The sequence below is a fragment of the Mesocricetus auratus genome, unplaced genomic scaffold, assembly GCF_017639785.1.
Source record: "Mesocricetus auratus isolate SY011 unplaced genomic scaffold, BCM_Maur_2.0 Super-Scaffold_100023, whole genome shotgun sequence".
In the NCBI taxonomy this organism is placed as follows: Eukaryota; Metazoa; Chordata; class Mammalia; order Rodentia; family Cricetidae; genus Mesocricetus; species Mesocricetus auratus.
In genome coordinates, this window is record NW_024429204.1 from 4,527,886 (window position 1) to 4,670,879 (window position 142,994).

The following is a 142,994-nucleotide window of genomic DNA, read 5'->3' on the forward strand; positions in this document are numbered from 1 at the left end:
CCTGTCTCTGTCTCCCAAATGCTGGGATTAAAGAGGTGCGTCACTGCCGCCCGGAAAGACCTACTAGTTTTAACCACAGCTATGACAATAAATCCAGAGACCTGCAAACATATTGCTTAACACTGTCAGTCACTACCCAGTCTGTCTGCAGACCTTTTCATGGAACTCGAATCTGTTTAGGCCAGCTTCCCAGACCAGGGTTCCTGTCCAGACAGCATTCACCAGGAAGCAGCGGGCATGAGAACGCGGTGCACTGCCCACTAGGGTAAAAGCCACTGGGCCAGATGTCTCACCAGGCGGACTATGGGGTAGAGCAAAGCGAGGGCGGGGCTCTGTCCACCCCACCTTGTCCCTGGCACACGGGGAACCATGCTCTGCAAGGCTGTTTGCCCTGAGAAACCGGGATCAGGCCAAAGAATACTCAGGCCAGGGCAAACAGGTATCAGAATCCTTCCTGCTCAGCCCTGCTTTCTGTCCGGCTGGTTCCAGTAGCTCCTAAGCTCTGGTGGGCATCAGCCCGCCTGATAAGAAGGAGTGTAGGGAGGGAGAAAGGCAGATCCCCAGACCCATACTCGAAATTCTGAGACCCTGGAAAGAGATCTCGTCAGAGGGGGCTGGAGAGAGAAGGCTCAGAGGTTAAGAGCACTGGCTGCTCTTCCAGAGGTCCTGAGTTCAATTCCCAGCAACCACATGGTGGCTCACAACCACCTATAATGAAATCTGGTGTCCTCTTCTGGCCTGCAGACAGATGTGGAGGTAGGATGTTGTATTCATAATAAGTAAATAAATAAATCTTTAAAAAAGAGAGAAAGAGAGATCTCCTTAGAGAAGTGAACGTTGACTCAGATCACAAGCCAGTATCAGCCAGATCCCTCAAACTGATGTCATTAAAATACACCTGTTAGAGGTCAGGCCATGCAACAGTGGTGAGTCTTCTCTCTCTAAGAGGTGCCCAACCACTTTTTTATTGGATCGATGCTCACTCCACAGGACGGAATTCACATCTGGTGGTACTGTAAGCCTCGTCGAAAGTCCGTGGCTGGAGAGATCACAGGCTCTAGTGGGAAAGGTACTGTTATTTTGCTAGAGGGACATGTGCCTGTCAAACTGCCTTCTAAATAACCACATTTGTGCCCACAGAATATTGCTGCTTTGGGCAGAGAGAGAGTTCTCTTCTCAGTGGTCAGCTGTGACAGTGAAGGCTCATAACTGCACAAAATACTGAGGGTAACTGACTTGGCAGCTGGGTGTCCAGTCATAAACGGGGCGTCTGCATCACCCCCTCAGGAGAAATAATGTAAGAAGCAGAGGAGGTGAGTGTCAGTACTCAGGCGTCTGTCCTGGCCTGCCCTGGGGGTTCTGACAGGACACGCCCTCAGCTGCAAACACTAAGAGCACCACCTGTGCACAGTCACTGCGTTCCCTTTTAAAGGGGCCCCGCCCACCTCCCATCCCCCCCCCCCCCCTCTCTCTCTCTCTCTGCTTCTCTGCTTCTCTGCTTCTCTGCCTGCCTCTTTCTCTCTCCTTCCTCCTTCCTCCCTCTCTCTCTCCGTCTCTCTCTCTCTTCTCTACTACTGCTCCGGTCCCCAGAGGCCTGTCTTCCCTCTTCCCTCCCAGCATTTCCCATTTACCTCCCCCCCCCCAAAAAAAAACCACCCTCCACCCAAGCTCTGTCTCACGGCGTCTTTCTCTGTCTCGTCTGCTTTTTAAAATTACAACAGAGGTGATGCGGCTTACTGGTTGATATGACAACCTGCGCGAGATCTCCACGAGACCGGGTCCACCAACACCCTGCAAAGAACGGGAGGAGGGGTTCATGGGACCCACCAGCCCAGAAGGATTTAGGTATGGTTAAAGGTTGGCGGGAGAGGGAGAAATGTCCTCCTCAGCAGTGTTAAAAGCGTCCACTGTCGTTTCTGTAAACAGCCCTAATGAAACTCACTGGAACACGCACGCACACATGCACACACGCACGCACATGCACACTGGGTTCCAACACTCTACCTGCCGATTTCCCTCTGCACACATGCTCACTACCTACACTTGTTCAAGCATAGCTGTGGGATCCTCTGTGGCTGAGTAGGGGACAGGGTCTCCTCCCCTTTGTGACCACCAATGCCTAGAGAAGCTGCCTGTGGGTCCCTGCAGAGGAAAATCCTGGGAGGAAACTTTAAACTATCCATTCCTCCGGGCTCAGGGGTGGGGTGGGGACAGGTGGAGGGTGGCTTGATTCTGCTATGCAACCTCTATTTTTATTTCCTTTTTGTTTGTTTTGGGTTTTTTCCAAGACAGGGTTTCTCTGTGTAGCCTTGGCTGTCCCGGAACTCCCTCTGTAGACCAGAGCTGGCCTCGAACTCACAGAGATCCGACTGCCTCTGCCTCCTGAGGGCTGGGATTAAAGGCGTGTGCCTGGCTGATTTTTATGTCCTAAAGAGGTTGAGTCTAGAGTGTGGAGGAGCGAGGTGGCTCAGGGAAGAGCTGCAGGCCTGATGCTGGGCTGCCCTAGAGACTGTTGTCAGGGGAAGGGCAAACAGCCAAGGCTGCACTTGGGACTGGCTGACCCAGGGAGGTACGCTACCCTGCAGCCAGGGAGCTTGATGCCAGTGGGACTACTCCAAGTGGCTGAGTATCGGATGTTGTATAAAGGACACAAGTGAGTCCCATGAGTGGACCAGGCTGAAATGAAAGCCTTAGCCTCCTGCTAGGGAGCCCCGCCACCAGGTGCCCAGGTGGCCTCCACCTAGAGTGACGAGCCTGCTGTACTTCTTGCTACCTGGGTCCTGGGGTAACGTCTTGGGCTGCACCAGTTTCCACACAAGCCAAACACACACACACACACACACACACACACACACACACACACACACACACACACACTGCATACCCGGCCTCCTCCCCGGGAAGGGGCAGAGTAGAGCTACAGGGTACTGAACCAGGCAGCGTCTATCCCGAGGAACCCAGTGTGCCCCCCAGTCCGCCCTGCCTCGCAAGCTGCATGGAGAAAGGGGAAAGCGGACCAGGAAGTAGCCTGCTTCTCCCAGCTGACCTGCTGGACATAAATGATTGCACAGAAAACCGCCATCAATGAAGGCTATGGCCGTGGTGCCTGTGAGGATTAAGGCAAACACAGGGCCTCTTCGTGGTTACGTCCAACATCCACCAAAACTAAGAGCGCGAACTGAGCCGGGCGGTGGTGGCACACGCCTTTAATCCCAGTACTCGGGAGGCAGAGACAGGCGAATCTCTGTGAGTTCGAGGCCAGCCTGGTCTACAAGAGCTAGTTCCAGGACAGCCTCCAAAGCCACAGAGAAACCCTGTCTCGAAAAACCAAAAAAAAAAAAAGAAAAGAAAAGAAAAGAAAAACCAAAAAATATATGTATGTATATTTTATGTATTATTAGTGTGGGGGAGGGGCACACATGTGCCATTGTGTGCTTGTGGAGGTCAGGGGACAATTTTATAGTCTGCTCTCTCCATCCTTACGCCGGTTCTGTGTGGTGGAATATTTAACTATGTAAAGATGTGTAGGAGGAAGTCTATGTCGCCATTAAACATGTGACTTACTAGAGGCGCATACAGATGAGGTAATAAAAGGGCGGTTTACCACACCGCTAACCACACCCACTTTAGGCAGGACTAAAGACGTATACGGCTGGACGTAAAGACGTATACGTACGTAGGCGGAACTACGTCACTAGCCAAGCCCACTTTTGGGCATGGCTAGGGGCGTTACGGGGGAAGGCATAAAAGACAGCGCACAGGAAGTCTCGCTCTCTTTTCCTGGAGTTCGGCTTCCGGTCCAGTCGCTAGCTGAGATCTGCTGGGCTTCTCGGGGTTTGGTATCGTGTGAGTAATTTTCTAAATTAAATACTTAGCTTCCCTTTCAGTAACTGTGTGTCGCGTATCGTTACAGCGTCCGTAAAACCAACAATTTGGTGTCGGGAGCGGGATTGAAATCCGGATCCAGGCGCCCCGGAAAAGCGGCTTCTCTTGGCCGGACCAGGCACACGTGGACTCTCCTTTCGCTAAGTTCCTCACCACTTCGCTCAGCAAGGCACGATTCCTGCCGCCAGGAACCAGTACCTTCTACCTGCCGGTAAGGTTAGGCGGAATTCCAAGGTTTCTCTCGCGGCCACGTGCTGTTTTACTGGCGGCCAGCTGACTCCGGCCACGTGCTCTTTCGCTGGCAGCCTGTTGATTTTGGCCTGAATTACTCCATTGGTAACAAACGTAACTGCTTTATACAATGTCAACAGCTAACACTATGATGCAGGATGTTAAGAATTTTCTTGGTTTTTGTATGGATGGGATTTTAGAAAGGGTTGAGGACCTACCTGAAAGGTGCTTCCTACCCATGATGGTGATTATTAGCTTCATAATCAATATAATTTTGTTAATGAAATGGTTCAAAAATAGGAATAAACTTATACAGGTCATGCAGTCATCACAGGATAGTTTTGAAATCTTAATACAAAGGATTCAGGAAATGCAAAATTCATTGCAGGAGAGTAAGAAAGGGTTGGTAGAAAATATTCAGGATATTAAAAATGATAATGTAGGTCTGACGAACAGGTTTAAAGAGACGGAACACAAAATTGAATTATTTTCAGGAAAAATGTGTTCCATAGATAGAATTGAAAAATTGGAACATAATGTGGAAACATTTAACGACAAACACGGTTCCATGTTTGATGATTTCACTAGCAAATTACAAAGACTGGAACATAAAATTGAAATGCTAGCAGAAAAGAATTGTTCCATGTCTAAGAGCAATGATAAACTAACTGATAGAATATCATTTGTAGAAGGCAGTTTACATGCTATTGAGGTACTTGCTAAGGATGAGAATATTAGAAATTTGGAATCACATGTAAATGACGAATGTAAGAAAATGAAAGATTCCATGACATCCTTAGAAAATCATTTGTCCCAAGAACTTCAAGAGCTCAGAGAAACAATGATGAATAGACTGCAGGATTTAGAAGACGCTCAATCTGATACTTCAGAATCAGAAATACAGGCAACAGGTCAGGACAGGAGTTTCCCAAAGCTTCTCAAATGCCGGAATGATTTCCCTAAGGTTGCTATGCGTTCCCCTATGGTTTTTCCAGTATCTGTATCAGAAAAACCAGCAACGAAAAAACAATCAAATGGTCCCATTGCTTATCACTGGGAGCCTATACAGATGAAGGATCTAAAAAATATTAAGGAGGCCATTGTCATGTATGGTCTTCATTCTCCCTTTGTCAGAGAGCTCCTAACCTCATGGGCTACTGTAAATAAAGTAACCCCAAAAGACTGGGCCCAATTAGCCTCTGCAGTGCTCGAAAATTCTTGCCAAATTCAATGGAGAGCTTTGTGGAGGCAAGAAGCAAAAGCAATTGAGATTCAGGAATTGCAGAACGGTCATGAAGTACCCCAAGACAAGATTCTTGGGGAGGGTCCTTACGCTGACACGCAGGTTCAATCTGCATATGATGAGCACATGTTGTCTTTGTGCCGTACAGCTGCTTTAAATGCCTTGGATAAGGTTTGTGAAACAGGAGAGATAATGCAACCCTACACCAAGGTATTACAGGGCCCAAGGGAAAGGTTCACTGAATTTTTAGAGAGATTATCCAGAGCAGTAGAGGTACAGGTAGCGAACCCAGAATCCAGGCGTCTTCTTATAGAATCTTTGGCGTATGAGAACGCGAATCCTCAATGCAGGCAGGTAATTTGGCCATTAAAAATAAGATCAGCGCCATTGGAGGAATGGGTTCTGCATACAGCGAACCTGGAATGTAAAAGTCAGGATACAGGAGCTTGGGTAGGTGAAGCTATTTCTACAGGTTTGAGGAGGCACCAGGATGCCAAATACCCTACCTGTGATGATATAGAGGCATGGGTAGGGAAGGCAATCTCAACGAATTTAAATAGGCGTAAAGATGCAAAATGCTTTAACTGTGGTAGAATAGGACATCTTAGTAGGAACTGTAGACAACGCATTCCTAGAAATAATGCTTTTACCAGGAATGTATCAAACAGAAGGCCTAAGCCTCCTGGTCTATGCAGGAGGTGTGGGAAGGGGCGCCATTGGACTGATGAATGCTTTTCCACAATAGACAGACAAGGTAGATCTTTACAGCAGGGAAACGGGCTTCCGGGGCTCCATGGAGCCCCGAAGAAGAAGATTATCCGATCATTCCCAGTGACAGTGGAGGACAGCCTCTCCCAGGACAATTAGAAGATCCACTGCCCATTGTAAATAATACGGCACTGGATAATACATTAGCTCCAGAGGATGAATCAATTACATCAGGAGGAGATACAAAACATATATTTTGGCAAACTTCTATACAATATCATAGACCCAAACTTCCGGTTAAGGTAAATAATAGGGTGATTTACGGATTACTGGACACCGGAAGTGACGTCACTATCCTTAATCAGCAGTCCTGGCCACAAAACTGGGCTTTAAAAGAGGTTAATGTTCAATTCTTAGGGATCGGAACCCTATCTGAAGTTAAACAGAGCGTTAGATGGATTGACTTTATTGGGCCAGAAGGACAGAGAGGAAGGTTAAAGCCATACGTTGCAGATATTGCTATAAACCTCTGGGGTCGTGATCTACTCCAGCAATGGAATACGCAGATTAAAATTCCTCCTGTATCAGCTAGGAATTATAGACAAGCTCTTAGTGGTAGTAAGAATATAGTAAGACAGTACAGAAAACAGATGCCAAATGTACAGGCTGTGCAGAAGCAAGATGCTAGTGCCAAACCTACAGAGCAACCAAAAGCTCTACCATTAAAATGGCTGACAGATGAACCCGTCTGGGTGGGTCAATGGCCTATGACATCTGAGAAGTTAGAGGCTTTGGAGAAGTTAGTTCAGGAACAGCTAGATGCTGGACATATTGAGGAATCAACTAGTGCGTGGAATTCGCCTGTTTTTGTTGTCAAGAAGAAGTCTGGTAAGTGGAGAATGGTTACTGATCTTAGAGCCATCAACAAGGTAATTCAGCCTATGGGGTCTCTACAACCTGGGATGCCGTTACCTTCTCTAATTCCTAAGGATTGGCCAATTATAGTTATAGACTTAAAAGATTGTTTCTTCACCATACCGTTACAAGAAAACGACAGAGAAAAGTTTGCCTTCACAGTACCTACCTATAATAATTCCCGTCCGGTACAGAGATTCCAGTGGAAGGTACTACCTCAAGGTATGTTAAACAGTCCAACTTTGTGTCAATATTTTGTGAATAAACCTCTAGAAATAATTCGTAAAAAATTTCCACATTCGTTAATATATCATTATATGGATGACATATTATTGTCTGATTCAAATAAGGATACTTTGGAAAAGATGTTTGAGGCAGTAAAGGAAATTTTGCCTCGCTGGGGATTACAAATTGCTCCAGAAAAAATACAAAGAGGAGATTCTATTAACTATTTAGGTTATAAAATAGATGCTCAGAAAATTAGACCACAGAAAGTACAGATCAGAAGAGATCGTTACCGGACTCTTAATGATCTTCAAAAACTATTAGGAGAAATCTCTCAATTACAGACGATTATTGGTGTAGAAGGGCATGATTTAAAACACCTGAAAATGGCTTTAAAAGGAGATAAAGACCTAAACAGCCCACGAGTACTATCAGCTGAGGCTGAAAAAGAATTAGAATGGGTAGAAAAGAGAATATTAGAAGCACATGTGGACCGTGTGGATCCAAATCTGGACTGTATTCTGGTTATTTTACCATCTAGAGAATACCCCTCAGGAATATTAATGCAGAGGGACGACATCATTCTAGAATGGGTATTTCTGCCACATAAACAAAATAAAAAATTGAAAACATATATAGAAAAGATATCTGATTTGATATTAAAAGGTAAATTAAGGCTTCGTCAACTGACTGGGAAAGACCCAGCTGAAATTATTGTACCGTTAACGAATGAGGAAATTTCCTCCTTATGGAAGGATAATGAGTATTGGCAAATAGCTTGCAGTGACTTTTTGGGAAGTATTAGTAATAACTATCCCAAAACAGAGAGAATCAAATTCATAAAGAAAACAATTTGGATTCTTCCACGTATCGTGAGGCAAACACCTATTTCTGGAGTTCTTACCTTCTACACGGATGCAAACAAATCAGGTAAGGCAGGGTATAAATCAGGAAATATAAGTAAAGTAGTTCAAAGCCCTTACAACTCCGTACAAAAGGCAGAGTTATATGCCATTCTCATGGTACTTAAAGACTTTACAGAGCCTCTCAATATAGTCACGGATTCTCAGTATGCAGAAAGAGTTGTCCTGCACATTGAGACTGCAGAATTTGTTCCTGATACTACAGAATTAACCTCATTGTTTTTACAATTGCAGGAAATCATCAGAAACAGGACTCATCCTATATATATAACACACATCAGATCCCATACAGGTCTGCCAGGTCCTCTGGCACAAGGCAATGATGAAATTGATCGTTTATTAGTAGGTAATGTGTTGGAAGCTTCAGATTTTCATAAGAAACACCATGTTAACAGCAAAGGTTTAAAGAAGGATTTTTCTATCACCTGGCAACAAGCCAAAGAAATAGTAAGAAATTGTCCCAGTTGCTCATTGTACACTCAAACTCCATTACCAGCAGGTTGTAATCCTAAAGGTGTTCACAGAAATGAACTTTTGCAAATGGATGTATTTCACTTCCCAGAATTTGGCAGTTTGAAATATGTACACCATACTATAGACACGTACTCAGGCTTCCAATGGGCTACTGCCCTCAGCTCTGAAAAAGCTGACTCTGTTATTACACACCTCTTAGAGGTAATGGCTGTTATGGGTATACCTAAAACAATAAAAACTGACAATGGTCCAGCATATGTTTCCAGTAAATTGGAACAATTCTTCAAATATTATAATATAAAACATGTAACTGGTATACCTTACAATCCCACAGGACAAGCAATAATTGAAAGGTCTAACCGAACCTTAAAGGAGATGCTTCATAAACAGCCAGGGAAAACAAAGACACCTAGACACAGGTTACACAATGCTTTACTAACGTTGAATTTTCTTAATGCTGATGAAAAAGGACAAACTGCAGCAGAAAGACACTGGACTACAGAGAAGACTTCTGAACTGAACCAACCGGTGTATTTTAAGGATGTTATGACCTCAGTCTGGAAACCAGGATATGTGTTACGTTGGGGAAGGGGTTATGCTTTTGTTTCCACAGGAGAAGAAAAGGTTTGGGTTCCATCAAAATTAATTAAAATTCGATCAGAACAGAAAACATCTCAGGAGGAGGACGATAACAGCCCATCTACAAATTCATAGTCCACAATGGGTAAAGTGACCTCCTAAAAGGAAAGAGAAGTGCTTTGTTTTTGTCCTCACAGGTAAACTCAGCAAAGAATACTGGACACATGGATTCCTGTAGAAGAATGAATAGCTACCCTGAGGACCATCAAACACACACTGTGTGGTATCAAAGTCTAAATCTCTCTATATTGCTTTTTCATAGTACACCTTTATCTTTATTTCTTCACATACCTCAGTTCCCATTCATTTAACTGAAACTGGCTTTGGAGTTGGATTGGCTCTCCTACTCTAAACCCAAGCATATTATTTAAATACAATTCAGAATTTCTGTATTATATCAAAGAGCCATTGATATAAGACAGAAGAAATAAAATGAGGGACTGTTATCTGTGGATTTCTTTTTCTGAACAGTCTAATTTCCTTCAGGTTTTCCATCTTCCCTATTGTCACCTCTTCTGTATGCATACATATGAAAGTTAAAATATTTCTTTGTTAACAGTAATGTTTGAGTTTTCCAGAGAACAAGGGATTTCCTGACAGCAATCTTCAACTGCTTCCGAAAGAGAATGAGGATCCACTTCCTTGACTTCACCTGATTCGACTGGAGGCATCATTGACTCCACCTGACAAGCACTATCCTGAAACTGGCTTGAAAATACATCACTCTACACATCTCCGGACCAAGAAACTGAAACAGCACATCTTCCACAATCTGACCAGAGCTTCAATCAACACTAGAACCCCAGTCAGGAACTTCAATCAAGCATCTCCTGCCATACTGAGACTGTCTGATCTACTCAGATTTTGTTATACTAACATTTTCTTTTCACAGGTCCCCATGAGATTATCATCGTCCCATCTCAGCAGGAAGTAGTTTTGAGAATTCCACGCCCCTCTCCCTACTATTGATATTATAAGATTACACCTGTTAGTGTTAGTTTTCAATTATTTTAGAGTTGGGATTGGAAGGAGGTGTTCATATTTGGGTGTTTCTTTAAGATAAGTTTAGGTTTAGATAGAATAGATGTTTGATACATTTTGTTCATGGACACAAGTTAGTTGTCCTTTTTTAGACTAAAAGGGGAATTGTAGGAGGAAGTCTATGTCGCCATTAAACATGTGACTTACTAGAGGCGCATACAGATGAGGTAATAAAAGGGCGGTTTACCACACCGCTAACCACACCCACTTTAGGCAGGACTAAAGACGTATACGGCTGGACGTAAAGACGTATACGTACGTAGGCGGAACTACGTCACTAGCCAAGCCCACTTTTGGGCATGGCTAGGGCGTTACGGGGAAGGCATAAAAGACAGCGCACAGGAAGTCTCGCTCTCTTTTCCTGGAGTTCGGCTTCCGGTCCAGTCGCTAGCTGAGATCTGCTGGGCTTCTCGGGGTTTGGTATCGTGTGAGTAATTTTCTAAATTAAATACTTAGCTTCCCTTTCAGTAACTGTGTGTCGCGTATCGTTACAGCGTCCGTAAAACCAACAAAGATGTGCTGCATTTGTTTAACTATGTTAAAGATGTGTTGCACCTGTTTCATCTTGCCTGCCTAAGGCACCTGATGGGTCTAATAAAAGCATGAATGGCCAATAGCGAGGCAGGAGGGGGCTGGGCGGGGCGGGGGGGGTGGAGGGCAGGGAGAGTAAGGAGGAGGAGGAGGAGGAGGGAGAACAGGAGATGAAGGGAGATGCCCAGGAGCCAGCCAGACACGGAGAAAGCAGACGAGTCGGACACACAGGATGAAAGAAAGGTTACACAGCCCCGAGGTGAAACATAGACGAAGAGAGACAGGTTAACTGAAGTTACAAGAGCGAGTGGGACACGCGTGAGATGAGGCCACACATTTATAACTAATAACGTATGCCGCAAGTCCTGAGGGCCCCGCCTCCTCTGCAGAGGTGAGCGCTGGGAAGCCGGGGCCAGAATGAAGGCTCTGACACCACTGTCCACGGGGCAGAGCACGGGGCCTCGCATGCATGGTCGGGATGCAGCAGCAGGTGCTGAGCTAGCCTGAAGGAGAGCTTTGTTTTCCTGTCCAAGGAGAGTGTAAGGACTCAGGCGTTACGCTGGCCTGCCCTGTCACCTGGCAGTGTGCGCTGGCAGTATGCAGGCAGTGCCCTGGTCAGCCCAGGGTTCCATGACTGCATAGTCTGCACGCAGGTGCAAAGGACCCTTTAAAAGACAGACCCCGCCCACTTAGGCTTTTCTTTCCTCTCTCTTCTCTTTCTGCTCTTCTCTCTTCCCTCTCTTCCCCTGGGGCAGACAGGACTTTTCCTGTCTCCCTCTTCCCTTCTGTCCTCTCTCTGTCTCTGTGTCTCTTTATCTCTTTTCTCTTTTCTCTTTCCTTCCCCCTCCCTCCCTTTATAATAAAACTTCCCACTCAAGCTCTGTCTGTCTGTCTGTCTGTCATCCTCGCCTGCCATGGATTCCGCCAAGGTCCCCTGTAGGAAAAGAGAAAGCAAATCTCTGTCTCTGTCTCTCCCTCCCTCCCTCCCTCCCTCCCTCCCTCCCTCCCTCCCTCCCTCCCTCTCTCTCTCTCTCTCTCTCTCTCTCTCTCTCTCTCTCTCTCTCTCTCTCTCTCGGAAGCAGGCTACATTTTTGATCTTCCCAGCCTGCCTGTAAGTTCTTTCTCCGGTAAATAAATATATTAGTTTCCATATTGCATTGACCTCCCTCGTCAGCCCCCACTTTATCGTTAACAGAGTGCCCTGTAGATCAGATCGTGTGTCTCTCAGCAGCTCCTCTGTGTGGGGTGGCAGGGCTGAGGGCCTTCCTCAGAGTGGGCACGCTGGGGCAGGGAAGCCGGCGTCATTCAGAAACAGCAGGGTCACTTTAGCTCTGCTGATTAACTCAATGCACGGCCTTGCTGAACTCAGAGCCGCTTACCCTCCTCAGGTGTGGGCAGGGTCACCTGGAGCAGGTTATAAAGAAGCCATTCTGTATAACTTTCCTCTTGCTCCACAGCTCTGTGTAGCTGGGTGGCTGGCCCCTGATGTCCTCCCCCCTCTCCTTCTCCATCTTCTCTTCCCAGATTTCTCCTCCTATTGTTCTCTCTGCCTGCCAGCCCCGCCTATCCTTTCTTCTGCTCACCTATTGGCCGTCCAGCTCTTTATTAGACCTGTTAGGTCTTTTTTTGTTGTTGTTGTTTTGTTTGTTTTTTTTTGTTTTTCGAGACAAGGTTTCTCTGTGGCTTTGGAGGCTGTCCTGGAACTCGCTTTGTAGACCAGGCTGGCCTCGAACTCACAGAGATCCGCCTGCCTCTGCCTCCCAAGTGCTGGGATTAAAGGCATGCGCCACCAACGCCCGGCCCCTATTAGGTCTTTTAGACAGGCCAAGTAACACATCTTCACAGAGTTCAACAAGTGCAAAAGAATGCAACACGTCTTTGCATCATTAAACAAATGTTCCACAGCATAAAAAAATGTAACCCATCCTCAGCTAATATTCCACAAAACATCACACACACACACACACACACACACACACACATCTCTGATTCGATCCCCACATGGAAGTTTCTTGTCATCTGACCGTGGGAGATAGTTTAGAGGAAGCATGGCCAGCGGAGGTGACGGCGGGTGTCAGACAATATGAGACAATCCCTAGGCGAGAGAGATGGACTGATTGAAGCTTGACCCTTCTGTGAGGCCAGGTCTGAAGAGGGCATAGCGGCTGGGGTGAGGGGGGTATCAACCCCTTACAGGGGCCGGGTCAGCCCTTGGGTTCCTTTTGGGAGAGATACCACGAACATTCATTCCATCGTGTTGTCAAACCCAGCCAACCACGCAGACAAGACCTACGGGGTTGGTCATCAGCCGGCCAGGGTTTCTCAAACGAGACTCCCCAAGGGTGGAGATCGGGGACAGCCACCAACACGCCAAACCCCGGAAGCCCAGCCCACACAGTGCACCAGGCTCAGTAGGGTTGAGAACCGGAGAGACAGAGTTGCTGGCGTGGGCAGCACGGCTGGTTCCTTGCAGTGTCAGTTTCTAGTGGCAATCTCACAGCTCCAGACCAGCCTGCCCTGAGGAAGAAGAGGGGGAGCAGCCTGACTGGCTGGCGGGGGCTGCTTCCTTCTGAGGGGAGGCAGGGTTTTCCTGAGCGGCAAAGAGCAATGGAACAGACCCAGCTTTAGTGTTGGGGTGACCTGCGTGGGGCGTCTCGTCTCTTGTTAAGCACAGAAAACCTCTCAACTTCTGTGAGTCTATTTAAAAAAAAAAAAATAGCCCAAGAGCATGCCCACCAAGCTAAAGCGCTCACAAAAGCCACCCTTCCTTCCTTCTTTCCCTCCCGGGGCCCCAGGGACGCCTCCCAGGAAGGCCTGCCCCTGCTTCTGTCCACCAGAGAGGACCGGGAGCAGTTCCCGCGGCTCAGGGCACAGCGTGGGCAGGAAAGACCAGAGCACCTGCCCGCAGGGAGCTGCAGTAGAAGCTGCAGCCCACGCAAACCCTCCGGAGATAAACAAATGACCAGCCACCCTGCTAATCCCACTGCGCTGGTACTGCAGCCTGGCAGCACCTCACCCCCACCCCCACCCCCACCCCACCCCACCACGCCCCACCCCGGGAGTTTTCCATGACCTCAGCTCCGGAGAATGTGGGGGAATTTGGTAAGGGTTAGGGCTGAACAGCTGGGCCTAAAGGGAAGGTCAGGCCGGGCTTTGGAGTTTACTGGGCCAGCGGAGACATGGATCTGTGTCATCAACCTCCTAGGTGGCAAGGCAGGCCCATCAGGTCCCAGGAAGCCGGGCAGATGTGCGAGTGGGCCCCGGTGCACGGGTTTCCACAGGTCGCCTGCGCTGATTGGCAGCTGCCCCGTTCCTGGGCTCACGTAACCCTCTTGTCTGACTTGTTGGCTTACAGGTTGTTCTCCAGGCTTCCTACTGCAGCTGCGGGGCCTGCCTGCTCCCTCCAGGGGCATGCTGCTTAGAGAGGAAGCATGAGGACCCTCAGAGACGCCAAGGGGCAGCCCTGAAGTCAGTCTTGGGGGGGCGGGGCGCGCTGGGGTCTCCAGCAACTGTTTCAACTCTCCCTCCTTCGCCTACGCCTACGTCATTCCCCCACACCCCACCCCACCCCACATTCAAGAGCAGACCTAAGGCCGCCTGTTGAAACAAAGAGAAACATAGGGTGGTTGCTTGAATTAGATCATCAGATAAATAATTTTTTAGTATCAGCACATCCCATACAATATTTGAGATATGTTTAAAAGGGGTTGGCACTTACCAGAATTCACGCTGAATAGGATGCTTGGAAATCCAGTCCGTCCATCCCCCCCACCCTCCATTTTATTTTTAAATTCTATAACTGTCTCTGCTGATCTGTGGGGAGACATTTAGGAGTAAGAGCCCACATCACACATTAATATTCTCTCATTATTACGAAATGAATCCAGGTTTTTAAAACTCTGGAACAATGTTGATGTTTTGGAAACATTCTGCAACATCTTATTAACTACATATTTCATGGTATATAATGACGACTTCCAGGGGAATAATTCCTTTTTCCTTCTCTTTCTCACTTCTGTGTGTTAGGGTGCGTGCCGCTGCCAAATAGAGAGCCATCCTGTCCTTTCCCGGTTGTCAGCGCTGCTGAAGGGAGATGTCCTTTTGTCTCTCTGGTTTTAGGTTTTTGTTATCTTTTGTAAGCATGTCTGTCTGTGTCGCCCAGGTTAGGCCCACACTTCTGGGCTCATGTAATCCTCCTGCCTCTCACCCAAACAGATAGGATTGGAGGAACTTGCCTGATCTTTTTATTGTTGACTCCTGCCACCCCCCCCCGCAAAGTCTGGAGTTAAGAGCAGAATAGCCCAGTGGATGTGGAACACGTGTGGACTTGAGGACCCGTGCTACTACAAAAACCCAACAAACAACAATAACCTACACATCGCCAGCACCAAGACGCCAACAGGGACCCTGCTTCCTCTGGCGAGGCAGGTGCCAGACAGAGGAGCCCTGCAATGACAGATGTCCCTGGAGCAAGCGTAGCCATGAACGAGGCCTCTGTGCTTTATATGGGGAGACTCCAAACCCAGCTCTGCCAGCCAGAGGCAGCGGCAGGGGCTCTCCTCGGGAGGTCATAGGGCTGTGGGAATATTTTCATGTTTTTGGCCTCCTTCTGCTCCTTTCCCAACCTTTTCTCCAAAGGAATAGAAAAAAGTCAGCCGTCCAACCTCTGAGGCCACCGGACGGAGTGTGACCGCAGGGCCCCTTCTGACCAGGCAGAAGTCCCAGGTCTCTGCTTGTGGACCTGTGGCAGGGACACCCCCCAAAGCAGCTCATCTACAAGGGCTTGCCCTGTCAGCCGCATGGTCTCTCCCGGGTCCCCAGGGAAGAAGCTCGAGAAGGATCAGCCTGGCCCTGGCTGTGTGCAGCAGCACCCTGGCAAGGGACCAGCGTGAGGCCCTTCCTGCCCTAGCAGAGAGCCATCTGTGAACACCCAGCGGGTCAGAAGTTCAGGAGCCAGCCCTCTGACGCAGTCTCTCCTCAGCCACCTACGCACGGGCAGCCAGAAGCGCCAGGCCTCAGTGCATTCTCCCGCCCCCTTTCTCTCCCAACCTCCCTTTCAGGGTTCACAAGGCTGCTGTGTGCACAACCACGCCAGCTCAGGGCTCCACCTCGGACGGACATACCACCCAGGGGGCAGCAGGGCAGCGGCTCCACGGTGCTCACCAACCGCCCACGAACAGTGGCTGGGAAGGCTTTGCCATCTGTTCATGAGCCTGCTAAAGCCCCTGTGTCTCTCTGTGCCTTCTCATCTGTGAAGGGAGAGCGGGAGCCACCCCATCTCAAGAACTTGTTGCAAGGCAACTCAGGAGATTAGAAAACTAGGTCAGTGAGATGGCTTCAGAGGGGAAGGACAGGCACCGCCAACTGGGACTGCCCGAGTTCGATCCTTGGGACAAATGATGAAGGCAGAAAAACAGCCCCGAACTCTACACATGCACCCTGCACGAATGGCCAGTGAGTAAATAAGTAAATGATAGAGCCAGGCGTTGGTGGCGCACACCTTTAATCCCAGCACTCGGGAGGCAGAGGATCTCTGAGTTCGAGGCCAGCCTGGTCTACAGAGCAAGTTCCAGGACAGGTTCCAAAAACAATACAGAGAAGCCCTGTCTCAAAAAAACCAAAAAAAAAAAAAAAAAAAAGATACCCCATGGACGTCCGTAATGCTGATGTACCGCTCACAACATACTAATTGAAACTGAGTCGGATAACCCTGGTCAGTGATCCTGCCTCATTTACAATCCGGATAGGAACTCCACAAGCCACTCCCAAGGTACATGTTACAGGGTCAGAAACAATGAAACAAGGCATCGGAGCAGTGTGGCAACAGGTTCTGGTGGTTGGCTGTCCATTCTTAGGGCTTTGAGGCCTGGCTGAGAACTGAAGAGACCTGAGATTTCGTGTTCCAACTCCTTCACTTGGAAACAATAAGCCCACAAGGTCCACAGAGGGATGAGCAACCTCCTGGACAGTCCATCCCCATGGATACCCAGAAGAACCATAGAAGCATCCTGGACAGTCCATCCCCACGGGTACCCAGAGGAGCCTTAGGCATCATGGAGAGATGCATCCTGGACAGTCCATCCTCATGGATACCCAGAGGAGCCTTAGGCATCATAGAGAGATGCATCCTGGACAGCCCATCCCCATGGGTACCCAAAGGAGCCTTAGGTATAGCTGATAGATGCATCCTGAACAGTCCATCCCCATGGATACCCAGAGGAGCCTTAGGCATCATAGAGAGATGCATCCTGGACAGCCCATCCCCATGGGTACCCAGAGGAGCCTTAGGCATCATGGAGAGATGCATCCTGAACAGTCCATCCCCATGGATACCCAGAGGAGCCTTAGGCATCATAGAGAGATGCATCCTGGACAGTCCATCCTCATGGATACCCAGAGGAGCCTTAGGCATCATGGAGAAATGCATCCTGGACAGCCCATCCCCACGGGTACCCAGAGGAGCCTTAGGCATCATGGAGAGATGCATCCCTTGAACATAGGTTCTTACTGCACATTCACAGCCCACTTACTTTGGTTTAACTTCTCTGTGGCAATGGCCTGAAGCAGAAGAGAAGGCTGTCTAGGTGTGTAGTCTGACTAGAGACCTTCTCTCAGGTGGACTCTGAACAAGCACGTGCATACATGAGAGCGAAAGACAGGAACAGACGACAGACAGACAGGCAGACACTGGGGAGATTGGGGGGAGTGGACACTAGAAGTCCCAGCCCAGAGGCAGGCAGAAGTGCCCATGCCCTGCAAGAGAAGCTTTTTGCTGGCCTCTCCCTGTTTTCCTGTGAAGACCAGCTCTTAGCAAGGACAGACACCGTCCAGATGGGTCACTGGGAGTCCACAAGCCCCGCCCACCAGGATTCAAACCACAGGCCACACCCAGGCCTGGCTGGGAATGGCATCTCTCATGTTAGGAAATATGAACCTCCAGGATCCCATATGGGTCTGGGAGTGCCCTCACAGAGAGCCCTTTGTGCCTGGGAGAGGGGTGGCCTGTTTATTCTGGCAGCTGTCCAGACATTGCCTACCTCCATTCACCGGGGCGCCCCACCTTCCCTCTGCGTTTGGCCCCTCCCTTCCTCCCAGGACACCAGCGACTCTACCAAGGGCAGGAACTCAGGAGGAGGAGGAGGCCTAGCTCTGAGGGAACCGTGACCCCGGAGAGCCTTAGGCTTAGAGGCTGAGATGACTTCAGGGCCTGCTGTCAGAAAGAGACAGGGCTCAGGGGACAGTCTCAGGATGAGGGAGCATGGAGTAGAAACAAGGAATATCCTCAGGGCTGGAATGGAGTTGCTCCGTGGCTACCAACACCTTCCAGTTCCTTCTGCCTGGGAAGAGGGTGGGATACGGCGCCATCTGGCTTGTTGCTGGGAGACACCGTCTCTAAAGGTCCACGATTATAGTTGCAACTGCTCTTGTTTCTTTTAAAAATGAAGCTAAAAAGCCCACAGGAATCTCACGCTCCTCAGTCTTCCTCCCCCTGCTGTCGGCTCCTATTATGAATCCACGACATCTGCTGGGAGTTAATTATGCGTTGTGTGAAGGGTGCAGACCTCCCTTTAACGGATTTCCCGTCTGGGTGAGTGCTAACCCCTCTAACCCCTCGGCTCCTTCCCCGGCCCCCCATCCCCCAACAGGGAAAAGATGTGCCTGACCTCCAGCCCTCTGCTGCCTGAAGTCTGCCTCTCCCTCCCTGCTGCATGCCAGGGGCTGCCTGCTGCTGAGCCAGAGGCCTCTTCCCTGGCCAGACCTCATTTCCCACCCCTAGGAGACTCCAGCTCTGCCAGTGCGGGGACCAGGGCCAAGCACAAACCGGCAGTAGTCACCTACAAGCACCCGGCACTAGGCCCGCCACAGGCTAGTGTTCATACTCTCAAGGAGAGAAAGGGAGTAAAGATGGCTTCCTGAAGGCCCAGTAATGGAATGTGACATGTGACCCTTTCTTCCAGGAGGGTCCAAGTGGAGCTTCACACAGTTCCTGTGCTTTTTTTTTACATTCCCCCCCCCATGTGTATCCAGACATAGCCATTCCCAGGATGGCTCAGTTTTTCTCCTAAGAAGCTATGAGCAGGAAATAGTGTGGGGTAATACCCTGAACCATTGCCCTCTGCGGTGTCGAATTTCACTGACTTAGGAGACAGCTAATTGTGCACTGTTGGGACATCTCAGAGCTTGTCACACAGGCTGCTCTGGGTCTTGACAAGTCACAGCTTCTCAGAACTGCACGGTCCTTCTAAGCCACCCCTTTCCAGAGTCAGGGTGCAGCTGATAAAGTGAAGGCTCCTATGTCCTGGGTATCATTTCCCTAGGCCACTCAGTAAAGAGAATCTCAAGGTTGACTAAAAGTAATCGTGTCGTAGCTTAATCTAAGCATTTGGATGGCTGAGCCTGGGGGATCACACATTTGAGGCCAACTTAGCTTGGGCAATTTAGCAAGTTCTTATTTAGAGAGAGAGAGGGGGGGAGGGAGAGAGAGGGAGAGAGAGAAGGAGAGAGAGAGAGAGAGGGAGAGAGAGAGAGAAGGAGAGAGAGAGAGAGGGAGGGAGGAAACCAGGTACCAGGGAGATGGCTCTGCATCAGGGAACGATGCTTGCCACACAGTCCTGGGACCTGAGTTCCATTCCTGAACCCACATGAAGGTGTTAGGAAGGAAAGAAGCAACTCCAAGAAGGGCGTTGGTGGCGCACGCCTTTAATCCCAGCACTCAGGAGGCAGAGGCAAGTGGATCTCCGTGAGTTCAAGGCCAGCCTGGCCTACAGAGTTCCAGGATAGCTAGGGCTACACAGAAACCCTGTCTTGAACCGTCCCTCCCAAAAAGAAGCAACTCCAACAACAACTCCACAATCACACACACACACACACACACACACACACACACACAAATAATAACAACAATAATGAAGAAGTTTTAGTAATGTTAAAGCCTGGCGTAGGAGTGCATGCCTATAATCTTAGTGTTCAGAGGCTGTGGCAAGAAAATTGCCATGAGTTCGAGGCCAGCCTGGACTAACTAGTGGAGTGCCAAACCGGAATATGTAGTGTGACCCCATTTAAAGAAAGTAACGATGGCATCTGTAGCTGTTAACTACCTGTATACAGATCACTGCTCACCTTTTTATAAGAAGAGTAATTATGTTAATCCCAGCACTCGGGAGGCAGAGGCAGGCGGATCTCATGAGTTCGAGGCCAGCCTGGTCTACAGAGCGAGTTCCAGGACAGCCTCCAAAACAATACAGAGAAACCCTGTCTCCAAAAAAAAAAAAAAAAAAAAGAAGAGTAATTCCTCTGGTTATTTGCTTTCTGTCTTCAAAGTGCAGGCTGGATATTGGAAGAATTCTAGGATGAAGAAGAGTGGTGCTCAGTGGCAGGGTGCCCGGCTGTCATGTGCGAGGCCCTGATTTGACACCCGAGGAGGAAGGGGTTGGACACAGTGAATGAGACACAGGAGCCTCCCCCAGCATTTGGGCAGAACTAGAGGGTATACACAGTGGGGGACACGTGACTGGCCAGTGTGTTGGGTACAGCCTTTCACAAGGGGGCTACAGTCCCATTCTTTCTCTTTCTGGTGGGTGTCTTCCTATTAAGCTAACTACTCTCTGTGTGGGTTCATGCACCTTCGCATATACACAGGGGGGGCAGAGAGGATGCCAGGTGCCCAGCGCTGTCCTCTCTGCCATGTCCCCTTGTGAAGGGTCTCTCAGTGGCTCTGCAGCGGAGCTGGAAGCCAGCTATCCCCACCTCCTATCTCTACCTCCTGGGAAAAGCTAGGGTCACCTCTGCAGGCAACTGAGACAGAGTCTCTCTGTGTAGCCCTGAACTCACTTGGTAGACCAGGCCGGCCTTAAGCTCACAGAGATCCGCCTGGCTCTGCCTCTCGAGTGCTGGGATTAAAGGCGTGCGCCCCCGCTGCCTGCCTGACACCCTGCTTTTTACATGGGTTCTGGGGGCACAAGATCTGTTCCTTGTAAGTGAAAAAGCAAGTCCCGTAATCCGGTGAACTGTCATCTCTCTGGCCTCCCCCCCCCTTTTTTTATTTTTGGAGACAAAGTCTGACTGTGTATTGCATGCTGAGTGGCCTGAATGTCACCTCACTAATTAGCCTAGGCTCATTAAGTAACCGTGATCTTTCTGTGATCTTCCCAACTCCGCCTCCCAAGCTCTAAGATTACAGGTGGCAACCATCACGCGTATTGTCCGTGGTGTGGCATCTGCAGTTCAAATGTACAAAGACCTGTTAAAATGCTAACACCTGTGCCTAGAGTGGTGTCATGGGCCTGTGATCCCAGCACTTGGTTGGTGAAGTAGGGGGAATCAGGAGTTTTAGGCATGCCTGAGCTACACAGTAAGTCTCAAGATAAATGAATAAACAATGGAGGAATGGAAGCTCACCAATCTGGGGGGACTCTGTGGTATGTATCTTTAAGAGGCATCATGGGAAATTCTGAACAAGTGGCCACACTGTTCCACGTGGATCCAAACTGCAGCTAAAACAGGAATCGACTGGACAAACCACAGTTGCTTTCCCGGAATGTATGCTCTAAGAAATTATTTATATTTCTATTTTAAAAATAGCACTAATTTCTCCTGCCTTCATTATAATTAATGTAGCCAGCTTAGAAGGTGCCATAATAAAACACTTGTGACCCTTCACCGAGGGAGGGAGAGATGGTTGGTAACTTTATGCTGTTCCTTCCTTACGTATTTTTAAATAATGTTGACAACACACTTATGATTTGATATCAGTGTCTCTTGTATTTTTTTAACTAAGTCTCTCTGAGGTCTGCACAATGTCTCCATTAAATGGGTATGCCTTACTTTTATAATCCTTCCCTAGTAGGAAATTGAAGTTCTTCTCAATAATTGAACAATAACCAGATGAAACATCTCTGTGCATAGCCCATTATCAACTCTTTGTTAGTGTGTTTGTGTTTGTTTTGTTTTTTGAGACATGGTCCCAAGTAGCCCAGAGTAGCCTAGAACTTTCTGAAAATGCCCTGAAATTCCTGACAGTCCTGCCTTTACCTCCCAAGGCCTGGGTTACACCATTTTGGGGATTGAAGCCAATGCTTCGGACACATTAGACAAGCACTCTACCAACTGAGGTACAGCTCTAACCCTGTCTGTTCATTCTCTGTGATAGTTTCAACTAGCCCAGGCTAGTCTTGAACCCACTATATAACGGAGGCTGACACTGAACTCCTGATCCTTCTGCCTCTGCCTCGTGAGGCCTGGAATTACAAGTCATATGCCATCGTGTCCACCCTGTTTTACCAACTTATTTTGTTGTTGTTGTTGTTGTTTGGTTTTTCAAGACAGGGTTTCTCTGTACTGTCTTAGAGGCTGTCCTGGAACTCACTCTGTAGACCAGGCTGGCCTTGAACTCACAGAGATCTGCATGCCTCTGCCTCTGGAGTGCTGGGATTTAAGGCGTGTGCCACCAATGCCTGGCTCAAACTTATTTTGTAAAATTAATTTTTTTTACAAGAGTCAAAAACTGAACCCGGGGCATTGAACATGCTAGGCTAGTCATGATCAACATTTCTTTTTTGCTTCATTTAGATGGAAATGGACCATTGGATCCATTGAATGTGGGCTAGGGACATAACTCAGAGGTAGAATGCTTGCCTAATATGTACAAGGTCCTAGGTTTGATTCCCCAGCACTGAAAGGGAGAGGTATTTTAGAGGCTCCTAGTAGACATGCCACCAACTTCCTGCCTCGTTTGTGGCTTGACCCTCATCTGCATGGAGCGGAATGAATACCGGGGTGTGCCACAGTCATCCCACAACCCTTTTAAGGCCTGATAAAGGATTTCACTTTTGTAGGCAGCAGCAGAAGTCCTAAGTGGATGTTTTGTTGACATAGCACAGCCATGTCAAGGACCCTACAGCCTCCGGGTCAGAAGGATGGCGAAGTCCAAGTGTTGACGATGTGCACAGGAAATGGCCACCATGCCCCACCACATATTTGGCCTGAAGACTGATGTCTTAGAGACTTCTCCTACCAGGAGTAGCCGGCCCCGCCTCCTTAAGCCAGCGGTATACCACACATCCTCTCTCTTTGTTTATCTAAGACAATTCCGCCTTCTTGCCCAGCTGTATACCATAACTGACTCCCAGTCCAACCATGTATAATAAACACATTGAGGCCAGACCACCGATCTCAGCTTTCTGTGTGTGTGTGTGTGTGTCTGTCTGTCTTTTCTTCATTCCCTTGCTGCCCAATCAGGTCTGGCCCTGGAACATCAGGTTGTTCTAAGTCCCCCTATTCATTACATGTAGGTATATCTCACAGGACAAAAAGACACACAAATCCACAAACTCGGTATTTTCTTTAAACTCTTGCATTAGACACAATAGAACATTAGGCTGTTACAGCCCCTCATACATCAAAGCCTTCTTTTAGTGGCTCTTGGATACCTTGTATCTGTGAGGGCCACTGTCACCTGTGTGATCAGGTGTTAGTCTGATGGGTCTAGTCTCCAGGTTAGTCTTTGGCTAGCAACATTGAGTGGGATGACAGGCTGTGCCATTTTTAAAGCCTCACTTCTCCTAAAATGCTGGTCTCCTAATGATGCCTTCACAAAGGTTGCTCCATGTGGTGAGCCTTCTATCATGAACAAACTTAAACCTGAAGACACTCCTCCTCTATGGCCTTTCTTGGCATGCATGGGACTCTGAGTTTGATCCACAGAACACCAAATTTAAAAAAAGAACCAGTTGAGGTAGAAAGATCCATCCTAAAAATGGATGGTAGCATTCCCTGTTTTAGTGTTGTACTGAGTACCAAGAGACACAGCCAAACACAGAGCCAATTACCGACTAAAGATACAATGTAACCAGCTGATACCCAGCTATGGATACAATGTAACCAGCTGTGGCTAGACCATAGATACAATGTAACCAGCCACACAGAAGACCACAGAAGGATACAATGTAACTAGCTGACATAGATACAATGTAACCAGCCACACAGAAGACTACAGAAGGATACAATGTAACTAGCTGCTTCTGGAGTATGGATACAAGTCCCCAGCTGCTTCTGGATCATGGATACAAAGTAACCAGCTGCTTCACGCCTTCCCAACCATGACATACTACATCCTAGAGCTGCAAGCCAAAATAAGCCTTTTCTCCCTTCAATTTCTTTTGTCGGGCATTTGTTTTCCTGTTTGTTTTCCTGTTTGTTTTTCAAGATAGGGTTTCTCTACATAGCCTTGGCTGGCCTGAAACTCACTTTGTAGACCAGGCTGGCCTGGAAACTCACAGAGATCCACCTGCTTCTGCCTCCTGAGAGCTGGGATCAAAGGTGTGGGCCACCACCACCGGCCTGGCTTGTCAGGATATTTTTTTTTAACAGCAATGAGACAAGCAATGAATGGAGACACTGAGGATGACCTTGGATCCCTGTACCACCTCTGCTGTGGAATAACCCTTCTGTATTCTGAAGATGTATTACTCCCATTGCTTAATAAAGAAACTGATTGGCCTGTAGCAAAGCAGGATAAAGCTAGGCAGGACAGTCAAACTGAGGATGCTGGGATGAGGAAGCGCAGGCAGAGTGGGAGACACCAGCCAACCACCAAGGAAGCACGGCTTGTACAAAATTAGGTAACAAGCCATGAGCCTTGTGGCAAAGTATAGCTAAGAAATATGGGTTAATTTAAGTGTAAGAGTTAGCTAGTAACAAGCCTGAGCTATTGGCTGGGCACTTTTAAGTAATATTAAGCATCTGAGTGGTTATTTGGGAACTGGATGGCAGGAGAGAAATGTACTTCCTCTTTTGCCTCCCAAGTGCTGAGATGATAGACATATACCACCAAGCCTGGCTTATATTGTGCTGGGATCAAATCTAAAGATTCCTGTGTGTAAGCAAACATTTCACCAAGTGAGCTATAACCCTGTCCTGCCTCATGGGCAGCTTTTAAGCAATTCTTAACTAAGTTGTCCACTTGGTATGACTGACCTTTTCTGGTTCTCCTAGAGCTCTTACTAGGTAGCCTGAGATAATACATATTTAGGCTCAGTGGCTAAAAGCATTGGCTGTTCTTCCAGAGGACTCAGGATTTGATTCCCAGAACCTACATGGCATTTAATAGTCATCTGTAACTCCTGTCTCAGGGGAACTAATGCCCTCTTCTGGTCTCCACAGGCACCAGGCATGTAGTGGTGTACAGAGATATGTCAGCAAAATACCTGTATACATGAAAAATATTTCTTTAAAAAATACATAGCCAGGCGTTGGTGGCACACGCCTTTAATCCCAGCACTTGGGAGGCAGAGGCAGGCGGATCTCTGTGAGTTCGAGGCCAGCTTGGTCTACAAGAGCTAGTTCCAGGACAGCCTCCAAAGCCACAGAGAAACCCTGTCTCGAAAAACCAAAAAAAAAAAAAAAAAAAAAAGATCTTCAGGGAGAGTTTTGGGATGGGAAACAGCCCCAGTCTCGATTTTCTGGACGTAGACAGACACCTGACCTTTACCAAGGCCAGTGCAACACTCAGGTGACTGAGACTCACCTCTGCTCCTGAACCAGTCCTAGCTTCACAGCCAGCAGGGACCAAGCACCTGCTGGCTGCCTCGGATTCAACCAAGACAAGAAGGTGCCAAGGCACTGCTGCTTCAATCTGATTGGCTGCTGGGGCCCCCCAGTCAAGGCTTGGAGAATGCTGGGCTGTGTGATCAGACAAGGGAGAGCTGGGGGTGTTAGAAGCCAAGATAAGGCTGCCTTGTACACTGTACAGCAAACAGGAAATCCTGTCAGACACAAAGGATGCTTCCAAGGCCAGCAATGGAGGCAGGCAGAGCTGCCAGCAAACTCACTTCGCCCAGGAGGTCCTGCAGGAGTAAACTGCACAGATTTAGCTCTGGTTTCCTAGGGCTTCTGGGTACAAGGGAACACGGAACACAGCAGGGCAAGCGGGGCGTATCAGGGGTCACGGTAGAGGCACCAGCAAACAGCTCTACACAGAGCAAGCAGGCAGGTGTCCCCTGGCTGGGCCCAAGACGGAAGTGGGAGAAACCCTTTTTCCAGAGAGCTTGGATTCTAAGCCTGGATAATGTAGCAGCTACAAGCCGCGGAGTCTGTGGTGGAAGCTCCAAGGCGAACACACACTGGTACAGCCCACAGCACTCCCTGAAGGGCACCCACACGGGCCGAGGGCCTTGACCACCACCACCTTCGATACCCACATCCTTGCCCACTGTGTCTTCCTCTAACTTCACGGGGTTCTGCGTCAGCAAATTAGACCCCTTGGTTTCCCAAGAGCTGCCATTCTTTTTTTTTTTTTTTCGAGACAGGGTTTCTCTGTGGCTTTGGAGGCTATCCTGGAACTCGCTTGGTAATCCAGGCTGGTCTCGAATTTACAGAGATCCACTTGCCTCTGCCTCCCGAGTGCTGGGATTAAAGGCGTGCACCACCAACACCCGGCGAGCTGCCATTCTTAATTAACTCTTCTGCAAGGCGGGGGTGGGGGGGTGGGGGGAGCACAGGGCTTCCCAGAAGCCGGCTTCAGTGCTATTTCCAGCTGGAGTGGACTGGCAGAAATGAGCCATCCCCCCCTTGGAAAAGGGCTCCCCAAATGCGGAAGGGGCACTCTTCTTCTGCCTAGATGAGGCTCACACAGGGCAAGGAGACGCTCACGTGGTCCCTGTCAGACGCTGACAGGACAGATCCAGGCCCAGCCCAGCCGTTGTTCTGCTCCCGCCTAAGGCCAGACACAGACACCTCCCAACCCGACTGGCATCAGCGGTGGCTCTGGGAAGAGCCGCAGCCAAATCCAGGAAAGGGGCCCAGGACGAACTCCAGCTGGAGGCTCACAGCCTTACTCATCCTGGGGTCACGGCCGGGTCAAAGAAATGCCCGTGTGGGAAGGAGAAAAGCAGACACCTGTAGACATTTGCGCCCTCCTGTGTCCTGTAGCCTGTTTGACCTGGTATGGGAAAACTCCCAGAGCCAAAGAAGTTTCCAGAAGTCACGAAGTTCCCTCATGGTAGATGTTTCTTACGTCTTTTTGTTTGTTTGTTTGGTTTTGAACTGTTGCTTTTGCGACTGGAGAACAAAGCCAGACGTTGTAGCCTTACAAAGCGTGCCAGAGAGGTGTTCTACCATTAACAACATCTTCAATCAGAGTTCAGACTTTGCTCTCCTTGGGTCTCCTGGAAACAGAGCCGCCTCTCGGACTGGTTACTGGGCAGACTCCGAGGCAGTTTTCCAAAGCACCCAGATGCCTGGCCTTGCTTCACAGAGGAATATTCTACAATATGTGGGGCTTGGTAAGAGATTCAATCCCCCCACCCCACCCCCAACACACACACCTAAGAACTAGAACTTCTGGAAACCTGCTTCGGGAAGAAGAATTACGTCCTCCAGTGATACGTGAGATATTCTCGGAATTCTTTTTTTTTTTTTTTATGCCTTTCTTCATACCATTATCGCCCAGTTTCATAGGAAGTCACCTGCCGGCCATTTACTAGGGCTCTGTTAACTCTTATCTCCGAATACACATCTGTAGCTGAGTGAGGCGAGGGTGCCTCTTCATTTCCCCACCCCAAGTTGAGTGCAGGGTCCGGGGCTGACTGAGAGAGTAAGGTGACAACGTCTGAGTCCATCCGGTCTGATCCCAACCAAGTCAGGCCCGACCCCTGCAGTAGGGCTTAATCAAAGCTGCCCCCATCAAAGGGGCTGCAGGCTCGGTCTCAGCCACAAACGTCTGGCTCCTGGTTGGTACCCGGAGACTGAGAGAGGTCTCTAGGGAGGTGCATTTCCTGCTTCTAGAAACTTGGCCTGGGGCCTTTCCCAGCAAGGGCCTCGCCTTTCCTCTCCTCCCGCCCTCGGGGCGGGTCCAGCCTTGCCACCCAGCGCGGGCTGCAGCACGTGGCTGGGGGTTGGGGGATGGGTGGCTTCCAGGGCGCGCAGCTACCCCGCAGGGTGGCCACGGCCCTCCCTTCTCCCTCGCCCTCGTGACTTCTGGTAAAAGCCCGGCTCGTCCCCACCCACCTCCGCCCTCCACCGCAGCCCTAGGGCCGCGCCTCCTCGGGAGGGAGGCTGAGCCGTCTCCCGCCCCTGGCAGCCGGCTGCGCTTCGGAAACTGTTGACTCAGAGGGTGGCCCAGCGGCCAGCGCCTGATGTCAGCCTGGAGCCCGGCCGCTGCGCTGCGGGGAGGCGAAGGGGAGGCTGGGCGGGTGCGGGCGAGCGGGGCGGGTGCGGGCGAGCAGCCCGGTGGGCGCCGCGGGGGACGGGGGGGCTGCGGCTGCCCCGGCGCCCGTGACTCACGGTGCGTCACCGAGCAGATACCGGAGGCTCCCGGCTGTTGCTGACTCATGAGAAAGCTGTGAGCAGCCCGGGTGGTTTCGGGGCGCCCCGAGCCGGAAAACCCCCAAGAGGAGGAGGCTGGGGCGCGGGAAGCCGCACGGCTGGCAGCTGTTAGGGCCACCTGCAGCGCGGCCGCCTGCGAGCGACCGTGGGCTGCAACATCCCCCACCCCTGCCCACCCTCCGTGGTTTCCTGTGCCCCCCCCACCACACCACACCCCCGGGCAGGGTCAGCCTGCAGCCGAGCATGCGAGTTCCCTCCCTGGTGTAGCAGGGCTGTTCCTAGGCGTCCACAGTGGCAGGGGTGTTACCTGAGGTCACCCATGTTTGCTCTCCGTCCCCCCCCCCCGCCCCCAGGTCTGTCTGGGAAGAGCAGGGCGCGCATCACGGACTGGGTTCTTTCCTTCCCGCCCTCTCTAGGGAACTACGCTGCGGCTCTGGACGCCACTGGCTGGACCGAAGCTTGGCTCCAGATCTTTCCTGTCACTGAAGGCTGACCGCAAGGCCCCCGCGGCACTCAGGAAATGCAGCCAGGGGTCAGAGAATTCTCAGAAAGGGGTGTGGATCCGGAGGAGTTGTCTGGGTGGTGTCCTCCCTGTCCTAAACAGGGACAAATTCTCTAACGTTAAAGATATGTTGAGGCCCCTCCGTGCTAGGCTTTCTGCCCCAGGTAGGACAATACTGCGAGATCTGATGAGGCCTCGCGGGCGCGCGGTTACAGTCTAACGTGCACCGCAGACAGTCCCGGGAAGGGGCAGGGTGGGTATGGAAAACAGTCGCAGTAACCCCAGTGGCCTGGCATTAGGGTGGGGACATTGGCAGGAAGGGCTTGGACAGATGGGAAAGAGTATTCCAAACAGCTCCAGGGCAGCCCTAGAGGCCCCGGGCACCGTAGGGTTAAGTTCTATAAACAGTGATCGGTCCCACATGCTTGGGAAGATTTCCCAGTGCAGGGTTGTGGCGCTCAGAAGCAGGCCCAGTGGCCCAGTGGGCCCTGGAGGAGTCTGTGGTGCCCACTGTTCCCGGCATGCAGACACGTCCATGCCCAGACACAGGGCCTTCCAAGAGTCCCACAGTCCCGCTCGGCCGCAGCTGCAGGAAGCAGCCTCGACCTTGGATGCCTTTTTATGATTTTGGTGCCTAGTGCAGAACCTTTGTAGTCCAGATTTCCAGTTCTTTTCCTAGTCTGTCCCTCGGTCACCGTACTGGCCTACACCAGCTCTTCTTACCCCGCTAGCACTGTGGGAATTCCTGGGGGCGCTTTTGAAAACGACGGAAGGCGTTTATGAGAGTCCCCCTCCTGGAAATGCGGTTCAGCAGAACCAGACTTGAGAGGGTCACCAGCCAGGCTGTCTGGAGGAGCCCCAGACTCAGAGCAGGGCCCTCAGAGTCCTCGTCTCTGATAGGCTGGGAAGGGTGCTGGCGAGCCAATAGGAGGGAGCCGTTGTCTTGGGCTCTGTCTTCCAGGCATCCACCAGACAGCAGAGGTCAAAGGTTCCAACCGGAAGCAGGGCAAGAACCAGATGACTTTTCTAGCCGGTGATAACAACCATGAGCCTCCTTAGCGGGGTGGTTAATCCCCCAAGGCAATGGCAGCCTTGTCACAACACCCCCAGGCATACCTGGCAAGGCGCCAAAGGCGTAGTTAAGGACAGGGGGCGGGGGGGGCGTTTAAGAAAGACCCTGAAGTCACATCTAAGGCCTTCTAGTTAGGCTGCTGCAAGGGAGATGACACCAGTTACCAAGTGGGTGACCAGATGTTCTCTCCAAGCAGCCTAAGGAGCACTGTAGGACTCGCGGGGTGGGGGGTGAGGAGGGGTCTACAGAAGGAGGGGGTTTTCTCACGAGCCCCAGATCTGGTCACTGTCAAGCAGTGTAGTTTCCATTTGTCATCGGAGGAGACCGGCTTTGTTTCCTCCTGGAGCAGCGAGTGGTTCTGGAATCTGAAGGGCCAGCATTAAGAGAAACCGGACAACTTCTGTGTGACCTTTGGCTGCAAGGTTTTGGAACTTTCTGTTTTTGCTGTGCACGCCTGGGACTGCAGGTCTCTAATCCTAGGGGTTTGGGTGTTAAACGCTAGAAAGTCTGGTTGAAAAGCAGCCAACTCACAGCAGACTGTTTCCTGAGGGCGGGGGTAGGGCAAATGTCAAGGTCCTGGGGGGGGGGGCGCAGAAGTGGCACCGCTTGCGTAATCAGCCTGGAACTGACTTCCTCGGAAACTCACTGGGATTGCCTCCAGGACCCTTTCCATGAAGCGCCAACGGCTCTGTGGACGGATTTGCAGGTCGGGGTGGGAGCTCGGGCAGGGTGCTCCACGTTCTCATCTTGTGGATGAGGAAATTGAGGAGGGGGAGAGCCTCCCCGCCCCCGCCCCGTGGCTAACTTGTGATCCTACTGCAATGCATGGAGTCTATCCACTCCAACGCAAGAACTCAGTCTACTCCAATGCAAGAATTCTTATTCGTCCTCCGGTGACAGCGGGCGGGACCGGTGGCTTCGCTCCCATCCCAGGCTCTGAACCAAAGGATCGAGCTTGGCACGCACACACACAACACAGATTCATACACATAGAGACACACATGCATGCACACACAGACACACACGGCAGGGAGCTCACACACACAGACTCATACACACAGACGCGCGCGCGCGCACATATACACGGCAGGGAGTTCACACACACTCGCATGCACACACAGAGACTCATACACACACACGCGTGCACACACACACACACACACACACACACACACACACACACACAGAGCCGGGAGCTGGGGCGCCCGTTTCCCTTCCCCTCCCCGGGGAACGCGAACTGCTCCGGGTGCCCCAAAGCCCAGCCTCCGCTGCCACTCCCGCCCGTTCCTGGCGCGCCGGAGTCTCGGCGGTCACGTCTCCCCATCCGGCTCCAAAGTGCGAGCCAGCTGCGGCCGGGCCAGCCCGTGGGAAGGCAGCGCCGGGGGGCGGGCACAGGAGTGGTCCCAGCCCCGCCGCGCCCGGGTCGGCAGGGGAGAGGTCCCCGCTGGGCAGGCAACGCCCCAGCTTGGCTCTACCAGGGCGGGGCCGGGGAAGCCTCCTGGCCGCGCCCCCGAGCGCCTCGCGGGCCCCTGTTGCTGGGGAGAAATGCTCGCCCGGCCCCGCCCCGAGCCCGGGGGCGCAGCGCCCTCTGCTGGAGAGATCTCGGAGCTACGCAGAGACCCCGCCCCGACCCAAGCGGAGGTTTCATTTAATATCACCATCCTCCTAGGGAAAAAGAAAAAAGACGACCGAACTGGAAAAAACGAGCCGTGTGCGTTGCAGGGCGTTTCGAAATGTGAAGAAAGAAGTCATACTGGCTTTTTTTTTCTAGAAAAATTTGCAAATTTTGGACGTATGCTTTTGTTTTTACACAGGGGGAGTCTTGTGATGTAGGCCAGGCTGGCGTTGAACTCAAGATCACTCTGCCTCCGCGGCTGAGGCTGTGATTACAGTTTGTCATCGCACACTCCTAGATGATTTCTTTGACTTTATTCTGACGGTGTGGATGCTCAAAAAACAAAACATTGGGACGGGCGTTGGTGGCACACGCCTTTAATCCCAGCACTCGGGAGGCAGAGGCAGGCGGATCTCTGTGAGTTCGAGGCCAGCCTGGTCTACAGAGCGAGTTCCAGGACAGCCTCCAAAGCCACAGAGAAACCCTGTCTCGAAAAAACAAAAAACAAACAAACAAAAAAAAAACCATTGTTTCTGTAGAAATGGGGGATAGACTCCTACCTAGCTGAGGCCACATTTTTACCATACTGAACGTTTCCTGCGTGGTTCCCTGCTCCCTGGTTGTGAGTACCTAAGGGGCTCACAGTAAAAGGGCCCGGCCCACTAGCGAGCGCCGTTAACTAGAATTCGGAGGCCAGATGGATTTGGGATGGAGGAATGCTCACAGTGGCCATCAGCTGACCTGTCCCCTAGAGGGGACAACACCCTGGAATCAGGCAGGCCCAGTCTCCACAGCAGAAAGCATGTCGGTTCACACTGAGTAGGACAAGCAGGTGTCGCAACCAGCTGCGTGTCTGGTAAGAGCAAACGGGCTCTCACAAGAGAGGAAAAGTCTTCCCGTCGAGTGTTTTCTGCAGCCCGGAGCTGGAGGTCGGGACGGGTGGGTGCACTAACCCCCGAGCCCACGGAGAGGCTGACGCGGTGAGCGAGTCTGTTCGACTTGTCTGGTATTTTAGTAATCCAGTGCTGCCCGCTGGTTAGATGTTTCTGAAGGGCAGGGTTTGGTTAGACTTCGGGAATGTGGCCTCCACCCCAGCCTACGCCCTTCAAGCCAGTATACCAACACCGAGAGGTTTTTCCTTCTAGGTCCACTTCTAGGACCAGCCTTGTCCCTGGAGACCCCACCTGGGGCTTTTGAGGGAAAGCAGAGGTACGACGTGACTTTCCCTGAACTGACCGTCAACTTGGGGACAGGGACTTCCAGTTCAGTCCCAGCCTGATCTCTCCAAGTCCTGAAACCAAACCACCCAATGTCTTCAGTGATAGGTTCACCACCCAGGACTGGGGTGCAACCCGCAACAGCAGCGGTATCCGATACTGTTTGGGAGCCTTGGGGGGGCTTACCGGGCCAACAGTTTATCCATCCCCTGCACTGGGATTGCCCTCGTCCTCTCTCTCTCTCTCTCTCTCTCTCTCTCTCTCTCTCTCTCTCTCTCTCTCTCTCTCTCTCTCTCTCTCTCTCTCTCAGGCAGGGTTTCTCTGTATTGTTGTGAAAAACCTCGGCATCAAAGCGCCGGGTACTGAACCGAACCCTCTGCCCAAGAACCGGGGCCAGACCACTGGCTGCAAATGCAAGAGGTGATTTATTGAGTACACAGGCGCCTGCTGATGCTACTGCAACTCGGGTGCACAGAATACCGGGCTTGCAGAGAGTACAATATTTATAGAGTTTTAATGGTTACATAAGTAACAGGCATTTCATTGGCTCATCTTGGGGGCAGGGGCAGTTCCCACGGACTAAGTTTCCTGGTATTACTTTATGAAAGACCCTGGCACGCTTCAGCAATTATTATCCGGGTCCCATGACTACTATGGTGATCATAGACACAACTGGGGGCAAGGGTAGTTGCCAAGGACTAGGTGTCCTGGTATTGTCATATGAAAGTTCCCAGCACGCTTCAGCAATTATTATCTGGGTCCCATGATTGCTATAGTGATCAGACACAATTGGGGGCCAGGGTAGTTGCCAAGGACTAGGTTTTCTAGTATTGTCATATGAAAGTTCCCAGCACGCTTCAGCAATTATTATCCGGGTCCCATGACTGCTATAGTGATCACAGACATCCTGTTTTGAGGGTGAGACACCTGGTCTGGGTTTCTTTCATTAGGCAACGGCCTGGCCTTACTTTTCTTTTCCTAGGGGGTCCTGGGTAGGAGTCTTTCAGTTGTATTGTTTTGGAGGCTGTCCTAGAACTCACTCTTGTAGACCAGCCTGGCCTCGAACTCACAGAGATCCGCCTGCCTCTGCCTCCCGAGTACTGGGATTAAAGGCGTGTGCCGCCGACGCCCGGGATTGCCATTTCTTAGCCGTATGTGTGCGCCACCCTCCCATTCGCTCAGGGTGCCCTGGGCATTTAAACACCTTACAAATTTAGAGATGGGATTTTTTTCTCAGTTCCCAAGCACTCTACCCCCCCCCCGCCGCTGCCGCCCCTTAACCAAGAGCTGTGTCTGACCTCGCACCCTGGACCACCAAATGACTTCCCATCTTACTCCTTTGGGTGCCTTCAGCTGTTTTCCTATAGCTGTAACGCGCTTAGACGTGGTGTCATGTCATCTGCAATGAAACCTTTCTATAAAGTCTGGGCGGGATGGCTGGGAGCCTACCTACTCAAACAAACAAACAGTTACTGGTTCTGGGATTCAGTGTTACAGGGTGCAGGGAGGGAGGCAGTACCAAAGAAGAGAGTACCATTTCAGTAACTTGTTTCCTCCAGAGGGTAACACTGAGGGGTTGGCCGGATGGCTCAGTGGTTAAAGAGCACATGCTGCCATTGCAGAGGAACCCAGCTCGGCTCCCAGCACTGGAGTCAGGGGGCTCACACCCAATCTGTAATTCCGGCTCTGGAGGACCCAAAGTGCTCTTCTGGCTCTCACAGGCACCACATGCACAAACCCTTGCACAGACAGCACACATAAGTTCACATAAAAAAGAATGCGTCTTTTTTAAAGAGTGATATTGGGTACAGTGGTGCACAGGCATCCCATCAGCCATGCCCATCAGCCACGCCCATCAGCCATCCTGCCTTCTATCTCTCTCAGCCTGGGAGGAGCTGAGGACAGGAAGCTGGCTCTAGCCACCTTGCCAAGCCCAGAGCAAAGCAGGGTTCGGGGCCATGCTTCAGGTTCCCCAAGATCTGACGGACTCAGGACTGGGGTACCACAGCCAGCTGCTGCCCCCCCCCCGTCAGCCACGGCGGCTGCTAACAGGGCACTGGGCTGGGGGGCACTGGACTGGGGGACACTGGGCTGGGGGGCACTGGGCTGGGGGACACTGGGCTGGGGGCACTGGGCTGGGGGCACTGGGCTGGGGGCACTGGGTTGGGGGGCACTGGGCTGGGGGCACTGGGTTGGGGGGCACTGGGCTGGGGGGCACTGGGCTGGGGACACTGGACTGGGGGCACTGGGTTGGGGGGCACTGGGTTGGGGGGCACTGGGCTGGGGGGCACTGAGCTGGGGACAGTGGGCTGGGGGACAGTGGCCTGGGGGGCAGACACGCTCTACCCCAGCGTGTTTCCCTGCAGGAGCGGACAAGGCCTGCTCTTGCAGAAGAACCACCTTCCCCCAACATGGCACACACTTTAATCCTCCTCACCGCGCTGTTTTATCGTCTGTAACCCCGCTAAATGTTTGCTCGGGCGGTAGGGAAGCTCACCAGTGCCACATCTGGCTTTCGGTCAACGTTTTTCTTTAGGAATTGGGACCCGACACTCCGTTTTGCTTTCGAGTGACCCAGGCGGGCTCCCTGGTCTGCCTTTTCTTTCTCTTTGCATTATATCAGCTCTATAGGAAGCCAGTTAGCATGGCGGTCACCCCACCCAAACCTGCTGGGGCCTTTTCTGCCTTGGGAGGATCATGGCCCGGTTTGGAACTCAGCGAAGCCACTAATGGCTCGATACCAGTCCCGAAGGACCCAATGAATTAAATTCCTTTTTAAAATGACATTGATTTCTTTATGCGTGTGTGCACGTGTGCTCATGGCATAGTGTGTGTGCGCGTGTGTACAGTGTATGCGTGTGCGTGTGCACGTATGCCCACGTGCGCATGGCATAGTGTATGCGTGTGCTCGGACTTGTGCGTGTGTGTGAGCGCACCCACAGGGCGGGTGTATGCGTGTGTATGTGTGTGTATAGTGTATTCGTGTGCGCGCTCTTGTGCGTGTGTGTGAGCGCACCCACAGGGCAGAGTGTATGCGTGTGTGTGTGTGTGCGCGCGCGCGCGCGCGCGCGCGCATGTGTGGAGGTCAGGATAATTACACTGGAGTTGGCTTCCTCCTTCACCATGTGAGTCAAGGGGATCAAACTCAGGTCAAGGCTGACGGCTAGTGCCTTCAGCTGCAGATTTCAACAGCCTGCCAACTCTCTAGTTCTTCTGGGCAAACAGTTCTATCAGGGCCAGTGACTGGGTATCAAATACTACAGCTACTACCCGATGCAGGCCTAGTGTCCTCAGGAAAGCCTGTCCATCCTTAAAAAAAAAAACATTGTGTGTGTGTGTGTGTGTGTGTGTGTGTGTGTGTGGCGGGGGTGGATTTGTCCGTGTCCATGCTTCAGCATTCCTGTGGAGAACAGAGGACATCTGGCCTCCCTCCTTCCACCACTCGAGTCCTGGGTGTAAAACTCAGGACATCAGGCTTGGTCAAGTCCCTGATATTGATGGCGATGGTGGAGTGTCTGTAATGGCTTGTGTATCCGTTACTTTCTGCTGCTATGATAAAACACCATGACCAAGGCAGCTTCAAGGAGAGCGTATTTGCGCCTCCAGTTCCAGAGGCAGACATGGTGGCCGGGGCAGGAACCCTCACACCTTCAGCTGCAAGCGCAGGGTGAGCCTCCCAGTAATGGAAACCACGGCTAAAGACACTGAGCTTCGAGGGTCCTGTGGCCTCTCTCTGGTGATGTCTCGCTTGTAACAAATGAAGCCTGTCTGAAGATCGCAGGGCGGAGCTAGCCACTAGCTAACCATGGAGAGGTCAGGAGGTCTGCACAGATAGACAGGAAGTGAGAGGGCTGGGCAGACAGGAAGTGAGGGCTGGGTGGAGGACCTACCTTGCTCTTTTTCAATGGGAAGCTAATGAGGTAAAGGTGGCTTTGGCTTGCTCCTTCTCTCTGATCTCAGTATTTTCCTGACTCCAGGTTTATATTATTCAGATCAATTAGAACTCCATGTACGCCGGGCGTTGGTGGCGCACGCCTTTAATCCCAGCACTTGGGAGGCAGAGGCAGGCGGATCTCTGTGAGTTCGAGGCCAGCCTGGACTACCAGGCGAGTTCTAGGACAGCCTCCAAAGCCACAGAGAAACCCTGTCTCGAAAAACCAAAAAAAAAAAAAAAAAAAAAAAAAAAAGAACTCCATGTACACCTCTCCATCAGAGAACCCAGTCTATCAGTCCCAACGTGTCCGTGTGTTCATGTGTTCATCCTTTCTTCATTCCCTCCTGGCCCTCAGGGCTCTAGGACCCAAGCCAAGCCAGGATCTGGCACCTCCCCTCCTCAAGAGTATAGTAGCATCCAGCAGAAAGAGGTGCTATTTATAAATTACCCATCTCCTGTAAGTAACCTCTCACCCGAGCTCCTGAGTAACCAAGTGAACTCCCTGGGTCGCCCAGTGAGACTTAGGCGTGGTTATTTGATATGTTCACTGTACCTGGGGTGAACAGACACCTGTTGGTGTGTCCCCAGGAGAATCCATGCAACATCTGGCACCCAAACAAGGATGCAACGGAGTCAAAGGTGCTGTGGAGAGCCAGCCATGAAACACGCAACTGAAGTGCAGCCATCCCAGGGTGGGGTCGTCCAGTGGGGGGGGGCGGAGTCCAGGTGACCACCATCTTCTATGTGGCACGGAGCCATACGTCTCCATGGTGAATGGGAGTCTGCCACATGATCACAGCACGCCCCCCAAATGGCTAGTACACTAGAGCCCATATTGCAGTGTCTGTAAATTGTATGTGGGAGCAGATTCTATAAGTGGGCGTGGCATCAGTGTTGTGGCCTCGGCTGTGGGAGATTAAGACAGGCTGTTTCCCTGAAAGAGCTTGGCTATGTGAGGAACACCAGAAAAGCTGTGCCGATGCTGTCCTCCATAGTAGCCTCTGCAGGAAAAAACGGAGCAAAGGGAGGATGAGATGGGAGGTGTCAGTTTGCTAAGGAGCTTTTTTGTTTTTTTGGTTTTTTTTTTTTTATGGGTAGAGGGAGTACAGATACAAATTAGGATTGTGCCAAGAGTTCCTTCCTGATGTCCAAAATCTTGGAACCTATGGAGAGAACTGGACACGGGGAAGGGAACATGGTAATAGTGAAAATACCCAGGTCAGCCTTTCAGAGAGAGGAAATGGCTGACTCAGTGTGCAGACAGGGCTGGACCGCTCTCTGAACTGCTTGAATTGACCCAGCAGGAGAGACAAAAAATGAGCCTCCCGCAGCCCGGCTTGTAAGGCTGTAGGACAGGCGGGTGGATGGGACCCGAGTGAGCACTGTGGAAGAGACTAAAAGAGCTACCCAAGGCTGCGTAAGCTGAGGCAGTCTGAGGGGAAAATGGAGGTTTGGGTGTGAAATGTCCCTCCCCTTCTCCCCAAGGCTGAGGCATTTGAAGAGGCAGCCCCAGTTCTTTGGTGGAATTCTTTGGGAAGGATTAGGTGCGACCTTGCTGGAGGTGTCACTGGGGGTGGGCTTTGAGGTTTCAAAAGGCAATACCATTCCTAGTTAGCTCCCTCTCTGCCTCGTTTGTGGATGGAGATGTACGCTCTCAGCTACTGCTGCAGTGGCCTTAACGCCTGGCTCCTGCCACGCCCACCCCGGGTGAATATGGACTCTCTGGAATGGTGAGCTCCACAGCAACACAGTAGGGTCTAAGACAGGCCAGCACAGCCCTCACGGCCTGCGTGCTGCTTGTGGTCTCTATGCACCATGGTGCTGACTTCCTGTCCTAGGCTTTAGCACATACAGTAAGTACTCTTTCAGTGAGTTCTCCCTCTACCTTGCTCTAAGCACACAGGCTCACCACGGCGGGCTCTGGTCATTCACATCTCTCCTGGTGCTGTTGCCTATTCCCTAGAAACGGCTCCAAACCAAGCCGATGGGCCCAGTATATGCTGTTTCTTGGAGCTAAAGTTGACCTTAACCGCGTGGCAAAGGAGGCCCTTGAACTTCCGATTCTTCTGCCTCTGCCCCTCGGGGTTCCAAGCGGGCATCAAGCCATGTGGTTCACGTGGCCCTGGGGGTTAGCACGCGTGTACTCTTCCGTGGGGCATACCTCTAGCGCTGCTTAAAACATTTCTCTCGACAGGGTCTCCCACTGCCTAGGCTGGCCCTGAAGCAGCGGAGGACAGAAAGGCAGTCCGTCCTCGCTCTGCCTCTCGCGGGCTTGGGGATGTAGTTCAGTAGTACCCAGCATGCATAACCTGGGATATTGAAGAGCTGCAGCCTGTGGGGCAGATCTGGGGATGGGAAGGAGGGACGCCGGTAAGAAACGGACACTCAAGAGACGCATCGGTAAGTGAATTTATGCCTGCAGGCCCAGTTATGCAATAAACCCAGGTAGGCAGGATGGCCCAAGTCCAAAGCCAACCTGGGCAACATGGAAAAAGTCCTCCTCCCTCTGCTTTTTTGAGACAAGGTTTCTCTGTTCAGCTCTGGCTGGAACTCCTGGAACTCTTTGCAGACCAGGCTGACCTCAAACTCTGAGATCCGCCTGCCTCTACCTCCCAAGTGCTGGGATTAAAGGCGTGTCCCACAATGCCCAGCTTTGAAGACAGAAGGCACTGTGGACCACTCAAAGGGCAGGGCGCTTTGGCAGGAAGACAGCAGGCAGAGCCTCACCGTGGTGAGCCTGTGTGTTTAGAGCAAGGCATCCTGAAAGGACAGACATTCAGATTCAAGAGAGCTGCTCGGGAGAAACATCAAACGCTTTGCTGGACCAGGTCTCCTACAGACCCTGCTGACTTGCCTGCTTCTACCAGGCTGCTCCCTACAGACTCCACAACTCTCTCTCTCCCCAACCAACACCAGCCACCCCTTGCTTTGCAATCCCCCACAGACCCCACTAAGACCTCTCTTAACGCCGTCACTGAGAAAATCGGGGGTCCTGGTTCCAACTTGGCTTGGGATGCCCACAGGACCTGAAGACGGCTGGTCTGAAAAAGCCACAACGGAAACCCCAAGCTCAATGCCATCCTTCTTGGCGTTGCTTACACTGTTTCAGACCTAGGACACCTTCCCAGTTCCCTCCTGTGACTCGGTACAGATCTGATTCCCACAACTATTTTTGACTGAAGGGAAACCTTTGTTTGCTACTTGGGGCGTGCATTCCGGGACAGGGAGGACACGTCCCGTGAAGCCATGCAGAGCATGGGAGGTGGCCAAGCAGGGGTACACACCTGAGACCCCAGCACTGACTTTTCAGTGAGAGAGAGCTTCAGGGACGGACCATTGCTACACAGGCCAGGCCCTGTACCAAACGCGATCTGGGGGCGCCACCTAGTGGTATTGTCTGCTGCAGCAGCACACTATCTCTGTCCCAAGGGCAGCCTGTACACTCATTTACCTGTTGAGCAGGGCCTTAGAAATAAATGATCAACATTTTTTGTATACAATTTTTTTCTTTGGGAGTGGGCATTGAGGCAGGGTTTCTCTAGGTAGCCCCAATTGTCCTAGAACTCACTCTGTAGACCAGAATGGCCTCGAAGTCAGAGAGCCACCTGTCCCTGCTCCCCCAAGTGCTGGGATTAAAAGGTACCACCGTGCAGCATGCTGTGTCATTTAAGCTCCACCCCCTACTAAACAATTTACTACTCGAATCCCCCTGCTTTTTGCCGAGTGTCACTAAGTAGCTGAGACTGGGCTGAGATTACTTACCTAGCTCTACCCTTACATGACTCTGAGTTCAAAGACGCTTGCTCTTTGTATTAGCTACTTCAACTCAATGTTCCTTCCACACGGGCTAACTCACCATCCACCACACAGCGCTAACTAACCCTTCCCGGCTCTCTTATGTGAAGCCAGACACTGGCAGAGGATATGCACACCTTGAGAAGGGTCTCTCGCCAAATCTGGACTTGCTGTTTAAGCTGGGCTCGCACAGCAGGGAACCCCTGGTATCCATTTCCCCAGCCCAAATTCCTGAGCTGGATTTCTGTGGCCCTTCAAGGGGTCCTGACCTCCTCAGGCAGGCCATGCATATGGATAGATGTATCATAAAACATCACTTTAAAACTGCAGCAATTGAAGCAGTCTGACCTCAAAGGCAGCCGCACAGGGCACAGCACAGCTGCCCTGCCCTGCTGCCCAGCAAGCCTGCTCTGTGGGGTGGGGGAGCTGCTTTCATAGCAGGGGTGCTCTACTGACAGTGAGAAGCCTTCAAGCCCAACCAACCCTCTTAGCCTGCTGGGCTGGCTTCAAGAAGGCTGCCAGATGGTCCATTATCCTTCAGGCAGGAGATATACGGAGGGCTGACAGTCAGCAGACTCCACAATAATGACACATTGTTCACCAATTAATTTGCCAGGGCAGATTTCTTTTCTCAGTTGACAAATTATACTCATGCCTTTTTAGTTCTTTAAAACCCACTAAGATACAAGGGTTACGATATATTTTTGAGAGATACCTCCTAACAGGAAAGGTACCAATTACTTGACATTCTTATAAATTCCAGGCCTGAGTAAAGAGTTCAAGGTCAACTTACTGAGACTAGGGGTGTGTGTTTCTGTATTAAAGCACAAAGGCTTGGATTTAGAGCTGGGAAAATATCTCAGGAACTGAACGTCAGCGGCGTGCGTCTATTGTTGTCTTTGTGGCGAGGGAATTGCACGCAAAGCACTTGTTATTCCATGAACCACAGCACACTTAGGCGCCCTCTTCTTGTGAAGGGTGGTTCGGTTATACCACAGGCAGGCAACTTCTAGCCTGGTTTTTGTAGTAATTTCTTCAATCAGAGGAGAAACAACCTCAGTTTAAGCTATTAGCTTAGACTTTTAAAACAACCCAAAATGCAGAACAAACCCAAAGCCGTCGCATTGGCCTCTCTCCAGCAAATCCGGGCGGTGTCTGCCCCTTCTGCCAGCTACCCCCCCCCCACCCATCACTCAGGAGGCCAAGACAGAACTGCTGGGTCTGAGGTTACCCTTATGCTACACAGCGGCTTAGGTCAGGTGGGGCTACAATGTCAAACAAACAAGAAAAAAACCCAAATCTAACAGACGACTTTTAATTCCTGGACAGGCCCATCCTCACTCTGAGAGCTGTATTGCACAAACCCAAGCAGTATGTCTAACCGGCTGTATCTTTGGATAACACTGCAGGCTAATGTTCATTTGTCTTAAATACAAGGCAGCAATGTACAGGACACCAAGGCAGAGTATATGATGATGACTTCTGTCATTAGCAACCATTGGATCCCACTAGTCCTATGCATAGCATACACTGGTATAGGAAGGCGGGTGTCGGGCCTCTGCTGGGACAGCAGAGGCCAGGGGCAGGGTTGGAAGCAGACAGTCTACCTTTCAATGAGCAGCCTATAAACTACTCTATTCCCTAAACAATACTGCTTCAAACTAATGCATCCTCCCTATCAAGTTACCCAGTAACAAGCAACTGAGATGTTGATTTCATTTGAGCAGGCCAAGACAGTTTAGGAAATTACTTTTTTTTTAAACATAAATTTAAACTTCACCCAAGTTTAAAAAGAGGGTCCCATGAGTATCCACTTATCAAAACCTTTGTTGTGCTAAGAAATTCCCAGATCACTTTACTTTTAATAGATTCTGAAAGAACGTGGGCAATATACACAAAATTAATTCATAAAATTTCACGTCTATTTCATGATAGAAGCCATCAAAGTAAAGCATGAGGAATAAAAACATTTTATCTGTGTATTCAGGATCACACACAAGTTACCTTTACAGTTCAATTTACTATATATAGAAATCATTTGGGTTTTATAGTCTCAATTAAATTTTGAACTGAGATTACAATATCATATAAAAAGATTTTACATTAGTCATTCTTAAGCATTCCAAATTGAAATACATAGGTTTAACTTTAGATTTATGGCAAACAGTCTTCAAATACAATACAGACACACTCTTAAGTTTACCTATCACTCACATGTATATTTGCAACTTTGGGCTGTTTTACATACAACCGATCTCCTATGCAGATGGCAACATTCCTATGCCACAAAGCGCAAGCCTATACAGTCAAGCCAAGGACTCAAGTTGTACCATCCTTTTAAAGAAAGTTTTGGCATTTCTGGACCACAACAATGCATAATGAGGAGGAGGAAAGGAACAACTCCTCCTCGTTAGTTTAAAGTTACATGGTAGCTTGGAATTTTGAATAAAACCCCTTATTACACCTTGGAAAAAGTCCAGGGCAACCAGATTGACAATGGACTGGGGTTCTTGGTTCTTTTTATAATTAACAGAACCCATGACATTCAAATGGGCAATAGTCAAATCAAAATAGTAAGCACCTACTGGTTTAGATTGAAATTAAGAGATTCATGATCAATTTCTTTCCACCTTGGAATCAAAGTGGGAAAACCAGCTATTTAAGTGCATCCCAAATCACTCCTGTGTAGCACAGGTAGAATTTTCTGTCCATTGGCACCAAAGTGAAGTCACATCTCTTCTTGGGGACAGAAACTCCACTTGTGAACACAGAGTGAGGAAAAGGGACCCCTGTAGTTGTCTCATTACTACTGTGATTCTGAGACCGAGGACTACCACACCAGCAGTGGACACAGCAAACCCCTGCCAAAGCGTCAGGTTAGTGACGCTGACTCCCTCCCCACCAAGCAAGCTTTAGCACGGAGAGGATTACAAGGCTCAACAAATGGGAAGTAACAAGAAACTAAAGGACTAGCTTCAAACCAATAGGAAAAACCCCTCCAATTTGATACCACTGCAAGCGAGAAATTGAAGAAAGTGTGCTTCACTACCCCGAAGCCCTTGCGTTTAACTGTGCAAAGGGCATGGGGAGTCTGGAAATAGACATAGCCCTTCTGTAAGGTTAGGGTTCTGCAGTCCTCCGCAGTCTCATCCCCTTCCCACCAAGTTGTCAGTGTTTAATAAAATCTTCTCTATCGGCCGAAAGATTCCCTAAAGTACTCTATGCATCCTATCTATACAGAAACACCTATCATTATTACAAGTGATTTATGCAGGGTCAACATTTTTGGTGTTAAAACTGTTAAAACATCATGCTTACTGCAGTCAGCTCCATAATAAATCTCAACTTCACAACAACTTACCCAACACTTACTTAAATTACTAATTAAATAACTAAAAGTGTAGTGAGCCAAAGCAAACTGAAATGGGCTGTAAAGAAAACTAACCCTCAGAACAGACCACACCCAACTACTTCAGAACTACCTTTGCTAGCTAGCCCCTTTCCCAAAGTTTTAGCCTGAAAAACAGTAAAATCTACACAAAGTTTTATTGCAATCATACAAGGGTTACATTAGGTCAAATACAACAAATACTATGATGCAATTTTACATTTATTAAACTACAGTTCAAAGCACAAATTTACACATTCTAAATACACTAAACGTATCTAATGAAGTCACACTGGTCTTCCACTCACAGGTGATATATCTGGGTGAAAGACATCAACTTTACATGACTTTTTTAACAGGAATCCTTATTATAAAAACTGTGTACTTGTATGTAAACGATTTGATGGGGAACCCAATTAATGGGCTTCCATCTCCACTAAGTCATCCATTTTGTTGCATATTTTATTTTAAACGCTTAAGGGGTAGGTCAAACTGATAAGTTTAAATCTGGATACATTATCTAAATGCCCCATTACCCCAATGAATTATAGATGAAGGCTGATTTTGTCTGGTCCCAAATAGCTATTACCATGAATTTGTTTCCAATTAACAGAATAAAGATTGACTGAAATTTTCCCACACTGGAATGTAGACCAGACAAGCTTAACCTGCGACTTCAGATCTAAAGAAGCGTCAGTGCCTGCTTAAGCCTCAGTGGGAAAGCTGTCTTCTTGGCTCAGCTGAATGCAAGAGGGGGCAAAGAAGAAGGTTCTCATCGTTGCATCTGAGGTGATCCCAGCATCCTGCATCTCATACCTGTGTTAACAAGACACAACAAAAGCAGGGATTCTGAGTATTTACTACAAGGGTACACAACAACAAAACAGGTAACAGTCCTTCCTCAAAGACGATCTGATTCTGGGCTAGGAAGGTGGCTGCTACAGTGCCTGCCATGGAAGCCTGACAGTAAGTTAATCTTAGAAAGAGCTGGTGGAGGATCTCAGAGTTCAAGGCCAGCCTGGTCTACAGAGTGAGTTCCAGGACAGCCAGGATTGTGTAACAAGAAAAAGCAAACTATCACCTGTGTCTGTCCCAGTGTGACATTTACATGAAGCATTCTTTTGAGTGACTTTTTCATGTGACTTCACGTTATACATCTGTCTGTTATATAAGGCATCAGTAAATCGAAATGTCACTTCCAATATCCCATCTGCTGTTGAATAAATCGAAACCACCTTACCAGTCACTGAATGACATCATGTAATAAACAGCTGGCCTCTGAACATCGTTGAAAGCAGACGGCTCGTGGAAGCAATCTGCTCCCATGTTATCAAAGATCAGCCAGTCTCCCACATCCAGCTCCGGAAGAAGACAGCTCTCCACAATCTGATCAAGCTCATCACAGGATGGACCCCAAAGGCTGCTTGTAAACAGAGGCTCATCTTCCTTGTATTTCTGTGGACAAAGAAAACTCATCAGTCCTCTCCGGCACGGAGTCTGCAGGTGAATCAAAGGTAAGCTCAGTTTCTCAGATGTCATATCTGTGGGAGACTGGGGTCAGGCTTCAGTCTCAGTTGTTACTGTGAACTCCACAGCGAAAGAAAGAAACAAGAGACCAAAACGAATCCTAGGAATACACTCCAAAACACATAGTAATAGCCAAGGTTTAAGGAGGCAGGGCAGGATTCCTGGCGACTGAATCCAGGACATGCAAATGGGACTCTTGAGCAGAGCCAATGCATTGCCTTAAAAAGCTTTACAAAAAACAGTCTTTTAAAATAATTACAATGTCTTTCTTGTGTACGGTGTGTCTGTGTGTGCTCAGGAGTGCATGAAGGTCGGAGGACAGCCTGCATGGATCAGGGCCCGGGCTCCATGCCTTCACCCACTAAGCCACCTTAGCAGCTTGTCTTTTTTTTTTTTTTTTTTTTAACACTGCCAAAGACATTTTAGAAAAAGAAGCAAAGGAAAACAACTTACCTTGTGAACCTCTGGGATGGTATTCAAGTCCTCAGACAGTTTACTCGCGAAAGAACCATAAACACCATCATTCATGTGATACACGAAGGCTGGCTCATCACTCCCAGTTTTTCCTACTGAAACAACAGAAAAGAGGAAGTTTAACTTAAAACACAGCACACCTTACCAACACACGGCGGCTCTACTCTCCAAAGACTCAACCTCCATGCTTGGGTTTTAAATTCTGCCCTCCACAAAAATAAACCAGGGGTCCCTGGAGAAAATGGCTGGGAAGGACAATGGCCAGAACATCTAGATGTACCAGAGCGCAACTGTACTAAGGCCAGTTGTAGCATGCCGGCAACCCCCGCATCACACAGGAGAGACTCAGCTAAAAGACTTCCTAGCCAGCCTGTGCTTCCAGAGTAAGTCCTGGTTTCTAAGTAAATGAAAGCAAGCCCAGAGGCTGGAGAGATGGCTTGGCAGCTGAGCACGTAAGCTGTTCTCCCAGGACTCAAGTTCAATCCCCAGGACCCTTGAAGAGCAGCTCACAGCTGGCTATTCCTCCAGGCAGGGGGTCCCACACCCTAAGCCTCTCAGGCACCTATCCCACTTTATAGAAAACACACACACAAACCACACACACACACACACACACACACACACACACACACACACACACACACACACACACACACGGGTAAAAATCTTAAACAAGAAAACCCGTCAAAACAAAACGCAGTCAAGTACCCACCCACTAAGCCCAAATGTAACACCACCAACACGAGAACACACCACTCTCATGTGCTTCCTCATGTGATACACAGAGGAAACTACTTCAAACTCTGGAATGAACCCACCAAGACAAAGCATCAAAAACCACGCCAAAATAATCTTCCCTTCAGAAATGTCAGTAAAGAAATACAAAGGAGAGGGGTTGGAGAGATGGCTACTCATCCAGAGGATCTGGGTTCAATTCCCAGCATGCACATGGAGGCTCACAACTGTCTATAAATTCAGTTCCAGGAGAACTTCACACAGACATACAAATAGGCAAAACACTAATGCACATAAAATAAAAATGAGTAAAATTTAAAAAGAAATAAAAGGGAGAAAGAAATACATGTAATGCAGTCCTGGGCTAAAATCTAACAAAGAAAAAGAGGAAAAACAGTGAAGAATAGTAGCTGGGAAGTCAACTTTTCTATGCACTAAAAGATGATTGCATTTCTACAATGACAGAAGACAGTGCTGTTGGTTTGACTTAAAGGTAAATTTGAAGAGCACTTTGGCCCTGCAGCAAAGCACAAGACAGATTCTTCTTCTATCTGAGCCAAGAGGAATGCAATGGGAGTCACAATGAAACGGCTCACAGGGCAAGAATCACATGGAGTTCTATCTAAAGCATGAGACAAACTTTGTAACTCACCTCCAGAGGAAAATTGACCATTTTCAACAACTTTCTTAGCAATAATATTGACTGCAAGTGTAAACGCAGAAGACACATAGTAGCTTCCAGGTTCTGAAATTATCTGAATGCCAGATCCTTCAGGGAAGTAAACATCCAGCAGAGGACTGATAACATGATTAACCTACGGGTTTTAAATTACAGTAACATTTCAGTTTCAATACTGGGTATCACAGAAGTCTAGGTTGACTAAGGTAGCTAGTAACTACCTTACTTAAGAAAACTAAGCAATTCCAATTAAAGAACAATGAGCATAGATACTTAGCAGGTTTTATACAATCGAATATTTTTTGTTATTAAGCACAATAGCATTAATTAAAAAAATCAATTCTTAATACTGTGATTGCTGGCAGAAGAGTCAAATCTCAACTCAGTGTCTAGACACTACACAATGAAGGTAAGAGTGATATGCATCTTGCTACTGCAACCACAAACTTGGGAGTTCAGGTGACATCTAATACATAAAACACAACTCAAACAATACTTTTCGTGGACTATAGGTGTAGTTCAGTGGTGAACCCCTTGCCTAGCTTGTGTGAGATTGAGTTTGATGATTAGAACATCAATAAATCAACAAGTGACTGACTACTTTGTGATTTGATAGGGTTCATACATTTTCAAACTTTAAAGTGTGTCTAATTTCCTTTGTTTTCTTAGAAATTGTAAGACAGGTGTTACAACAGACTTTAGTTTATGCTGCCATAAAAATTCTGGTCTATGTACCCACCAATTATGTAGCCAAGAAAGCAGATTATCCCAATTTATCTAAGCCCTAAATAAATTTACCTCTTCCAACTGAATTTCAGTTCCTGTGAAGCCTCCACCGATGTCTAACATGTTCATTGTAAAGCCAAATTCTCCCTAGAGACAAAAAACCCATGTGTTTTCAAAGTGTAATGCATACAAATAAAATACTCTGACCTTGAGACCTTCTGTTTTCTTTACTTTTTTATCACTCAGTGATGGCCAACTGTACACGTATGTAGCCTGGCCTCAGACTGGCCCTCCTGCCTCAGCGTCCTGGGCCCTGTTACTAGCGGGCGTCGGCCACCACACTCAGCTTCTTGGGCTCTCACTAAAGCACAGATGAGAAGCCGCATCTCTGCCTCCTCATCCTTGCCTGTGCTCTCCTCCAGAGCAGCCACCTCACATCTCTACTTCAATCTTTTGCCTACGTAAACACAATGAAGCATTATTATGTAGAACCCACAATCTTTCTAGAAATAAAATCAGGAAGCCAGGTGTGGTGGTACTAGCATTTAATCCCAGAGGCAGAGGTAGGCAGATTTCTGAGTTCGAGGCCAGCCTGGTCTACAGAGGATAGCCAGGGCTACACAGAGAAACCCTGTCTTGAAAAACCAAACCCAACCCCGCTTACAGCCCCCTTAGTGCTAGTTTCGGGGCTCCAGCACCCATTCTGACCTTTGTGGACACCAGGCATGTGCACATACATGCACACATGAATGCATATATATATAAGCAGAACACATAAAAGCATGTGTAGGGGCTGGAGAGACAGCCCAGAGGCTAAGAAAACTGACTGCTCTTCCAGAGGACCTGAGTTCAATTCCAGGCAACCACATGGTGGCTCAAAACCATCCCTAATGAGATCTGGTGCCCTCTGCTGGCATGCAGACAGAAGACTGTATATACAATAAATAATTTAAAAAACAAAAAACAAAACAAACAAACAAAAAAAAACCCCAAAAAACAAAAAAGTCATGTGTGTAGCTGGGCGGTGGTGGCGCACGCCTTTAATACCAGCACTCAGGAGGCAGAGGCAGGTGGATCTTTGTGAGTTCAAGACCAGCCTGGTCTACAAGAGCTAGTTCCAGAGCAATGTCCAAAGCTACAGAGAAACCCTGTCTCAACCCCCATCCCCTAAAAAATAAAAAAATAAAAAACCATGTGTGTGTTATACTAATTTTAAACAGTAACTAGTTCATACTATTGAAAATGTCTCTGAAATGGCACCCTGGTTTAAAGAAAACAATTAGAGAACTTACAGCCATGTCAAACACACACCGGGCATCAGAGAGAGCATGGACGTACACCTGATACTCTTTGCAAGCACTTGAAACGTGAAATCTGAAAGAAATAAAGCAGGATTTAAAGCAGCGTGGCTCTGAAGCGCGCTCTGTGACTCCTTTAAGCTATCACTCAGTATGATGACACTACAGAGTTTTTCTTTTTCTTTTTTTGGTTTTTCGAGACAGGGTTTCTCTGTATTGTGTTGGAGGCTGTCCTGGAACTCACAGAGATCCGCCTGCCTCTGCCTCCTGAATGCTGGGATTACAGGCGTGCGCCACCAACGTCCAGCTTATTGAGTGTATTTTTAACTTTACCAAGTATTTGAAACAAGAGTAGAATTACCCAATGCTATGATACAACGTTTGGAAAACACCAAAAGTCTATTTTCACAAGTCAGGTATCAGTGACTGTGCTAGCTAGTTTTGTTTCTGTGTAAAATGACACAAACTAGCATTGCCTAGGAAAGGGGACCTCACGTGAGGACCTGCCTACATCACACTGGCATGTGCATTTTCTGTGGGGCACAGTCTAAGCCCGCGATGAGTGACTCCACTTATCTGGCTAGTATACAGGCAGGCAGAGCAGGCCAAGCACAGTGAGCCAGGAGGTATCCACCGTGCTCTCAGCTTCAGCTCGGCACCCAGGCCTTACGTTCCTACCAGCACTCTCCCTGATGGGCCTCTAAGTTAGATTACTCTTTTCCCAGGTGTCCACCATAGATAGCAACAGAACAATCACACTGCTCTCATTAGCTTAAATAAAGAGCGAGCTGGCCAGTAGCCAGGCAGGAAGAGGCTGGAACAACCCAACTGAGAAAATTCGGGATGAAGAAGGGCAGAGAAGCAAGATGGACATGTGGTAGGGGGTAGAGAAGAAATGGGGGTTAACTTAAGACATAAGCACTAGTTAGAAAAAGCCTGAGCTGGTCATTTAGAGTCCTGGATCTAAAGCGAGACTTGCTTTCTGTATCTGGAAAGAAACACCATAAATCAGACGGCATTACAAACCCCTTCAGTGGACACTGACTCACCTGACTACTCAACTAGAGTTCCTGACCAGCAGGGCTGGAGAGTGAGACTCTGCCCTAAACAAAACAAACCCTATGAAAACTAAGAGGATGAAGCCCAGTTTTCCCCCCGCTTTTGGATTTTAGCTACAGAGCTGGCCCTACACTCACGACTCCTTGCTTTCCTTCTCTAGTCCTGGGATCACATCACAGGCACCGCATACCTGACTTCAAACCTGACTGAATGAAATGCCAATGAGGGACCGAGAGGAAAAAATCCTTAGAAACAGACGAAATGAGACCTATGCCTTATAGGCCGAATGCCATTTTAACAAGCATTAAATTGTTACAAATTAAATTGGGAACAAACTCCCTTTCAAATTAAAGGATGATTTAGCTGGTGGTACTTGGTAAATTTTTTTTTAATTTATTTATTATGACAACATCTTGCCTCCATATATGTCTGCACGTCAGAAGGGGGCACCAGATCTCATTACTGACAGTTGTGAGCCACCATGTGGTTGCTGGGAATTGAACTCAGGACCTCTGGAAGAGCAGCCAGTGCTCTTAACCTCTGAGCCATCTCTCCAGCCCGGTACTTGGTAAATTAAAGCAGACAACTGCCATTCAGTCCAAACAGAGCTACATGGTCAGACTGCCTCAAAACCCTGAAAGAAAATCAGTAAGAGAAGATGGCGTAGAGATGGCGCATAGTGCAGTGACAAAGCCAAGGGCTGAGCCCAAGCCAGCAGACTTCATTACTGTGCTAGCTTGCCCTTTACAGGAAGAAGGAAAGGTAACCTGACGAACAGCATAGAAAATGCATCTTTACACGGGCAGTGCACGCCTTTAACCCCAGGCACTCGGGACAGAGGCAGGTACATCTTTCTGAGTTTGACGACAGTCCAGGCTACACAGGTGCACAGCTAGCTCCAAGACTACACAGAAAGACCCTGTCTAAAAAAGGCATGTTTATTCTTTTATGTACTAAAAAGCATATTATAAATACTCACTTAACCCCAATTATTTGGACATCAAGTTCCTTGGCACATTCCAAAAGATGCCTACAGTTCTTCAGTGTAGTGCCAAACTTCATGCTAGCATCTTCACCTCCAATATTCTCCTCTGTTGCAATATGTAGTAAGACCCTAAGAGAAGGGGAGATGATTGGGGCAGAGTTGGTTTACATCATCATCAGCACATGTGAAGCCTGAAGCTTGTAGGAAGTGTGTTGATTATGTTGCCAGTGCTCCCAAATCCATCGATGGATGAGTCAAGTGAACCTAATGAAAAACAATCCTGTATAGAGAAAAAACTAGCAATTAGGGCCTAAAGCATGACGCTTGCACGGATGGAATTTTGGAAAATGCAGCAAGTTAAAATTCTGCTGTTGCGGCAAGATTGTCAGTTGGGCTCTGTAATGAAAGATGACATTACTTCCAAATGAAGTCAATCAGTCTGAATCCACCAGAACAGCAATGCCATCAATGTCTTAATAGGTTTTAAAATTATCAAAGTTCCCAGCTTGTTCCAGGTAGTTAATCCTTAGCAAATTTCTCAAATCATAGGTTTCTTTCTTTCTTTTTTTTTTCTTTCAGTTTTTCAAGACAGGGTTTCTGTGTGGCTTTGGAGGCTGTCCTGGAACTAGCTCTTGTAGACCTCGATGGTCTCGAACTCAGAGATCTGCCTGCCTCTGCCTCCTGAGTGCTGGATTAAAGGCGTGCGCCACCAACGCCCGGCAAATCCTAGGTTTCTAATGGAAACACTAGGTCATTTTAGTCATTGTATGCATATCAACACCATCCCTGATTCATATCTAGTGATTTCTTTCTGAACCTCTTACAACTAAAGACAGATGATTTAAACTGACTAAACATTACCAGTAGTTAAGCAATGATCAGATGCTAAAAAGCTACAAATGAATAAATGCCGTCTGTAAGGCTCTTCCCAAGGAGTTTGATGAATGCCAGAAAGCAAGACTCAATTGATAAACACAAATTATTTCCTTACAGTTAGAATCAGCTGTCAAATGGTACCAACTAAGCCAAAGCTTGTCTCCTGCAGGTCATAGGGCAGATCTCTTTCAGAGAAGCAAGTGCCTCTCTATACTTTCCCCCAAAGGCCTTTATCCAAAGGGTTTCAAGGTAATAACTGCCTGAATACCACGAAAGCCACCAAGTCAGACCAGTGGTTCTTAACCTTCCTAATGCTGAAACCCTTTAATACAGTTAGTTCCTCGTGTTGTAGTGACTTCAATTATAAATTAATATCATTGCTTTTTCACAACTGTAATGTTACTACTGCTATGAATCAGTGTGAATATCTGTATCTCCCGATAGTCTTAGGGGACCTGTGTAAGCTTGACACTCCCCGAAGGGTCACAACCCATAGGTTGAGTTAGACAAAAGATACATAAACATAGCTATGAACTTAATTTGATGAACACACTAAATTTTCTTCCATGAGTTAAGAAGTCATATCCTAGAATGTTTCACTGTATCTCAATTCCATAAAAAGGATCAAAAGTAGGCAGAAACTAAAATGCTGTTAGCATTTTTCATAAATCCTAAATAAGGGTAAGTTACAATACATGCCACTGGCCCTGCCATTAATACTGCCCCTTCTCCAGGGGAAAAACTCTAATACTAATTAGCAACAATATTTTCAAGTATACACTTACTTGGCATTTGGATGATTCCTTGCAATTTTCTTTAATTCAATTTCATTGTCACATGTCATGATATTTATTCCAACTTTTGCAGCATATTTTATCTGAGACACTTGTTTACAAGGACTTGTGTAAATGATGTTTTCTGGAGACACACCCAGTTCCTGCACTAGAGCCATTTCATTCTGTAAAAGATTTAACACTATCATGTTACAGTAAAGTTAATGACTTTTAGTACCTTCTCCCCTTTCCCCATTAATGCTCAGGCCTGAACCCAGGGCCACAGGCCTTCTAGACAGTTCCAGGTATGTTACCTTCTGGTAATGATACCCTACCATGTTCCTTAAAAAAGCAAACAGGAAGTGAGATAGCTCAGCAGGGGCACATGTCACCAAGTCTGATTGCCCAAAAGAGTCCAATCCTCTGAACCCACAAAGTACAACAAAAGTACCTGTCCCAGAGTTGTCCTGCACCACGGGAATTGCAAACTCCCACATAAATACAATCAGACTTAAAACAAGCACTTTACAGTGTGTTCATGTGTGGGGGGGGGGGGGCACTTGCACTCATGGTGGAGTGCAGTGTCCACAGAAGCCAAACCCACTGATCCCCTGGATGAGGTAGCTGTGGGCTGTGCTGGGTGTGGGTGTTAGCGATCAAACTGAGGTTTCTTTTTTTCTTTTCTTTTTCTTTTTTTGGTTTTTTTGAGACAGGGTTTCTCTGTATTGTTTTGGAGGCTGTCCTGGAACTCACTCTGTAGACCAGGCTGGCCTTGAACTCACAGAGATCCGCCTGCCTCTGCCTCCCGAGTGCTGGGACTAAAGGCGTGTGCCACCAACGCCCAGCCAAACTGAGGTTTCTATGCAAAAGCAGTATGCACCATTAACCATGACCTGCAGCCCACAACAACCTGTAACAGAGCAATCCCGTAGTTCACAAGCATGTCTGTTGTTAGAACTATCTTACAACAGGACTGGGTGTAGCTCAGGTTTTACGAAGGGTCTGCTTAATGAACATGGCTGACCCACAGAACCACATATTGCGTGTGGTAGCCCATGCCTGTCCCTAGCACCTGGGAGCTAGAGGCAAGAGGAGCAGAGACTCAGAGCCATCTTCAGCTACACAGGGAGTTTTAAGCCAAAGTACAGATCCTGTTTCAAAAGAAAAGTAAAAAAGAGAAACAGCCTAAGGAAAAAATTTTACTGTGAGACAGGGTTTCACACACCGCAGGTTGGCTCAAATTCACTATGCTGCTAAGACTAGCCTTGAAAATACATCTATCTCAGAAATCAAACATCGCAGCTGACTATAAAGAACACTGTCACTCTTGTGGGTTTTTATGTAAAAGCATAAAGCAAGGAATGTGACACATAATACATGTTACATAAAATTCAAATAAATCCATCTTTAAAAATTTTGAGCTGGCGTTGATGGCGCACACACCTTTAATCCCAGCACTCGGGAGGCAGAGGCAGGTGGATCTGTGAGTTCGAGACCAGCCTGGTCTACAGAACGAGTCCAGGATGGGCTCCAAAGCCACAGAGAAACCCTGTCTCAAAAAATGAAAAAAAATTTTTGATTAATAAGGAAGTTTCTCCAAAGTTCATTATAGTATACATAACATCCCTTTCATCAATACACCTGAAAACTTACTAGACAATCATCTAATGTCCACGGTGGATGTGGTTTAAAGAAAATGGCCCCTAAAGGGAGCAGCATTATTAGGAGGTGTGGTCTCACTGGAGGAAGTGTGCCACTGTGGAGGTGGGCTTTGAGGTGTCATAAACGATCAAGCCACTCCCAGTGAGAAAGTCCACTTTCTGCTGCCTTCTGATCAAGATGTAGCCAGCATCACGTCTGCCTCCGTGGACTAAACTTCTGAACTGTGAGCTGCCACTTCAGTGAAATTTTCTCTTTTAAAAAGAGTTGCCATGGTCTTGGTGTCTCTTCGCAGCAATAGAAACCCTAAAGACACTGTATGACATTTAAATAGTTATATAAAAACACAAGTATTGGGGCTGGAGAAATGGCTCAGCAGTTAAGCACACTGACTGTTCTTCCAAAAGTCCTGAGTTCAATTCCCGGCAACCACATGGTGGCTCCCAACCACCTTGAATGAGATCTGGTGCCCTCTGCTGGCATGCATACACAATAAATAAAACAACAACAAAAAACAAACATCAAACTTCTTGCACTGGTTCTGCTGGTGAGTGTAGCTAGGAGTTAGTAATTTTAAAATGCTATTAGTGGAAAAGAGAAATACTTACTTTGCTGGAACAAGCAAACCCAGTTCCGAGAGCTGCCAAGATCTCAAGTACAGCCGGAGTGGAGTTGCACTTCACCGTGTAAAATGGCTTTATCTGAGCCACCACGTTCTGCCACTGACTGTGCTTCCTCACGATCTTTCCAAGATCCCCCACAAAAAAAGCATTCTTCCCTGTCTATCAATGATAATAAGAGAGAGGGTTAAAAACCACTGGGAAAAAAGATGCATGGGAAAGAGTGTGCACACTGCACTTGATTAAGAAAGGGGGAATTGTCACTAAGTCCCCACAGCCAGATGGCGAACAGAGTGGACGACCGTGTTTCTGTCCAAACCTGACCTGAGATTTGGCACTTCCCACCTGTATGCTGAACAGCTGTTGTCTTCAGGATTTCCTCCCATCAACCACCCCAATGAGAAACAAGTGAATTTTGGTAGAAGACTTGGGCACGTGCAAAGGTACTTTTTTTGTTTGTTTGTTTGTTTGTTTTAAGACAGGGTTTTCTTTGTGTTAACAGTCCTGAATGCCCTAGAACTCACTCTGCAGACTAGGCTGGCATTAAAGTCAGATATCCACCTGCTTCTGCCTGCCCAGTGCTGGGATTACAGGTGTGTACCACCACCATCTGGCGCTTTTACTGAAAACTAGAGTAACTTTAGAACTCTTCAACATATTTGGAAAACACAAGAAATCTTACAAAGAAACAAAAATTTTGCCACTCTATTCACATAAGTAAATGGAGACAACCACATGACAAAATGAAAACAGATGACTTGTAACAGGGCTCTGTGGCAGTTTCCTGGGATAGTAGATAGTAGATAGTAACCGGAGTGAGTGATCAAACCCTATCAACACACACAGAAGGCATGACAATGAAAGCCCGATCATTTTATTACATCAACGTCTGAGAACCAAGTTTGGAAATAGGACTGCACACTTACCAGGGTATGTTCATAAACATAGTTATCAATAACATTTCCAAGGTTTGTTCCTTCATCCAACAGGCCCACGGAGTAGTTCGCATCGTCAATAAATCCTTTCATCTCAGCCGTATTCCACAAAGCCGAAAGTCATAAACCAGGAAAAACAAGAGACGGGCCACCAAGCCTATGTCTGGGTCCTTAGAATATGCAACAAACTGTCAAAATAGAAGTTAGATCCAAACCTGCATTATTTCAATAATTAAAACATGATGTACTCAGTGAGTCACTAAATTGTTGAGTGTAATTTTACGAGGAACACTGGACTCTTCATACTACTTTAAAAGTACACTAAATGAAGTTGGGGAGATGCCTGAGTCAGTAATGTGCCTACCATCTAGTAAGCATTAGGACCTGAACTCATATCCCCATGATGAATGCCATGTATGACAGTAGATGCAAGCAATCTGAAAGCGGGGAGGCAGTCAATCTAGCTATGGTGAGCTGTTTAGTGAGAGTTTATCTCAAACAGACAAAGTAGGCAATGATGAGTAAGACAGACGTTGACGTCTGACCTACACAGCCATGTGTGCCCCCCCACACAAAGGCCAGGTACACAGGTACATAATTCCAGAGACAGGAGGGACCAAGAGTTCAAGGGTAGCCTTGTCTACTTAAAATTCCTATCTACCATTATTACCACATAAATAGATAAAAAACTCAAGTTCAATGTAACTTAGTAAAAAGATAATCCCACACGTCATATGACCTAACAGGGTAAGTATAGATACTTGTAGTCACTGTGAGTTCCAGTATAGCCAAAGCTATGTGGAGAGACCCTGTTTCAAATAAAAAATACAGACATTTGTATGCTAATAAAATTCTAGACAGATGGGCTTGGTTGCCAGAGTGCTGAGATTGCTGAGTCTTAGGCTGGCCCAGACGATATAAAGCGACAGTCTCATACACGCGTGCACGCACAGTAGGTAAAAGAACAGTGGCAGGTGGGGACTCTGCAACTATGTGAGCTGTAATCTCAAGTTACAACAGAATTCTCACAGCAACACAGGCCACTCAGAAGGTTGTGACTTGGTGAGATTATTCCAGCACGCACCAAACCCCGGGTTTGAGTGATGTCACTTACACTTAGTAAGTTCTCAAATAGTTGTTGTGATTCTAACAAATCCCAGCATGGAGGTGACAGCAGCAGGATCCTAAGTTCAAGTTCTTTCTCAACCACACAAGGAGTGCAGTCAGCCCTGTCTAAATAAAACCCGTACAATCTGTGCACATGAACGCACGAGTGCTCTCTTAAAACCCAACTGTCCAAAATGCAAACCTAAGTAAGCTTTGTGGTGAAGCACACCTATACCCTCAGCTCTTGGGAATCCAAGGCAGGGGCATTCCTGCTAGTCTGAGGACAGGTAGGAGTACACAGTAGGTTTTGGGCCAGCAAAATGCATTTTATTTTCATAAAACGAAAGTCCTAATTGGAATAAGCCAGGTACTGTATATGAACTTTGCTATATTACACAGCCTAGGTGGCCCCAATTATGGGGCTGCGTATCGTGATCTAAGAGCTGAGACTTCCTTGTTGAATTTCACTGCTAAAATGACAGCATCAACACAGTACACTAATGATGGAAGACCGCTGCCACCCCCAAACCGCCTTGCTTCCCCACTGTCCCTACCCCCGCCTACTTTCTGTAGATGCCCCCCACAGACCCTCTCCACAGAGAAGGGATCTTCAGTACTTGCCATCAGAATTGCCACTCCCCTTTGCTGATGTAAGGGATGCCCAGTTTCCTGCTGGCTACAAACCACATCCCCATTCAGTGGGAAAGTGGCACAAAGACCACTAGTTATAATAAACTAACAACAGTGCTTAACAGTCTGCCTACCTGCAATCTAACATGGAGAATGTAGCTGTCGCGTGACTTACACAACAGCCCCTCCAATTCCTAAGAGACTGGCCTAGCTGTGACAGATGGACAGAGGCTGGTGGGTTGCAAGTACCCGTGGCTCTGAATGAAGCTAAAGTAGGGTGTCCATGCGTGGAGAAGGACCTTCGTCCTGAGTTAGGAGTCTAAAGGCACTGTGTGTCTTGTGTAATAAAACCATTTGGTGGCCCTTCACACGGCGGTGATTACCAGGCAGACAGCCTTTCCTTCTGCTGCTCCCCACCTTGGGTGCCAGCTGGTTATCCTGCACATACTCTCACTCCATTCTGTAGGTCCTCAGCTGCTTGACTACACCAGAATCAACTGCTCACAGAATCAACAAGCTGCAGCATTAGTGACATTTCATGAAAACACAAACATTCAGTTTAAACTTGGAAGGCACTAACCATCATTTCCAAGGTAACTATATTCAGCTAAATAAATAGCCCTCTTTTGCTATGATAAAGACTAAAAACCAAGGATGATGTTTTTTTTATCAAGAGTTCATCTGCATAAGATGCAAGTCATACAGTGTAGAGAAATCACAGCCTAGACATTCTCTAAAGGATGCTGGGTGTTACACTAGGACTGGAATCAATCTGTTCATTGAGACTGGACATTTTAGGTGAAGAATTGACACTATTTTTTTAAACAGTGTAACTCCAGCTAGAACACCATCTTTATGGATGTAACCAACCAGGCACTAAGAGCAACAGAATGAACGTTACTCCACCAAAGAGATGAACACCAAGGTAAATACCAGAAGAGTAAGGGTAAGGAACTTTCAAGTTTATACATCACTTGCCACTTGATTGTCAAACAGCCAACACACACGCTTAGGGGAAGGAGTCAGAGACGATTGTACAATTAACAAGCAGCACATCTATCCTCTCCAATCTTAAAGACTGTTAAGGAGGCTGAGCCTGCAGCCTTATCCCACAAGTAACTGATTACTCAGCTCTAACTACTGTTAAAAGTTACATGCTAGGTCCAGAAAAACTCAATTCTCTAAAGAATACACTACAGGAGAACAAGTCAACAAACTCAAGCCATTCTTGGGCTGGGGGTGTGGGGGTGGGTACAGGACTAGGATCTATACTTCTCAGTCAGTAGAGTTTGCCTAGCATGCCTAAGGCTCAGATTCAATCCCTGGCCCAGCGTAAACAGGGCAGGGCAGCACACACCCATAATCCAGTACTATGGAGAGGCAGGATTGGGCGTTTAAAGTAATTGCTGGCTACACAGTAACTTGGAGGATAGCGCGGGCAGCATGAGACACTGTCTTTAAAGAGTCATTCGGCAGCTCAGTATTTTAAACAAGGAGAGGGATTAAGTAGAGTCTCGGTACCCTGAGCTCTTATCTTTCCTACCCCCACCACGCCATATCTCATTGAAGGAGCCCTAAAACTCAGTTTGAAGACTCCAGGAGCGCTTTCCATTGTGACTTCACTTGTACACCCATCTGTACCTGCAAGGACGCACACATACCCACACGTGGAGGTCCAAGGACAACCTGCGTGAGTCAGTTGTCTCTTTCCACCACCACGGATTCTGAAAGACAACTTTCTTCATTTTAGCAAGACTCCACTCTCATAAAAGACAAAATTTTTTGTTTAAAAAGAAAAAAAGTGTTTTTGTTTTTAAGAGGTATTAACAATGTTAAAGCCAGATATAACAGAGCACACCTTTAATCCCAGCAATTGGGAGGCAGAGGCAGGCAGATCTGTGAGTTCAAGGCCAGCCTGAACGGTCTCAAAAACCAACAAACAAAATAAATGTTCATGTGGTGACGGGACATGGGAATGGTTCATACCACATGTCAAAATGTCCAAGTTAACCCACCCCCAAGAAGCTGTTTCCCAGCACACAGACTTGCTGTATGAGACTGCTCTAAGTGTTACATCAAGCGAGCAGAGGGCACATAAGTGAAACTCAGAAGCCATAACCACTACTGAGAAGCACTCTCCAGTCACCACCACGTTGAAAGCTACTTTTAGCAACTAAAAGCCTCTATTAATGTTTGACTGAATGACAGCTCATTTAGAGTTGCTGAAATCACAACACTACTTTTTCAAATAATTTCCTTTTGGACTCATGACTGGAAAAAAAATGTAACTGTGTAACACTCTTATTTACACTTGTATGTTGGTATTTTGATAATACATTTTCCATGAAGAAGCTGCCAAACAAAAGAGAGTGGCTCTGAGGAACCACACATTGTTCTCTGGAGTCTTATACGAGGTGGCTGAGTCCTCGGTAACGCTGTGGCAGCTGGGCACTTGCCTTGTTACACACCTGCTACAAAGGCGTCTATAGTTGATTGCACTTCAGAAGAAACTGATACATCTTTCATATAATCACAAGATAACTCTGGCAGCAACAGCCCACTTGATTGACACCAGGATGGATGAATGAGAGTCTTGGGTTTCTGAAGAAGACCTCCCTGGAAGCAGAACAGGGAGAGCTGAAAGGTTCAGAGTACTGTTCCAGACCCCTAATCAGGAAGCTCAGCCTCAGTAAGGGCCAGCCACTTTTCAACAGGACCACCACTCACTACAAATGACAACAATGTATTTTCAAATGTTTACTACTACAGTCACTGGAAAGCCTAACTACAAGCATGTCTACTTTACTTCATGGAGGCACTGGATGGCCCAGCACTCAGTGTCAAAGTATACAAGGCTGTCTAAGCCCCTCTTCTCTGTATCCCACCTGTAACAGAAAATGCTACTTACCACACAGGTAAACTCCGGAAGTAACGGACTAAAAGCCACTAGAAGAGGCTTCTAAAGGATGCCTGGCACTGTAATGCCCTCCAGGAAGCTATGTACTGAGGATGGTAGTAACTGAGATGCTCCAATGGGTGGTGAGAGATCACAGTACTTTTGCTATTAACAGACCCCAAAACAGCATGCACAGGTACTCATGGTATCCAGAACAGGCTTGCCCTCAACACACAGTAACTAACTGAAAATGGTCATCAGCCAACCAAGTTATCTAGTGTTTACATTTTCACTCTCCTAACACAGCACCTCGTTCTTTATGAGTGATTAATTTTCTGGTAAACGTAAGCAGGGGGAAGCCCTAAACCAAATCCCCCAAACAAGATCTGTGGTGACGCTTTGTGCTCTAACAAAGCTTGCCTGGAGAGCAGAGTGCAGAACCAGCACTAGTTAGCCACACTGGCTGGGCCGTGGTGACTCACACTTTAGTCCCAAAACTGGGAGTGGAGACACAACACAAGGGGGCAGAGTCAGCTCTCTCGTCCATTCAGTCTGAGGATTTCGTAGAGGTAGTAACTTTAGTGGCTGGCCACTTCTCTGATCGTTCAGCTTTCACCGCTAATATCTGACCAACTAGATCTGCACTACATCAGCTCAGTAAAAAACGAATGGTGAAACAGACACACTGACAGTCACCATCGCTTCCTGCCCCCAACTGTCCTCTGCAATAAATCTAAGAACCACTCAATCCCCTCTGAAACTGGAGCTGTCAGATGATGAGGTACACGCCTCTAATTCCAGCACTTAGGCTACAATCTGGAGCTCAGAATCAGTCTTACAGACCTCAACTTTGTTTTAAATTTCAGTGGGCTAGGGGAGACTGACATTGTGTGAGAACACCTTGTTTCCAGATAATGGAATGGACTAGCTTAAACTTAATAGTTGATTCAAAACCTTCTGAAACCAGGGGTGGTGATACATGCCTGTAATTCCAATACTTGGGAGTCTGAAGCCGATTCAGTGATTCCCAGGCAAGCCTGGGCTACCATAGTGATTCCCCCCACCCCAAACACACACAAAAGACTAAGGAGAAAAGAAAGCCATCCTGATGCCCAATCCTAGAGCCTACAATACCTGCACAAAAATTCCAATGGAGTACTGAACACAGCTCAAATAAAGTTCATAAAGCCACATAATTCACAACGCTATGAGGAATTTCCATCAAGGTCAATGTTTTAAGTTCTCCCAATAGTTTCCCAATGCTATACTGCTCCCCAAAAGATTACTCCTAGGATCCCAATGTCCAGTGATACAAACTATTATACACAAAGATACTGTGTTTCTGAGAGGTACTACATTTATTATTCTAGTGAAACCCTGAAACAATGTTTCTCTGAACTTACTAACTTGTCAAATTTCAGAGCAGACATGTAGTAGATATTAGTTATTATGTAACGCTCTACAAGAGATTGAGTCAGCTCTTTGTAAACATAGTATTTCTACAGTAAAATTCAAGAACTAAATACACACACAAAAAAAATAACTTCAAGTCAGAACCAAGCATTGGTGGCACATGCCTTTAATCCCAGCACCTCTGAGTCCCAGGTTAGCCTGGTCTACAAAGTGAATTCCAGGATAGCCAGGGTTGTTACAGAGAAACCCTGTCTCAAAAAAGCCAACTTGGGAGACCATTTTGATAAATCAAAAGGAGAACAGATTAAAATGAGTAGAAATTAGGTATGTGACTTGGAAATAACTTGGTAGCAAGTATGCTATTAAGTGGCAAATGAACCACCTGGTTAAACAATGGAGATTATGATTCAGGTTATTGAATTCTCACAATTATCATTATCCACACCAATATAAGTAATACATAAATCAAAGCAAAATTAATGTGCCTACTCAGGATCAAAAGGAAGTCTAAGCAAGGTTTGGTGGGCCAGGCCTATAATCTCAGCAATTGAGAAGCAAATGAGTCTCTGACCCTCTCCATCTCCCAAGTGCTCAGACTGTAGGTGTGTTCTAAAACTATGTCTGGCTCTAGGACAACCATTTTTACTTAACAGAATCTATCTTACCATCAAAATGAAGAAACTGCTTTGACCGCTCAGTTTTCCTGATATCTTTATTGTAAAAGGAATACTTTACAAGTACACTGCAAGGAGTTATAAGCTGGGCAGGAGCTTGGAAACTATCCCTCCTGAGGTTTTTCTAGTGCTGTGTCTGCCCATGTGAAACTAATTTAAGTTTCTAAACCCAAATTCAATTCCACGAAATCTAGAGAGGGAATTTTCAATTCCTACAATGCATCTATTATTTTGTATATGCAGGTCATATGTGCACACAGGTAAATTTCAAGTGTTAATTCCTCAGGGATTGTCTACATTTCCAAATAGGACCTCTCTTTGAGCCAGGAGCTTATCAAGCAGGCTCGCCTGGCTGGTGTGTCCCAGGGCTGGCCATGTGGGTGTATACCCTCAATCATAGCACTCAGAAGCAGAGGCAGGTGGATGTCTGTGAATTCGAGGCCAGCCTGGTCTACAGAGCAAGTACCAGGACAGGCTCCAACACAATACAGAGAGAAACCCTGTCTCGAAAAACAAATGAAAGAATGAGAATAATAGATAGAAAAGACCTCTCAAATTTAAACTACAGTTTACTGAGCAATTTCATTTTGTACAGTGGTAAATATCTTGAAATAATCCACGCACAGAATATCAAGTAGCCAAAAACTATCCTTGGCTATTTGGAATGAGGCATGCTGGGAGTCTCAGATATCATCTTTCAGAAAAGGCCTGAAAACCATTGGTTTCTATAAATTTAGTAGATTAAACCATCCTCCCCCCCAAAAAAACCCTAAAAACCAAAAAACTCAACTGGCAAAATCATCACCAGGACAACAAGAACTAAAACCACTTTTACACTCATGCTTTACCCAGGGGACTGACAAGATGGCTCCCAGGTGACAGCACTTGCTCTGCATCTGAGCCCTGGAAGCCACGTGGTGGAAAGAGAGCACAAAGACCTACAAAGCTGTCCCCTCACTTCCCACACACTCTTTCTGGCACAAATAGAAACAAGCAAACACATACAGGTGCTTGTGTGTGCACGTACGTACACACACACACACACACACACACACTAAAGGGAGTGTTGTTTAAAGATACCTTTGATGCAGGGGAATGTTAACTCAGTGCAGGACAAGTGTAGCCTAGAGGAAGTCCTGGATTCAATTAAGTCTTCTGACTCTTCTGATTCAGCAGAGACTTACACTACACCTACTAAGTAAATGACTGAATATGGTAAATGATATCCTGAAGTCTAAACCACTCTCCATATTATATTAAAACCCAGACTAGCACAATGTAATTTTTTTTTACTTACATGGATGTGCATATGTATATCTGTGTATGAGCACGAGTACAGGTACCAGAGGCCAAAATGGGACGGCAGAGCCTCTGAAGCTGGAACTAAGGGCAGTTGTGAACACCGGGAACCAAACTGGGTCCTCTACAAGAGCAGCAAGTGCTCTTCACCACCACAGACCCCCGTACAATCTCCTAATACAATTAATACAGTACTGTCGTCTAACTTACAAGAGATCCTATCAAGCTGGGTGGTGGTGGCGCACGCCTTTAATCCCAGCACTTGGGAGGCAGAGGCAGGCGGATCTCTGTGAGTTCGAGGCCAGCCTGGTCTACAGAGGGAGTTCCAGGACAGCCTCCAAAACAATACACAGAAACCCTGTTTCGAAAAACCACCACCACCACCAACAAAAGAGATCCTATCGGTAAACAATGCGCACAACCCTACCAGTCACACCTGTAACTACTTTCTAACTCAGTAAGTCTCTAAGGGTCTGAAGAGGCAGACGTAATTCTCAATTCTGAAGACTACTGAAGCAGGACTCCAATTGTAGTAAAACCCTAGGCAGGAAGGTACTTACATGGACAAGTTAGGAGATGGAACCCCCCTATCATCAGCTAGGTTCCCAAGGTGGCTCCGCGTTGAAGTCGAACTGCTCTCTATACAGCACTTCTCCTAGGCCTTCTGGGTAGTTGTATACTCGGTCAGAAAGCTCGCCCTAAAGAATAAACAAGAGCTCTGTTTTAGGTTGTGCTTCAGACAGGTTAATGAAAGTGACTTATTAGGTTAAGTTTTAGTTTCTAATAGTGTTCTAGTCAAGGGACATTCCATCTGTGCATGGTACCGTCTACTTGCAATACCCAAGCAGGATGATTACTTTTGAGTTCAAGGCCAGCCCACGTCCTATAGCAAGGTCCTGTCTTAAAAATGACAAAAGTGAGCCGGGCGTTGGTGGCGCACGCCTTTAATCCCAGCACTCGGGAGGCAGAGGCAGGTGGATCTCTGTGAGTTCGAGACCAGCCTGGACTACCAAGCGAGTTCCAGGACAGCCTCCAAAGCCACAGAGAAACCCTGTCTCGAAAAAACAAAAAACAAAAAAACAAAAAAAAAAGACAAAAGTGTCTTTAAATGCATAATGTTCTGGCACAGTCATGGAAGCATCTGGAACACCTTTTTGGTTAAGTTCACAAATTATCCTTTGCTACAAATTTCTTCTACAACACTAAGAAGCTTTATGAACTAAGCTGGACATGGAGGTATACACCTGTGATCCCAGCACCTGTGGGGACAAAGGGACCAGGAACCAGGAGTTCAAGGTCATCCTTTATCAAAAACAAGAGTCTGAACCAGCTTGGAAGACACGAGACAGTTCTCAAAAAGAAAAACAACTTGAAAGGCTCCAGGCCGGGCAAGTCTGCAAAGTTTTACTCCTATCCAACCCAGCTACATCTATTTTATCATCACCCAGAAGCAAACATGAAGCTTGGCATACTACAAAAAGGTGCTAAATGGGCTTTAGAAATAAATGGTCACCCCTATAATGGTTTGCCCGAATGGAATTAGATTTAGATATTATATACACCCAACTCATTTGTGCTTCAATGCTTACTACTTTAAAGTACTAGAGCCTGATTCTATTTTCTAAGAAGTAGGAAGAAGGGAACCAGAAATTAATGAAACTGTGTACAAGACCAAGAGTTTATAGGTTCCCAGAAGTACTCCATGAATACCTAAGACTATCTTACCTAAACCATGATCTAGGCAACTTTGAACAAAATAAAAATGTACTGCCCAGTGAGGAAAAATGAGCACTCTTAAAAACATTCATGGCTGCTGAATGAGAGAGCTCGTATCTGACTTGTAAAAAATGAGTGGCCCAGAGCTGTAATCCCCAGACTTGAGGAGGAGAGATCAGGAGTTGAGGACTAGCTTCAACTGTATATGGAGTCGAAAGCTAGTCTAGGTTACCCAAGATGTTGTCTCAAGATTCCAAATAAAATACTGACCTATAAATTTTTTTGCTGCAGTGCTGTGTATTGAACTCACAGCCATCATGGATGCTGGCACTTGACCAATGAGCTATATTCCCAGGTTTTAATCTACAAACTTTCAGAGTCTTCAAATACCTAGTCCTAAAAACCAAATTGTGCTTGAATCAGGCCATTCTTAACTATCCTAAGAAATAGAACAATTATCCTGAACGAGACATTATTCATCTTTCCTGTTCTATTCACAGCTATTTAGAGACTTATGGCAACCCAAGATAAATGCTGTGAAACACTGAGGACATTAAACTTTAGATATTCACAAATGTTCTTCAGTGACAATCTAATCTTACTCACTTAACAGAGCAACTACTAGGGAATAAAGACTCTCTAATTCCAAACACATTTTAGTAGACACTTGCCAGGCAATGGTGGTGCAAGCCTTTAATCCCAGCACTCGAGAAGGGAGAGGCAGGCTGAGTTCCACCTAATCCTAACCCTGAGTTCTAGGACAGCCAGGGCTACACAGAGAAATCCTGTTTTGAAAGACAAAAAGGCTTTATGTTCTCATTTATAATGATTTGTGTAAATTAGGAGGTGGAGATAGACTGGAAGGCCCTGCAGCCTCAAGCTGGCCCTGGAACTCTTCCTGGGGTGGTGGTGGGGTGGGTAAGGACCATTGACATCCCCTGCCTCCTTTCCCAAGTGCTAGGTCAAACAAATGCTAGGGTCCCCTATTCACCTGGTTAACTGGGAGCTGGGAGATCCACCCAGGGTTTGCAATTATAAGCAAGCACTTGACTAAGCTACAAACCCAGCTCCACCTTCTTCCTCCTCCCCCCTCCTCTTCTGAGGGGGCTTCTCTGTGTAACAGCTCTGACTGTCCTGGAACTCTCTAGGTAGACCAGAACTGCCTCTGTGCCACAAAAGAGTGCACATCAATCGTGCATTTAATTCTTTGATTTAAAAAACAAAACAGCCGGGCGTTGGTGGTGCACGCCTTTAATCCCAGCATTCGGGAGGCAGAGGCAGGCGGATCTCTGTGAGTTCGAGACCAGCCTGGACTACCAAGCGAGTTCCAGGGCAGCCTCCAAAGCCACAGAGAAACCTTGTCTCAAAAAACCAAAAAAAAATAATAATAATAATAAAATAAAAAACAAAACAACAAAAGGGAGACCAGATAGGCCTCTACAGGAGCTTTATGGTGTCAGCAATGTTCTACATGTTCATTTATAGAGCTGTTTCTCCTCCCCTCTTTGGACACAGGATTTTGCTATTATGTGGCCAAGGCTGGCTTCAAAAACTTCCTGGAATTACATGTGCAACTCTCTGCATCACTCACGTCTTTGTTAAAACTCATCACAGAAGCCAGGCTGGTCTTAACCTGGCTGAGGAGGGAGGTAAATCAGCAATCCGAGATCAGTGTGGGCTACAAGTGAGCCCGTGTCTCAAACAAACAACTCATCAAGCAAGACAAGTAAGACATGAGCATTTTACTGCCAATCTTGAAAGAGTATGGAGCTGGATTTAATGTAAGGAAATACTAAAGTTGTAGCTGTTGCAGTTCTGATGTTTGTAACACAGATTAGTAAAATGGCCGGAAGGGAAGACTATATATATACATACATATACACATATATATCACAATGCTTAGCTGGGGGCTCTAAGACTGACAGGCCGCTCTGATTTCTTTTGTTAGGAATCATATTAAGACCTTGGGAGAGAAATAAATCGATTACTTGATGTATCTTTATCATCTACAATTTTATGTAAACATTCTTTCCTACATTAGTGTCCGAACGCCTCAGACCTTACGGGCATGACCAGTACAAGCATGTCCCCCTGCGTCAGACCTATTTCTGCCCGGCTAGTTCAGTCCACATAATCCTTCCCCGGGGAACTCAGGAAGGGCAAAGTTAATCAGCTCTCGCCCAGACTGGGCGGTAAAACCCAGCAGAGAGCACAGGGCAACCTAACGTATCCACCACGACACCGAGTTCCATCTGTTCCCACACCCTGGGGCTGTAAACGGCATCCCCGGCCGCTGTCGCTTGGGCAGAAACGCGTTCAAGAGACAGGACACGGTTAAAGGCACGTCTTGGCCACCAACGACTTCGGGCTGCGCACTCCAGTCCTGGGGGAGCGGCCAACAACCGACCCTTCGCCCTCGTTCTGGCCCGCGATCGCGCCGAGGACCAGAAAGCGAAGCCACGGTGACTAATCCCCGGGCTCCGGGAGGTGACTGGGGTAAGCGAAAGCCACTTGGCCCAATCAGGAGCGCCGCAGGGGCGGGGCGGCAGCGCCGAGGTTTCCAGAAGGGGCCAAAGGCCTAAGCCGCCTCGCTACTTGACACCCGGGCTTCCCCGCCGCCGGGCCCCGGGTGAGGTCAACTTTCCTCCGCCAGAGGGGGGAGAGCGCGCAATCCGCACCCCCCGCCCCCCCAAGCCACCTCCGCCCGCAAGAATCCAGCCTCCTCCCAGCTGTCACCAGATGCCGGCTCCGGGCCCGCCCCGCTCCATTCATAACCCGGCGCCCCGGCTGGTCCGCCGGCCGGCCGGCCGCCACTCGGCATCACGGTCCCCCCGCGGGCACCGAGACCCGGGAGCGAGCCAGGAGGAGAGCGGCGGGGACCCCCCCGGGGGCAGCCGCTGGGGGCCCCCTCCCCGGAACCAGCAATGCACCACGGGAGCGGGGTGGGGGCCGCACGCCGCCGGGAAGGCACGGCGACCCCCGGCCCTGCACGCCCGCCCGCCCGTCCCGCCCCGCTCCCCACGCGCACACGCCCCCCCTCGCCCAACCGCGGCTGCCCGGCGGGCGCCCAGGGGCGCGAGGTGCGAGCCAGCGCCGGGGCCCCGGCCGGGTGAGCAGCCGCCGCCGGCCGCCATGTTCCAGGCCGCCCGCCCGCCCGCCCGCCGGCTGCGGGGCACTGCGGGGAGGACGGCGTGGCCCGGCCGAGCGACCAGAGCGAGCCGAGCGTGCGAGCCCGACCTTTCCTCTCCTCCCTCCCCCCCCCCGCCGCCCCCGGCGCCGGCTCGGCCCGGTTACTCACGTGAGATAACGGCCCAAAGAGTCGGGTGAAGCGTCTTCTCTTTTTCGGCGGAATTTTTAAAGAGGGATGTGGTTACCTTGAGCAGAAAGACCCAAGGCGGCCTGGGCCATAGGCTGCGGGGACGACGCGGGGGGAAACGCGCGGCGCCGACACCAGCTGAGCGGCAGTGGCGGCGGCGGCCGGACCGGAGGAAACGGGGCGGCGCGAGGGGGGTCGAGAGGCGCCAAGCGAGCGGGGAGACGGGGGCCTCAGGCTCGCCACACCCGCGGGGCAGCCGAGCAGAGAGAGGACGAGGAGGAGGAGAGCCGAGCGGGCGACAGCCGCGGAGGGAAAGAGAGAAAGAGAGAGGGGAGAGCGAGCGACAGACGAGAGAGAGAGAGACGAACGGAAACTCGGCGGCCGCGAGCAGAGCCAAAGAGTGTGGGAAGGCGGCGCCGGCGACGCCGGTATTTATAGTCGGGGGGCGGGGCCAGTGACGTCACAGACGGCCCGGCCGCTGCCGCCGCCGCCGCCGCCGCCGCCGCCGCGCGAGAGGGGTGGGGCCCGGAGGCCGCCGCCGCCGCCGCTGCCGCCGCTGGGGAATGTGGGAGGGGCGGAAGAGGAAGCCGAGAGAAACCCCCGGCGCGGTGACGGGACCCAAAGGGCGGGGGCCGCGCGCGGGGCCTGGCAGGTGCCGGCCCGTCGCTTCCCGCCCTCGCGCGGCCCGCCGCTTCCCCCGCCCCCGGCTGGGAGACGCACGCGTGGGCGGGGCCGAGCGCGGCCCCGCCCCCTTCTCCCCCCACCCACCCCCTCCCCACCAGCCCTGGCTGCGGCGCCTGCGCTGCTCGCCCAGCGGTGCGAGCGGTCGGCTTTGTGAGCCCGCCCGCGGCTGGTCCGTGCTGGCCGCCGCCTTCCGCATCGTCCCGGGGTCCTCGGCGGGGCGGCACCTGTGTCTTCCAGGGGGATGGCCGGCGAGCGCCGCCGCCGGGCTTCTCTCCGTGCGGCTCGCTAGGTTGAGTGAGGACGGCTGCACTCTGCCCCGGGGACTGTGCTCCCGGGGAGAGGCTCCCGCCGCTCGGAGGGATGCGAGCTCCTTGTTGGACTGCAAGGACCAGTCCCGTGCGGTTACCGAGGCCTTGAGTGCTCCTCGGGGTTCGCTTGCTGCAATATGGTGCAGTAGTGTTTTTTGTTTTTTTAAAATGTGGCTTTTCTTTGTCTTCATTTTCAAAACGAGTTGATGCCCACAGACCCAGACCTGTGAAAGCGGGGCCGGTGTTGAAAACATTGCCCAAGTTACACGACTTTAAGGTGCATCACTTTAACACCCCCGGCCCCCCCTTATTTCCCTTTTGCAGTCATTTTTTATTTTTATTTTTTATTCTTTTGTTTCTCAGGAGAGGGTTTCTCGGTGCAGCCCTGGCTGACCTGAAACTCACTCTGTAGACCAGGTTAGCCTTGACTTCAAGGTTCCCACTGTGTCTGCCTCCCCAGTGCTGGGACTAATGGCATTCGCCACCACACCTGGTTTTTCTATTCTTTAATAACTTTTATTACCAAGTCAAGATGGCCTATGTAGTTTTTAAGGTTTCACACACACACACACACATACACACACACACATTTAAAAGCCATTTCCTGGGTTTAGGAATTTAGCACTAGGCCCTGGGTTCAGTCCTCATGGGGGCAAAAAAAAGCCATTTCCTAGTTGTGCGTGGTGAATCCCCCCAGTCTGAAGGCAGAAGATGATCTTGGATCTCTGAGTTCAAGTCCAGCCTGATCTACAGAGCAAGTCCCAGGACAGCCTGAGTTACATAGCGAGACCCTATCTGAAAAAAGCAAAGCAAGCAAACAGGCCATTTCAGCACTTGCTGCCACTCAGTTCTGCCCTGCTAAGGCTTTGCAACTCCAGACTCAGCACAAATGAATGGGAGCTGACGGCAGACGGGGTTGTGCTACAGAACTTGCCCTGGGCTCCAATTTAACCAGCCTCCAGCCTCGGTTCTAGGGCTGAGATCACAGGCCTGGGCCCTGTTTTTGATGCCCCTGCTAGGTTTAGGTCTTTTAAAGTAAAACAGACCCTGAACACACACACACACACATACACACACACACACACACACACACACACACACACACACGCTCATTCTTTTATTCCATTTATCTTGTAAGTGGCATGGTGATTAATAAATCATCAAAATGGAAAGGACAAAAGCACTCTTGCAGATCTGGTAAAGCCAGAATGTTTGAGACGCAGACAGCCTCGGGTGGAAGTCGGGAGCTGTGGGCTCAGTTGCTGAGCTTGTTTCTCCCTATTTTTCTTGACATACTTAGCTCTCTCTCTCTCTCTCTTTCCTCCTCCCTTCCCTCCTCCACGCTGGCCTTGGATCCATGTCAATCCTGACACCCTCCAGAGTGCACTTTTGGTAACTTCCCAAGGGGCTTCCTCCCACTGGACACACTGTTTGATGTTTTCTTACAAAGCAGGAGAAATGGGACATGTATAAAACAGCCAAACTGTTGGCGGATAACAAGGTGAGCCTTGCAAGGAGTAAGTAAAAGGAAGACAAGGTTGCAGCTAACTGAGGGTTCCCTTGGAAACCGTTTTGAGTGAATCCCAGGGCTTATGTCCCAGGGAAACAGGATTCTGAGAGCCAGTGCTCTGGCTGAGGAGAAGGATGAAAATCCCACAGAGATGGGCAGATTGGCACACTGGCCTTTCTGGCCCCTCTTTAGAGGCATGATTGCAGAGGAGAATGGAAAACTTTATGAAAGAGATGAAGAAGAGATTAGAACTTAGCTTTCATTCTAGAAGCATTTTAGACAGGGGCATAATATAGACTATCGTACTCATAGTGTCATATCATACACATGACTAATCCGCGTGATACACTACTATTTTTACTTGATTCATGGTCTCTGTAGCCCGGACTTCCCAATCCTCCTGCTTCTGTTTCCCTACTGCTGGGATCACGGGAGCATACACCACCAATCCAGGTTTTAAAAGATCCCTCAATGGACACGAGCAAAATCTTAACCAAGAAATTCAGCATGCTGGTACATACCTGTGATCCCAGCACTGGGGAGGCAGAGGCAGGAGGCTAGTTCCAGGCCAGCCAGGACTACAGAGTAAGAGCCTTTCTGCCCCTCCCCCCTCAAAAAATGCCCAAAACTGATGTGGTGGTACATGCCTGTAATCCTAGCATGGGGGGAGGGGCAAAAAAAGATTATCAAATTAAAAAAATAAAAAAGAATATTGTCATAAATTTAAGACCAGTTCTAGTCCAGCCTGGATGACAGGCAGTCCTGCCGCAAAGGAAAGAAACCCAAATTCAGGAAGACCTTGGAAAAGGGGAGATGCAGAGCCTTCTGGATGTGAGTTTGGAGGTCTTTATTGTAGACACAATTGACGTGCTATAGTGTGCAGGAAATAATACATAGAGAATGCTAGGGAGAAGGGGCATGGGTAGAAGAGGCCAAGGGGACTGGTCAAAGACTTAGAGAATTAGAATAGTGTAAAGTCAAGCCATTTCAAAGCAGGGTGTTCATTCCAATATGGAAGGAATTGTCGTATCCCCGAAACAGGATGAAAAAGGGCTTCTAGTGTTTTTTTGTTTTGTTTTGTTTTTGTTTTTCGAGACAGGGTTTCTCTGTATTGTCTTGGAGGCTGTCCTGGAACTCGCTTTGTAGACCAGGCTGGCCTCGAACTCACAGAGATCTGCCTGCCTCTGCCTCCCGAGTGCTGGGATTAAAGGCGTGCGCCACCAACGCCCAGCTAAGGGCTTCTAGTGTTAACAAACGGAATGATGTTGATAAATTCCAACCTCATATTGTTTGGCTTTTAATCGCCTAGGCATTGGGAAAGACAGTTTTGAGAGTTGTTTCCATTTTAGAAAATACTACAGAGGTGGGAAGAGAGAAGACTGAGTCCTACAGGGAGAGCACTAACAGCAGAAGGGTTAGTTGAGGCTCTCCACTGCAGTTTCAGTAGGAGGGCAGGGGTCACAGAAGTCCAAGGGATGAGCAGCTGAAGTCAGGAATGTTGACCTCCCCTGGTGGTAGGCTGCTGGACCAGGGCCTAATCTAACATTTACACCAGGAGGGATTCGGCAATATTAAATGAAACTATGTAGCCATGTAATGAGTACTTGTGTATTCAAATTGAAAGAATAATGTTACCTTTTAATGAACACAATAGAAACTTGAAAAATTTTACCACATTGGAGTAGAGGACATAGTAGAGAACTAACATCGTGATAACTATCTGATGAGAACAGCCTATTTAATTATGTTTGAGGTTTGGGATTTGGGTTATTTTGCCAAGTCAGGTTACTCATACAGAAATCCACAAGTAGTGCCGGTGAAAGTTATTATTAAATAGAAAGCCCCAAGGTTGGAATTGTAATTACATTCACACTTAGATCATCCTGATCCATTGACTCAAACCTACTTGCTTTTGTGCCAAGACATAGAAAAGATTGAATGAATTTATAGATAATGGTAAGTCACTCAAAAGTAGATAATATATACGCCTAAAATCACTGGCCTCTGATAGAAATCTCATGTAGTCACATGAGTAAATGTGGCCATTAGTAACTGAGAGAGGGTGGAAAATCAGGTAATGAGAGCTGTAGTCTGAATGCTTAAGCCCTGATGTGACAGTGTTAGGAGATGGGACCTAAGGGGAGGTGATTAGATCCTAAGGGAAGAGTGTCTGGGTGAGCTCCATCACGAAGGGAGTGAGGTCCTTCTAAAGGAGCATGTTCACTGTCCCCACCCCCTCATGTTCTCCAGACCTCTTCATTCTTTTTTTTTTTTTTTTTTTTGGTTTTTACGAGACAGGGTTTCTCTGTATTGCTTTGGAGGCTGTTGGTCCAGCCTGGCCTCGAACTCACAGAGATCCTCCTGCCTCTGCCTCCCGAGTGCTGGGATTAAAGGCATGCACCACCACCGCCCGCCCAGACCTCTTCATTCTATTAGGAGACCTCACAGCAAGGTGCTGGTTATTAGATCCCAGCCCCTCTATCTTGAGTTTCTAACCTCTCTAACTATGAGCCAATAAAGTTCTGCTCGTCATGAATTATCCAGTCTGTGATATCTCATTATAACAATACAAAACAGGACAGTCTCAGAAGGGAAGGCCAGCCTGGACTATATGGCAAGACCCTGTTGATGGGAGGGGGGGGTTGTTAATGTAAATTCTTGTTAGTAAAGGAAATTGCTAGAGTATTCCCTATTCTTTTTTGTTTTTTCGAGACAGGGTTTCTCTGTATTGTTTTGGAGACTGTCCTGAAACTCACTCTGTAGACCAGGCTGGCCTCGAACTCACAGAGATCCGCCCGTCTCTGCCTCCCGAGTGCTGGGATTAAAGGCGTGCACCACCAACGCCCGTCGAGTATTCCCTATTCTATAGAAACCAAAAAAGTGTATGTCTTGAGTACAATATTTACATTTTGAGCAATCAGGTGTAAAACATTGCTTAGTATGTACAAGCCCCAGGTTGGAGGCTCAGTGCTTCAAAACAACAACAGCAACAAGAAACCCAGAAGCTCTCTGATAGTCAGGTGTAATATTGCATGTGTAATCAGTACCTGGGAGATCGCTACAGGAGAGTCAGGACTTCAGGGTTACCCTCTGCTACACACACGCAGTGAGATCAAGACCAGTGTGGGCAACCTGAGACTTTGAGATTGTGTGTGTGTGTGTGTGTGTGTGTGTGTGAGAGAGAGAGAGAGAGAGAGAGAGAGAGAGCACACACATGCATGTGCCCACATGCTTATGTGTTATTGAACTGACTCAAACAATTTGTCTTCCAATCTCCATACATGCATTATGGTATACACACACATATACCACAAACATTGAGAGTAATTTATAATAAAATGTAGTAAATATTGTTAAAAATTACTTTGCCAAGGATAAAGTTCATGCTATGTACTGTTCCTTTGGAAATTAACATGTAAAAAGAGTATCCTTTATTTTGGTTTTTTGAGACAGGGTTTTTCTGTGTAGCCCTGGCTGTCCTAGAACTCACTCTGTAGACCAGGCTGGCCTGAAACTCAGAGATCCACCTGCCTCTGCCTTCCTAGTACTAGGATTAAAGGCATACACCAACAGTATCCCTTTATCTTAAGATTGTAATTCCTTTACTTGGGTTGGTTTTCATCTTGGATAATGAATGGTTTTATTTATTTATTTATTTATTTTATTTTTTGGTTTTTCGAGACAGGGTTTCTCTGTGGCTTTGGAGGCTGTCCTGGAACTCACTTGGTAGTCCAGGCTGGTCTTGAACTCACAGAGATCCGCCTGCCTCTGCCTCCCGGGTGCTGGGATTAAAGGCATGCGCCACCAACGCCAGGCTATGAATGGTTTTATTATGTACTTATTTATGCAAAATGTAGGGCCAGACAGAGTCACGTGGCATTCCAGTGCAGCAAGTCCCTGCATCCCAGCACCGGCCATCAGCCAGCTCCGCATGGAACCATACAGTATGCATGGGAAACCAAGGAGACCAGAGCCTGGTTTCAACTCCAAGAGTGGGAAATTAAAAACGTCTTGTTTTATTTCAGTGGCTGTGTGTGTCACTGGATGTAGGTCAGCACTTTAACTTTCCGGAGTGACCTGGATGGTTTCTGTGATAAGGGAGTCATAGGCAATACTCTTACTTCAAGAAACAACAGATTACTCACTGTTAATTTGCAAGGACTGATTTAGCAGTCTACGTCAGAGGCCAAAGCCATAAACCAGTTTTATAAATTAAATGCAATTTACATGACCCATAAGTCTGGTGCTATGTCTCCCTGTGCTCTTTGGAAGTTAGGAAACCCTTGGAAAATCAATTTCATTTGCATTCTGTTGCCAGGCATTGTCTGATAGCAGTGTATTGTTTGTTGGGGAGTACAATACATACTCAGAAAGGTTTGTAGCTCTCTTATCTCAAAACAGTTGCCTGGCGGATAGCCTAACATTTGTAGCAGGGGCTGAGGAAACAGGAGCTCGGAAATCAACTTCTCTGCCTGAGCTGTGGTTTGCTCTATATTCTTTAATAAGTAGCTTGACTTGGGTGAACTAATTCTGCTGCCTAAATGCTTATTAATAATGGTATCAAGGCCATCGAAATAGCTGAGCTGGCGAAGGCACCTGCTACCAAGGCTGGGAACCCATGTTCAGTCTCAGGGACCCACAATTCCTCCAAGTCGTCCTCTGGATATACATGCAAACAAAGCAAAAATAAACAACACCCCCCCCCAAACAGTGAGGGGCTGAAGGCGTATCTCGGTTGGTAGAACATGTTTACCTAGGATGTAGGTGGCCCTGGGTTTGATCACCAGCGATGTGCAAAGTAGACACAGAGGCACACACACCTGCAATTCTACCATGTGGGGAGTGGGTATCAGACATCAGGGTTGAGTCTGAGGCCAACCTGGGCTACATGAAACTTTGACTCAAAACAACAGTGCTGGAGAACACTGGCTTTCCTTCCAGAGGACCCAGTTTCTGTTCCCAACACTGCATGGAGGCTCTCAACTCTAACTCCAGTTCCCGGGTATCCAGCACACTCTTCCTGCATGCTCCGGCATCTGGCACATACATGGTGAATGCGCATGCACTCAGATCGCCCACGTACATCAAATAACAAATTTTAAAAAAAGAAAAAAATGGGGATGCAGAGAAAAACGACAGAAAGAAAGAGGCTGAAGCCGGGCGGTGGTGGCACACGACTTTAATCCCAGCACTCGGGAGGCAAAGACAGGCGGATCTCTGTGAGACCACGTGGATGAACAGAAAGGATTGGGCTCACGTTCTGGAAAAGGTCTGATGTGGCCTGTGATCCCAGCACTCCGGAGGCTGAGGATCCTGAGTTGGTCCAGCCTGGACGACATGGTAAAAATCAGGCAGGCCTGAGCTACCCAGTGAAACACCGCTCCCATCCAAAGACAAATTCAAAGCAAGCGTTTCAGATATATATTGACTCTTCAGATCACTGGCCGCAGAGTGACAAGCTCCAGCAGGTAAATGAGAAATAACAGTGACAGAGGGAGGTCAGTGAGTCCTCTCGGCCAGACAGGCAATTCAGGGCCGCCTGAGTTCCCGCCGGCTTGGGTCTGTGCCTTTCTGAAGATCTTGTCTGACTGACCTTTGTGAATAAGGTATTTTGTTTAGGGCAAGAACTTCATTTTTTTCATAATTGTTTTATTCACTAAGAATTTCATGCGTGTATACAATGGAATGTGATCGTATCCAACCTCCATTGCTTCCCTCCAACGCCACCCCACATTTGATTTTGGTTCGCACAGCCTCTAATGATTTGTTGACCGAGTTGCCGGCAATGACATAGAATGCCTCATGCAGCAGAAGCCTGCCTTGTCACTAAGCTGTACCCGGGAGGGAATGTTTGCATTGAAAACAGGTTAGGCCAGGAGAGACCCCATGGACACTATCTTTCCTTAATCATGATGTATTTATTTCATACTTGAAAAAAAAAGAATTTAGCAGTATTTTAAATGCATTCTAACTGGTGGTCTGAAAGAAAATGGCCCCGAAGGGAGGGGCACTATTAGGAGGTGTGGCTTCGTCAGAGGAAGTGTGTCACCGTGGGGGCGAACTTTGAGATCTCTTTTCTTCACGCTTCCCTCGGTGTGACAATCACTTGACTTCCTGTTTCCTTCTGGTCAAGATCTATCCAGCACCACACGTGCCTGCACGCTGCCATGCTCCCGGATCCGGGTCATGATGATGAAGGACTCAGTCTCTCAGACTGTGAGGGAGCCGCCCCAATTAAACGACTTCCTTTGTAAGAGTTGCGGCGACCGTGGTGTCTCTTCATAGCAGTGGAAGCCCTAACTAAGACACTAAGACGTAAAGAGCTTGTATTTCTGGTCAGCAGTGGTGGCGCACGCCTTTAATCCCAGCACTCGGGAGGCAGAGGCAGGCGGATCTCTGTGAGTTCGAGGCCAGCCTGGTCTACAGAGTGAATTCCAGGACAGGCTCCAAAGTTACACAGAGAAAACCTGTCTCAAAAAAACAAAAGCAAACCGGGCGTTGGTGGCGCACGCCTTTAATCCCAGCACTTGGGAGGCAGAGGCAGGCGGATCTCTGTGAGTTCGAGGCCAGCCTGGAGCCACAGAGAAACCCTGTCTCGAAAAACCAAAAAAAAAAAAAAAAAAAAAATCAAACAACAAACAAAAGCCTGTGTGTTTCTTTGCTTATCCATATTAAAGTCAGATGCTGTTAACCAGTGATTGACATTTGATTGACTCCTCCTCTTTTGGGAAATCACTACTTGTTTGGGGGAGGGAAGGCTTTGCTGATAAGGCAAGGGCTGAAGTGATTGGCCAGCGGCTCAGCGTTTGGAGGTCGAGGCAAGGCGGAGCGCAGCCTTGGGCTACAAAGTAAGACCAGCCCTGTCTCAAAACGCCAAAACAGCTCGGAGTGCCTTGTGACAAAAGCTGGGATTGGACGTGTGAACCACAACAGCTAATCTCAAACTTTGTTTTTAGTCTGAATCTCACCGTGGAGCTCTAGCTGGCTTGGAAACTCGCTGCGCAGACAAGGCTAGCCTTGAATCCAGAGGCCGACCCCCCCCTGCCTCCCGTGGGCTGGGATTAAAGGCACGTGCCACCACGCATGCCTGACTCGTTTCAAACCTTTCTCTCCCATCCCTCACGCGTAAAGTACGGTGTGACCTTATCTTGAAATTATCTTTTCTCTCCAACATGTCGTGGTGTTTGAAGAAAGTCCAGTTTTCCCTGCCCCACCCAACCTACTTTGCGTGGGCGTGTCTCACAATAATCTTCCTTAAGTGCTATCTTCACCTGTCCTCCGCTGGTGAGAAACCATAATAAGCCCCCGGTTTTTCCAAATCATGTCTTGGCTCCTCAGCCTCCAGCCTCACTCACCCCTGGAGCCACTTCCTGAACCCCAATTTTGCTCGAGGCTGTCTGGTTTGCCCATAGGCCAGTGGGTTTATCCAGGCTTGTCACGACCACCTCGACCAGCAAGGAAGACTCGACTCAGAATCCTTCTCACAAGCAGTTTATTCAGGAACTTGATGAACAACGTGGAGGCAGCCCCAGGAGAAACCCCTCCTGCTCCCTAAATAGCCGAGGCCAGCCAACCCTGAGCAGCCACGTGTGCGCAAGCCATAGGCTCACCAGAATGCATAAGCAATCTGATGACGATGGCGTGACCCCGGCGGGATGGGAGCAGGCCAAATAAGGAGTTGTTTATTACTGAGCGCACTCACCGTCGGGATGGTGTAATGGGGAAGCCGGCGCCATCTTTGAGGCGCGGTGTGGCGCAGCTCTCCACACAGGCTGGTGTCTGCATCTGGGACTCTACTGTGGCTTTACTTTCTGCCGAAATCCTACGGCCATGGCATCCTAGCTCAGATCCCAGGAACTCTGTTTCCCTGATGCTCAACTTGATGACTCAGGTCTCTGGGGGTCCTCAAGGGCTATGATTCTCCAAAAAACTCCCTATAGAAATGAAAGCAACAGTACCTCCACTCAACCCCGTCCTCTTCGGTGTTTGGTCTCTCCTCACAGCCTTCTGCTGCTGCTGCTGCTGCTGCTGGAATTCAGGACAAGGAAACCATCCCTCACCCGGAGCCCTGCCTTGCTCCTTGCCTTAACTGAAAGCTGGCCGCTTCCTCTGCTGAGGCCTTGAAGGAAGCCAGGGCAAATTAATTGCTGTAGGCGCCTCTCCTGTTCTCTGGAAGCGGGAGTCAGGGGTGGCCCGACCCAGCTCCATCATGCTATGCCACACGGTCACCCTGAAAATAAGAGATTGAGCCAACTGTCTGGCCTTCATGGCTTCCCACCCCAATCTGTCCACGCCTGTATCTTCTGCTATTTACTGTCGTTCGCACAGAAAGTATAAGATGTAAGGACTCAGGCGTCATGCTGATCTGCCCCCCCCACAACCCCAACCCCCCCACCCCCTTATTGGTGGACGAATAAAACACAGATTGTCCAGTAGCCAAGCAGGAAGTATAGGCAGGGCTACCAGACAGGAGGAGAATTCTGGCAAGAGAGGCAGAGAGAAGCCTTGAGAGGAAGACGCCATGTATCGTCAGAAGGCACAACATGCCCAACATGCCAGGGCATTACCGGGTAAACCGAGAGCACAAGGGAATACTTAGATTAATAGAAATGGGTTAATAATTAAGAGAGAGATAGCCAATGAGAAGCAGGAGCCATCGGCCAAACAGTTTGTAATTAATACAAGCACGTGTGTGTCTATTTGGGGCTAAGCGGCTGCAGGACCAGATGGGACAGTACCTCCATCCACAATAGTGCATGCTTGAAACCTGAGGACTCGGGAGGTAAGTCCAGAGGATCGGAAGTTCTAGGTCATCCTTGGCTACTTACTGAGTTCAAGTCTACGCGGGACCTCATCTCAAACAAACACCTGTCATGCCTGGGCCAGTACAGAACTTGCTTTGCATGCAAAAGCAAACAAAAGAAGAAGAAAAAACAACACTTTTTTTTTGGTTTTTCGAGACAGGGTTTCTCTGTGGCTTTGGAGGCTGTCCTGGAACTCGCTCCGTAGACCAGGCTGGCCTCGAACTCACAGAGATCCGCCTGCCTCTGCCTCCTGAGTGCTGGAAAAAACAACACTATTAACAGAGTAAAAGAACAATCATAGAACCAGAGAAACTAACTGCCAGTATCTATATAATACATATGTGTTCATTTTTGTATTGCATTAGCTCGCTTAATGAATGAATGAGGTCTTATGGTGCTTGGGATTGAACCCAGGGCCTGTGAATTACTAGGCTAGTATTCCACCACTAAACTAAGTATTCTGCTACTCAACCCACCCCGGCCCTGCAACGGCTGTTTTTTATTTAATTATGAGTCCTCTATCTGCATGTATGACTTCATGCCAGAAGAGGGCATCGGATCCCAAAACAGATGCCTGTGAGCCGCCGAGTGGGTGCTGGGAATTGAACTCAGGTCCTCTGGAGGAGCAGCCGATGCTCTCAGCCACCGAGCCATCATCTCTCCAGGCCTGTGTTTTTACATGTTAGAGCAAAGCTGGAGTTCACTTTGATTTTTTTGTTTCCTTACTGGATCATAATCCGCCATTAGGGTAAGCTGACTCCAGGTCCATGTAGCCCCCCTGAATCTGCCTGCTTCCAACTCCCTTACCCTGGAGTAATAGGTAGGGACCACCATGCCTGAGTTTTTTTTTGTTTGTTTGTTTGTTTTTGTTTTTGTTTTTCGAGACAGCGTTTCTCTGTATTGCTTTGGAGGTTGTCCTGGAACTCACTCTGTAGACTAGGCTGGCCTCGAACTCACAGAGATCCGCCCGCCTCTGCCTCCCGAGTGCTGGGATTAAAGGCGTGCGCCACCAAAGCCCGGCTCATGCCTGAGTTTTTAAAAAGTTTTGCTCTTAATCTCTCTTGCTCCCACCCGGATCTTTTCACCTGGGTTCTGGGGATAGAACTCAGGCCCTTCTTGTTTGCACGGAGTCCGAAGTTGGGGTTTAGCAGTGCAAAGTTCTCGCGGGCTAGCTGAGTCGCCCCCAGAACTGTCAGTGCTTAGGGTGGCACCCGGAGCTCCAGTCCCCAGAGCACAGCTGGAGCCGGCCTGTTTGCTTGCTCTCATCTCTGCGGCCAGTGGCTCCTGGCTAGAGGCGGGTTTGGGATGGGGTCCTCCCTGCCCCTCAGAGCCCCCCTGACCTAGTCCCGCAGGGCTCTGCTGAATCACCTCTGTCCACGTCTGTCGCTGCACCAGGCCGCGTGGCTTCTTTCTCAACTCAGGCAGGGAAGAGTGCATTATGCAAACTGAGAGCAAGCTGGAGAACACCACCCCCTCCCTCCCTCCCACCCAGAAGCACACCAGGGGCTCTTTATGTAATTCGGAGATTAGCCAACACGAGGTGCCCGCGGAGAAGCCGGGTGGGAAGCCGGGTCCGCCGCTGATGGCGCTCTCCCCGCAGTGCGCGTGTTCAGTAAGTCTCGGGAGGAGCACCGAGGACCGAGGTTTGCGCGGCTCGGAGCAGATGCCCTTCAGCGATATTACTGCAGCAGCCTTCGCTGCCACGCACTGACAGAGGACGGTGACGCTGGCCTGTCTGTCCGTTGCGGGACTCGGTGTCAAATACTTCGCGGGCAGATGCTCAGACACTGCAGGCAGTTAGGGTGGCGCCCTCTCTCGTTTCTTTCCTCCAGGTGTCCCCGTGTTTATCCGTTCATTCTTTAGACTGGGCTGGCCTCGAACTCCCAGCCCTTCGCCTCAGCCTTCCCTAAGCGCTGGGCTTATAGCAACGCTACAACTGCCTTGTTTGCTTTTCTTCATAGTCATTCCCCGGCCTCCGCTGTACCTTTGTCCCTCCCTTTCTCCTCCATTTCCTCCCCTCTCCCCTCTTTCCCTCCTCCCTCTTCTCCTCTCCCCTGCTTGCCCATCCCCTCCTTTCCACCCTTTTTTTCTCCTTCCTCTTCTTCTTCCCCCTCCCCATTCTCTCTCCCTGTCTCCCTCCCTCCCCCTCTCTCTCTCCCTCTCTCCCTGTCTCCCTCCCCCTCTCTCTGTCTCTCTCTCTCTCTTTCTCTCTCTCTCTCCTTCCTTCCCCTCTCTTTATTTATTTCCTTATTTTGCCTCCTGACAGGGTCTCATGTAGCCTGAGCTGCCCTAAAATTTGCTGTGTAGCCAAGGCTGGTCTTGAACTCCTGATTCTTATGCCTCAGTCTCCCAGTGGTTGAGATTATAGGCCTGTGCCACCATGGCTAGCATAAGCCTTTGTTGCAGTATTTCCTTAAAAAGAAAAGAAAATAAAAATGCCTATTGAGGGCCTGGAGAGACGGTTCAGTGGTTAAGAGCACAGGCTGCTCTTGCAGGGGTCCTGGATTCAGTTCATAACACCCACATGTTGCCTCAAAATTGTCTATAACTCAGTTTCCAGGGAACCTAACACCCTCCAAGAGCACCAGGTGTGTGTGTGTGTGTGTGTGTGTGTGTGTGTGTGTGTGTACATGTATGTGTACATACATGCACAATTTTTTACATGGCTTCTGGGGATAGAAAAGGATTGCCTTGAGGTCAAGGCCTGTCTGGGCTACATGGTGAATTTTAGGCCAGCTAGGGCTACATAGCAAGACGCTGTCTCAAAACAAAACAAATAACAAATATTTTACATTTCATCCTAAACATACATATATCTTTAAAATAAAAAAAAATTCATGAAATAGTATCATTGCAGGGCCGGAGATGTAGCTTAGTGGTAGTCATACTTACCTACACACAGGCAAAACATCCATGCCCTTAAATATGTTTAAAAAAAGAAGCATTTATTGAGCACATACTGTATTGCCAGCGCACTTAGGCCTCACGGACACGTAGAACGGATGTGTGCTTTCTAATCTGGTTTAACTACAGCCTTGCTGAGTGATGGCATGCTTATGTTTGCTGAGGCTGACCGTATCTATCTGTTCAGTGAGTATGGTAATTTGTGTGTTATGAGGTTGCCAACAAGATTAGAAGTACATGAGACCAGCAGATGGTGAACGCAGTGAGAAGCAGCTCGTTTCAGTACCACTTGAAATGGACTTTGCACATGGCATGGCTTAAAAGAATCCCAGACACAGAAAGACTCCCTGCCCAAGGTCATGAAGGCAGCGGCAGTGGAGCCTGGAGTTGAAGCCCTCCCTAGCTCACCTGCAGCAATTACCAAAGCAGACTGCCACATTAGCCAATGTGATTCGACGTCAGAAGCCAGGTTTGCTCTGAAAACTCGAATGTCTACACAGAACATCTTGGACAGATGAGGATAAGCTCCAACCTCACAGAAGTCTTCGGGCACTTGGCACTACGTGACTAAAAGTACAACAGTGTCCCTCTCCTGCCCATGATATATCAGATGAAAAGCTAAGAAATAAGAGGCCACGCTGCCTCCCTCAGAGGGCATGCTTCTCCGTTCCCATCTGCAGAGAACATCTTTGGAAATTTTGAACCATCATTCTGCAAGGATAAAACCTTTATCTTTTCCTGCCCTCTCTAGACATTCCCTATCTTGTCCTGTGAGGACTTTAAAGTCAAAGCAGGATTTGATTTTTGGCCTCAGAGAAGAAACTAGATCTGAGGGGAAACAGTTAACCTGCTGACCACCTTGCGCTCACTCGAAAGAATTTTTGTGTGCTTGTTTATTTTCTTTTTTTTTTTTTTTTTTTTTTTTTTTGGTTTTTCGAGACAAGGTTTCTCCGTGGCTTTGGAGGCTGTCCTGGAACTAGCTCTTGTAGACCAGGCTGGCCTCGAACTCACAGAGATCCGCCTGCCTCCCAAGTGCTGGGATTAAAGGCGTGCGCCACCAACGCCCAGCTAAGAAACAAAAATTTAAAGTAGTATCCTTTGCAGGACTTAAGTTTCATGTCTATTTTCTTTCAAGATAGGGTCTTACTCTGCAGCCAGGGTTGACCTGGGACTCCCTGTGTGACACAGGCTGTTCTGGAGCTCATGGCCATCCTCCTGCTTCTGCCTCCCAGGTGCTGCTATTACAGATGTGAGCCATCATGCCCGGCTCAAGTCTTTCTGTAGTTCAGCTGATCTGGTCTTTCCCTTCCCTAGCTCGTTCATCCCCCCCCAATTACACACCCCCCACAAACAAAGCTTCTACAGGTCATTCAGTCTGCCCTAAGTAGACTTCTGCCTTTGGTTAGGTTTATCTTTTTTAATTTCGTCTTCTCCCAAGTGCACATTGATAGAACTCTGTCCCAGAGACCAAATACATTAAAATAGGAGGTGCCACTGTTCATCGCCCAAGTTAGGACAGTATAGAGAGAAGACAGAACCTGTTGAAAATTATCCGGAAGACAGGTGTGCTGGTGTACACCTGTAGTCCCAAGCTCCCAGGGGGTGAAAACAGGAGGGTCAGGAATTTGGGGCTAGCTGAGGCCACATGAGACCTTACCCCAAACAAACAAACAAAATATTAATAAGGAAAACAATTTTTAAAATCATGCCAGGGAGCCGGGCGTTGGTGGCGCACGCCTTTAATCCCAGCACTCGGGAGGCAGAGGCAGGCGGATCTCTATGAGTTCGAGACCAGCCTGGACTACCAAGCGAGTTCCAGGACAGCCTCCAAAGCCACAGAGAAACACTGTCTCGAAAAACCAAAAAAAAAAAAAAAAAAAAAAAAAAATCATGCCAGGGCAACAGGTGCAGACAAGGTGTTTCCTAACAGCTTAAACACCGAGGTAGTCTTTGAAGACAGGAAGGCACCACCAAATACCATTGGGGAAACATTAGGGACTGTGGCGCCTTGTGTTTCTTGACTAAACTGTGATGTGAATTTACACTCTGAGCTTCCCTTACTAAATTCAAGAGGAACTGTTTAGTGGGGAGTATGGATCTTGGGGAGTAGGGGGTTAGCGCCAGACTCAGAGGGTTAGCGCCAGACTCAGAAATCTCTTCGCAAACCGGAGGGTACCAGACCGTGGGGAGCAGGAAATCCCCACTGGTGACTGGAATCCAGCAATCTGGCCGATTGGAGACGGTGAGCCAAACCCATGTCGTGCCTTGCTGATGCATGGCTGGCCTGAAGAAAGAGCCCATTGACTTGTTTAAGGGAAAGAGTGCTGTCCAAAAGGACAGGCCGGAGAAAGAGGCCATCTCAAGCACAGTGCCTGGCAGGACACCAGGTCCTAGAGCTCCTTCAAAGGCTCTCAGAGCCACCTCTCTCTGAGCAGAGTTCTGTGTCCCCAAGTCCCGGGGACACACGACGGATGGGAACCTAGAGTTTGCTCCAGATGTGTCGGAGGGTGTGTGAGCTGCAGCCCCGCTTGCGTGTGAGGGAAGTCCCAGACCTGTGAGAACCCGAGGATACATACATCACCCTGGGCTCCCTAGACTCTTACCTCCTGCGCAAACGGGAGCCAGAGGCATTAGTGGCTGGGTTCTAGTCTAACCCTGAATCTGTGGCCTCCCAGCTGGGCGACTGAGACCATAAAATAAAAATGACGGTGTACGGGAACTCTTCTCAGCACTTTGTGTCCTGTCTCAGGGTACATAAACTCAGGGTACCCATACGTAAGGAAGGAAACTGAGGCACGGGTTCTCCAGGCAGCTTGCTCATTGTCTAGCGATGGTAGGACTAGGGTTTGCCGGGGCTGCACGACTCTAGAATGTCAGTTCCGGAAGCTGGGGGCATAACTCAGTTCGTAGAGTGTTGCCTGGAATGCGTGAAGATCAGGCTTGAGCCCTGGCATCACAGCACTGAGGACCAGGGGTACACGATGAGTTCTAAGCCAGGACACATAGACTTTACTTGAGAAGACCAGGAAAATGCCAGCACTGGAGAGGTGCCTTGTAGGACTGTCCTGCTTGGGCCACCATTCCGTGGCATGGGCTGTGGAATGGGCATGTGTGTAGCACCTCCTCCCTGGGGTGTTGTGATACTCCAAGGGGATAATCCGTTTACAGTGAGGCCACGCTGCCTGCATGCTAAACATTGTTAGCAGTCAGAACGTTAGTGCAATTAGTCACGGCTTCTCTGTAGCCTGGGTGCTCTCTCTCTCTCTCTCTCTCTCTCTCTCTCTCTCTCTCTCTCTCTCTCTGTCTCTCTCTCTCTCCCTCTCCCTCTCCCTCTCTCCCTCCCCCCTTTCTTCCCCCCTCTGTCTCTCTCTGTCTCTGTCTCTCTGTCTCTCTCCATCCTCTTTTCTGATTGAATGCCACAAGACTTTCAGTCTCTAGGTAAAACCGTATTGTCTTTTTGGTGTGTGTGTACAGGCAGGAAGATCAGAATCCCCGGAGAGGAGAGGGCAAGCCAGGATGTAAGTGGGGGATTTCTCCTCACCTAGCCGGTGTTCCAGGAATCATCCAAGGACTAGCATTTAAGACCGATCTCTTGAAAAAGTTTATTTAGGGGAAGTCCCTCTATGCCATATCAACAAAGTGAACCCACCTTCTTGTGGTTTTTGTTTGTTTGTTTTTGGTTTTTCAAGAAAGGTTTAGGACTGGCTGTCCTTGAACTCGCTCTGTAGACCAGACTGGCCTATAACTCACAGAGATTTGCTGCCTCTGCCTCCTGAGTGGGGGACTAAAGGCGTGGGCCACCACTGCCCAGTGTTGTTTTTTTGTTTTGTTTTTGTTTTTACTTTTGTTTTTTACTCCTATCTACACCAGAGAAAACCAAAACAATCAAAAATGAAGTAAAATTATTTTATGGCCTGGAAAAATATCTTGAAGAAAAGATTGTCTTTTTTTGTTTGTTTGTTTGTTTTGTTTTGTTTTGAGACAGGGTCTCTCTGTGTAATCCTGGCTGTCCTGGAACTCTCTCTGTAGACCAGACTGACTTCAGACTCACCGAGACTGTTCTGCCTCTGCCTTCCCATTGCTGAGATCAATTCTTTTTTTCTTTCTGTTCTACTTGGAGACAGGGTTTTACTACACAGCCCAGGTTGGCCTCAAACTTCCTGTCCTCTTCTGGGAGTGTTGCGATGACAACTGTGAGATCCATTCCCGGCAAGAACTTCCCTTCCTAAGTGGCATTAGCTCTGTGTGCGTGCGTGCGTGCGTGCATGCGTGTGTGTGTGTGTGTGTGTGCATGCACGCACTGTGTGTGTGAGTGTGTATGTTTGTGCATTGTGTGTGTCCACTGCGTGTGTGTGCAGTGTATGTGCACTGTGAGTGTGCGTGTGCACTGTGTGTGAGTGTGTGTGTTTGTGCATTGTGTGTGTCCACTGCGTGTGTGTGCAGTGTATGTGCACTGTGAGTGTGCGTGTGCACTGTGTGTGAGTGTGTGTGTTTGTGCATTGTGTGTGTCCACTGCGTGTGTGTGCAGTGTATGTGCACTGTGAGTGTGCGTGTGCACTGTGTGTGAGTGTGTGTGTTTGTGCATTGTGTGTGTCCAGTGCGTGTGTGTGCAGTGTATGTGCACTGTGAGTGTGCGTGTGCACTGTGTGTGAGTGTGTGTGTTTGTGCATTGTGTGTGTCCAGTGCGTGTGTGTGCAGTGTATGTGCACTGTGAGTGTGCGTGTGCACTGTGTGTGAGTGTGTGTGTTTGTGCATTGTGTGTGTCCAGTGCGTGTGTGTGCAGTGTATGTGCACTGTGAGTGTGCGTGTGCACTGTCTGTGAGTGTGTGTGTTTGTGCATTGTGTGTGTCCAGTGCGTGTGTGTGCAGTGTATGTGCACTGTGAGTGTGCGTGTGCACTGTGTGTGAGTGTGTGTGTTTGTGCATTGTGTGTGTCCAGTGCGTGTGTGTGCAGTGTATGTGCACTGTGAGTGTGCGTGTGCACTGTCTGTGAGTGTGTGTGTTTGTGCATTGTGTGTGTCCAGTGCGTGTGTGTGCAGTGTATGTGCACTGTGAGTGTGCGTGTGCACTGTGTGTGAGTGTGTGTGTTTGTGCATTGTGTGTGTCCAGTGCGTGTGTGTGCAGTGTATGTGCACTGTGAGTGTGCGTGTGCACTGTCTGTGAGTGTGTGTGCCATACTGACCTGCAGCCCTGTTCCGTCCTCCCTTAGTGCTGACTGGCTCTGCCGGCTTGGGTGCTAACCACATGAAAACATCCAGACTTCTCTCGATGCTCTCGGTCAGCCAGCCCTGTTGAGAAGCTTTGGATGGTGGAGGAAATCCTCTGCAGGACTGAAGCTGGGGTGCTCTGAACCCCTCTTGACACCTTCCTTGAGACTTCACTTGTGACGGCGCTGATTTGCCCTCTAAAGCTTTCCAAGGAGCTAGAGAAAAAGCGGGGATAGAAAGAAGGGGGTCTGAGGAGAAAGTTCAGCGGACAGAGTACTCGCCAGGCAAGCATGAGGACTGGAGTTCTGATCCCCAGCATCCATGTGAAAACTGTGGGTGCTGCCGTCACTCCCGTACTGGGGTGCACAGAGACAGAAGGATCCCCCGAGGCTTGCTGGTCGGTCAGCCTAGCCAAACTGGCGAGCTCCAGATTCAGTGCCTTAGAAGACATGGTGCAGCCGGGCGTTGGTGGCCCACGCCTTTAATCCCAGCACTCGGGAGGCAGAGGCAGGCGGATCTCTATGAGTTCGAGACCAGCCTGGTCTACAGAGTGAGTTCCAGGACAGCCTCCAAAACAATACAGAGAAACCCTGTCTGGAAAAACCAAAAGAAAAAAAGAAAAAGGTGGGCCTTACCCCTGCCCTCCCCTCCCAGCCTCGGACAGACAAGGGGGCTGCCCCTTACTGGCTGGGGCACTCAGGAGAGTGGTCCCTGTGCCTCACCTGGGCAACACGCAGAGCTGGCCCTGATGGCACAGGTGTGGATGAGCTGACCCTGAGGGCAGAACGGGCCCTATCCCTCGCTCTTTTCCTCCAGGGGTGAACTAGCCAGGGTAATGCAGGAGAGCTCACCTTGGTGGTGAGGACCTCAGAGAGCTGGCGGGCCAACCAACCCTGCAAATACCCAGGCCCAGAACCAGGGCTATGAGTTGGCTCGCCCAACATCCACCCGGTCTGTGATCCGCTGGAGCGTCTGGGGGGCCAGTCCTGCAGACCCAGAGCCGCAGGATCTCCATGGCACGGGTCAACGACCGACACCCAAGAGAGTCCTGGTGAAGGGCCAGCATTGATGGCGTAGCAGAAACCAGAGGCCTCGAACCAGACAGACCAGCGACTCTTTGCAATGCACACTTGCAAGTAAAGAAATAATGGACAAAAAAGGTTTTACTGCGCGAGTGGCTGTCACAGTACAGCTTCCAAGATGAGATTGATCTTTCTCTTTCTTTTTTTTTTTTTTTTTTTTTTTTTTTTTTGGTTTTTCGAGACGACAGGGTTTCTCTGTATTGTTTTGGAGGCTGTCCTGGAACTAGCTCTTGTAGACCAGGCTGGCCTCGAACTCACAGAGATCCGCCTGCCTCTGCCTCCCGAGTGCTGGGATTAAAGGCGTGCGCCACCAACGCCCGGCCCTTTTTTTTGTTTTTTTTTCTCTTAAATTTTATTTATGATGATATGAAAGACTCAAAGAGTGAATAAAAAGAAAGTTGAAAAAAAAAAAAAGAAAAGAAGGTGGGAGCAATAGAGGAAGATACATGACAGCCAGCCTCTGGTCTCACACGGATACTCACACAAGCACGCACAAGATACACACATGTGCGCACACCTGCCCCCACACACCCACACACACAAAAATAAACTAAAAGGGGGACCAACACTAATGAGATTTTTTTTTCAGCTGGGAAGTGTTCTGGGTGAATTTAGACGCCAAGTTTGTTTGGGGCTTAGCGAGCAGGTGAGATATCTTTGTGTGTACAATTACAGCCCTTGCTTAGGGCTCGTATTTGTCCTCGTATTTGGGAGGAGGAGGTTGGAACACCAGGAATGCAAGGTCATAACTCTGCGACTTTCTGATAGTTGAGGCTAGCCCGGCCTACATATAGGAAACCTAGTCTCAAGACAAAAAACAAAACAAAACAAAACAAAAAAAAACCCGAGAACGGTTTGGAGTTGCAGAGCTGGCTCGGTGGTTAGGAGAACTTGCTCTTCCGGAGGACCCGGGTTCAATGTCTACACTGGCAGCTCACAGCTGTCTGTGAGGCCTGTTCCAGGGAGATCCCACACACTGTTTCACGAGCACTTGTGAACACGATGCGCAGAAATTCACGTCAGTGCACGCATGCATAGTGCACGCACACACGCGCGCGCGCGCACACACACACACACACACTTAAACATTAAGGAGCATCCGCTGGGTGCAGAGCTCACAATGTTGGCATCGGGGGTGAACTGGGTTCAGTGTCCAGTGCCCAAACAAAAGATATATCAGAGAGAGTCCTGTTGCTTCCGCCTTTCACTCTGTGTGCGGAATCCCCCATTCAACAGAAAGCTCTAGAAGGGATTAGACAGCTGTAACTCAGCACTTAGCCACAGGACACCCGTTTTCATGAAACCAATAGGACAGGACTCAGCACTAGGTGTAGGGGGTGGTTTAGGGAATTTTTGGCCAACTGCCGCAGGGAACTCCAGGGAGAAAAAAATCTGTTTCGCTGGCAGAGATTTGCCTGAACCAAACACCCGCTTTCGGCCAGGGAAGCCTGCACTTTGTTCTGAGATAGCATGAACCGGGCTGACCCTCTTCTGGCCTCCATTTGATATTAACTCAGCTAGACACGAAGGGAGGAGGTTAGCCTCACAGAGATAAAGACTGTTTCCCTTCGTGCCAGAAGGTCCACTTTCTCTTGGTTTTGCTTCTTCCAGGGTACAGGGTAGAGCTCATTCCAGCCCTGGCAAAGGTCACCACCTGTCCCAGATCTTGTTGTAGTGACTGTTTATCTGAGCTTGCCTGGGCTGGGAGGTGGGTGGCACTCGGCTGGGAGGGCTTTGTTTTGTTTTGCAGACAAGGAATAATGAACAGTTTAAGAGTTTGGTTTCCCTGGAGCCCAAAACAAATTCTAGCCACCATCCCTCATCATCCCCTGCCAGTCTGGGCCATCAGAACCCAAGGGACCTGGACTGGGTTCTTTCCCTTAGAGGGTCATCCCCCAGATCACCATCGAGTCTCTGGGATTCTCTGTGGTATTCTCCATGTATACCATGGAGTCTCTGGGATTCTGTATGTATTCTCCATGTATACCATGGAGTCTCTGGGATTCTGTATGTATTCTCCATGTATACCATGGAGTCTCTGGGATTCTGTATGTATTCTCCATGTATACCATGGCATCTCTGGGATTCTGTATGTATTCTCCATGTATACCATGGCATCTCTGGGATTCTGTATGTATTCTCCATGTATACCATGGCATCTCTGGGATTCTGTATGTATTCTCCATGTATACCATGGCATCTCTGGGATTCTGTATGTATTCTCCATGTATACCATGGCATCTCTGGGATTCTCTATGTATTCTCCATGTATACCATGGAGTCTCTGGGATTCTCTATGTATTCTCCATGTATACCATGGAATCTCTGGGATTCTCTGTGGTATTCTCCATGTACACCATGGAGTCTCTGGCATTCTGTATGTATTCTCCATGTATACCATGGCATCTCTGGGATTCTGTATGTATTCTCCATGTACACCATTGAGTCTCTGGGGTTCTCTATGATTTCCTCCGTGTATACCACCAGATGCTCCCCAACCCAAGCCCTAGCTCAGGTTACTTCTCACACACACACACACACACACACACACACACACACACACACACACACACACAGAGTTTTCCCTGCTCCAGGGTTCCTTACAATCCCAACAGCTGAAGTGGTTTGTGGCAGTCAGCTTGTAATTTTAGACCTACCTAAACTCCACTCAGATTTCAGCGCCCGCCCGCGTTGGTATAATTATCCCCCTCTTAAACCTTAAACCTGGCGAGTGGAAGGAGGGGGCCCCGGGGAGGGGGCGCAGAGGAGCAGCTGTGAGAGGCCTGGGCCTGCTCTTCCCTGCCGGCTAATAATAGCTCAGGCTGAGCTAGCACAGTTCTGCCAGGCCTGCCTTAAACCGATCCTTGTCGTGAACAGCGCCACCGGCAAACGCAGTTTTGATGAGGAGAGCTGGGCTCCGGGAAGAGTTTGCCTAAACTCACAGCCCGGTGGTTGGGAGGCCAGGGACCAGGTTTGAGCTCCCGCAGACACTCGAATCCAACCCCTTTATTCAATGGTACTGTAGGGCTGCAGCAAGCTCATGAGTTCCATCGGAGTGGGGTGCCAGGAAATGCCAGCGAGACAGGAAGGAAGCCATTGCCAAGACGCCAACCCAAAAGGCGTTTGAAACCCGAGAGTCAGCCGGCTCACTGCCATAAGGCCCGAGGACCCGGTGGGGGTGGGGGGGGGATTGATGGGACACTGAGCGGAGTCACAAACCAGGACTCCCTCCGCACGCCTGGAAACATAGGAGAGCGCCCGAGGCCACTGCCTGCCAGTAACAGCCTGGGGCTCGCAGAGGTGTGCCTGGCTGTGGATGACGGATTGGAGAACTTATTTCAATGTCATCTCCAAGCCAAAGGCTGGTGGGCAGAGACGCTGTTGCTGAAGACGCTTAATCGCTTAATCCGTATGCAGATATAGCCTGGCTTTCTGCAGTAGAGTTCTGAGTGGCCTGGAGTGTCCCTCCCACCACGCCTAACTCCCAGGAAGCAGCTCTCAAAGAGGCTTCCTTAGGGCACACACTCCAGCTTCCTGCTCGGTCTGCTGCAGGTGGCTTAGTGCGATAGGAGGTCCGTCATCCCAGGCAGGCACAGGGCTCGCCAAGTTATCTTCTCCCTCACCGCGTCCTCACACAGGCACAGGCTGGGCTTGGTAGATGCGGGGTCACCCTGTCCATCTGTTCCTCTCTGATAAGTTACATTTCTCTTTCACTGCTGTGTGTTCCACCTGTGTGTGGTGTGTGTGTGTGCGTATGGTGTGTGTGTGTGTGTGTGTGTATGGTATGTGTATGGTGTGTGTGTGGTATATGTAGTGTGTGTGTATAGTATATATGTGGTATGTGTATATGGTACGCATGTATGGTGTGGTGTGTGTGCATGGTGTGTGTCTGATATGTGTGTATGGTGTGTGTGGTATTGTGTGTATATATGTGTGTGTATGGTGTGGTTTATTTGTGTATGGTGTGTGTGGTATATATATAGTGTGTGTATGGTGTGTGTATAGTATATGTGTGGTGTGTGTGTGGTGTATGTGTATGTGTGGTGTGCGTATGGTATGTGTGTATGGTGTGTATGGTATTATGTGTGTGCATGGTGTATGTGGTGTGTGTGTGTATGTGTGGTGTGTGTGTGTATGGTGTGGTGTGCATATGGTGTGTGTGTGGTGTGTGTGCTATGTGTGTGTACGTGTGGTGTGTGTATGTGTGGTGTGTGTGTGTGTGGTGTGCGTATGGTATGTGTTGTATTATGTGTGTGTGTGTGTGTGTGTGTGTTCCTGGATCCAGGGCCATACACACGCTGGGCCAGCACTCCCCACTGAGCTCACCCTGTTATACATTTTGAGAAGGGCTCTCTATACAGCCCCGTATTGCTCTATGCCCTGCACATGTATTAGCTTCCTATCCTTTTAAAGCAGCACAGAGTGGGTAACAACGCCATCTCCTTTTGACAGATGATGAGAACTGGGGTGGAAAGAGAAGGAGGATGTTGGCCCCGTCTCACGAAAGATGCATAGTGACCTGGGCTGCCTCACTCCAGGGCCGTGCTCTCAGCAGCTCTGCCAGTGTCTGGCCCAGGAGAGCGCTTCAGGCCCAGCTGTCCCTGCCTGCGTCGCCCTTGTCCATAGCTGGCTACTGCTGCTATTCCTGGCTCTTGACCGCAGCCTCAAGATTATACCCCCTTTCCAGGTAAGCGTGATGCTATTTTCGGTGGTAAAGGACAGTCTCTCTCAGTGTTGCTGATGTCCTCCGTAGGGCCGTTCTAATGATTCACCTTCCTCTGGGGTACTCAATTCTCCCTCGGATCTGGGCGCTGTGACTGTTTCTAACATTATCACATTTGAATGTTGACCGCATCATCACCTGTTCGTAGAGCGTGGAGTCAGCTGGCTGGGAAAGACACAGAGGAACACCAGAAGAGGGACAGGCAGCATTTGGGGTCCGTCACGGGGCCATGACAATTCCAGGGCTTAAGAAGTCCACTCAGCCAAGGAGATAGAAGGAATAATAGTAATAATAGTTAGTGTTTGTGGAGCCCTGGAACTATCTCACTCAATATCACCTCAACCCCGATGCAGATTATGCTCCTTTGGCAGGTGAAAAAAAAAAAAGATGAGGTAGAGAGTTGATACAATTTCCCAGAAGCCATAAATGGGGATCCCAGGTTCTGCTGTAGCCTGTTCCAAAGACTGAGCCCCCTACATCCGCTACCGGAACTCTTGAACCTGTCTCCTTCCCCATGGCTCTGCCGGGGAGCATTCATGGTGTCTGGTGCTCGCCGAGTTCATCAGATCTCCACTTCCAGCCCCAGAGGAAGGAGGCCTCAGAAGCAGAGTGAAAAGAGAAACCTGGTCTGAGACAATTTTGCATGGATCTGAAATTAGAAACGAGGTCAGGTGTGGGGGTGGGGCGCTCCCAAGACTGTAAATTCAGAGCCCTGATACCTCTAACTGATCCCGGGCAGGAAAAACCAAAACAGGCTTCACCGGTGGACGTCCTCGGTGCAGGCAGGGTGGGAGGGGCAGCGTGGGGGTCCTCTCCTCCACCTCCCCAGTTCTTCGTCAAGGGGCCATGTTCAACCTCCCCCCACCTGCCGGGCTCCCACTCCTGCACCTGCTGCTGGCGACTGCTTGTGGGTAGTCCCAAGGTGCTGACAGGAAGGAAGTGTCTCCCAGCTGGCAACTGTGGTAGCATTTGAGATTTCCAAGGCTGGGCAGCCTCACACTGTGATAGCATTTTAAAAAATATAGACACAGCCTTTAAAGCTTTATTTTTGTGTATATGTCTGTGTAAATGTGTGCCCTGTGTGTGTGTGTGTGCATCGTGTGCATGTGTGTGTGTGCGCGTGTGCATGTGTGTGTGCGCGTGTGCGTGTGCCTGTGTGTGCGTGTGTGTGTGTGTGTGCGTGCGTGTGCGTGTGCATGTGTACGTGTGCATGTGTTATTGGCTTGAGGCAGAGTCTCCAGCCCAGGCTTTGGCCACTAACTTGAGGCTGTCTTCCTTACTCTTCCGAGTACTGGAGATTGCAGCCATGTGCCACAGCCTGGAGAGGGTTAGGGACAACAGTGTCTGTCCCTCTCAGACATTCTGATTTAGTTAATGTGAGTGCAGTGGGAGCAGCATTTTATTTTATTTATTTTTGTTTTTTTGAGACAGGGTTTCTCTGTTTTGTTTTGGAGGCTGTCCTGGAACTCACTCTGTAGACCAGGCTGGCCTTGAACTCACAGAGATCCGCCTGCCTCTGCCTCCCGAGTGCTGGGATTAAAGGTGTGCGCCACCAACACCAGCACCAGCTCAGTAAACATTTTTACCCACTTAGATATCTCACCAGCTTGGCGTCAGGACTTTTTAAATCTTCTCAATAGATCCAGGTGTGGCGGCGGCACACATCTTTAGTGCCAGCGCTAGGAAGGCATCTGATCGATGCCAGCCTGTTCCACAAGTGAGTTCTAGGACAGCCAGGGCAACATGGAGACCCTGTTTAAAATTTTATATATTTTATATATCCATGGTAGAACACTTGCTTACAGAAGACCCTGAACTTGAACCCCAGCAGGCATGTACACACACACACACACACACACACACACACACACACACACACACACCATCTGCCAGGTGACTTCACTGTGAGGCTGCTGTTGAGGACCTCTTCTTTAGATTATTGTTGGCTGCAGAGAGGATTATAACAGAGTAGCAGAAAAGTAGACACTTGAGAGAAGACAGAATCAACAGGACCAACTCAGGTAACCATGGAAGGGTATGTTCCAACTCCCAGTGGTGAGATCAAAAAGGATACAGATATGGCCACTGCATCAAAGCCCCGGGGCCCAGAGGCTGTGCTGAGGGGGAGACACAAATGCCCAGGAGGGGTGGCCCTGCTGAGAAAGGCAGCCTGAAGTCAGGGATGAGGTCAGATCCAGGCTGGTGATGCTGATGGCTGGGAGGCGGCCGTCTTTGAGACAGATGCCGGGTTCGGGTTCCAGCAGGAGCGCCTGGTAAAGAAAGTGAGGAAGCCTGAGCGGCTGAGAAGGAAGTTTGGGGTAAAAGCAAAGAATGCAGGAGCTGCAGGGGAGGAAGGGTGGAGGGCAGGGGCTTGTTTTAGGCTGGAGTGGCATTATTGTAGTCTGAAGGGAAGGAAGGAGCCAGGCCAGAGGAAACCATCAAAAATACAGGGTAGGGAGGGGACAGTTGGTGGAGCCAGGACTTGGAGACTGCCTGACTGGGGCTTGCAAAGGCTGGGTTTTAAAAAAAACCACTTCTAGGTAGGATTAGCTATTCCAAGCTTCTTTCTGTGAAGCAAGAAGCATAAAAACTTTCCAGAATGGCACAAGCCTTCTGCCTGAGAAGCCACCCAGGGTCACTCCCGAGAGCCCACAGCAGCTTCCTGGAACATAGCCTGCTTCTTTTTCCAAGGCAGAAGCAGTCACTCCATGACTGAGGCCAGTGAGGCCGTGAGAGGCAGTGTGTCTACGGGTCCCCTGCTTTACTGTCCCGAGAGAAAAACCTGGAATCTCGCTCTGCAAAGCCAGTGGCTCAGCACCGTTGAAGAGTCCGGCTTCTGCTCTCGCTCCCGTGGCTTCTCGCAAAGCTCATCAGCCACACTGATTTTAAATTCTTATTCTTTCAAAGACAAGGTCTCATTACACAGTCCTGGCTGGCCTGGGGCTTACTAGGTAGAGCAGGCTGGTTTCGAACTCACGGACATCCACCTGGCTCTGTCTTCTGAGTGCAGGGGTTAAAGGGGTGTGCCGCCCCACCCTTTCTCACTGTTTAACCCCGAGACCTGTTCTGCAGCCGAGGCTGGTCTTGAACTCCCGATCCTCCTGCTAGGGTCGCAGGTGTGTGCCTCCCCATGCGGCATCAGACCAGTCACTGCCCAGGGCTTCCTTTTCCCAGAGGCCTCCTCTGCCACCACGCATGGCCTCGGTGCCCCCGCTTTATTGCTCCCAGGCCCCCTTCCTGAGTTTACTTGTGTCCCCGAGGTTGGTCTCCTCATCGTCCCTCACCTGCAGACTGGATTCCAGGCCCCACCCACTGCTCTGCTTCCCCTGGTACACACTCTCTTCAGGTCAGCTCACCTCGTCACGTCCACTTCGTGTTTGTCCTTTTAAATGTATCGCACACACTAATAAAGCGTAGCAACGGGTGGCCTCAGGGCGTGTTCACACGCGCGTAGGGCGGGTTCTGGTTATGCTTGCCCCCATTATCCTCTCTCGTCCCCCTCCCCCAACTTCCACTGATCCCGGGTCCCCCCATCTTCTTTCCAACAAGTCATTCTTCTGCTGGAGAGAGAGAGAGAGAGAGAGAGAGAGAGAGAGAGAGAGAGAGAGAGAGAGAGAGAGAGAGAGTGTGTGTGTACCACGGTTATTTACAGACCATAGGCGAAGGGCTATTTACAGGATCGCTGGCAACTTGCCGGCAGACACACCACTGAAGAGAACGTCCTCAGCTCTCCAAACAACCACTAACTACTATAAACCTCAGGGAAGAGAAAGACCTCATCCTTACCTTCTCCATGACAGGATGCTGACAGGCGCAGTCTTGTGCTGGTAAGCACAGCTGCTGAGAGTTTGATTGCTATAGCCAAAAGAGTATTCTCTCTCTCTCTCTCTCTCTCTCTCTCTCTCTCTCTCTCTCTCTCTCTCTCTCCCTTCATCTCTCCCCTCTTCCCTCCCTCCCTTCCTTCTTTCTTTTCATTCTTTCTTTCAAGCCAAGGTCTCGCTATGTAACCCTGGCTGTCCTGGAACTTGCTCTGTAGACCAGGCTGGCCTTGAACTCACAGAGATCCTCCTGCCTCTGCCTCCCGAGGGCTGGAATTAAAGGCGTGCGCCACACATGGCCCTTTCTCTGCTCTCACACTTGTTCCTTGTCCACTCCCTCTTTTCTAGGACGTCCCCCCCTCCCCCGAGCCTTGGAAGGAGAACGTGGATTTCCCATTTAGAACCAAAAGGCAGGGGCTCTGTATGTAGCCCAGGCTTGCTTAAATTGGGAAGTTCCTGCCTGGACCTCCCGAATCCTGTGAGTCTAAGGGTGTACGGCTCCACCCAGCTCTATCTCTTCACTTTAAACATTATCTCTACAGTGACGCCTCCCAGGTCTGAGCTCTGTCCAGCAGCAGAGCGTCTACAGTAAGGCTGGTGTTGGGTGGCATCTGGATAGCTTGCAGTTTTCTCAAGTGAAACTTCCTTTTTATCCTCATTCATCTGTCCCTCCTTCAGTTTCCACTCTGGGTAAACCCTGTACTTTCCCCTCGGCCACTTAACTGGTCCACGCGGCCCTCGAGTCTTCTCTTCATAAGTCTTATCAAGTCTTCCTCCCTGACACACTGAACCCTGTCCCTTTCGGCTTTCTGGTCTACCGCAGGCTCCTTGAGGCGGGGCTTGCAAGGACAGCAGTGTCACCAAGAGTCTTTTTTTTTTTTTTTTTTTTTTTTTTTTTGGTTTTTCGAGACAGGGTTTCTCTGTAGCTTTGGAGGCTGTCCTGGAACTCACTTTGTAGACCAGGCTGGCCTCGAACTCACAGAGATCCACCTGCCTCTGCCTCCTGAGTACTGGGATTAAAGGCGTGTGCCACCAACGCCCGGCATCACCAAGAGTCTTATCAGCAGTGTCACAGCAGGGGCTGGAAGTTGAACACCCTGGGAACGGTTCCTCAGAGGACTCAGACCACAGTAAAGTTTGGCCAGCTCTGTTCTGGCCCAGGCTGCTACAGTAACCTGCAGCTGCACGCCTTTCTTATCCTCCTACTGCTGTAATCTGTTTTCTCCTAGCAGCCAGAGTAACTCTCTAAAACAGTGTCGGGAGAGCTGGGGGTGTCGCTCGGTGGGTAGAATGCTCACAGGAGGCCCCGGGCCCAATCTCCAGCTCTCCACAAGCCTTGCGACATAGTGGGTTCCAGGCCAGTCTGGGCTACCGATGTGAGGGCCGCCCCATGTCCAAAAGCAAAAAGAAAACAAGAGTTACTTTTCACCTTCCAAACTGGCAAAGACTAATAGCTGCTGCCATTGTCTTTAGAAACACAGGGACGCTGGTGGGAGGGACAGCATTTTGGCGACGGCCAGCAAAGTCACAAAGGGACATGCCGTTAGCTCAGCCAGTTCTTCTAGGAAATTGCGCTACCCGGGACCTGGCGCATGCGAGGGTGGCACGTGTGACATCTTCACCACCGTACTAGGAGTAGCAAACTATTGGAGACAACATGAAATCCTTGAGCCTGACCTGGCGTATGGATAACATGTGGCGTGTGTTCACGTCAGCATGTGCGTGTGTTCACGTGAGCATGTGCGTGTGTGCTCCTGAGCTTTCACTGGTCCAGCAAGAGGCCGCAGAGGGACAGGACAGGAAGTCAGTGACCTACAATGTCAAAGGCTGCATGCAGATGGGCAGAAACCAGGGCTGAACACCTCGGACTCGCTGACGCCCAACTCATGAAGACGCTCTCTCCAAAGCCCTTGGGTGAGCTCGGTTCGGAGGATGCGTTCGGGGGGAGAGGGAGCGAGACGGCAGTGAGCTCACACTGACTGACTGTTTTGTGTGACAAGGGTCTCCGTCAACACAGTTTGTGCTCGAAGCAGCTGAAGGCATGGCCCCAGCCTCCTACCACAGATAAGGACAAACAGGCACAGAAGTGCCAAGCCACTTGGCAGATGTCATGCAGCCCGGGTAGAACCGGAAACACGTTTCCCAGGTTCAAACCACTGAGGGCTGAGATGAGGTTTCAGGAATGCAGCCCTTGCTAGAGAGTGACAGGAAGTACTGGAGATTAGGGCGCATTTATGGCAGAAAGAGAGGCGCCTGGAGGCAGAGGGATGAGGAACAGGGCAAGGTTCAGGGAGATAAGGCTGGGCACTTTGGCAATAAGACCTCCAAGGCAGTGATTTTGGCAGCACCGGGAGGAGGGGCGGGAGCTAGGCAAAGTGGCCTTTATTGGGGAGCCGCCATTATGGTAGCCATGGCTGAGGAAGTGGACAGCTGGCCAAGACCACAGGTGTGTCATCAGGACTTTAGAGAAATGGAGCCAGGGTGTGTGTGTGTGTGTGTGAGAGAGAGAGAGAGAGACAGAGACAGAGACACAGAGAAAGAAGGAGGGAGAGAGAGACAGAGACACAGAGAGAGAGGCAGGGAGACAGAGACAGAGACAGAGAGCGACAGAGACACAGAGAGAGAGGGAGGGAGAGAGAGACAGAGACACAGAGAGACAGAGACACAGAGAGAGAGTGAGGGAGAGACAGACAGAGACAGAGAGAGGCAGGGAGACAGAGAGAGAGAGAGACAGAGAGGAGGGAGGGAGAGACAGACAGACACACACACACACAGACTGACTGACAGAAAGACCGAGAAAGAAAGAGGGAGAGAGGGAGACAGAGACAGAGAGAGGAGAGGGAGGATTTCTATCATTCCTTATAAGAAACACATTCATGGCGACCACCGCGGTGACTGGTCCTAAGATCTGCAGTGCGCATGTTGGACCGGAAGAGGGAAGGTTGTCATTCGAGTCCAGATGCATGACGCCCAGAACGAGCTTCTGTTTCAGTTTGAGCCCAAAGGCAAGAACACGTCTGAAAGCCGGCTGAGCAGACAGAGCCCTCGGTTGCTGGAGCTTCTGTGGAGACCCGCAGCCGATTGGATGAGCCCTACACATATTAGGGCTCATCAGTAGTTACGGTTTACCATGTCTGCATTCAAATATGAATCGTATCAGGACACCCCCAGTCACACGAGAATAATGGCAAACCTAGCGTCTGGTCGCTGCCGGCACAGTCTGCACGTGCCACAAACCACGGCGGAGACAGAGGGTGAAGCGTGACTAGAAATAGCATGTTTTGGTAAACGGAAAGCTTGGAGGGCCAGAGGACTCTTGACAGGGGAGTTGACAAGTGACAAGGCCTTAGACCAACTTCAGCTGAGCTTCCAAGAGCAGGCAGGCCTGTTCCAGCCTCACAAGAGCAGGTGCTGAGCTCCGGTTAGTAAATCATTTACAGTTTTTATTAGCCAGAGAAGGTGCCTGTTTTCTGACTGGCGTTCAATGACTCGGAGTCTTGCCAACCATGGTTATCACCTTCTATCTGGTACCTGGATACACTCAGTCAGCCCTGCTGAGTGCCTGACCCTTGACCTTTCTGCACACAGTGCACCAGTGTGGCTGAGTGGCCTGCCTAATATTTTTCTATCGGAGTGTCATGGCCAGAATTTTCATTTTTACTTATTTATTATTAGATGGGCATCTCATTATATAACCCCGATTACCCTGGAGCTCTTTAGATAGACCAAGGTGAACTTGAACTTGTAGGGGATCCTGCTGTCTTTGCCTTCTGTCTACTGGAAAAACACGTTTTTGTCATGTGTGACTCGTCCTTGTGACTGAGTATCTTACTCACGTGACTCCTCTTAACCCCCAGAGTACAAACTGTCTGATACTCTGAATAAAGCTGGCTGTTGCATGAGACTCTGGTCGGCCTCATTTTTAGGTCTCCGCTCCCCCAGCTTCACACGGCCAACTACAGCAGTGAACACTCACTAGCAACGAGACCTGCGTTCAATCCCAGGGCCCCACATAGAGGTGAAAGGAGAGAGCCAAGCCTGTAAAGTCACCCTCTGACCTCCACTCCGTCACCATAACGTGTGCAACCCCCCCATAACATGTGTAACCCTCCATATAACATGTGCAACCCCACATAACATGTGCAAAACCCCATAACATCTGTAACCCCTCCCATAACATGTATAACCCTCCATATAACATGTGCAACCCCCTACATAACGTGTAACCCCCACATAACATGTGCAACCCTCCATATAACATGTGCAACCCCCACATAACATGTGCAAAACCCCATAACATCTGTAACCCCTCCCATAACATGTATAACCCTCCATATAACATGTGCAACCCCCTACATAACGTGTAACCCCCACATAACATGTGCAACCCTCCATATAACATGTGCAACCCCCACATAACATGTGCAAAACCCCATAACATCTGTAACCCCTCACATAACATGTATAACCCTCCATATAACATGTGCAACCCCACACATAACATGTAACCCCCCACATAACATGTGCAAACCCCCATAACATGTATAACCCCCACATAACATTGCAACCCTCCATATAACATGTGTAACCCCCACATAACATGTGCAAAACCCCATAACATGTGTAACCCCCCACATAACATGTATAACCCTCCTTATAACATGTGCAACTCCCCATATAACATGTGTAACCCCCACATAACATGTGAAAAACCCCATAACATGTGTAACCCTCCATATAACATGTGCAACTCCCCATATAACATGTGTAACCCCCACATAACATATGCAAAACCCCATAACATGTGTAACCCCCACATAAAATGTGCAAAACCCCATAATATGTGTAACTCCCACATAACATGTGCAACCCTCCATATAACATGTGTAACCCCACATAACATGTGCAAAACCCCATAACATGTGTAACTCCCCACATAACATGTGCAACCCTCCATATAACATGTGTAACCCCCCACATAACATGTGCAAACCCCCACAACATGTATAACTCCCCACATAACGTGTATAACCTCCCACATAACATAACATGTATAACCCCCCATATAACATGTGTAACCCCCCACATAACATATGTAACCCCCACAATAGTAAATAAATAAATAAATACAATTTCCTTCTTTTGGGGGGGTGGAGAAGGTCTTACTATGTAGCCTTGGCTGGGCTAGAATTCACTCTGTAGACCAGGCAGGCTTCAAACTTATGGAGGTCCACCTGCCTCTGCCTCCCAAGTGCTGGCATTAAAACTGAGTGCCACTGTGTGTGCCGTAAATCTTGTTAAAAGTAAAGAGAACTATAAAGACAAGTATGATGGTCCATAGCTGAGTCAGAAGCATCTCAAGCTGGGGCCAGCCTGGGCTCCACAGTATAAATAAAGCCTGTCTCAAAAAATCTAAAAGACCCCCAACAGACTATTCATTGATTTCTTTCTTTCTTTCTTTTTTTCTCCAATTTTCGAGGCAGGGTTTCTCCCTGGCTTTGGAGGCCGTCCTGGAACTCGCTCTGTAGACCAGGCTGGCATCAAACTCACAGAGATCCACCTGCCTCTGCCTCCCGAGTGCTGGGCTTAAAGGTGTGCGCCACCAACGCCCGGCAATTCTTTTCTTTTTACTGGTTTTGATCCAAGATACACATGGCATTCACCTTTGTTTTAAGTAAAATGAGAAAAAAAACCTCAAAAAAAAAACCCAACAGTTTTTTTTTTAAAAAGAGAAAACAAGAAGTGTCCTTAAAGAGTAAACAAGCAGTGTCCATGCTGCCACCACACAGGGTGGCTGCTTTCGGCTGCATGCAGACCACAGGCTTCCTGTAAGTGTGTTGTGGCGGTCTGGATGACAACGGCCCCCATTGGCTCTTACATTCGAATGCTTGGTCCCTAGCTGGTGAAGCTGTTTGGGAAGGATTAGGAGGTGTGGCCTTGTTAGAGGAGGTGTGTCACCAGGGGTGGGCTCTGAGGTTTGAAAAGCCCATACCATTCTCAGTGTCTGTCTGTCTGTCTGTCTGTCTCTCTCTCTGTCTCTCTCTCTCTCTGCCTGGTGGTTGTGGATCAAGATGTGACCCACTTTGTGCCGCCATCATGGGCTCTGACCCTCTGAGACAGAATCCAAAATAAATACTTTCTTCTTAAATAACCTTGATTATGGTTTTGGTTTGTTTTTTAATCAAGGCAATAGAAAAGTAACAGTGGCCGGGCGTTGGTGGCGCACGCCTTTAATCCCAGCACTCGGGAGGCAGAGGCAGGTGGATCTCTGTGAGTTCGAGGCCAGCCTGGTCTACAAAGTGAGTTCCAGGACAGCCTCCAAAGCTATAGAGAAACCCTGTCTCGAAAAACCAAAAAAAAAAAAAAAAAAAAAAAGAAAAGAAAAGTAACAGTGGGCATATGTTGTCACATAAAGTGTATTACGGGTTATACACCCCTGCCTATGTTAAAATGTGATCTGGGCTCAGTAAGTAGGGCGCCTGCAGCCAAGCCCAGCTACCCAAGTTCCATCCCCAGGACTCACGCAGTAGAAGGAGGGAACTGAGAACTGAGAACTTTGGAGAGCTGGGATTACAGGCGTGAGCCACACCACCCACAACTGACTGCTGCGGAACACTTTGTACACTGTGTGAAGATGTTTTGCTATGATTGGTGAAAGGCCAGTAGCTAGTCAGGAGTTATAGGCGGGACTTCCAGGCAAAGGGAGGAAGCAGGAGGAGATAATGGAGGCATAGAGAAAATGTCAAAGAGACATGGATGGCATAGGACATACAGAAACATAAAAAAGCCATAGGGTAAAATGTAGATTAATAAAAGCAGGCAAATTTAAGTTACAAGACCTAGTGGGGTGTTGTTGTTTTTTTGGGGGGAGGGCAGGAGCTGGCTGGTGGGATAGAGAAAGACTCACTGCAACTGACAATTACCAGGGAGAAGTCTGTTCACATTGCTTTTGAAAGGCGATGGGGTTGACTTAACCAGTCCCTTATAGACTGTAAGCTGGTACGGAACCCTTACAGAGAAGCCAGGCTGCAAACCCGCCCCGCCTCTGTTAGCTGTGTGGCCCTGAGCAAGTTCCTCAAGCTCTGTGTCTGCTTGAGTCATTAGGAAAAGGAAATGCAAGGTGAGTTTGACTCATCTTAGACAGACACATGAGAAGCTCAGGCCAGGCTGACTCCGGGGACGGGAGCTCCTGTGTCTGGATTGTCGGGTCGGGAGGTCAGAAGCACTTAGAACTGCCGGTCTAGAACATGGCTCACAGGAGGCTCGCACTTAGAACTGCTGGTCTAGAGCATGGCTCACAGGAGGCTCACACTTAGAACTGCCGGTCTAGAACATGGCTCACAGGAGGCTCGCACTTAGAACTGCCGGTCTAGAACATGGCTCACAGGAGGCTCGCACTTAGAACTGCCGGTCTAGAACATGGCTCACAGGAGGCTCGCACTTAGAACTGTTGGTCTAGAACATGGCTCACAGGAGGCTCGCACTTAGAACTGCCGGTCTAGAACATGGCTCACAGGAGGCTCGCACTTAGAACTGCCGGTCTAGAACATGGCTCACAGGAGGCTCGCACTTAGAACTGCCGGTCTAGAGCATGGCTCACAGGAGGCTCGCACTTAGAACTGCTGGTCTAGAGCATGGCTCACAGGAGGCTCGCACTTAGAACTGCTGGTCTAGAGCATGGCTCACAGGAGGCTCGCACTTAGAACTGCTGGTCTAGAGCATGGCTCACAGGAGGCTCGCACTTAGAACTGTCAGTCTAGAACATGGCTCACAGGAGGCTCACACTTAGAACGGCCGGTCTAGAGCATGACTCACAGGAGGCTCACACTTAGAACGGCCGGTCTAGAACATGGCTCACAGGAGGCTCACACTTAGAACTGTCAGTCTAGAACATGGCTCACAGGAGGCTCACACTTAGAACGGCCGGTCTAGAACATGGCTCACAGGAGGCTCGCACTTAGAACTGTCAGTCTAGAACATGGCTCACAGGAGGCTCACACTTAGAACGGCCGGTCTAGAACATGGCTCACAGGAGGCTCGCACTTAGAACTGCCGGTCTAGAACATGGCTCACAGGAGGCTCACACTTAGAACTGCTGGTCTAGAGCATGGCTCACAGGAGGCTCACACTTAGAACTGCTGGTCTAGAACATGGCTCACAGGAGGCTCGCACTTAGAACTGCCGGTCTAGAACATGGCTCACAGGAGGCTCGCACTTAGAACTGCTGGTCTAGAGCATGGCTCACAGGAGGCTCACACTTAGAACTGCTGGTCTAGAACATGGCTCACAGGAGGCTCGCACTTAGAACTGCCGGTCTAGAACATGGCTCACAGGAGGCTCGCACTTAGAACTGCCGGTCTAGAACATGGCTCACAGGAGGCTGGAAGTCGCATGGAGGGAAGGATCAGGTAGTCAGAAAGGCGAGTCTGACCTCGCTCGCCCTGACAGCGACCCTTTGTACTGATGGGGCTGCATGACCTGCAAAGCTGGAGCCGTGTCAGCAGAGAGTCAGTTTGGAAGAGAGAAGGAGAGGGCAAGGAGAGCGTAGTTGAGCCTGCACAGACCCTGCAGGGAGCAGGAGGTGGCCCTCCGACTATCACACGGCGACGTCAGCAGACAGAATTCACCTTCTAGAGGGGAGACAGACAGCTAACAATGAGCCCTCAAGGGACAGGTGCGGGACAGGGACAGCTCAATGGGTAAAGCGCTTGGTTCCCCGGGGTGAGGATTTCAGAGCTCCTGAACTCGGGGAAGCTGGGCTCCTTGGCACTTGTCTGTGATCTCAGCTTTCCGTCGATGAGACAGGAGGAGAAGCCCCAGAGGCTCAGGGGCCAGCTACCCCAGCCCAGCATACACATCAATGAACAATAAGAGGTTCTTATTGTTCCGGGTAAACTCAGTGGAAGTGGAGGACAGACACCCACGATTGTTCTCTGACCTTCACAGGTATGCCTGCGTGGGTGTACACACACACACACACACTCATTTACATGCACGCACGCATGCAGGCATGTACACACACACATGCAGACACGCACACACACCTGCACACACGTGCGGGCACATGTACACACATATATGCAGGCATGCATGCACGCACGAACACACACATGTATGTGTGAGCATGCATGCTTGCACACACAGGCATGCACATGCACGGCCGCATGCACGCACACACATATATGCAGGCATGCATGCATGCATGTGCACACACATGCACACGCACGAATGCACAAGCACTCACACAGATGCACATACACACACATACACACTTTCTTTAAACAAACACGTGAGAAGGGAAACTTCAGGTGTGAGCAAGTGTTCCCGAGGAAAAGCTAAGCCTGAGGTGCCAAGCGAGAGCTGTTTGCCCTGACTTGACGTGAAGAACATGGATGGGCCTTGAGAGGACGATGGCGGTGCCTTCCAGGCTAAGCGAACAAGTCCTTGGGACCAGAAACGTGCATGCGTGTCCAGAGCCGGTAAAATTACCAAAGGATGGGGACATGAGTTAAGCAAATTGGCACAGGATGCCCTCCAGTTAAATGTGTGGCCCATGATGGCTCTGTGTGTCAAGGAGCTTGCCACCAAGACTGATGACCTGAGTTCAATTCCTGGAACTCACATAGTAGAGAGAACCGACTCCCACAAACTGCCTTCTGAGCTCTACAAGTGAGCAAGTGTGTGTGTTCGTGCGTGCACGCGTGTGTGTGTGTGTGCGTGTGTGTGTGCGTGCGCACGCACAACCGACTCCCACAAGCTGAGCTCTACAAGCGAGCAAGTGTGTGTGTGTGCGTGCATGCGTGTGTGTGCATGCGTGTGTGCACGCGCACATATGAACATAGATGCCTCTGGAGTCTGGAAGGGTTTGACGAATCCCGTGGAGTTGTGAGCCACCTGGCATGGTCGCTGGGAACGAACTTCCAATCTCCAGCTCCTGTCAGATCAAGCTCCCGGGAAGCTGGGTCCTAGTTCCACTACCGGAACCGGAGCTTAGAGAGGAAGAGACGTGTGCAGTGGTGATGACTCCTGCACGTGGTGAGTGGAGACTGGAGGACCCAGGGAAACTCAGGGTCAGCCCTTGACTATACACTGCAGGACCAGCCCTTGACTACATACTGCAGGGCCAGCCTGGGCTATCCGGACTGTCTTGAAGGAGTCAGTCAAAGAGGAGCAAAAACCAAGAAGGGGAGAAAGAAAAAAAAATCACCTTTCCCCTCCCCCATGGCACCCAGAGCAAGGGTGGTCAGGGGCTCCCACCTGGAACTCGGAATCATGAGGGTGCACCCCCGAGATACAGCATCCTTTGGAAGTGATCAGGATGGCTGTGGTGGAGCCTGGAGTACCGAGAGATAAATGTTCCCAAGCAGCAGAGACCAGAAACAGTGACCAACATCCACTGACCTCTGGCTGCCGTGTTTCTGGGGAGATGGTTTTGTTTGTTTGTTTGTTTGTTTTTTGGTTTTTCAAGACAGGGTTTCTCTGTGGCTTTGGAGGCTGCCCTGGAACTCACTTGGTAGTCCAGGCTGGTCTCGAACTCACAGAGATCCGCCTGCCTCTGCCTCCCGAGTGCTGGGATTAAAGGCGTGCGCCACCAACGCCCGGCTCTGAGGAGATGGTTAAAGGCGGGGTCCACAGTGAGCCATTCTGGAGTTTGTGGCCGAAGCCATCCTCCACACCTGGTTCTCCCTCCCGGTCTTCCTCTTGGTTCTCGGACTTCCCGAATCACCTTAAGTAAATTCTGCTTCCGTTGAAAAGTTAGCCACTGTTGTTTTCTTGTGGTTTGAAAGCAAGCATCTTGACTAATAACACAGCAGAAGAATGAGTCACGGTTTCAAAAGACATGGCTGTTAGGATTGGGGTGGCGGCTTGCAGTCTGAGCAATCAGAAGGCAGAGGCTGGGTGAGCATTTGAGGCCAGCCTGGGCTATCCGGTGACACTTTATCTCAAAAATCAAGTGGAGGCCAGGCGGCGGTGGCGCACACCTCTAATCCCAGCATTCGGGTGCACAGGCAGGAGGATCTCCTGAGTTCAATGCCAGCCTGGTCTACACAGTGAGTTCCAGGACAGCCATGGCTACATAGGGAAACCCTGTCTCAAAAAAACAGCAAAACAAAACAAGACCAGGATCCTCTCAGCCTTGTCGTCTGGCCCGTCTGCACCCCTTGTGTGTCAGCCTCGGTTCTATTGGGGACCCTCAGGGACCACGCTGGACTGGGGCTCACCTCACAGACTCTCTCAACTCTCATCAGAGAAGCTTCCTCCTGCAGCAGCTGGGAACCAACACAGAGACGCATAACTGGACAGCATGCAGAGAGGGAGGGACATTGGAGCACTAGGTCCTAAGCAGGATGTCTCCGTCAACTTTTCCCATCCTACCCTACCCTCCAAGGCTCAGGGAGATACGGGAAAGAGAAGACAGACAGGTTGCTGGAGCCAGAGGTGACAAATGACTCCACAGAAACAGCCTCTTCTGGCCGCGATAGGACAACTGAACGCGTGAGCTCACTCGCAGAGACTGGCAGCAGGCAAAGGACTTGCCCAGGTTCAAGCCGGGTTGACAGGGACAAGAAGACAACAGCCACCTACAGTAGCCACCTGCCAGCAAAGGAAACATCAGCTGCCTCCCATGGAGTCTCCCTGGATGTATTAGGCACACTTCAGAGCGGGCCCTGTGCCCAGGAGTTAGTCGGCCCACACAAAAAATGTCAATGATATTTTTGTAGACTTTTAAATCTCATTGTGGTTTATTTGGGGGCATTTTTTTGTCTTTTTGGTCTATTGATTGTTTGAGTTCCATTTTTGTGAGCTTTTGAATATGAGTTTCCTAGATTTGTTTTTGTTTTTGTTTTTCCAGACAGGGTTTCTCTGTATTGTTTTGGAGGCTGTCCTGGAACTCTCTCTGTAGACCAGGCTGGCCTCGAACTCACAGAGATCCACCTGCCTCTGCCTCCCGAGGGCTGGGATTAAAGGCACACGCCACCAATGCCCGGCGAGTTTCCTAGATTTTTGTTTGTTTGCTTTTTAGAGAGAGAGAACATAGAATTGGGTGTGTAAGGAGGTGGGGAGAATATGGGAGGATTTGGGGAGGAGGAAATATGATCAAAAGATATTGTGTGCGAAATTTCTTTTTCAATAAGAGAAAAATCTTAAAAATCAAATCAAACCAAACAGAACAAAGACGGTACTGCTATACAGAAGCTGGAAGGCGAGGCTTGATAACACAGGCCTGTAATTTCAACCTCAAAACGACACAGTGAGGTCTTCTCTTAAAGGGGAAGGGAGAAACTACATCGGCCAAGAGCCCATCAGAAGCGAAACACATGTGACAGGAGGTGTTACTTAGGTGTGGCCGCTGGGGCGGGCTCAGCTTTCTAAGGGGAGGTCACCCAGCTCAGACCTCTAAGGAAAGATGCTTCGAAAGGGGGGCGGGGTGCAGGTGCTCAGAGCTCGCAGGGGTGTGACTCAGCCAGTGACAGCTTGAAAGGGTTCTTTTTCTGCTAGCACCTGGGGACCTAGGGTGGGGGGGAATAGAGCTGACCCAGGGACTGTTGAGAGAACAGAGCCAGGGCTCTTAGACACTGCTGCCGGCACCCGACAAGGCATGGATTAGTTGGGGCTCTCTCTCCACTACTGTTTCCTAAGTACTTTGCTGTGGAGCCAATGCGTCCCTCCTCCAAGGTCCCATGTTGAAACCCTAATTGCTGCAATGGTATCTGGGGGTGGAGATTCCTGGTGCTTATAAAATGGTTAAGTGTGGAGACCCCGTGGTGAGATTAGGGGCCCTTGGATGTTTCTAGGCTTCCTTTTCTTCCAGCCGTGTGATGACACAGCAAGAAAGGGCTATCTGGGCTTAGTAGCAAGTGAGCACACACGCGCGCACGCACACACACACACACACACACACACACGGAGTTTGTGAACCGTACATATCAGTAATCCTAGCACATGTGAGGTGAAGGCAGGAGGATTAGCAGTTCGAGGGTAGCCTCAGCTGCTCGAGACCCTGTCTAGTAAAAACCAGTAATATAAGAAAGAAAAAGTCACCACTTAAAAGCCAGAAAAGGGGTCTGAGTGGGCACAGAATCTGTAAGCAACAGGATCTTGACTGCCTAGACTCTGAACATTAAGTAAAAAATGTCTTGGGATGAGCAAAAAAAAAAAAAAAAACCCAACCAAACAAACAAACAAAAAAAGGCTCAGCAATTAAAAGCACTTGCTGCTTTTCCAGAGGACCCTGGTTCAATTCCCCGAACCCACATCTGAGTGCTCGAAACTGCCTGTAATCTAGTTTTAGAGTATCTGACTGCTGTAGTCACCATGAGCAACGGTACTGATGTGCACACACATAGACAGACAGACAGACACGCATACACATTATTAAAAAGGATAAGTAAAGCTGAAATAAAAGTTATACTCAGAGGGAAAAAAACACATTAAGAAAAAAAAGGAAGAAACAAATGACTTGAGCAAAGGGGATTGGTCAGCGGTCCAGTGCGTGCTTAGTAGATTCAAAGCCACAGATCTGACCCACAAAGCACGAACACTGAGGAGGGGAGAGGGAGGAAGAGGAGGACGGGAGGAAGGGGGGAGGAGGGGGGGAAAAAGAACGCCGTCTCTATTAACAGCAACCTGACCAGACTAAGGCACAGAGAAACAGGCGCACTTAGTAGAGTTCCTGAAATAGAACATCCACTCGGTTACTAACAGATGGATAAACGTGTACTCACCTTGAGAATAATTATAAGCCAACAACTGTGCACTATCGCAAGGTACATTTATTCAGAACTTTATGTATGTCATGCATTCTGCTGTAACATAATACGGGTATGTACTGATTCTACATGGTTTTTTCTTGTTTTATCTTTTGGCTCTTTTTACACGTCAACTCCATCTCCTGTAGCCCAGGCTGGGCTTGAACTAGCTATGTAGCTAAGGATGGCTTCGAATTCCTTCCTGATCCTCCTGGTTCTGGAATCACAAGAGTGCTGCATAAGTCATATATTCCAGAGTCAGGGTGTCATGCCATTACTCAGACTGGCTACCAACTCACGGCCTTCCTGTGTAGGGGTGAGCCCATGCCCCTTTGGGCTCACCCCTGCATTTCTGCTTCTGCCTACCGGGATTATAGGTGGTTGTTTTTGCCATCACCATATGTTACAACTTCATGGAAGGAAATTCCTAACAAATTTTGAAAAAAGACTAACTTAGTGAATAGGATTTTGTTCTTTGTTTGTTTGTTGTTTTTCGAGACAAGGTTTCTCTGTGTAGCTTTGGAGGCTGTCCTGGAACTCGAGCTGTAGACCAGGATGGCCTCGAACTCACAACGATCACCTGCCTCTGCCTCCCAAGTGCTGGGATTAAAGGTGTACGCCACCACTGCCCGGCATGAATAGGATTTTTTTTACCAATGCTGTTTTCTTGCTGTATTTTGTTTAGCTTGGTTTGGCTTTGAGAAGCCTTGCAACTTTCTACGGAGCAGAGGTATGCACCGCTGCTCCAAGCTCATGCAGCACTGGGGATTAGACAGGACTTAGGACAGGGTGGGCAGGACCTAGTCTACCAGCTGAGGTACATCCTCAGCTCTTACTTCTGAAGTCGGAGTAATGCACCATGGTAATATAGAATACTGACATTAGGGGAAGTTTCATGGGGAGTATGAGTGCTCTCTCTCTCTCTCTCTCTCTCTCTCTCTCTCTCTCTCTCTCTCTCTCTCTCTCTCTCTGGTTTTTGGAAACAGGGCTCACGTAGCCCAGGAAAGCCTCAAACTCACTGTGTTGCCACTGTATAGCCAAGAATGACTTTCAACTCCTAATTCTCCTGCCTCTACCTCCCAAGTGCTAAGATAACAGGATTGCATTACCACACCGTTTGTGAGGGAGTTTTCTATGTTGCCTATCTTCATAACGGTTCATTTATTTATTTATTTATTTGTTTGTTTGTTTATATGTGGTGTGTGTAGTATGTGCTTATGTATACGTCACTGCACATACAAGAGTGTGGGGATGTCTGTGGAGGCCAGAGGCTGACACAGGGTATCTTCCTCAATTGCTTCCCGTCTTATTATTTTGTTTGTTTGGTTGGTTGGTTTGTTGAGGCAGGGTCTCACTCCGGAGCCCTGGCTGACCTGGAACTTGATGTGTAAACCAGGCTGACCTCGAACTCACAGAGATCTGCCTGCTTCGACAGTGTGGGGATTAAAGGTGCCCACCACCGCACCCTGCCTTCCATCTTTGAGACATTTCTTGAGACAGAGTATCTCACTGATCCTAGGACACAGCAACTCAGCCACACCGGCTGGCCAGTGAGCCCTAGGGATCTTCCTGTCCCTACCTGCCCGGCCCTGGGAGTTTAGGCGTGTGTCATGTACCTTTTTACACGGGTTCTGGGGGTCAGATTTCCACTCCCCTGCTTCTGCAGCAAGCACTTTACGGAATGAGCTGTCTATCTGTCGCCTCAGCACTGAGAGATGGAGACAGTAGGATCGGAAATCCAAACTAAGCTGCGTGGTGGGTTTAAGGCCAACCTGCCCTATAAGAGACGTTTTCTCAAACAAAATTAACCAAACCGAACCAGTAGCTTCCTCCCGGGAAAGGCTCTATCAAAGCCGGTGAAGTCTGGAGGTGTAGCTCAGCGGTAGGATGTAGGAGGCCCAGGGTTCATCCCTAACACACAAACACAAGCCCTAGTCTGATCTTAGCAGGAACAGGCGGCAATCATGTCCTTGGGCTACAGTGACTGGGTACAGAACCCAAGCTGGACCAGTCAGTTTTTTCCCCTGGGAAATTTCTGTCCAAAAAAGAGGTAGGAGAGGGAACTTAGCCATAAATGAAGAGAGGTCTTCTTGTCTGTGTGAGTTGCTTGGGCTAGGAACACAGGGTAGCAAAGGTCACCTCATGCCAAGGCACAGGGGCCACACATGTTGGCTTGAGGAGAGAAATACCAAGGGAAAGGAAGGTGTCAGGAGTTGCTGGACCTGTGATCCCAGGAACTAAACTCTCAGGGTTCTCGTCTCCTCAGATTCACCTTTGACTCTGGGGGCCGCCCTTGGCCCCACAGTTGAATATCCCCCCTTTTGCCTTCGAACTGGTTTAGGTCGTGTTTCTGTCGCCTCCTGTTCAAAGGAACGCATGCTCCATTTGTCAGGCTCCCTTTGTGGAATTCACCGGCTGTGAAGGTTGATCTGACCACTCGCTTCGTGAGCGACGGAGGTAAGCTCTCTCTACGATGCAATACTGCGTCGGGCTACAGATGGTTTCACTCCTGGCCTCAGCATCAACCAACTGAGGCTCTTGGGGGAAGATTTACAGTGCTTGTGCCTTTGCGTCTCATCCAAACCCTTTGTGAAATATGAAGAGTTCCCAGCGAATTGGGTGGGGCTGTATATGTGTTTCACGGATGTGTGCGTGCCTGTGCATGCGTGTTTCTGCATGTGTGCGGATGTGTAGGTGTGCGTGCTTGCATGTGGAGACCGGGGCTGATGGAGAACATCTTGGGTTGGATCTTCTACCTTACCCATGGAGGAGGGGTTTCTCAGTCATGCCAAGAGCTAGTCTCGCTGGCCTGCTGGCTCTAGAGGTCTTCCGTCCTTACTTCCTGTGGCTGGAATTATGGGTGGACCTTTGTACTGGCCGGTTTTGTGCCCACTTGACACAAGCTAGAGTCACCGGAGAGGAAGGAGCCTCAGCTGAGGAAATGCCTATATGAGATCTAGCTGTAGGGCATCTTCTCAATTAGTGATCAATGGGGGAAGGGCCCAACCCATTGTGGGTGGTGCCATCCCTAGGCTGCTGACTGGGTTCTATAAGAAAACAGGCTGAAGCCGGGCGTTGGTGGCGCACGCCTTTAATCCCAGCACTCTGGAGGCAGAGGCAGGTGGATCTCTGTGAGTTCGAGGCCAGCCTGGTCTACAGAGCGAGTTCCAGGACAGCCTCCAAAGCCACAGAGAAACCTTGTCTTGAAAAACCAAAAAAAAAAAAAAAAAAGAAAAAAAGAAAAAAAGAAAGAAAACAGGCTGAGCAAGCCGTGGGGAGCAGGCCAGTCAGCAGCACCCCTCCATGGCCTCTGCATCAGCTCCTGCCTCCAGGATCCTGCCCGGTTTGAGTCCCTGTCCTGATTTCCCTCAATATTTAATAGCAATATGGAAGTGTAACCCAAATAAAGCCCTTTTCCCCAACTTGCTTTTTGGTCATGGTATTCTAGCACAGCAATAGAAACCCTAACCAAGACAGCTCTCTTGCATTTATGTGGGGCTCTGGGGGCCACGCTCGGGCCTTCATGTCTGCCGAGCTGTCTCCCCAGGCAGATGAGACACTATGTGTAGGGTCACAGGACAGCACCCGGCACGCGGCTCCCACTAAGTAAACAGTTCTCTGTGATCTCTTTCTGCTCCTGTCATGGTTCCCCAAGGCATCCTCACCTGCGGGATTCAACACTGACATTTGATCCAAGCCTTCAGATTGCTTTACTTCTTGCTTTGTTAGATTGCTCAATCAACGTTTATTTTTGACATTTCACCTCCTTTCTCTCGGGCTGCCTGTACTTTTTCTTATTGTCCATCCTGATTATTGTTCTTCGTGGATGTCTTTTTCACAATGCTTTCTGTTTCTATCCCCGAGTGCCTGCCTGCCTTATAAAACGCTCTTTATTCTGCCCCCACGCCGGAACTTTCCTACTACAAGGAGTGATTTTGCTGTGTGTTTATTTTCTTTGGAATCCTCTCTCTTTTATAGACGCAGGTCATTTATCAGCTGAGGCTAGAACGCTTCCTGGTTGGGTCAGGGCATGCTGCAAACTGCCCCGTAATTGCAAGTCCCTGTAATAATGCTGTTTTTGGCCAGGACACAAACCACACTCAGGAAGGTCTTCCTGAGTGCTGAAGGTCAATCAACTAGAACTTTCTCAAGCTTTTAGAGGAGTGGAATTCTGGAAACAAAACCGCTTCCCCAGAAGCAGCTATCAGCAATAGGTGCGTATTGGCTGTAGCTGGATACCAGTCTTGACTCTAGTACCTGGGAGTCACCGCATCTCCCTCTGCCTCACTTTCTCCATCTACAGCATAGGAGAGTTGCCTTTATTTCATGGGAAAGTTTTTATTTTAACGTGTATTTGCCTTACCATGTATGTTCATGTTTGTGTGCATGTATACTCACGATTGCGTGTGTGCACATGTGAGTGTATGTATGTAGGTCACAGGGCTACGTTAAGGAGTCAGTTCTCTCCGTCTATCCAGGAACAGACCTCAGGCTGTTAGGTTTGGAAACAGAGCACCTTCCCTCGCCCTCCGGGGAGCCGACTCATCATGCTCCATTGTGTGAAAGTTAAAAATGGAACAATTTGCAAACTGGGCATGGCTGTGCATGCCTCGGATTCCAGCGATGGGGAGATAGGGATGGAATGATAAGGAGTTAGAGTCAACCTTGGCTGCATATGGAGCTTGAGGTCATCCCATGGACCCCTTGTCCTCACCCAAGCAGGGTTAGGAGAGCCACAGGGCCTGTCGGCCCTGCTCCCTTTCCTACGGCACCCTTACTTTCCAAGCTCACACTTTCCTTGTCTGCAAAATGGGGCTAGTTAAGTCTACAGCTCGTGTCTCAACAGAACCCCGGGGAGGAATACGGAGAGGTGAGTAACACTCCGGGGAGGGGAGGTGTCACAAGGAAGCTAATTTTAAAGCTGAGCACTGAAAGCAGGGAGAGACGCTGCCAGAAAGAAGGTAATGGGTGCCCAGGAGCCCCGCTCTCTGTCGCCCAGACTGGGAACAGCCTGTGCCTTTGACAAAGACATGAATGAGCTTGCTCTGTTCAGCAAGAGGCACAGAGAGATCCTGGCTGGAGCGGGGCTGCATGGGTGGGCGGGGCCTGGCAGTCAGGCAGGAGTGGAGAGTGGGCGAAGGCTCGAGCTCCAGCTCTGTGGCCCTGGCTCTCCCCACCGGCTCCTCCACATCTTTGAAGCCGCTCCTGTTCTGTCACAGTGGAGAGAGACTGTTAGAAGCTCTGCAGCCATGCTGGTGGGAGTTAAAGTAACTTAAAGTAACCTTCTTCTTCTTCTTCTTCTTCTTCTTCTTCTTCTTCTTCTTCTTCTTCTTCTTCTTCTTCTTCTTCTTCTTCCTCCTCCTCCTCCTCCTCCTTCTCCTCTTCTTTCTTTCTTTCCTTCCTTCCTTCCTTCCTTCCTTCCTTCTTTCTTTCTTTCTTTCTTTCTTTCTTTCTTTCTTTCTTTCTTTCTTTCTGAGACAGGGTTTCTCCACATAGCCCTGACTGTCCTGGAACTCACTATGTACAATGGCCTCAAATTTACAGAGAGCCATCTGCCTCCTGAGTGTTAGGATTAAAGCCTCCACCGATCCCTAGCTATCAATCAAGTTGTACTTCTTTTCTTTTTTTTTTTTTTTTTTTTTTTTTTTGTATTGTTTTGGAGGCTGTCCTGGAACTCGCTCTTGTAGACCAGGCTGGTCTCCAACTCACAGAGATCCGCCTGCCTCTGCCTCCTGAGTGCTGGAATCAAAGGCATGTATCACCAACACCCGGCTAAGTCGAACTTCTTAAAGTCAGGCAGGGCCGCTGGTGTCCAGAATACCAGCACTTGGAAGGAGACCGAGGCAGGAACATTGCCGGTGACTCTGAGGCCAATACAGCTGCAAGGCTTCTGCTGTTCTCAGTACTCACAGCCCAGAGCGTTGAAAGCCGGTTTAGAGCAGTATTGACAGCTGGTTTTCAGTTTTTTAACACTGAGTTCTAGCGATAAATTGGAGCCAGTCATTCAGCTTCCCCAGGTCTTAGTTAATACATTGATCAAAGAGTTCTCATGAGACTTAGATCATCCATGGGTTCCTATGTCTCCAAACCCAGGCTCCTTTCCGGGGGTTTCCTATCTCGGCAGCAAGACTAAAAGCTCAGGCATTGTTGGGGAATGTTATTTTAAGGTGTGTGACTTTTGTTTATGCTGCATTTGTTTAACTCAGTGAAGCTGTGATTCTTTGCCTGTGTAAAACGCCTGGTGGTCTAATAAAGAGCCGAATGGCCAATAGCGGGGCAGGGGCAAGGGTGGGCGGGGCTGGCAGATGGAGAGGATAAGTAGGAGGAGAGGAGCAAGAGAATGAGAGGAGGACATCAAGGGCCAGCCACCCAGCCACCCAGCCACCCAGCCACCCAGCCACCCAGCCACCCAGCCACCCAGCCACCCAGCCAGTCAAGGAGTAAGAAGGAGAGTAAGAGATGCAGAAATAAGAAAGACAAAAGCCCAGAGGGGAAAAAGGTAGATGGGTTAATATAAGAACAGCTGGCTAGCAACAAGCCAAGCTAAGGCCAACATTCGTAAGTGGTAATAAGACTCCGTGTGTGATTTACTTGGGAGCTGGGTGGTGAGCCCATCAAAAAAGACAAAGGAGCCAAAAGAGGGAGAGCAAAACCTCACTCAGTAGCCCGTGGCTAACAAGAGTGGAGCCCTGCTAATCCTTCCAGAACACACCTTTCTCTCACTTCATGGGCGTCATCCACACTGCCTCTCTCCACACCCTGCAAAGTGCTAATTAAATCTCACATCACACCCCGCTGAAAGGCTCCAAGTATTCCTGTCCCTTGCCATAAGCTCCGAAGTCCCCATCACAGCCTCAGTGTCGCCACCGGAGCCTTCCCTGAACTCCCACGCCCATCCCGCACCTGCCCCCCCACCTCCACGCCCGTCTTTGTCCTGTTCCTAGAACACAACGCCGACCTTTTCTGTGACCTTTGCTGACTTCAGTCCCCGCTCCCCTGCCTTTCCTTTCGCCTGGAACCTTCTTGGCTGACCCACACCCCCACGCCCTGGTGCCCTTGCCTGCCCACCCCGCCTGGAATAGCTTCCTACACCATTGTTGTCCATCACAATGCCCCTTTCTTCGGGGACCGACCACAGCTCCTTATTTTGATTTACTTACTTGCTGTCTTAGATCAGGCTCTCTAGGGAATGGTCCTGAGGAGACAAGGACAAGAAGTAGAGAGAAAATGCTCCCCAAGGGCAGCTGGCAGAGGATGGGACAGGAGTGGGGGAGACGGGACAGATGCAGGGGCTCCCAGTGCAAAGCCTTTACATCAGCTCCCAGGCGTTTCCAGTGTCTTCCAGCTATCCTGAGAACGGGCTTCTGGAAGGTTCCGGGTGAAGGGCTACACCTCAGCATTGCAATGGCCGCAGGTAGCAAGGCTAAGACCATAAGTATCAGTCACACTTTTTTAGCTTATGAAGTTAAAGTTTAGTTACACTGTATCTCCCGGTCCTTTCTCTCTCCTCTCGCCAGCCCCTCCCCTTTCTCCCTCTGAGATCCATGCTCCACTTTTGCTATTGTTTCGCAAACACACACACACACCTTTCTCAGTCCATGTAGTTTTCCTTGTATGTATGTGTACAGTTTCAGGGCTGACCAATTGGTATTGGATAGCCAATTAGGGGCTGGTCCCTGGGAAAGACTCTCTCTCCTCTCTGCATTCCTTAGTTGCTTGTTATTCTTTGTTTAGGGGTAAGGCCTCATGAAACCCCTAATCTCTCGTGTTATTGGTGTTGTAATTCTTATTTTGGTCTTGTCTATTGGTGGTGTAGTTGTTTTTGTCTTGTTCAGGCGGCCATCTTGCTGAGATGTCACGGGTGATTACTCCTGTAAAAAAGATTTTCTAATTAGCCGGGCAGTGGTGGCACACGCCTTTAATCCCAGCACTCGGGAGGCAGAGGCAGGCGGATCTCTGTTGAGTTCGAGGCCAGGCTGGACCGACAGCCTCCGAAACAATGCAGAGAAACCCTGTCTCGTAAAAAAAAAAAAAAAAAAAAGATTTGCTAATTGATTTACATATGTGTGTGTGCCTGTCTCCATATAAGTATACATGCATGTGTGTGTGTGCATGCATGTTGGGGCTAGAAAAGGGGGGGTTGGTATCTTCGTTGCCATTTTCCACCTATCCATTGGAGTTAGAGAGCTCTCCCTGAACCTAGAGCTCCTAGTGGTTGGCTAGGCTAGAAACCAGCAAGCCTCTCTGGTTAGCTAGTGGCAGGCTCCGTCCTCTGGTCTTCAGACACCACAGTCCTGGAACCCGCCCTGTATCAAACTCACAGAGATCCGCCTGCCTCTGCCTCCTGAGTGCTGGGATTAAAGGCGTGAGCGGCCACCACCCGGTTCCATAACACTTCTTGACCACATGGTAATACCCTGTCTTAAAACAACGACATCTGAACCCTTTGGGGATGCTGTAACAGGCTTCCTTGGACCACCAGCCTCCAAATCATGGCGCAGAGACTTAATAGTAGTTATGAGTGCTCAGTCCTATGCTTGTCTCACTTGCTCTTATAACTTAACCCATTTCTCTTCATCTACACTTTCCCTCAGGGATTTTTATCTTTCTTTCATTTTATATGTCCTACTTTCCTGCTTCTTCCGTGTCTGTCTGTCTGACCCCAGGCATCTCCCTGTTTTCATTCTCTCTAGAGCCTAGACTCCTCCCCCCACTTATTCTCTCTGCCCACCAGCCCCGCCTTTCCCTCTCCTGCCTCGCTATTGGCCAATTCAGCTTTGTATTAGACCAATCAGGCGCCTTAGGCAGGCCAGGTGAAACAGCAACACATCATCTTTACATAGTTAAATGTTCAACCCTGCAACAGGATACTTGTATGTAGCTCAGCAACACAGCACAGGCCTAGGATGTACAAGGTCCCAGTATCCGTCTCCAACACAAGACTAGAAAGGAAGCCTCTGGTTTATCAGACGTGGTGACCTCCCAGATTCTCATCGGACCTGCACTCCCCCCTCACCCTCTACTTGGCCTGCTAGTCTCTTCTGGGTGCAGTCCTTGAGTTACAGCCTTTATAATAAATGAACAAGTGTCCATAAGTTGTCTTCCCAAACTTTTTTTTTTTTGGTTTTTCAAGACAGGGTTTCTCTGTGGCTTTGGAGGCTGTCCTGGAACTCGCTTGGTAGTCCAGGCTGGTCTCGAACTCACAGAGATCCGCCTGCCTCTGCCTCCCGAGTGCTGGGATTAAAGGCGTGCGCCACCAACGCCCAGCGTGTCTTCCTAAACTTTATGGGGAAAACGCCTCTCTCTTAGAGAGGTTTCTTTTGGAGGGGGGAGGGGAGTTGAGAAGGCGGTTCTATGTGTCCTGGAACTTGCTCTGTAGACCAGGCTAGCCTGAAACTCAGAGATCTGCTGGGACAAAAGGCATTTGCCACCATGCCTGGCTGTCTCCCTTAAGTGAAACCCTAACGAATCCCTCCCCCTCCACTAGCCCCTAGCTGACCTACACATTGCTAACTTTGGAGGTCACACGCTCAGTTACGCTCTGCGGCCACTTTCTACTGACTTTGGGGCAGGTAGCTGCCCCCGCTGAGGGTTATGTAGGTCATGATGACAGCTGCTCGGGTTACTTTATATGCTCTCAGAGACATCCCTGGCTGGTTTTCAGACTGCCAGAGGGCTGGGAGAAAGGCTTGGCATCCCTGTTGCGTATCACGCCTGTCTCCTTTGTTGCCTTAACCTGTGGGGCGTCTCCCACTCAGCTCTGCGCGTAGGCACGTTGGACATGTCAAAAAGCGTTCTGTCGGAACTACAGCGCAGGGTTAGTTTGACCTAAACATGCCTAGCCTCGCTCTTCCTCCACCAAGGCTAAAGATATCTTCAGCTGGGACTGGAGAGGTGGCTCAGCAGTTGAGAGCACTGTCTGTTCCTCCAGAGGCCTGGGGTTCACGGTTGTCTGTAACCACAGTCCTCGGGGACCTGATGTCCCACCAGATGCACAGACGTGCAGGAAGACAAAACAGTCAACAGATAAAATAAATATTTTTCTAAAAAGCCATCACTAGCCAAGGTACATGGAGCATCTGACGCTGAGAGGCTTGAAAGACCACACAACTCTGGAAGACCTTCACTGATCCCAGAAAGGACAAGAGCATTCCTCCGTGGTGTCAGTCTTCCCTGGACCCCATATTCCTGTGCTGCATCTAATCACCCAAATCTAATTGGGGCTGAGAAGCTGACTCATGAGCAAAGCTCTCCCCTCTCCGTCCTTTGGCTGCTGAAGTAAGCCCGTTTTTAGCCCCAAGACTGACTTTGTTTTTTCCCGAGGGATAAGTACCCAAACTTGAATCCTACAGTCATAGCTGCTTTTCTATGCCGTGGTGAGACACCAGAACCAAGACAGCTTACAGAAGAAAGCGTGTACTGGGGCTTACACTTCCAGAGCGTGAGCCTGGGAGCATCACAGCACAAACACTGCAGGAGGCAGGCGGGCCATGTGCTGGGACAGTAGCTGAGAGATCTATCCTGATCTACACGCCCAAGGAGGCTATGGTAGTTTGATTCCAACTGGGAATGGGTTTTTTGAAACCTCAAAGCCTCCCCGTGACACACCCCCTCCAATAAGGCCACACCCCCTAGTACTCTCCAAAGACTTTAACTAAATGGGGGCCAAAAGGACGCAAACATATGAGGCTATGGGACCATTCTCACTGAAACTACCGCACTCCACTCCCTGAACCTCACAGGTGCAATTGTAGCTGCATCGTAACGCAAAATGCATTGAGTCCAGCTTCAAAAGGTCCCATAGTCTTTCATCGTCAAGGCCAATGTCTCTGCTGGGATGCGGGGCAATCTCTTAATTGTGACCCCCCCCCCCCCCCGTAAAATAAAACACACGAGAGCCAAGGCAGGGGCATTAGACACTCCAGATCATTTTTTTTTGTCTACCTGCCATGTTCTAGATCTCGCCTCAAAAAAAAAAAAATCAACTCAGAATCAGCTCAGATACAGGCCAACCAATTCATTAGCCACCCTATTGCAAAGAAGAGAGCCAGCTAGCCGGGCGTTGGTGGCGCACGCCTTTAATCCCAGCACTTGGGAGGCAGAGGCAGGCGGATCTCTGTGAGTTCGAGACCAGCCTGGTCTACAGAGTGAGTTCCAGGACAGCCTCCAAAGCCACAGAGAAACCCTGTCTCGAAAAACCAAAAAAAAAAAAAAAAAAAAAAAAAAAAAAGAGAGAGCCAGCTGCAGTTGGGTTGTACAGGGAGTAGGCCTGAGGTGGCGGTTAGCTTGAATTGAGAATTTTAAGAAGTGCCCCATAGGAGCTGGAGAGATTGCCCAATGGCTACGAACATGGCTGCTCTTTCAGAGGACCCAGGTACGATTCTCGGTACCGATGTGGTGGTTCACAACCATCTAATCACAGGTCCGGAGATCCAACACCCTTTTCTGGCCTCCGCAGGTACCGCATGCACACATTATACAGACATACATGCAGACAGGACACCCACACCTATAAAATAAAGTTAAATTAAATTAAAAAAATAAAAAGAAGTGCTCCTGGGACCACCACTAAAGATGAAAAAAATAAAAATGAAGCTTGGTGGTGCACAGCATTAACCCCACTCGTTGTGTGTGAGGCCATCCTAGCCTACACAGTGAATTTCAGTCCAGCTAGAGGGACACATCGAGATCTCCTATCAAAAGAGGGATGAGGAGGATGACGAGAAGAAGAAGGAAACTGATCATGGCGGTGCACGCCTGTGATCCCAGGACTAGGAGGGGCCGAGGGAAAAAAATTGGCACAAGTTTGACCCCCCAGCCTGGGCTACACAGTAGGTTCCAGACTTGCCTAGGCTACATACTGAGAACTTATCTCAAAAACCAAACAGAGGAAAGAAAGACGAGACAGTGAAAGGGAGAAAGGGAGGGAGGGAGGGAGAGAGGGAGGGAAGGGGAGGAGGAGGGAGGGGAGGGGAAGGCGGGGAGGAGGGGGAGGAGCTACCCTGTAATGGGTACTCTGGCCGGAGCCTCAGCTGGACCATAGAAGACTCTGGGGCTGGCAGTGTCAAGAGTTGCCTTGAGTTTAGTGGTTCCAGACTTAGCAAATAAAAGCATAGCCTGGTCCAATCAGACTCGAGCTTCCTATAAACAGTGAGTAATCTTTAGCAGGTGACCCCTGCTTTACAGCATGCTTCTGTCACCGTCTATCTGAAACTCAGATGAACTAAGCATCGTGCGCGATGTCGCCTAGCAGCCGGTTGTCTGAACCCAGACTCCTCCAGCAGCTGGGCTTGACCTTAGGGGATCAAATTCTTTTCAGCGGAGGTAACCCTCATGCGGTCTGACCGGCTGCCAGCAGCCCACTCAGCCACGGAGGAAACAGGTCCTTTGGGTTTTGACGGAGAACTGAGGGCGTCTGTCGGGATATCTGCTACAGCAACTGACTCCTGATAACTCGCTTCCTATAACGTACTCGGGGAATGTCGCATTGTGCAGAATTAAAGAGAGGCTCAGAGAATCAGCGGAGAGCTAAGGAGCATGGGGGGCGGGGCAAGGTCACTCTGCAGTGACAACCTGGTTGAGCTGTTGCTGTAGGGGCTAAGAACAGCTGACCAGCCAGTGCAGTCTCAACTTTTCGACCACCGTCTCGAGTAACAACAGACCTCCACTATCCTGTCAGTCCTTCAAGTCCTAGTGTGACTAGGCTGGGTTGGGTCGATATGGACCTTCCAGGCCTACGGTGGCAAGAGATGCCTTGCTTATTGCCTCCCACACAAAGGCCACCTTAGGGCCGTATCAGGGAGGGCATCAGGAGCGGGGGAGGTCTCTGAGAACATGTCTGAATCATAGCCCAGAGCAGTTTACCTCAAGACGTGCAATCAAGCAGCTGAGCTGGGTATGTAGCTCGGTTGGTGGAGCGCCTGACTAGGGTGAATGAAACCCTGGGTTTGATTCCCCAGCACCACATAAAAATAAATAAATAAGCCGGGCGGTGGTGGCGCACGCCTTTAATCCCAGCACTCAGGAGGCAGAGGCAGGGGGATCTCTGTGTGTTCGAAGCCGGGCTGGACCGACAGCCTCCAAAACAATACAGAGAAACCCTGTCTCGTAAAACCAAAAAATAAATAAATAAATAAATAAACAAACTAAACAGGTGTGATGGTGCCTGGTGCCTGAAATCATAGCATTAGGAGAGTTGGGAATTCAAGGTCATCCTCTGCACCCCCCCAAAAAAATGTTCTAGGCTATCCTAGGCTACATAAGATTCTGTGTCTAAAAAAAAAGGAAAGAAAAGAAAAATCCAGCCGTGAATCAACGTGAGCACACTGTAACCCCAGAAGTTTTAGACCAGCTTGAGCTTCATAAGATCCCATCTCAAAAAACAAAACAAAAAAAACCCCACCCCATTTTATCATATCCTTTTAATGATAGTCTGATGCTATTGCTCATTTGGGTTTGATTTTGTTTTGAGACAGGGTCCTCTGTGTCGTCCAGGCTGTCCCCTAGCTTCTGTCCCCTCAGCCAATTCAACCGCCTCCCACAGGGACCGGGATTCCAGCCACACGTGTTTAGCTAGAGACTTTTACCAGTTTGGGGGTCTCAAATGATCTTGCAAATGCCTGTGCTACATTTGTCTCCTAAAGACACTCTAGTTTTAAATATTGGATCGCACTGTTTCTTCTCACTTCCGGGGTGTCAAATTCGGAACCTTTTCCCTGCTAGACAAGCCGTCTACCCATAAACTACACCCCTACTAGACTATTTCTATTTGCAGGTTTTCCAGACACAGCCGTTCTGTGCGGTCCACGCTGTCCTTGAACCTGGCATCCCCTGTGTCCGGCACTTTAGTGCTAGCATTACAGATGTGAGTCATGACACCCAGCTTGGATTAGCGTCTTCTGATGAGGCTGTCTCCTTCCTGAATTTATAAACAAGGCTGTTTGACTGCTTCCAAATAGACGGGAACTCGGATGTCATTAAAGAACAGTTCTTTAAACTTTGGATCTCAGTCTGCCTCTGGGCTGTAAAACTAATCCCAACGTGTTATTTATTAATCCTTTCAGTGGCAGAGCTATAGCAGAGGAGAAAGGACGCTGTAGTTTTGTGGGCGTTTTCTTGTTCTCTTTACCTGAGAGCATAGGCTGGGCTTTAATACAAAGCCATTTCTTACTGGAGATGGATCCTCTATAACCATAGTATTTTTTTTTTTTTTGGTTTTTCGAGACAGGGTTTCTCTGTGGCTTTGGAGGCTGTCCTGGAACTCACTTTGTAGACCAGGCTGGCCTCGAACTCACAGAGATCCACCTGCCTCTGCCTCCCGAGTGCTGGGATTAAAGTCATGTGCCACCAACGCCCGGCTTCATAGTATTTTTTTCAACGAATAAAATTCGTAATATATATTAGTACATGTGTTATTAAAGCATAGTTGCCAATGCTGGAAAAACATACAGTTCTGAGAGCCAGAGGGTCACAGGAAGAAAAAACAAAACAAAACAAAACCAGGGAAGCCGGGTGGATACAAGTTCAAATCCTAACCGGTTCTGCCCTTATTAGCAGAGAGGCAGAATTGGACAAGATTGTTGGTGGTGGTGGGGGGGGTTAGTATTCAGGCATCCGTGCTGGCCTGCCCTTGGGGTCCTGACAGGACACGCCCTCGGCTGCAGCCACTAAGAGTACCACCTGTGCACATTCCCTATGTTCCCTTTTACAAGGGCCCCACCCAGCCCCATTTCTCTTTTTGTCTCTCTCTTTGCTTCTCTGCCTGTCTCTCTTTCTCGACTTCTCTCCCCCCTTCCCTCCCCTCCCCCTTTGTTCTATTCCAATTCCCCTAAATAGAAAACCCCTCCGTGTGAGCACGGCATCTTTCTCTCTCTCACGCCGCCTTTGAAAATTACAACGATGTTGGTGGTTTGGGGGGGGGGCTGGTCTTACTGCATTGCCCAGGCTGGTCCCAAACTCATTATCGTCTTACCTCACCCCACGAGTGCTAGAGCTGCAGGCCTGTGCCTCTCCACCCTCTGTGTATGGCCTGTCACCGGTATGTGTGCCACACTGTCTCCGCCTTTGAGCCTCTGCATGCCTGTCCCCTTCTCTGAGGAGGGAGACCCGTGCTCGCATCACCCACGGCGGACGCTTTACGAGCCTTCTCATCCTCGCTGTGGCTGACACCTACCCCCGCCCCACACGCTGAGCTGTATTTGGTTTTGTTGGGTTTTGTCTGTTTTGCGCTTTGAGGGGTGGAACCCCAGGGTCACGATGCTTGTGGACAGCCTAGCCACTGTTTTCAGAAATAATCCCAATTTTTAAAAATTTCCCCTCCTATCTCTGGGACAATCCATCCACTGCTCAGTTCAAAAGTGCATTGCTTCAGCTGGTCATAGTGGCACACAACTTTTGATCCCAGCACTTGGGGGGGGTGGAGTGGGTGGGGCAGAGACAGGAAAACCTCTGTGAGTTCGAGGCCAGCCTGGTCTACATGGCCAGCTCCAGAGATATTAAGGGAGACACTGTTTGCAAAAAAACAAAACAAACAAACAAACAAATGAACAGATGACGACGACAAAACCTTCTCACCCCTCTATGGGGAATCTTTGTTGTGAAACTCCTCTGTCCCTTCCTGGTGGGCGCTGATCCCTCTTCCTCTGAGTTTCTGGTGTCCTTGTTGGTTTTACCACCAGCTAAGCCTTCAGCTCTACTCTGCCTTCCTAACCCTGGTGGCTAACGCTCCTACTTATGGGTATCTTATCTTCGTCTTCTTCTCTAGCTTTTCCCAAGCACCAGAAACCATTTTTAGCAGGCATGTTGAGTAGCTGCCCAGTATCATTGTGTTTGCTTTCTGTGACTGTGATAAAAATGCCAGTGCAAGCTAGATTAAAGGCAGAAAGATTGTCTTTGGCCCTGCTGCATGTGTATAGCAAGCATTGTGACAAGGGTCCACCAAAGGAAATGGCAAAACAAAGACAGCAGAGAGAGGAAGGTCAGGGTTACAGATCCCTTCAGGACCAAGCCTAGTTCTACTAAGTCCTACCTCTCAGTAACACCACAGGCTGTCACGCAAGCTTCCACAGCTAGATCTAAGCTATCAGAAACATCGACAGGCGTTTATCGACCAACGGTGGGTGTGTCAAGGCATACACAGCTACAGACATAATTCCTAAAATCTACAGGCAGAGAGGGAGGTGATGGGGGACGTCCTTCTGTGTATATGTTTCTCTATTGTTTGATGAAGAAAACACCGTTTGACAAATAGAGGCAGGAAGGTAGGCGGAGATAGGAGATGAGGAGAATTCTGGGTAGGCAGAGAGAGACCCGGAAGAGATGCCATGAAGAGACTGGGAAGGTAGGATGTACCAGGTGTCCTCTGGTAAGATAAGGCCATGTAGAAATACATAGATGAGTAGTTATGGGTTAATAATTAAGGGAGAGCTAGCCAGTAAGAAGCCCTAGACATTGGCCAACAGTTTTATAACTAATACAGCGTCCGTGTGTTTATTTGGAGCTGAAGAGCAGCGGGGCCTGGAGGGACAAGACTCTGTGTAGGTGTCCAGTGTTCATGGAACTGGGGAGACATTGTTAGAATCAAAGAGTGATCTCAGTGCTGTACAAAAGAACACACAGACAATGCAAAATGAACTCAGCAAGGCAAGTCTTGCAAAAAGGGTCCACCAAGACCCAAACTGGTCTAGCAAGCCCCCTTGGCCAAGGTGGCTTCCATCTTTTATCCCTGAAGTAGGTGGTGAGTGACTGGAGCTCAAACTATTGGTGGGAACTCAATTGCACAGAGCGATGGGGTTGGCTAACCTGTGCAAAAGAGAAGGAGGGTGGGCTCTGGAAACACGAGACCTTGCCAGGCTACCTACCTCTGATAGAAAAACCCGTTTCTCAGGACGTGATGCTAAATGCCCAGGTGGTCGCTGTGCTTAACGCGGTCACACAGTCAAGAAGCTTGCTCCTCCAAGCTTTAGTGCTTGTGTCCTCCTCTGGAATCTTGCTGATGATCAAGGCATCAAGACGTTCAGCGTGGGGCTTCTGAAGAGAGTCAGCAACAGAGCCTTGTGGATGGAGCCTCAGCCTTTAAAGGAGGGTTTATTTTTTATATACCAAAGATGTCAGCGACAGTGAAATACAGTAGCAGTTTCAAATTTGGCTACTAGAGTCATCTAAAGAATTAGAAGCAAACAAAACCAGGTGGATTCTGGATCTACCTGCTGGAGGTTGGGGCTTGGACGCCAGGAGTTTTGAAGCCGTCCAGAGAGATGGGTGTGGTGGTGTACACTAATGACCCCCGCTGCCCTTGGGATATGGCGTCATGATGATCAGGTCATCCTTGGTTATACAGAGTCCAAATCTGAGACACGTGAGACTCTGTCGCAAAATAAATGGACAACCAAAAAAACCCAGAAAGAGAACTGAAAGGTGTGAGTGCTTACTAGCATTAGTGGGGCTCTGGGTTCGATTCTTGGCACTACCCAAAATAATAAGTAAGCAAATAAATAAATAAACAAGCAAATATTAATTTTTAAAAAGCTAGATGGCCCAGTGAGATGGCTAGCTTGCACAAACTCAGGGACCATGCCCATCATCACATGTACTGGGCGTGGTTGTGCATACCTGTAATCCCAGCATTGGGGAGTTAGAAGACAGACACCCACAAGTCCAAGGCAGTTTTTGGCCACATCATGAATTTGAGGCCAGCTTGGGATAGATGAAACACTGTCTTAAAAGAATAAATAGCCGGGCGTTGGTCGTGCACACCTTTAATCCCAGCACTCGGGAGGCAGAGGCAGGCGGATCTCTATGAGCTCGAGGCCAGCCTGGTCTACAGAGTGAGCTCCAGGACAGCCTCCAAAGCTACGCAGAGAAACTCTGTCTCAAAAAAACTAACCAACCAAACAAACAAATAAGGGTTGTCAAGATGGCTCAGCGGGTAAAGGCGCCTGCTGCCAAGGCCACTGGCCTTAGTTCCGTTCCCAGGACCCTCAGGATGGAAGAAGAGAAAGGACTCTTTCTAGTTTCCCTCAGATCTCCACATGGATGTGGTGGCATGAACATGCCCATATACAGATATGCCCACAGACATACATACATACACACATGTGCATAGCATAACTAAAATATTTTTTAAAATAAGTAAGTAAAATAAGACGATTTTAGCTGACCTCCTCCAAAGTTGAGCACCTCTCTGGTCACACTTTTTTTTTTTTGAGACAAGGTCTCGATATGTTACCCTGGCTGGCCTTGAACTGACAGAGGTCTGCCTCCCTCTGCCTTCTGAGTGCTGGCATCAAAGTCACCATGCCCGGCTCACCACTTATACTTTAAATGTAAGCCTGTTTGGTACGTGATTGTTGCAAGGAATATAGAATGCTCCAAAGTTGCCCACAGGTGAAGACCTAAATGCCATATACATGTGAGTTTTTCCCTCTTCTGGATGGGACATAAAACAAGTCTAAAATGACTTGATGTTCTTCCAAATCGCTGTGTAACTAGCTATCACTGAGCAAACTTCTGGAAGGCTTTGCCAATAGCGTATGCCCGTATCCTGTTTAACGAGTACGCCGGGCCAATTTTCCAGTGTGGGTAAACCCTGGTCTGTGGGAACAGATCATTAAAGTCACCTGGTGGCTTACCAAGACAAGAGCAGAGGTGACAAACTACAGACTGCTGGAGCTGGCGGGAACCCGGAAGTAACACTTTCTAGATTTTAGTTTGCACGCCGGTCGCCCGGAGATCCCCGCTGCTCGTGGGAAGCCAACTCTCAAGGTGTGGTAGGAGCTTACTCTGCTGTTCCAGGGATCACATCTGCATCACAAAGCTTGTCTGGAAAACGTCTGGCTTACGGACATGCATTCGATGTTTTTTAAGGCTTATTAATTGCTTTAATTATTTATTTATTATGCATACACTTTTTTAAAATCTGTATACATGCTTGTACCCCAGGAGGAGGCATCACACCTCATTACAGATGGCTGTGAGCCACCATGTGGTTGCTGGGAATCGAACTCAGGACCTCTGGAAGAGCAGCCAGTGCTCTTAACCTCTGAGCCATCTCTCAAGCCACTTCATTATATTATTTTTAATTGCTCACCTGTGTGTAGATATGCCTAGGTAAGGTGCGGGTGCCAGTGGGGGCCTGATGCAGCTTCTGGGAACTGAACTCAGGTCTTCGGAGAAGCAGGGAGTAGTGTTCTTAACTTCTGAACCAGCTCAACGTTTGTTGTTGGGGGGAAAAAAAAGTCAGCAGCTTGGTTCAGCAGGTGGAGACACCGGCCGACCTGTGTTCATAGAACAAAATTCTCGCACACTGTCCCCTGGCCTCCACGTGCGTGCACACAATAAAGAAATAAATGTTAAAGAAGGAGGGGCCAAGCTGGGCGTGGCGGCACATGCCTTTAATCCCAGCCCTCGGGAGGCAGAGGCAGGTGGATCTCTATGAGTTCGAGGCCAGCCTGGTCTACAGAGAGTTCCAGGACAGCCTCCAAAGCAATACAGAGAAACCTGTCTCAAAAAAACAAAACAAAACAAAAAAATTTTTAGAATTTCCAATATCAAGTCCCACCCCAGGTCAAACAAATTAAGCCTTGGTATCCTTTCAAAATTCCAGACCTCACTGGCTCGCTTTCTTCTGTTCTCTCGTTTTCTACACTCGACTTTAGCCAAGATGCCGAGGAGCGATCTCCTCCTCCCTGTCATTCCTCTCTTTCTTTCCAGGGTGGGTGAACTCACGCAGCACCTCCTACACGCGAGCAGCACACGACCCCTGAATTACACCCTGTCCCTACCTGTCGCCCAGCTGAGACAGGACCATCCACGCCGCGTGAAGAAACTGAGAGCCAGATGGATGAGGGAGGTGGAGAGAGAGCCTGCGCCCCACGTTGGGAAACCGGCACCCGGAGTTCAGACTGTAGAAGCCCTGCTGATCTCCCCGGACAGGAAGCAGAGTCGTGGTTGCCGGGCGGGCGCTGGGGTCAGGCAAGCTGCTCACCACCGACCCCGCGTTTCTTAGAGGGGTGATGAGAGCTTTCTCAAACTGCAGTGCTGGTGACTCACGGCCCGTGCACGCACCGGATGCGGTAACGGTGTGAGTCGTACGGCGTGTGAGCTACGTGGTTCGGTTTGCTTGGTTTTGGTTTCTGCAGACGGATTCTGACTAAGCCCCACCAGGCTGCTCTTGAACCCTTCGGTGTTGGAGCGCAGACATCACAGGCCTGAGCTAACATGCCCGGCTGCTTGTTATTGTTGTTGTTGGTTTGTTATTGTTTGTTGATGGAGGGCCAACCCAGGGCCTATACATAATGGGCTGGGCGAGCACTCTACCAACTAGGCACACTCACTTAAAAAAACTTTTTTTGGCGGGGGGGAGATCTAGTATATCACAATGCTAAGGAAAGACATTGGCGAACGATGAGTTTCAAGTTTGGGCTACATGGTAAGGCTGTGCGTGTGACACACAGTGTGTGTGTGTGTGTGTGTGTGTGTGTGAGAGAGAGAGAGAGAGAGAGAGAGAGAGAGAGAGAGAGAGAGAGAGAGAGAGAGAGAGAGAGAATGTGTTGTGCAGGGGTGTACAGGCTGAGGTTGGCATCTGTGTAGATGTGTGTCTCTTTGTTTGTCTTGTAAAGGCCACCACCCTCTGCATACACCCCAGACTTCCACAGTGGCATGGCCTCCCAGGCTATCCATCCCATTTGGCCCCTCGACTACCCCAGAAGTTTGGGACTGAACCATCAAAATTTCAGTCCCCACCAAGTTAAGTGAATCTTGAAGGCAGATGTGTTGCTTCCAAGGACCTCTAGAGCTGAAGAGAGAGAGAGAGGGAGAGATAGACGGAGAGAGAGAGAGAGCAAATGGGACAAGAAACTAGACTCCCCCATTCCCAGAACCCATTGGCACATTTGAATGTATTTAAGGCATATGCGTATTTCATATTTCATAAGATTAAGCAGACCCTAATAGTAATAGGTTCAAAGCTGGCGATCGTTAGGTGACTGGCAGGCAGAAAACAGTATTCTCTATTTAAAAAAAAAAAAAACCATTCTTTGAATGCTAATTTGGTTGTTTTGTTTACATTTATTTTTTGGGGGGTGCTTGGTGGTGGTGGTGGGCATTACGTGTATGCCACGGCATGCCTGCAGAGGTCAGAGAACCACACACAGGACTCATTTGAACTCAGGTTGTGGGCTTTGATGGACAAGTGCCTGTAACCACGGAGCCAGCCCCTGGCCCTTGCTTGTTATTTTTGGGGGGGAGGGGCAGTTTCTTGTAACCTTGAGTTCCTGATGCCCTTGCCTCCATCTTCCTAACCCTGGGTCACCCATGCCCAGTCTACTTTGAACCTACCCAATGGAAAATGAGATAGGGCAAAGGGATATTTGAAATCCCAGGCTGAATCCTCTTCAGAGCCAGGGCAAAAGTTAGGGCGGAATCTCTCCGTGAGATCCGATTGCACCTCCTTTTAAATCTTGCCAAAGGGGATCTGGGATGACTCAAGATGACTTGGGTCCTTCCCAGAGGAACATTTTTTTTCTTCTTCCAAGCCAATTCCTGAAGTGCAGCCATAGCCAATCAGAGAAGCATTCCCCCCAGATACTGAATGGAGACTAATTGTTAATCCACACACAAATTCGAGGCTGTTAACCAACAGAGAGAGAGAGAGAGAGAGCCTCTTTATACGCACTCCTCCAGGAACTTTCTCCAGGGAACAAGACGGCGAAAGTCAAGAGCAGTGATTATTCTCTCATTACTTCTGGAACACGGAGAGTCTTAATGGATTGATGTCAAGGCAGGCATTCAAACCCATCTGTTTTCTGGGGATGGACCAGAACCCCTTTCAGAGGCATCCGGGGTGGTTTCCAGCTCATGGAGGTCACTTAGGAAGTTCATAATGTGAGCTGTATTTGTTCTGCTGTGTCCTCTATGCTTGTTTGTGGGGTCTGGGCTTTGCAGCCCAGTCTTGCGGCCGCACTGTGTCATTAGAGGTCCCTTCCTTCCAGATGACGCTGGCTTGTGCCGTTGAATTGACACAAAATCATCAGCACAGGGTCTAAGGGACAGAACTCATATATGGGGCTCGGTGGCAATGGTAAGAGTTCCTTTGCCTTCTGAGCCGTCTTACCAGTCCTGTAATGGATCTTTTAACCTTTTTTTTTTTTCAGTTATTTTAGAGGACGGGACACACACACACACACACACACACACACACACACACACCCCAGCTGTAATTCTCAGCTTCTCAGCTCAGGCTCTCTCCTTTAGCATTTTCAAGAGTTAGAGCCCTTTGATGGGTGAGGTCTTTCCCTCAAGACCTCCTCTCTGGTCCCAGTCCCGTGGTCCCCGCCCCCCGCCCCCACCCCCGGCCCCCCACCCTTCGGCTGTTCGTTATGAACTTGCCAGCTCCTCCCTTCCTGCCTTTGGAGAAGTCTGATTTTTCTTGTACTGACTCTTCTCCCTCTGGAAGTGGCTCAGAGCCAGCTTCTGCTCCTCCATCTCACCCAGAACGCAAGGCCCAGCGTCCTAAAGTCACTGCTCTGTTTTGCCTCTAATTTGGCTAAAAACCCTTTGCTTCATAAATAATAACAACAAGTAGGTAGGCGGGCCAAAAGTTAACACGATTAAGACAGAATTATAAGCAGCGGCAATATGTGATCGGATAGCATGCTGAAGGAGACAGGGATACAGGGACACTGGGTATATATTTGAGAAAGATGTCTTTTGGGAATGGGAAGCTTGGGCCCCAGAAACTTAACAGTCACCAAAGCTCAGAGTAAAATTCGTGATCGCACGCCTTTAATGCCAGCACTTGGGAGGCAGAGGCAGGTGGATCACTGTGAGTTCGAGACCAGCCTGGTCTACCAAGCGAGTTCCAGGACAGCCTCCAAAGCCACAGGGAAACCCTGTCTCGAAAAACCAAAAAAAAAAAAAAAAAAAAAATTCGTGATCACGGAGAGTAAGTTTTAGAGAGAAGATTCTTCTAGATTCATAGATGGGAACTGAGTTGAGCCTACACGGAAGTGGGTCACGTGACGGGAAGGGAGCATCAGAGATGTGGAGGGAACCGGAGTTGCTAGAAGTGTGTCTGGGCTCTGGGGCGGAGAGAAGGAAAACTTAAAACGACAGGCAGACTCAACAAAACCCCCAGGAAGACTTGTAGGCAGGCAGATCTCTGTGAGTTCGAGGCCGGGCTGGCCCGACAGCCTCCAAAACAATACAGAGAAACCCTGTCTCGTAAAAACCAACAAAAAAAAAAATTAAGGTGAACCTGCCTTTCCAGGGTGGCCCTGCTTCCTGAAGAGTGGTCCCTTAGCCAGGGCATTGGCCGGCCTAACTAGAACCTGAGGGCTCCATCCAAACAAAACAGTTCATTCTCTTGTCCAGAAGGAAATTCTTGACCTTAGTGGGTCTTAGCCACCACCGTGACAGCAGCATGGACATGGTCTCTGAAATGAAACAAATGTGATGCTGGTCCCAGCTGTTGCTACGCCGGCAAATGTGATGCTGGTCCCAGCGGTTGCTACGCCGGCAGAGCTTGCTACATCTTCCGCCTGTGGCTGTTCTCACTCTCGGCCTCACCTTGAGGCAGGGTAGTCCTTGTTTCACTAATTGTTAACTATCGTAGCTGACACTACTGTTGAATTTTCATGACAAATGAAGAACTCGTAAAAATAACCATCATTTGTCTGACATTTCTGTTTGCACTTGGGTTTGCAATATTTTGGCAATTTTGTTGACATAAATATCTTCGAGGTTTGGCAGGGCTGTGGTGACAAACATTTAATCCCAACACTCGGGAGGCAGAGGCAGATGGATCTCTGTGAGTTCGAGGCCAGCCTGGTCTACTGACTGAGTTCCAGGACAGGCTCCAAAGCTACAGAGAAACCCTGTCTAAAAAACATAAAAAGAAAAGAATCGTTGAGGTTTTATCAGATTGTCCCACTGTAGGACACACACCGTATCTTGTTGAGTTGTCCTTTAAGTTGATCTGTAGCCCAAGCAAGCCTTGAACTTGTAATCCTCCTGCCTCCCACCACCTGCCTGCATGCAGACCCGAGACACCAGGCCAGATCCAACTTCCAGACGTCCCACTCTGACACATGCTGGGCAGGCAATAGCCTGTGTGTGTGTGTGTGTGTGTGTGCGCACGTGCGTGTGCGTGTGTGTGCGTGTGCGCGTGTGTGTAAACGAGCAGACGTCTAGCCTTCTATCAGAGCCGGAGAAGCGAGATGACGGCAGGTCTTCTCCCGCTCTCTGCTGCCCCATCTGCTGGTGGTGAAACAGTGGGCCGCTCAGTCCCAGGCTTTGGTAACAGGCGCTTGGCTCTGGCGCTCGGAACAGAAAGAAAAGGAGGTCAAAGGGGGGAGTGAATGCGGGCACTGCGGCTTGTAATACTCTTCTATGAATGGTAGGGCCTCTTGCAGGCGCGGACAGTACCGCCGTGATGTTTAGTTTCATCTGTCACCAGGACACGGTCTAGAATCGCCTCAGGAAAGAGCCTCATTGAAGAACTGTCTGAACTTGCTCTGTAGACCAGGCTGGCCTCGAACTCACAGAGATCCGCCTGCCTCTGCCTCCCGAGTGCTGGGATTAAAGGCGTGCGCCACCACCGCCCAGCTCCGGTATTTTCAAATTTGCTTTTGTCGGTATTTTATCGCAGCCATAGAAAGGAGACAGGGACAGGCAGCTACCCACAAAGCCTCGCCAGGCCCAGGCGACAAAGCCGCAGCAGCCGCAGTTCTGTGGCCCTCCCGCGGGCTTCTTTTCATGCAGGTGGCCGTGGGGGGGCCAGAGTGTCCCCGAGGGAAGTAGGGAGCCCAAGCTCGGTATCTCGAGGGTGGATGTTGGTTTCGGCCTCAAGGCTTTCTTTCCTCCTTGGAAATCTCACGCTCTTCAGGCCAACGGCCAAGCTGCCTCCAGACTCCTGTAGCCGTCTGTGCCTTTGGCTGCGCAGTGTCTGTCACCTGTCTTCCCTCTGGTGATGCGGTGACGCTGCTTTACTAGCTCGTGCCCAAGCTGGTCCTTGGTTCTCAGGGGCATCGTGCTGGTTGCCTGAAATCTGCCACAAGAGGAGTGTTCCCGCCCGAGACATTGGCGAAGGTGTACAATCTTTTTTTTTTTTTTTTTTTTTTGAGACAGGGTTTCTCTGTATTGTTTTGGAGGCTGTCCTGGAACTCGCTGTGTAGACCAGGTTGGCCTTGAACTCACAGAGATCCCCCCTGCCTCTGCCTCCCGAGTGCTGGGGTTAAAGGCGTGCGCCACCAACGCCAGGCTGCGGTGTACAATCTTATCGTGGTTCATTTTTTCCTTCGGACATTGGACTCAAGACCTTGTACACGCACGCCAGGCAAGTACTGAGTTACACCCCTCATCGCCCACTCTTTGTCTAGATTGTTCCTGCTCACCCTCCACGCGTGTTCTGTGAAGCTTTCTCAGATTCCCACAGAGCAATATGGAGATGCAATCAACTTCCCTGATAAGTATGCGGGGCTGGGTGCTGTCCAAACACAGCCCTCACGCCTCCATCAAAGCCTTTGCATCCTGTCGTCGGTAAGTGTTTGACTGTCTCCCCAGAAGCTTCTGTGGGCGAAGACTGCGATCTATGTTGGTCTGTAAAACCCTCTAGGGAGGTGGCTTACAGAGTGAGGTCTTTGTGAATGCCTTCCTATTTGATTGAGTAGAAAGTAGGGGGAAGAAACTGCATTGCATTCCCTGGGTGTAATACCGACATTGTGAGCGGTGCTGAATGTTTTCTCAAGAGCTTCCGAGGGACAAGTCACATACGAACTCTACACAACAAACCTGTACAAGGGCGCTAGCCATCTAAGGGTTCTGGGGGTGTTGGCAGGCGCGCTTGGGGCTGTAAAAACTGAGGTATGAAGCTGGGGGCTTATGTCTCTGGAGATTAGGTGGGGGAAGCATTACAGTTTTATAACATTTATGTGTGTGTGTAAGTGTGTGTGAGTGTGAGTGAGTGAGTGAGTGTGTGCATATGAGTGTGTGCGTTTGAGTGTGTATGTATGTGTATATGAGTGTGTGTGAGTGTATGAGTATGTGAGTGTGTGTATTCATGTGAGTGTGTGTATGTATGTGTGAATGTGTATGAGTGTGTGTGTGTGTGAGTGTGTTCCTTGTCTCCCTTCACTTCATGGGTTCTAGGGATCAAATTCAGATCATCAAGCTTGGAGGCAAGCGTCCTTACCTGATAAGTCATCTTGCCATTGGAGGAACGCATTTTATTTATTTGTTTGTTTGATTATGACGCAGAGTCTATGTAAAGACCAGCAGGCTGGCCTTTAACTTATAGAGATCCCCCTGCCTCTTCACCAGGCTTTTCCTTCACTCTCGATTTGAGATGGAATTTTATGTAGCTCACACTGGCTTTCACGTTCATATGAAGTCTGATGGCCCTCTGTAAGAACAGCCATCGCTGGGAACGGAACCCTGGGCCCTCTGCAAGAACAGCCATCGCCCTTAAGCACTGAGCCAACTCTCCAGTGTCCCAGGGACAGTCATTCTGTAACAGCACCCGGTGAGGGCGGAGCGTTGCAGAGAGAAGTGTGGACTGACGAGGGGGTCTCTCTGGAGGAGCTGGAGCCCAGCACAGAAGCAGGGAAGGAGTGTGGCGGCATCCTGTGGGGAGAAGGAAACCGGGGTAATGGCTGAGAGCAGCAATTTCCACGCCGTGTTTTGCAGAACAGTATTTGGCAATGGACGTTCAGGGATGTGAGCAACCGTGTTGGATTAGGCTGTGACTGGCTCGGAGAGGACCCAAAGGGAAGAAACCACTTAGCTTTCTCCGATGGACTTCCCACAGAACACTCATTAGCGTCTTTCAGACTAGCCAGGTTCCAGGCTCTGTGGAAACAGTAACCAACAGCCTGGCTTGTTCTTAAGTTTGCCTTTAGTCCCAGCACTTGGGAGGCAAAGGCAGGCGGATCTCTGTGAGTTCAAGGCCAGCCTGGTCTACAGAGTGAGTTCCAGGACAGCCTCCAAAACAATACAGAGAAATCCTGTCTTGAAAAACAAACAAACAAAAATTAACTTTAGATTCCTGGGGTACAAAGGTTCACACTGGTAACCCTACCACTGAAGAGAATGTTCTGGAACTCAATTCCAGCCTGGGTTACCATGTGAGAGGCTGGATTTCTCTGTAGCCTGTCCTGAAATTCAGACCTTAGCCTCGAGCTCACAGAGATCCGCCTGCCTCTGCCTCCTGAGTGCCGGGATTAAAGGCGTGGGCCACCACCTGCCAGGTTTATGATTTCTTTGAATGACTAAAGGGCGATTTTACTTTTAACTATGTGGATGTGCACACAGGTGATGCAGGTACTAGAAACGGAACTCTTAACCCCTGGGGCAGGATGCTTGCCTGCCAGCCTTCCCCTGCCCCCACGATGGATTCTTAGCCCTCTCTTTTCTGCAAGTTTCTTTGCCGAATCAACATAAAAGTAGCTAATATACCCAGGCTGGCCCCAAGCTTGCCATGCAGCCAAGGCTAACGTATGTCACCCGGCTGACACTCACCTTCTTATTTTAAAGTTTTCTTATGGCACACCATCATTATCTGTGAACTTTATAGTCCTGTTTGCCGTAGCTCAGGACCAGTTAGTTAACCAATCCCCTCCACCCTTCCCTCCCCATCCCCTCTGTACTCTCCGCCCTCTGGTAACTGTCATTATCCCAACTTCCACGAGGTCTCTGATACACAAATGGGATCAAGTAGTTTTTATCTCCCTGGGCCTGGACCACTTAACAACGGCCTCTAGTTCCATGGATGGTGTTACAAATGACAGTTTTTATGGGTGAGTAGCGTTACGTTGTGTATTTGCGCCGTTTTTTTTTTCTCTATCCACTTATCAACTGATGGGACTGAACACCACCACCAATCCATGTGACGCTTTTAGAAAGAGAGACAGACAGACAGACAGAGAGACACACAGAGAGAGTGTGTGTATGTGTTTCATAGTTCCGGCTAGCCTTGAACTCACTTTGCAGTCAAGGATGATTTTGAATTTTTGTTCCTCCTGCTGCCACCTCTCCAGTCCTAGAAGGACAGGCGAGGGCCGCCATGGGTGATGCTGTGTGGAGATAAGGACAGCACGGGATACCCATGCTCTGGGCAAGCCCTCGGTAAACGTCCCAGGTTGGCTTGAGGTTGAGGCGTAGCCCAGGTTAACCCTGAATTTGTAATTCTCATGCCCCATCCTGATTATCCTGGGATTGCAAGCCTGTGCTAGCCTGTCCAATTTCCCCATTTCCCTTCCCCTCCCTTCCTCTCTTCCCCTCCTCCCCCTCCCCCTCCTTCCTTGAGACAGGGTTTTGCTAAGTAGGTCAGGCTGACTTTGAACTTGAGGCAATTTTCCCTGGCTCAGCCCCTAATAGCTGGGGTCTCAGAAGTGCACACTAGACTGGATCAAGCCCTGGGCCTTCGCGTGATAAGTGAGCACCCTGAGCTAGGCCACGTCAGCACTCAGAACAGGAAAAGGAATGGCCAGTCAGACCACAGCCAGTGGCACGAGCTGAGACTCGAGGAGCCTGCCTGTTGAGCAAGTGTGTGTGTGTGTGTGTGTGTGTGTGCATGTGCCTGTGTGTGCGTGTGCACGTGTGTGTGCACTCCTTGTGTATGTCACGTGTGTGTGCATATGGGGTTACATAGTATGTCCCTTGGCTGACTTTCCCTCGAACCCACCCAGCAATCAGTGGTTCCAGTGGGGTTTTCAATAGCAGAGGTCCCCGATTTGAGGATGTAACAGCAGGAGACAATGGTGACAGTTCAGAGGAGTGGAAAGGAATGCCAGCCTTGGAGGAAGTGGTTATTGGTACTGAACAGGAAGTGTTGCAGAGTTCAGAAGATTCTGGGCCAAAGAGGAGACGGTTCCAGGTAAGGTACCCGGAACTGTTCTACACCCCAGAGTCTAGGGTGTCCCTGAGAGAGCTGTGATTGCGAAACCCCTTGTCAAATGGTAGTTTGGACAGCAAGTCGGCTTTGCAAGCCACAGAGGCATCAGAACGCCCGGTTTTGGTCTGAATTGTGAAACATTTTTTTTATTTTAAACAAGATTTAATTTTATTTTTTTATTCGTGTGTGTCAGGTGTGTAAGGCTGGAAGTGGTGTCAGGCCCCCTGAGAGTTACAGGTGGCTGAGAGACTTCTAACAGGTGCTGGGAAGGGAACTCTGGAGCAGCTAGCTCTCAGAAATCCTGAGCCATCGCCCCAAGCTCCTTTATTTTTTTTTGTTTGTTTTTTGAGACAGAGTTTCTCTGTATTGTTTTGGATCCTGTCCTGGAACTCGCTGTGTAGACCTCCTGGAATTCACAGAAATCCACCTGCCTCTGCCTCCCGAGTGCTGGGGTTAAAGGCGTGTGCCACCAATGCCCAGCTGCTCCTTTATTTTTTTGAGACAGAGTCCCATGTAGCCCAGGCTGAATTAAAACCCACTAAGTAGTTGGGGATGATCTTGAACTCCTGACCCTCCTGTAATTCCACGCATGGTCCACTACACCAGACTTGATGAGTGCTTACTGAGAAGGAAGAAAAGTTAATTCACCCTTTCTGTGGCTGCCCACTGTCCCCTGTGTTCAAGAGTCCTATGAACAAGGAGGCAGCTGTGCTTTGTACTGGTACCCATGGAAAGATTAAGAGTTTTCCACCACTGGCGTAGGCAATCACAGGCAGCACAAACTCCAGGAGCAGTTTGCTGATAGAAGCACAGATCTCGCGATAAGAATATCCAAGGAGGGGCTGGAGAGATGGCTCAGAGGTTGAGAGCACTGGCTACTCTTCCAGAGGTCCTGAGTTCAATTCCCAGCACCCACATGGTGGCTCACAGCCATCTACAATGAGATCTGGTGCCCTCTGCTGGCCTGCAGGCAGAATGTTGCAGACTAAATAAATAAATCTGGAAAAAAAAGAAAAGAATATCTAAGGAATATCATTCCACTATAGCGAAGGACAGTTTTGATTTTTTTTTTTTTGGTTTTTCGAGACAGGGTTTCTCTGTGGCTTTGGAGGCTGTCCTGGAACTAGCTCTTGTAGACCAGGCTGGCCTCGAACTCACAGAGATCCGCCTGCCTCTGCCTCCCGAGTGCTGGGATTAAAGGCGTGCGCCACCAACGCCCGGCTAGTTTTGATTATTTTTAAATCATATTTATTTTATGTGTGTAAGTATTTTGCCTGCATGTTTATGTGTGTGTTTTGTGCCCTTGGTGGTCAGAAGAGAACATCAGATCCCCCAGGACTGGAATTATAGACAATTATGATCTTCTGCAACAGTCACAAGAGCTCTTAACCACTGAGTCATCTCTCCAAAAATATAAATAAACATATATATGTTGTTTCCTGTTCCTGCCTCAGTAGCCTCCTGCCTGGAACATAAGAGGCACAGAGCATATAGTTTTTTGTTTGTTTGTTTTTGTTATTGTTTTTTCGAGACAGGGTTTCTCTGTATTGTTTAGGAGCCTGTCCTGGAATTCGCTCGGTAGACCAGGCTTGGTCTCGAACTCACAGAGATCTGCCTGCCTCTGCCTCCCGAGTGCTGGGATTAAAGGCGTGCACCATCACCGCCAGGCTCATATAGTTTTTAAAATGAATATACGTAGACTAAATTAGTAGATGGCTTTTGCAAGGAGTTTGTCATTTGTCTGTCTTCCAGGGTGCCAAGGATAGAATCCCTCAGCCTCATACATGCTGGGCAAACGCTGCTTCAGAGACCTGAGTCGTACCCATAGCTAGTAAATCATTATTATTGTATGTATTATGTAAAAATGAGAGTCAAAGAACCCTTCTAGACATTCAGCATAAGAACCAACTTTAGCCGGGCATTGGGGTCACGTGCCTTTAATCCCAGCACTTGGGAGGCAGAGGCAGGTGGATCTCTGTGAGTTCGAGGCCAACCTGGTCTACAAGAGCGAGTTCCAGGACAGGCTCCTAAACAATACAGAGAAACCACGTCTCGAAGAACAAAAGAACAATCTTTAACAACCAAGGTCAGACCTAGCCAACTCAGTGAGTTGGGGCAGGGGGTGGGGCTGAGGGCGGAGCTGGGGCCCGGAGGGGGCAGGGCCAGATAAGGAGAGGGCGGGGGCACTGCCCACTTCAAAGTGAGCTTAGCAAAATTTCTTTTCATTTGTCTGTTCTTTTGTTTTTCTGTATGTAAGTC

General features: G+C 49.1%; 1 protein-coding gene and 4 long non-coding RNA genes across 8 annotated transcripts; 3 read left to right on the plus strand and 2 right to left on the minus strand.

The window, feature by feature from the left end:
• The first annotated feature begins 16,440 nt into the window (after positions 1–16,440).
• LOC121133662 lies at positions 16,441–22,977 on the plus strand. The gene is made up of 2 exons (XR_005870614.1): positions 16,441–18,403; positions 22,650–22,977. It is a non-coding gene; the product is annotated as an uncharacterized LOC121133662 (long non-coding RNA).
• A 3,578-nt stretch (positions 22,978–26,555) lies between these two features.
• LOC121133698 lies at positions 26,556–30,561 on the plus strand. Its single transcript, XR_005870664.1, has 2 exons — positions 26,556–27,198; positions 28,554–30,561. It is a non-coding gene; the product is annotated as an uncharacterized LOC121133698 (long non-coding RNA).
• An 11,611-nt stretch (positions 30,562–42,172) lies between these two features.
• Azin1 (antizyme inhibitor 1) lies at positions 42,173–69,493 on the minus strand. Of its 3 annotated transcripts, XM_040730314.1 has the most exons (13): positions 69,040–69,491; positions 64,586–64,723; positions 60,212–60,359; positions 55,998–56,194; positions 55,060–55,233; positions 52,805–52,977; positions 51,138–51,272; positions 49,094–49,175; positions 47,874–47,948; positions 47,049–47,211; positions 45,641–45,756; positions 44,901–45,115; positions 42,173–44,476 (listed from the first exon to the last, which is right to left on the minus strand). In XM_040730314.1, exons 4-13 carry the CDS (start codon positions 56,097–56,099, stop codon positions 44,365–44,367), a joined length of 1,347 nt encoding a protein of 448 aa, XP_040586248.1. In that variant the 5' UTR covers positions 56,100–56,194; positions 60,212–60,359; positions 64,586–64,723; positions 69,040–69,491; the 3' UTR covers positions 42,173–44,364. The 3 variants fall into 3 exon arrangements, with proteins under 3 accessions (XP_040586248.1, XP_040586250.1, XP_040586247.1); XM_040730316.1 differs by lacking the exon at positions 60,212–60,359 and having other exon boundaries at positions 45,641–45,753; positions 69,040–69,493; XM_040730313.1 differs by lacking the exon at positions 60,212–60,359 and having other exon boundaries at positions 69,040–69,490.
• Positions 69,494–116,498: 47,005 nt separating this feature from the next.
• On the plus strand, positions 116,499–133,837 carry LOC121133694. Its single transcript, XR_005870658.1, has 2 exons — positions 116,499–116,717; positions 131,558–133,837. It is a non-coding gene; the product is annotated as an uncharacterized LOC121133694 (long non-coding RNA).
• On the minus strand, positions 118,950–131,737 carry LOC110341359. 2 transcript variants are annotated; one of them, XR_002383264.2, is made up of 4 exons: positions 131,629–131,737; positions 130,935–131,052; positions 128,707–128,918; positions 118,950–119,718 (listed from the first exon to the last, which is right to left on the minus strand). It is a non-coding gene; the product is annotated as an uncharacterized LOC110341359 (long non-coding RNA). The 2 variants fall into 2 exon arrangements; XR_005870657.1 differs by having other exon boundaries at positions 130,935–131,121; positions 131,629–131,714.
• Positions 133,838–142,994: the final 9,157 nt, after the last annotated feature.

Coding starts and splice junctions, on each gene's coding strand:
- Azin1 (XM_040730314.1), bottom strand. CDS start 56,099: ATGAAAGGATTTATTGACGATGCGAACTACTCCGTGGGCCTGTTGGAT. Junction 51,273..52,804: donor AGGAATCATCCAAATGCCAA/GTAAGTGTATAC, acceptor CCCTTCTCTTAG/GGTCTTACTACATATTGCAA. Junction 45,116..45,640: donor CCATCCCAGAGGTTCACAAG/GTAAGTTGTTTT, acceptor CTTTGTCCACAG/AAATACAAGGAAGATGAGCC.